Source organism: Marmota monax, unplaced genomic scaffold (genome assembly GCF_021218885.2).
Source record: "Marmota monax isolate L192 unplaced genomic scaffold, Marmota_monax_Labrador192_F-V1.1 WCK01_AAM20220418_F8-fsc00041, whole genome shotgun sequence".
In the NCBI taxonomy this organism is placed as follows: domain Eukaryota; kingdom Metazoa; phylum Chordata; class Mammalia; order Rodentia; family Sciuridae; genus Marmota; species Marmota monax.
This window is the reverse complement of record NW_026695238.1, coordinates 15,756,215-15,886,424: the sequence shown is the minus strand read 5'-3', so window position 1 is coordinate 15,886,424 and position 130,210 is coordinate 15,756,215. Positions and strand designations below refer to the sequence as shown.

The 130,210-nt window shown below is 48.3% G+C and overlaps 1 protein-coding gene across 2 annotated transcripts; it reads right to left on the bottom strand.

Annotated features, from left to right (window-relative positions):
• Positions 1-16,470: 16,470 nt before the first annotated feature.
• Trpm8 (transient receptor potential cation channel subfamily M member 8) lies at positions 16,471-101,316 on the bottom strand. Of its 2 annotated transcripts, XM_046439932.2 has the most exons (26): positions 101,241-101,316; positions 92,746-92,867; positions 89,755-89,828; positions 84,385-84,541; positions 83,435-83,612; positions 80,853-81,025; positions 75,641-75,815; positions 74,621-74,688; positions 72,434-72,631; positions 67,946-68,048; positions 66,448-66,566; positions 62,351-62,641; positions 60,715-60,810; positions 58,961-59,090; positions 57,463-57,608; positions 54,897-55,009; positions 54,373-54,589; positions 49,734-49,825; positions 48,550-48,691; positions 47,418-47,589; positions 45,567-45,744; positions 37,386-37,576; positions 29,929-30,028; positions 28,931-28,964; positions 21,258-21,350; positions 16,471-19,018 (listed from the first exon to the last, which is right to left on the bottom strand). In XM_046439932.2, the coding sequence occupies exons 2-25, from the start codon at positions 92,860-92,862 to the stop codon at positions 21,300-21,302; spliced, it is 3,315 nt and encodes a 1,104-aa protein (XP_046295888.1). In that variant the 5' UTR covers positions 92,863-92,867; positions 101,241-101,316; the 3' UTR covers positions 16,471-19,018; positions 21,258-21,299. The 2 variants fall into 2 exon arrangements, with proteins under 2 accessions (XP_046295888.1, XP_046295890.1); XM_046439934.2 differs by lacking the exons at positions 21,258-21,350; positions 28,931-28,964; positions 29,929-30,028.
• Positions 101,317-130,210: the final 28,894 nt, after the last annotated feature.

Here is a 130,210-nt window from a genome sequence, read left to right as displayed (position 1 = left end):
CTCCATGACCATGAACCCAAATTAACTTTTCGTCTTTATAATTTGGTTTCCTCGGGTGTCTTGTGACAGGACAGGAGAGCTGGCTAACGCAGACACCGAGGACTTCACCCCAAAGCCTCTGCATGTGCCATCCCTTCTGACACTCGGCAATTCCCAGGGTCAGCTGCCCCCATCAGTCAGGTGGCACTTTAAACAGCACCTCCTCAGAGAGGGTCCTTGATCTGCCACCTGCCTACACCCCGCTGCCCTCTACCCACGCCAGCCCCTCCTCCCTCCCTTGCCTGCTTGTTTGCCCCCATCTTTCTCCCCTAATGGACTCCAGGTCCAGGGGCCCGGGACCAGACTGTCTCCCTGTACTGTACTGAAGCACCCAGATAGGAATGTAGTGATCTGCTTAGTCTCTCTGAGCCTTTCCCCAAATCTGTCCATTGAGGCTGGCCCCCTTTCTGGGTTGCAATGGGTACACGGGCCAGCATGCCATGAGGGGTGGACACTAAATGTGTGACTCTATGACTTTCAACCATCAGCGTCTTCCAGATTTAACTCATGGCACTGGCTGGCACAGAACTCCACGGTCTCACCAAGTGAATAGTAGTAATAGAACTAATTGCAAAGGAGTGGGGGGCGGTGAAGAAGACACAGCAGGACCCCTCAGCAGCACAGGACTATGGGTTTGCTGGTCCAGCACGGAGGGTTGTGTTTCTCAGATTCTCTGGGCACCAGGACAGGCACCTATGATTACAAAGGCCTGTGCACGGTTCTGTCACAGCCAGCAAACCCAGAAGACTAAGCGCGAGCCCTCCACTGACATTCAGGCCGCGATGATTTCTTCTATTATTCTTTCTCCAATTTGCACAAATGTGTGCAGTGCTAATTCCAGCCACTTTCTGCTGTGCTGACACAAATTATTAAGTAATTATTAAGTAAGGGATTAGAAATTATGCATGATTCGGTGAAGAGTGTTGTCTGGCTTTTGGTTATGCAGTCCCTGGAAATTTATATAAATTCTTCACGGGAAGCCACTAGCCAGAGCGACCAGGGACGTGGAGACGAGGCTGGGTGGTAGCTGGGGCACAGACTGAGGTTCTTCGTGATCATCTCCATCCATCACTTCTCCAGAGGCTGTTTCTTTTCATCTTGGTCATCTGCACGCTGATTTTATTTGAGAAAAATCACTAAATTTAGAGCAAATGAAAACCAAATCTTTTTTTTTTTTTTTTTAATTTTTTATTGTGGGTTGTTCAAAACATTACAAATTTCTTGACATATCATATTCCACACTTTGATTCTAGTGGGTTATGAACTCCCACCTTCACCCCATACACAGATTGCAGATTCACATCAGTTACACATCCATTGATTTACAAATTGCCATACTAGTGTCTGTTGTGCTCCGCTGCCTTTCCCATCATCCACCCTCCCCCCTCCCCACCTCTCCCCTCCCCTCCCCTCCTCTCTCTCTACCCCCTCCACTGTATAACCCTGAGGGTCTCCTTCCATTACCGTGCAATTTACCTTCTCTCTCCCTTTCCCTCCCACCTCTCATCCCTGTTAAATGTTAATCTTCTTCTCCTGTTCTTCGTCCCTACTCTGTTCTTAGTTACTTTCCTTATATCAAAGAAGACATTTGGCATTTGTTTTTTAGGGATTGGCTAGCTTCACTTAGCATAATCTGCTCTAATGCCATCCATTTCCCTGTAAATTCTATGATTTTGTCATTTTTTAATGCAGAGTAATACTCCATTGTGTATAAATGCCACATTTTTTTTATCCATTCGTCTATTGAAGGGCATCTAGGTTGGTTCCACAGTCTTGCTATTGTGAACTGTGCTGCTATGAACATCGATGTAGCAGTGTCCCTGTAGCATGCTCTTTTTAGGTCTTTAGGGAATAGACCAAGAAGGGGAATAGCTGGGTCAAATGGTGGCTCCATTCCCAGCTTTCCAAGAAATCTCCATACTGCTTTCCAAATTGGCTGCACCAATCTGCAGTCCCACCAGCAATGTACAAGTGTACCCTTTTCCCCACATCCTCGCCAGCACTTGTTGTTGTTTGACTTCCTAATGGCTGCCAATCTTACTGGAGTGAGATGGTATCTTAGGGTGGTTTTGATTTGCATTTCTCTGACAGCTAGAGATGTTGAGCATTTTTTCATGTACTTGTTGATTGACTGTATGTCCTCCTCTGTGAAGTGTCTGTTCAGGTCCTTGGCCCATTTGTTGATTGGGTTGTTTGTTCTCTTATTGTCTAATTTTTTGAGTTCTTTGTATACTCTGGATATTAGGGCTCTATCTGAAGTGTGAGGAGTAAAGATTTGTTCCCAGGATGTAGGCTCCCTATTTACCTCTCTTATTGTTTCTTTTGCTGAGAAAAAACTTTTTAGTTTGAGTAAGTCCCATTTGTTGATTCTAGTTATTAACTTTTGTGCTATGGGTGTCCTATTGAGGAATTTGGAGCCCGACCCCACCGACTGTAGATCGTAGCCAACTTTTTCTTCTATCAGACGGCGCGTCTCTGATTTGATATCAAGTTCCTTGATCCATTTTGAATTCACTTTTGTGCATGGCGAGAGAAAGGGATTCAGTTTCATTTTGTTGCATATGGATTTCCAGTTTTCCCAGCACCATTTGTTGAAGATGCTATCCTTCCTCCATTGCATGCTTTTAGCCCCTTTATCAAATATAAGATAGTTGTAGTTTTGTGGATTGGAAAACCAAATCTTGATCCGACGCATAACATCACAAATTCCGTAGCTGCCTTCCAATTTCCTAGAATGGCAGACTCTAAATTCCCAAAGGGCCACCATCAAGACGCACGCTGACGACCTGGAGCCACCCTCTCTGTGCCCTGCCAGGGCAAAGAGGTAATATCACAAGGGAACAGATGAGCGTAGCTCCACCCATGGGGATGTAGGAAGGCACGCCCATGCACAAAGACACAGTGGCTCGCACCCTAAAAATTGGGGCTATTGTCTGGGTTACCTAGGTAACCAGATCACAGAGTGACCGATGACGATGCCGCACCAATCAGAAGGCATCCCTCTGCTTATTGGATCACCCCATCATTATCAGGAGCCTAGTATGATTCTTGTTGTTCTGGTCCAGAATGGCCAGGGGAGCTCCAGCCGTCACATTCCATTCCATACAGCTTGATAAACAAAAGACAAAGAAGGGTGAACCTCCTCCCTTTAAGGACATTTCCTAAAGGTCTTTTATCTCATTGGTCAAAATTTAGTTTCAGAGCTAATGTGTTGTGGGGAGGCTGGGAAAGGAAGCGGCTTCGTGGGAGGAGAGATGGTGGATAGTAAGCAATCACTTTTGCCAGCTTGAGATGGGGGAACCAGGAGTTCTAGGCTACACCCCAGAGTGGTGAGAGGGTGTTTTCTGGGAAGACAGCGCCGCGGAGGGCTGGGGGCAGCCTGGGATGGAGGTTACGAAGTTCAGCTGGAGTTAAAGGCGTCCCCACAGAAGAATAGCAAGAGAGGCTTCTATTCCTGGTGGAGAGTCTGAATCTCTGATAGAGAATATAAAGCACATTTTTAAGATGAAACGTGGTTATTTCCAGGAAAAACAGACATCTGTTTGGGAAATGATGATCAGTTAGGAAAGACTTGGTCACAGTGCGGCAGCAGGCAGCCTCCAAACCACAGCAGCTGCAGTTGACTTCCAGGATCCTTCGCCTACGTCATGCCCCACAGCTGGAGAGGAGGCTCTGCTGGTCATGATCACAAGAGGCCCCAGGGCCTTGCAGGGCCACCGTTAGTTAGTTATCACTATGGTAAGTAACAGGTAGTGCGACAGCTGCCCTCACAACCACTTCAGGAAAGCAGCGCAGCCTGCGAAGTGTAGCAACCACAGCGCACAGCAGGGCTAGGAGCTTGCCTCCTGCAGGAAGGGACTCTGAGTCTCTTTTCCTCTCCCCACACCCTGGCCTTTGCAATCCCCATTCTGCTTTCTGCCTCTAGGGTGGAGCTGCCTCCCATAAATGGAATGGGGCTAGTCTCTCCTGTGACTGGTTTCTTTAACTCAGCATTACGTCCCTAAGGTTTACAACCCATGGCAGGATTTTCTTCTTTTTTAGGTCTGAGTAATATTCCACTGTAGGGATGTACCACGTTTTCTTGGTCCATTCATTTGTGGGGGAAGCTCACTGTTCACTCTCAGCTGCTATGAACATGGCATGCAAAAATCTCTCCGAGGACCTGGTTTCAAATCTTTAATACCCAGGAGATGGCCGGACCATGAGGTAGCTCTTCTGTTAAGCTCTGGGGGCCCTTCCCACCCTTCCTCCTTATCAGCAGCACTCAAGGGGCCCAATGTCATCAACTCCTCGCTGTCTGTTTTCCATTTCCCCGGTGACATCTCGTGTGGCTTTGACTTGCGTTTCCCTGGTGGTTGGTTGATGCCGAGTGTCTTTTCGTACACCTGTTGGCCATTTGCACGTCTTCTTTGGAGAAATATCTACTGGAGTCCTTTGCCCAATTTTAAATTGGGTGGTTTGGGATTTTCTGCCTTTGAGTTGCAGGCGTCCCTTACACATTTTAGACATTGACCAATCCAACGTATGGTTTGCAGATACTTCCCCTCATTTGGTGTGTTTCCTATTCTTTCTGTTAATCATCTCCTTTACCCTGTTCGCAGGTTCTTTTAAAATTCCATGGAGTTTCACTTTGATTTCTCGTCTTCTTTTCTTCCGGCCTCGTATTCAAGAGAGCGTTGCAAAAACCAGTGTCAAAGTCTTTCCCTGTGTTTATTCCAGGAGTTTTATAGTGGGGTTTTGTGTCTAAGTCTTCACTACATTTTGAGTTGATTCCTGAGTGTGCTCTAGAACTCGGGTGCAGTATGATTCTTGGCACGTGGATATCCACTTTTCCTAACACCACTGGCAAAGACACCGCTCTTTCCCTGCAGCACCCCCGGCACCCTCGTCAAAGAGCAGCTGACCGAGCTTGCAAGGATCTGTCTGTCTGCACCCTCTGTCCCGTCAATCCACTGAGCCACACGTCTCTCTTTGTGCCAGAGCCACTGTTTTGATCACGGATCCTTCACAGTGTCTTCAGATCAAGGAGGACAAAGGATCCAGCTTTGTCTGTCCTTCTTCCTCAAGATGACTTTGGCCATTCATGGTCTTTGGCAATTCCTTATAAATTGTAGAATTGTCTTTTCTATTTCTGTAGGAATGTCACTGGAAGTTTTATAGAGATTGCATCGACTCTGCAGATCAAAATGTAGTATGAATTCTTCCAGTCCATGAGCCCACACATCTTTCCATTTATCTGTGTCTTCTTTCATGTCCACCATGTTCTGCAGTTTTCAGTAAGTGAGTCTTTGGCCCCTGAGTTAAGTTTATTCCCAAGTTTTATGTTTCCTGACACTATCATGAACGGGATTGACTTCTCAATCTCCTTTCCGAGTGCACATTGTAAGTGCATGGAAACACAACTGATTTTTGCACGTGGCTTTTGTGTTGAGAAACTTTGCAGAGTTCCTCTATTAATTCTGATGTTTCTCTCATGAAATCTTCAGGACTTGCTAGAACTTGCTAGAACTTCAGGACTTGCTTCGGTTATCTGTGGATGGAGACCGTTTAGCTTCTTCCCCTCCGGTTTGGAATCTTTATTTCTTTTTCTTTCCTGTTACTCTGGCTCAGACATGGAGTACCATGTTGGGTAAAGATTGTGGAAGTGGACATCTTGGCCTAATTTTTGATTGTAGAGGGAAAACCTTAAGCATCCAGCATAATGTTAGTGGTGGGATCTCCATACGCCCCCTTCATTATGGTGAGGCAGTTTCCTTCCTGTCTAGCTGATTGTTTTCATCATGGAAGCTAGTTTTATTATCTCATTCCTTTGCTAACTTGGGACTTGGTTGCCTTTGTCCTAGTCCCCTGGAGTGTAAACTTAGGTTTGTCACTTGGGACTGCTCTCCTTCCGCATTGTGGCCAGTCATCACCATAACGTCCTCCCTGCCCGGCTGTCACTGCAGCATGCACCCTCTGCTGTGTCAAGCTTTCCTTTTCATCAGTATCAATATTTCCTACTCTCCCCCCATCTCACCTTTGGCCCCTGGCCATCCTCATCAGGGACGCTGGCCTGAGCGTGCTGTCTAAGTTCTGACATTTGTGGATTTTCTACTTCTCCTTCTGCTGTTGACCTCGGGTTTTGTTCCATTATGTCTGAAAAGATGCCTGGTTGGATCCCAGTCCTCCTCCTGTGGAGACTGGCTCTCTGACCTTACAGGGCCTCTGTCCTGGAGAATGCTCCAGGTATGTCCGCTTCTGTTGTGTGGAATGTTCTGTATGTGCCTGCTCAGCTCATTCCTTCTGCAGTGTCCAGTCCTCTGCTCCTTTATTAATCACCTGCCTGGACTTTCCGCCTGCCACTGGACGCAGGGTACTGTCTTGACAATCAGCCTGAGAATCTGGGGCCTCTTAACTCTCGCCCGTGGATGTGTGTTCTGGTGAGCTTCCACCTTCCTGAGCTCATCTCCTGCTGGCTCCAGCGGCTATCCAGGTACTGCAGGTCCCCTGGAGCCACATCAGGTCCTCTGAAGCCAGAGCAGGTGCCCTGCAGCCACAGCAGGTCCTCTGGAGCCACAAGAGGTCCCCTGGAGCCACATCAGGTCCTCTGGAGCCACAGCAGGTCCCCTGGAGTCACAGCAGGTCCCCTGGAGCCACAACAGGTCCTCTGGAGCCACAGCAGGTCCCCTGGAGTCACAGCAGGTCCCCTGGAGCCACAACAGGTCCTCGGCAGCCACAGCAGGTCCCCTGGAGCCACAGCAGGTCCCCTAGAGCCACCGCAGGTCCCCTACAGCCACAGCAGGTTCTCTGGAGTCACAACAGGTCCCATACAGCCACAGCAGGTCCTCTGGAGCCACAGCAGGTCCCCTGGAGTCACAGCAGGTCCCCTGCAGCCACAGCAGGTCCCCTGGAGTCATAGCAGGTCCCCTGGAGCCACAGCAGGTCCCCTGCAGCCACAGTGTCTTCAGATCAAAGAGGACAAAGGTAGGTCCCCTGGAGCCACAGTAGGGCACCCAGCCCTGTGTGTTCTCAGCCCTTCCCGGGCATCTGGCATAGGCCAGCTCCCATGGGCACCTGAGCCAGTGACCCAGAAACAGCCCCAGGGCAGCCCCACCCCCAACCCACCAGACCATTAGTTGCACGGTCCAGACTTTTCCTCCCCGGGAGAAGCTGGGAGCCGGTTTGCCCACTCGTCCTGGGCACGCCTGCGGAAGGGAGAGGGTGCCATCCCTGACTTCTAGGCAGCTGGCCTTGCCCTTGGCTGGGGTGCAGGACCCCAGGCCTGGCTCCTGGTGCTCTTGCCAAGGGAACCACCCAGGGTTGTGGAATCACTGTGTGCACGTGGGAGGGAGGGACAAGGGAGGGTCCACGTTGGCAAGAGAATGCACTGGCCAGCAGTGTCCCCGGCTAGTCCAGTCACATGACCCCAGCTGACCTCAAAGGGAGCAGGGCAAGAAGTCCTGCCGACTTAAACCCAGAGAATCAAACATTTGCCACACATCCCAGTGACACCTGCAAAAGGAAATGTGGGGGGACTGGGGCTGGGCTCAGTGGTAGAGCACTTGCCTGGCGTGTGTGAGGCATGGGGGTCCATCCCCAGGACCACATTAAAAAAAAAAAAACTAAATAAATAAAGCAAAGTTGTGTCCATCTGCAACTAAAAATACTGACTCTCAGGGACACAGAGGTGGGGACAGGGTCAGGGCACAAAGAGCCAGTCTTCCTCTTCCACAACAGGCATTCACAAGAACAGAAGAACCAAGAAATGGCAGGATACACCTATTACATAGAAACATGAAAATAAAACACATTCAGCTTTTAGTTTAGTCTTTTCTTCAAAAGACTCTTGCTGGGTCTGAGTGGGGGGCGAGGGTCTCTGTTTTTCACGGTGGTGCCCTTAGACTTTCCAATGACAGACGTTATTCTGAACAGGAATTAAAGTTTTCAAGACTGGGAGGAAGCACCTCCGATATTGAACAGAGACTCTCCTTTTTCCACGCACAGAGATGCCTCACATCATCCTCTGAAGCAAAAGCAAGATCGCAGCGAGGAGCCCCGTGGACTTCTGGCCTCCACTCCAGATGCTCAGGCCTGAGGCAAATCCTGTGCCTGTTCCATTTCCCAACCTGCAAGCCAGCCCATGCTCTCCCCAGGCCAGAGGGTGCGTGGATGATTGAGAACACCCCCCCACCTCAACGTGACCACACAGCTGGGTTCCACGTGCCCAGGACCGTGCCTAACGCCCCATGGTTAGCCCATGTGGAGAGCCCCTTTGGAGAGGAGGCTGGGTCTGGGTAGAGGCTGGGCTCCTTGGAGTGCTGCCCTCCTCTAGGTGCTAGCCGTGGTCCTAGGGTGAGACTCTCCCTAGGGACACCACTATAGGTTTGGGATCTTGGGGGCAGAGGCAGAGGCTGTTCAGTGGGGACAGCAGAGCAGAAATGACAGGGACATTCTCCTTCCTTTGACAAAACTCCCCACCTGCCTTCTTCACTCCAGTCACCCTGCTCGTCTGACTCAGCCCGGGCTCCAGGTCTTGAACCAGCTCATCCTGCTCCTCTCCTGTTCCTCTGCCCTCCCCCAGGCCCTGCTGTGCCCTCAAGGACTTCCTCCATGCAAGTCTTGCTCACTTGTGAGGGTCCTGAGTTTGTCTCCCTCATTAGGCTGAGCCCTTCAGAAGCAGCATGTCGTCAGGTATTGCAGATAACTCAGTAAGTGACCTTGAGGGAACGAGCGAGTGAATGAGCCCAGGCTGCACCATTTCACCTACTTAGCTGCACCTGAACGTATATAAAAGCTCTGTCTTCCAACTTCTGACCCAGGGCTGCTTCTACTGTACTTTTCTAAACTGTGGGTGTATTTCCATTTCCAAGAGCCCCATATAAAATACAGCTGTAACCATTTGAAAGGGAACAGAACAGAGATTAAAGACAGGAGGAAAACAGCACAGTAAAAGAGAGGAAATGAGAAACTTGTGCTTACTATAGATTCCCACACTGTGGCGATCCTGCAAACAGGCCTTATTATTCCAGCAAAGGAAAAATAGGGACTTGTACCTGAGACGTAAGCATTTCGTCTCTGTGCACCTGGATACCAAAGTCTAAGAAATACACAGAATGAATAAAAGATTATCACTCTAATTAATATCAAGAATTGTGAAAGGTTGGAGATTTGTCCCCACGCACAGCTGGAATGGATGCTAGAAGACACAGCCCCCCCGTCAGAGAGGAGGGAGAGTTTGTCACTCACAGTAGGAGCCAGAGCTCCAGCACCTTATGCGGTGGTCACCAAGCCACAGGTCCCACAGAGCAACGGGGAAAGAGCCAATCACATTGCAGCGGAAGATCACTGACGTTAGGAACCCAATCATTAGTGAGCATGACTTCCCTTTCGTCCAAGGAAGATGTCATCTTCATTATGTGGCAAAGCGAGCATGTTTGTCCTTTGCTCTTCAGGGACCCATCTCTCTCTTCCAAGCCTGTTATTTATACAAAAATCCTCGGCTGGAGGGAATCAGAAACGAAGCCAATCAGTGTCTGCTCACAAGCTGTGCAGAAGTGTGAGGAGCCAACGCAGACTCCTCTCCCACCGGGACCTGACTTCTTCCTGACCCACCTGTTAAAGTCCCCAGGAATCCTCTGCCAGGCTCTGACCTGCATGCTGGAGACAGCCTGGTGAGCAGCCCTCCATGATTCCAGGGGAACATCAATGATCTTCAAGAGTCTCCCAAACATGCCAAATGACAACAGAGACGAAGAACCTCGAAGGAAGCACCCATGGCCTTCTAGAGGGTATGTGGAAGGTGCTGCCCGGGCCTCGGGAGAGCTTGAGGTCGGGAGCCAGGAAAGGTGCTCCCCGAGAAGAGTCTTGAGATGAGAGCTAAATGTCGAGTCAGAATTAATGGCACGAAGAAGAGAGGCCAGAGGGTCCCTGGTGGCTGGAATGGAATGGCCAAAGCCCCACAGCAGGAAGAAGTGTCACTGTGAGTGACAGGTCCATAAAGTAGTTCTATTTCATGCCTCTGTTAATGCTAACCATTAATGGCATCCTCCCTGTCCCTCCCCAAAGGTGTCCTGTGAGGAAATGGGAGGTGGTGGGGGGGTATCTCAGAGGCCAGGAAGGGAAGCAGAGCCCACCCCATGCTGCTGTAGAGCTCCGATGACAACCTTGGTCATTGGTCCAAGAGCATCAGGGAGCGGTGAAAGAGTTTTAAACAAGAGTAGCAGGCGACTAGATTTTCATTTTGAAGGTGTCGCTTCTGGCCTGGGTTTGGAGAAGAGGTCAGAGGGGAAGGTGCAGGTGAACAGGGAAGTGCCAGAGTCTATCACCATGGTCAAGGCCAAGATAGCAGTCCATGCTAGACAAGAGTGACAGCCGCAGGGGGGAAGAGAAACCGCAGGGTTTCAGAAGAACTCAGAGGATTATGCCAACCGCACGGGAAGGGAGAGAAAGGAGAGCACACCAAAGATGAGGCTGAGGAGACGGTCAGGCCTACGTGGCCACGCCGAGGGGCGCAGGCACAGCCCCGCGTGGGGTATGGTAAGAATCCGAGCTGGAGTTGCACACCTGGGAATGCCCAGCATCTGAATGGCAAGTGAAGCCATGGAGGGAGTGAGATGACGGGGGTGACAGAGAGCCGGGAGGAAAGCCACGCTTCAGGGAGAGAGCAGAACAAATCGCAAAGGGCGCTGGGAAGTTGTCGTGGAAGGTAGGAAGAAAGTCTGTAGATGCTGGGTTCCTGAAAGCCAGAAGAGGGGCTCGGGAGAAGGAGGTCATCGACCTGGGACTGGGGAATGTCGTTGGTGTAAGGACATGAGATCACTGGCCACCCTGGGGAGAGAGCTCTGAGGGGACTGAAGGCTGAATCTCGTCAGAGAGAGAAGGAAACGCAGACCGGGGTCCGGGACAACTCCAGACTACCACAGAGGAGACAGAAAGGCCGGTGGAGGGTGCAGGGCCCGGGTTTGTATTTTGAAGATGCAAGAGGTTTGGACAAGGTGGAGTCGTTCCCGTGGGAAGGACTCGGTGGAGATGAGGAAAAGAGACGAGAGGAAAGCGCGAGGAGGCGTCAAGAGCGCGCAGGTCGTGGAGCCCATCCCCGGAACAGCATCCGCAGCACAGGAGGGCTTGACCTCAGTGAAGACCAGGGCCAGCGCCTCCGTCCAGGGGCGAGACCGAGAGCTGGGCTGCGGGGGGAAGAGGCTGGGCGGTTCCCACGCGGACGGAGGCAGAGAGAAGGCTGTCTGCCAGGGTATCTGCCGGGTGTGGGAGGAGACCCTGGGACCGGGCAGAGGAGGCCCGCAGGACAGTGGAGAACGGGGGTGAAAAGCGCAGGAGTTTCAGGTGCTTTGGGCCACACGCGCACTCACACGTGGCACACACGTGGCCCCGACACCCACGCGGGCAGGCGGGGCCCACGCCACTCCTCCCCACACTCCCTCAGGGTGCTCTCAGGCCCACTGCAGCCTCCTCCCCCTCCACGCCTGACCGTCCCTCATCTTCCCTCCACCAGGTCCAGTCTGGGGACAAAGGTGCCTGATGAACTGTGCAGGGACCTCAGCCTCCCGGGATCTTTGGAAGAGGGCACAGGAGGACCGTCTCCAGAGCTCCTTCTTCTGCATCCGGCCTTTCCTCTCAGCCCCATTGGCAGACATAGACGGAAGGGAGCCCCAATAACCAGGCAGAGCAGACGCAGGGGCTCCTGACTCCCCCTTCAGAGAGTGAGCAAATGAGGGCACCCAAGAGGGCACAGCCTCAGTGGCTCACACACAGTCCAACTCCTCCTTTCCCTCATGAGGAAGCTAACGCCCGGGGAGGGCTCCTGATGGGTCTCAGGTGGGGATGGTGCCTTCTCTTGGGGACAGCTCACGGGCACACCAGCTGCTGAGACCAGCAGGGCGTCCCCAAGGGCAGGAGCTCATCCTCCCTCCCCCACTGAGAAGCGCTGCCATTCAAATCGGCCGCACCCCTGGCCTGAAAATGAAAGCCCGTTTTTTAATAGGGCGAGAAACTGGCCACCTAATTACAGAAGGGAGAGAAGAGGAAACCGCACAAAACAGAGCCCTGAATCCGGGCTCTGGAGCTGGAGTGCAGAGGGCTCCTGGGGTGGAAGGAAACTTGCCTCCTGACCTGGACATGCCCTCACTTGGGAGAGACTTTTGCAGCTTCCCAAGATTCCAAAGGACAGAGGGGGCAATGCCCCAGAGTCCTGCTGGGCTCTGAAGGGTCTGCTGGGTAGGACGGGACCTCTGCAGTAAACAGGCTGGTTGCTGGTGCCCTGGGTGCTCCCCAGAGGGTGGGCTGTGCAGAGACCCGCAGGGGCACTCAGCCGCTCCCCCTCACCGGGCCAGGAAGTCCTGCATCTCCGCAGTTCCAGGTCACTGAAGGCGCACCACTCAGGGTAAGCATCCTGCATCATGTTATGCATCTGAAAGAAACTGACAGCTAGCAGAGCTGGCCAGGAGATGCAGGCAGGGCGGCAGAGCGAGCTGTGGCCCAGCAGGCTCAAGGCAAAGCAGGGAGAGCCCGGGGGAGTTTCCATCTTGCAGTGGTTTTGCCTCCACGGGGAGATCCATCCAGAGGACAGGAGAGGTGAAAGGAAGGCAAGAGCCGTCTCCATCCACCTGGAAGAGTGGCTTCTTGTACTCTTCACTCATCTCAGGAAAAAAGAAAAAGAAAAACGGAGCAACATCCTGAGTGTCCCAGGACTAAAATGAAGCCGGAGGCAGTGAGGGCAGAGGGCGGGAGAGAGCCCCCAGTGGGGCAGGCCCTGAACCACCTCCCTGGCTCTGTGTGGGCGTGACCTGAGTCACCATAGACCTAACAGGGAGCAGCACTTGGTGGCAGGGGTTTGGTCTTAGGTGCTTACTGAAGAGCAAAACGGCCAACTGAGCTCAGCGAGGCTATTGCAGACATCATTCTCCTGCCTCAAACCTGAAAATAAGGCCGAATGCTTTCTCTGACAAGCAGATGCTAACTCACAATAAGGGGGGGCTAAGGAAGAATAGAGGTATGTCGCGTTCCACACGACTAAACACTCAGGGTCACTCCAGGGGAACTGGGCTAACTAGGCTGCGTGACATAACCACACAACAGACAGATACCTTTTTCTTTGGGGATGCTGTGACGGCTCCTCTGACCTTAAGGGTCCGGGGAGAGAGAGAGAGAGAGAGAGAGTGCTGACCCCTTTTATTGAGGAGAAGCCATTCAAATGAGGCAAGGGGTCAGGTGTCAGGGGGCTGAGTCTAGCTTCATGATGTCTGCTGTCAGCAGGTTGACTGACACCTGGGTAGGCCACACCCAAGGGCACAGTAAGAGAAGGGGACACACAAAGGGTGTTTCCATGGAACATTCTATCCCAAACAGGGCAAAGGGGTAATATCACAAAGGAACAGGTGAGCGTAGCTCGACCCATGGGGCTGCAGGAAGGCGCACCCACACACAAGGACACATTTGGTTGCATTTTTACTACTCTCAAGATCAGGGCTACCATCTTCAGCTACTACTAAGCAGCCAGATCACGGGGAGTGACCGACAGTGCCTCAACCAATCAGGAGAGGAAAACGCTGGTCACATGACATGACGGCCTCCCACAGAGGTAGTTTGGATTAGGCAGAGGGGAGTGAAGGGAGTGGAGGGGGTCTGGGGGTAGGAAGAACACAGAATGAATCAGACATTATGACCCTGTGGGCATATATGACTACACAACTGGTGGGATTCTACATCAGACACAACCAGAAGAATGGGAAGCTGCACTCCATTTATGTATGATATTTATGTATGGGAGGGAGACCCAGCCATGGGCACCGATGGTGACTAGTAACGCAGCTTCCAGGTCCGCATGCCTGGCGCTGAGCCACAGGTGGCGCCTGGCCGGGCCTGTGGCAAGGACTCCTCCTCTAGCCCCAGGTGGCCTACCTGGGCCAGGAGTGGAAGACAGAGGTGCTAGAGGCTGCTCTGGAGGCACAGGCTGGTCACAGCAGGGCTCTGACAGTAGCACAGGAGTTTGTAAGAGAGAGTGGAGGAGGAGACTCCGGACAGAGGGGACATGTGAGAACAGTGACGATTCGGAATGCTGACCTTCGCGGAGCAGCTCCAGTGGTCCAGGCCTGGGCCTCGGGACTCTCCACTCCCCCATGGAATCCCCTCAACCCTCCGAGGAACTGCGGTCATTTCACAGATGAGCAAACCAAAGCATACGAAGTCCATGTGACCTTCTCAAAGTCACAGAGCCAGCAGGCAGCAAAGCAAACTTGTCCCGTGGTTCTGAGTGACAGTACTCCACTGCTCCTAGGAGAAAGTCCACTGAGACAAGAACAAAAGAGAGAAAGAAACCCATGATGAGGGGACAACACAGGCAGCTTGGTCTCCCCCAGGCACAGAGTCTGGATGGCCAGGGTCAGAACCTTCCAGGAAGAAGACACGTGGCTCAGGATGGGCCCGCCATGGGGGCTGGCGAGAAGTCACTGCCCACACGGCTTCCCCAGGGTTGAGAACTAGGCCAGGCTGCCGAGACCTGCAGGCCCCACGTCAGGGAGTGAGGCAGAACTCAGTGGGGAGCCACTGATGACCCATGAGCAAAGAGGGGGAGGCTCTTCCTGGGTCCCAGGAAGATGGCGCTCTTGGCCACAGTGAGAATGAATGGGAGCGGTGATAACTCTGATGGAAGCGTGGGCCTGAAGGATTCCTTGTGATCCGGTCTGATGGGATCCACAGGAGGCTCAGGCATGGCGTGATCCGTGTTCTGGAAGACTCTGAGTGTTTGGCTTGTTTTTCTGCAGTGCTGAGGATGGAATCCAGGCCTGGCATGTACTAGGCAAACTCTCTACTGCTGAGCTGAAGCCCAAGTGTCAGGGACTAGAAGGAAATTCTCCTTCAAAGATTAGCCTGACAGCCCCCTGGGAGACATCCTGCCTGGGAGGCATCCTGTAGCTACCTATCTCCCTGAGATATCCTGCGGCCACCTATCTTCCTGAAACCTATCTTCCTGAAACATCCTGCGGTTATCTCACCTTGTGCAGACATCCAGCAACTGCCGATAAGAGAGCTTCCCCATCCCCAGCATATAAATACCCCTGTGTGAACAATAAAAGTTTGCAGCTTGATCAGAGCTTTTGTCTTGCTGTCATCCTTCTGTGTCTCTTGTCCCTTCATTCCTCCCCATCTAGGTTCGCTGCCCACGTTGATGTGTCCTGCCGGCCGGGACACCCAAGACTCGTATACTTCTTTTCTGAAAATTTGTACCATCACAGAGAGGGGTCCCCCAAACACATGCTCCTCAACTCACCCCTCTAGCCTGCCCCACCTTTGTGTTCTTTCTTCCTTCTCACTCAGTCCTCCCCAACATCCCCAGCAGCCTCAGATGCCTCGCCCGCCCCGTCACAGCAGGTGGTGACCATGTTTAGCTGCTTACGTCTTGCTCTCCACCATGAGGTGTTGGTGGGGCACTTCTGCCCCTTGAGAGGACATTCTGGTTGCATGCCAGTGGAAGAAATCCCCCTTCAGGGGAGTTGACTTTCTGCACCCACTGCACAAGCCAGGATGAGTGTCCCCAGGGACGTCTCTAATCCCTCCACCAGAACCTCCTGATTCTGGGTCCCTCTGCATTGGCATCTGGCCCTGTGTCTCTCAGCATGAATCCTCTTTTTTAAATGCACCTCATCTACGCCATAGATTGTAAACGGTAGAAGACTGAGCCCGCCAATTCCTTTCATTTATTTTGCAATTCTATGACCAAAGAAGTGTTCACAGGAGACATTCAGTGACAACACAGAGGGCGGGTCCCAAAGGGTGCTTTTCTGCAGATTTCCATCTTCAGGACGATATGTGTCTTCATGTATGGGCTGAAGAGTCAAAGTGGACAGCAAATGGCTGCATCTCCAGCTCCCACTTGGGGTACAGGGTTGGGGGACCTGACTTGTGAGCCTTTGTTTCTGAGACAGAGGCTGTAGGTAGCAATCGTCTCCATGACAACCACACACTCAGTTCCCCGTGCACCAAAGAGGAGCAGTTGGGGGAGACGGGCTTTCCCAATTTTTCCAGGGATATCCACGGATCTGGACCAGAAGGACCTAAAAGCACTCAAGGGGACACCACCTAAGCAAGGAAAGCATGTCCCACACTGGAGGAGGCTCCATTGTGGGGTGGGATGGTAGATAATGGACTTCCATGTTGGCCCCAAGACAGAGCCTGGGCACCTGTGAGACCCCTGCAACCTCAGAAATAACTGCTGTCACATCAGGGTGGCTCTAGGTGAGTGAAGCTGGAGACTCAGGTTACAGATGTGTCCCTAAACATAAACCCACCAAAGATCCAAAGAGTGCCTCTGCTGACAAGAACCGGAACCACAGGGGGCTTCCTTCCACTGGCGTGCAACCAGAACGTTCCAGTCACCCGCTCAGAAATGGCAGCTCACGTAACTCTGGAGAACCAAATCCCTTCAAAAATGATTCAGACTCAATGATAAGAATTTTATTTTTTCCACTCTCAGTAGAATAGCAAAAGGAACACTGGACAGACAATTCCTCTGTTATTTAATTATTAACAGTCATTTGGATCAAGCCACAGAGTTCTCCAGTTGTGCCTAAGACCACAGAACACACTGATCATACACGAGGATGTAGCACCTTTGAATGAGGAAGGAATTTCCATACGTGTGCTGTTTTCATGAGTTACACTAGAAACGATTTCGCATAAGCAAAAATCACGTCGAGCAGCTGTGCAGAAACGTCCAGCAGACGAGACGCACTAGAAACCGTATGAATAAGTCCTCTAGGGGGTGACCAGCAAATAGATGACACTGACCTTCACCTCTGGGAGTTCTGACTTGATTTACTGATTTCATTCAAATTCCCCACCTGAATTGAGGGACTGGCTCCCCGAGCCGCTCTTTGGCCTGCACAGTCTTGTGTTTGCCAAATGCGTTCCTTTTTCCAACCAGCATGGAGAGGAATGACCTTCCTGGGAGTTTCAGAACAGCAGGTATTCAAGTTGCCATGGTGACATGCAAGTGACATTCTCTCTCTAAGGGAGAAATTTTGAACTTTCTTTTCATTGACCATTTTTGTCATGTAAATTTTGTCCCATCCACTTCCCTCACCGAAGCCATGAACTGATAGACACTATTCCCTTTCAGGCCATTACTGGGGTTGCGTAAAAAGTCACCTTCTATTTGAATTCATTCCCTGAAAACCTTATAAAGGTGGTGAATAGTCATTTTAAATATTGCCCATACAAAATGAAACTCAACTTTTTTTGGTCAATGCTTTGTGGTTTCTCTAATTAGCTGTTCATTGAATAGCTGCCTTCCAGGATTCCCTTCTTCAGCCATGGCATTTATAGTCTATTCAAAGCTGAAAAACCAGTTATGGCATTTAAGTTGCCTGATACACCTCCAGTGCTTCTCTTTGGAGCTCAGATACCACCACTTTCAGAAAAAGAGAGGACTACGTGTGCTCAGTAAGAGAATTCTCAACTCTATACCAATGCCTTCACCACCCATAATGTTTAAATAGGCATAGGAGCTTCTTCCTAAACTAAGGATTAAATATAATATTTTAATAGTTGTAGCTTCATGTGTCTCATATCATATACTCAAGTTAACAATTCCTATTTGCTATACATTTATGAGAAAGCCTTGGAAGTGGTTTGATAATCACTAAAGATATTCCTTGAAATCTAAGCCTTGAGGAATTGGCCCAATGCAGAAAAAGATTCATGCACAAAAATGTTCATCCCAATGGCCAACTGGAAACAGCCTTCAATGACCAACAGTAGAGGCATCACTAGAGGTGGAATATCATGGAATTACTGATACAACATTGAAGAATACCATGAATATAAAGAAAACATCTTTGATGAAATATTATGTGGAAAAGCTTATACAAAACCATATATGCAATATAATGACATTATTTAACATTTTGAAAAGGAAATAAAATGTGCTTAGAAAGAAACTAGACTTGGAGAAACTCCCACAAACATGAACGGTGATGACCTTTAGGTGTTGGTGTTCTTTCTACATCTCTGTGTGGTCTAAAGTTTCTATCCAGGTATTATTTTTAATGAAAAAATAATAAATCAGAGGAGCACCCAGGGAGATCATAGCGCCTCTTGAGGGTCCACTACCGGTGACTGTTCACATGGTCAGGAGCAGTGCAGCCCTCAGCAGCAGCAACCCCCGCCAGGTGGAGAGGGAGTCACCCCGGGGCCCCTGCCCTAGTGCTGAGAAGCTGGAGGAGGAGTGAAAAGAGCCCCCACCTGAGCACAGCGGGGTCCTCTTGCTACAGCACGTTTTGGAATCTGACCTGATCTGGGAGACTTTTAACAATATGTCAAGAAATCAGTCCCACAATACAAAAAAGGAAACGGTAAGGACTCAACTGGAAATAAACAAGAAAACCACATGGAGTCAGGCAGCCAGGCTGTTCTGTGCACAGGGGACGCTCTCCTAGTAGGCTTGTGGTCAAGAGTAAGAAAGGCGAGGGAAAGAGGACGAGTCCAGAACAGGCAGACTCTTCTGCAGGAGGCTCGGGACACAGAGCAGGGGCACCGGAGGCAGACGCACTTTCATCGTCTTCATGTTGCTTCTCAGGTCCCGGCACCCTGGGGTGACTAAGAACCACCCGCTCTGTGTCCAGGAACCTGGGAATTCTCAGCAGCCAATAGCAGGATGGTGACCAGCTTCCCTTGCACCTGCCTGGCCGGAGAGTGGCGTCACCTGTGAAAACAAAGGCAGATCCTAGGTAGGAAGACCCCCTCCTCTCCCAGGCCAGCCAGGTTTGCTCCGTGGCATGCCGCGGTGGGACAGGGGCCACGCGTCCCACCACAGACGAGGAGTTTCTTTTGGTGTTGAAGTGGCTCCAAGAAGGTTTCTTTCTGAAGGATGTGTGCTCTGGCCAGTGGCTGGGGTGAACTCGAGAGTTAGGTAGGATGCCCAGGCTCGACTCATGCAGCGAGGTCAAGACCCCGAAAGTCTCTGAGCGCGTTCTTTACTCAGTGGTTTCTGCACAAGAAAAACAGGGAGTTGATAGTGAAGCGAAGCCCGGGAGAACCTGCCCAAATGCAGCTCTAGAAGACTCCCAGGACAACTTCAGATCCTCTGGCTGTCAGAAGGCAAGCGCTGTGTGGGGAGAGGCCATCTCAGGGAGCCCTTCCCCGGCTCCTGGAGACGCCCCGCTGCTCAGGTATAAAGCGGGTGGAGAATGGCCACCTCTCACCCTGGACTTCCTTCCTTTTAACCACAGTGTGAAACACACAGCCCTCTGTTTATTCCCTCCCAAGAGATGGTGAAAGGCTGATTTGGGGATAGAGATGCGAGAACCGGGAGAGGCCTGTCCCAGGTCAGCTCTGCCCTGCCTGGACCTGTACCAGCTCACGGTCTTCTGAGCTGAGCTTTGGTTCCCTTGACTGAGGCCCAGGGAAAGGCGGCCACCTGACCCCTCAGAGACAGAGGCATCAGGAAGCACCTCAAGAGGAACATTTTAACCACCTGTAGCTGGATGCCTATGAAATCAAATTTTCAGCAAAATTCTTAAGGATACAACAGACAGAACATGTCCAAAAAAATTATCTTATATCTAGAGGTAAAAAGTACACAAAAATTAGATGCGCCAAAGTCACTGTTCCCAAAGACGTCAGTGGCTGAGGGTGGGTGGGACACCTCTCTCTACCTGTTCTCCCACACGCTGTCTTACCCCAGTCTGTCTTTCATAGATGTGTGCTCACACACACCGGCACACACGGCAACCAGGTGACGCCATCCCAGTTCATCTCTGCTCACCATTTAATTAACTCTCAATATACTACTGAAGGTCTGTGGCCGAGCAGAGGGCAGTGGACAGGGATGAAGCCCATCTATCGCCCACTCACCACAGCCAGAGCTTCCAGAGGTGGATGCAGGTCTGAACTTGAGTCCTTCCTGGTTATTACAACTCCTTAATCACCACTTAACCACCCTGAATTGTTGTATCTGTCCATGATTGGGTTTTATCCCCTATCTTTTAGACCATAAAACAAAATGGCAAGTATTTCAAAATCCAAGTTATGATTTATTACCAGGTTTACTATTATTTTCATTGAACACTGCAGTGAACAGTTGAAATGTTATTCCTGAATATGCAAGGCTTATATTCCTTTATTTATATTGTTTGATTTCATTTTTCAGTGCAGGGCATGGACCCAGGGCCTCTCCCATGGTGGGCAAATGTGCTCCCATTGAGCTACACCCCAGCCCCCGCAGCTTGGTTCCTGGCGCTCCAGATGTCCTTGCCTTTCAGATTATGTCAGATACGCCTCCATTTTTCTCTAACAGAGCTCTCCACAATGAAGGGCTTTTAACATTATCTGTAAGTGTCAGCACCCAAGGAAAAGAGCTGAGTGACCAGAAGGATGGCAAGGAACACAATGCCCCACGATCTCCCCCGGAGCACAGCCACTCCACAGATGGAAATGCTGTGGTCTGAGTGCTTAACGCACAGCCCTCAGTGCGAGGGTCAGTGCGGGTGACCACACAGCTCCGGGCGCCCAGCAGCCACTCACTGAGTAATAATGGTGGTGGGGTTGGGGGGATTCTTTGTTTCCATTCTCTGAAATGTAATAAGCCCACAGCTATTTTGCCCTAACGTCCCACGTCCTTTAACATTTGGTCCCAGGGTTTGGACAGGTAACAGGAAACATACTTAGAGAACATGGTAAGACCCTGGAGCAAAGCCTTGAGCTCCGTCTTCCCAGTTCCCCTAATCACATCCTCACCGTGCGGAGGAGCTATTGCTAAAACCCCTGACTACCACACGAAAGCACTTTGAGCTAGAAAACACGATCACCCTCCATTTATATATCCCAAATCAAGAAAGACAATAATGAATTACAAGATATGTACATCTTAGGTGCTGATGTATAAAGATATCTCCGATATAATGTTAAGGGAGAAAAAAGTAGCAAGTCTTAGAACAGCGTGACCGCGTTTCAATTCATGTCAAATAGCGGAATAGGCTGCAAGCACTTTCAAAGCTCCCGAAGGCTACTGGTGCCCCACAGCTAGCAGTAGGCAGGGACACGTGGGGACAGGCTCCCACATGCTCATCTCTGTAGCCCTAAGTTATTTGGTTTTCGGTTTTTGCACAATGCTTTATTTTCAAATATGATAACATAACATAAAGCAAGTGAAATTATTATCATGATTTTAAAATCGTCTTAAAGTATAAATTTTCAGACCAAAGAAAAAACCCATTAGAACAACTCACCTTGACATAATTAGATTTTTCTCCACACACGTTCATGCCATTTTATTTGATTTTATTAGCAATCTCTTTCAGAAGACCCTTGAGATCATTAAGCTTGAAAAGGGAAAAAAAATATGTTCTTAAGATGAATTTTCCAACATTCAATTTTAAATGATTGCTCTATGGCTTTTCCATAAAACAGAGATACACTGAAAGCTAATTCCAGACGTCTAGGTTAGGGAAGAATGAGAGTAGCACATGAAATTTCAAACCCTGTTTATTGCTTACTTTCTGAGATCATAGCACTAGAAATTTATAAATTTTAGTAAACCAATTGATATTATCTTTACTCGAATGCCAATCACTAGTGGTTCCTTCACAGAAAAAAACAGATTGCAAGGATACAAAGGAGTGAGATGTAAAAATAAGAATGTTATATGTAATATTATACTAAAATATCATCAGATACTAGTAGTTTTGCTTTGTGAAAGTATAATACTGATAAAATTATATGAGATGATACTAATAAATCAAAATTTTTGTCAATGAAGTCTCCTCCCCAAACACACCCACAAATAGTTTAAACATTAAAACATGATTTAAATAAAAAATGTAATAAAATTATTACTTATGCACATATGTTTCACAACTCTATTACACAAAATGTATGAAGTCATTTTAAATTACATGTCACGTTGGTATTTTGATTAAAGTTCATGGTCATAATGTTATTTCTTTTTTAAATATTTATTTTTTAGTTTTAGGTGGACACAATATCTTTACTTTATTCTTATGTGGTATTGAGGATCGAACCCAGCACCCGGTGCATGCCAGGAGAGCGTGCTACAGCTTGAGCCACATCCCCAGCCCCTCATAATGTTATTTCTATACATCTGGCTTAGTAACTTGGTATACCATTCACTTAAAGAATCTCTCTTTAAGCTGGACTTATTTTCAGTAATAACCTCTTCTTTTAACTTAGAAAAAGAAGAAGAAGAAAAAGAAACCATAAGGACTAATGGATACCCGACAAAAAATAAAAATAAAATAGGGCACAGTAAGATCTCTATTTACATACTTAAGGTCAGTTGTAAGTAACTTTGTTTCCGATATAATGAGATGGAGAAATTTTTTCATCCTATGGGAGATTTTGTTAATAGTGAATTGACTTTAATAAGCTGTTTAAAGTAAAGCAGAAGACTCCAAGAGCAAATAAATGAAATGAGGAACAGAAAAACAGTTTTAAAAGAATCAGCAAAACAAAGAGATTTTGGTGTGTGTGTGTGTGTTTTTTTTTTAAATTGATAAGCTTTCAGACTAAGAAAAAAACTCATTTCCTATTGTGGTGGCATCTTGAATTCACACCTTCCATTTGTCTTCAAATGGGGCTTCCTTAACCCAGACCCCATGCTGGAAAGAACAGTCAGCTCCCATCCCCAGAGCAATGGTCAACAGGCACATGGGACGTGAGGTGGACAAGAACCACAGAGCCTCTGCCGGAACACACAGGTCTCCCATGTCAGGAGCTCCCTGGTGACAGGTCAGACAGCTGCGCGATTGGCTGTCCCTGCAAGGCGCTCTCTGTGAACAATCCCCCAGCGTCTCACCGTTTCCTTTAGTGCAGGTTCCCAACTGTTCTGGTCTAGAGCCTCAGTTTAGCTTGGGGCTCTCAAGACACATACAATCTACCAAGGCTGAATTAAGAAGCAACATAAGGCCTGAGCAAACCAATGGCAGACAAGGAGGCTGAATTGGTATCAGAAACCTTCTACGGATGGGGCTGGGGCTGGGGCTCAGCGGTAGTGCGCTTGCCTGGCATGGGTGAGGTACTGGGTTTGATTCTCAGCACCACATATAAATAAATGAAATAAAGAGCTATCAACAACTAGAAAAAATTTAAAAATTAAAAAAAAAAAAAAAACTTCTAAGGAAGAAAAGCCCAGGAACAAATGGATTCATGAGTGAATCCTACCAGATATTCATACCAGCCCTTCTTAAACTCTTCCAAAAAAAATAATAGAAGAGATGAGTTTGAAGCAGGCATCACCCTGGCGCCAAAGCCAGACAAAGACAACAGAAAAAAAAAAAACTACAGATTCATATCCCTGGTGATAAAGACACAACAATCCTCAATAAAATACTAGCAAACTAAATTCAAGAGCACATGGAAAGGATCATACACCCAGTGATATTTATGTCTGGGATATAAGGATGATTCAACATATGAAAATTAATCAATGTGATGAACCACATTAACAGAAGGAAGGACAAAAACCACATAATCAAGCTCAATAGATGCAGAAACAGTAGATGACAAATTTTGACATTCTTTCATGATAAAAACTCAACAAAATAGGCATAGAAGGAATTTACTGTGACACAATAAAAGAGATGCATATCTATATCTATTATCTATGTATCTACATAGAAACATACATTTCTCCAAAGACAGATGGAGAGACATATCATGCCATGTTAAGTGGGGGAAAACAAAAGCTTTTCCTCTAAAATCTGAAGGAAGACAAGGATGTCCACTCTCATCACTGCTATTCAAAATAATATTAGAAGTACTAGCCAGAGCAATCAGGCAAGAAAAAGAAATAAAAGGCATCCAAATCTATTTACAGGTGATATTATATGTAGACAACCCTAAGACTCTACCAAAAAAAGGCTGGAAATATTTAACAAATTCAATAAAATTTCAGGATGCAAAATCACCATACAAAAACCAGTAGCATTTCTATACACCAAGAATTAACTGTCCAAAAGGGATATTAGGAAGATAATATCATGTACATAGTAACCAAAAGGATAAAACAACTAGGAGTTGACTTTGGTAACCAAAGTTAAGTTAGTGCACCAAATATTAAAATAACTGATGAAGAAAATTTAAAAGATACAAACAAATGGAAAAGCAACCCATGCTTATGGATTGGAAAATTAAATAGTGTTAAAATCTCCCTACTGTTCAAAGTACAGTTGCAAAGCAATCCATATCAAAAGCCCAAAAGCATTTTTTAACAGAAATGGAGGAAAAGCCTGAAACTTGTATGGAACCACAAAATACCCTAGGTAGCCAAGGCAATTCTGCCCAAGAACAAAGCCAGAGGCAACATTCTTTCTAATTCCAGCATACATTACAAAGCTAAAGTAATCAACACAGTATGGGACTGACATAAAAACAGACAGATAAACCCGTGAGGCAGAATAGAGAACCTAGAAAAACACCCATGTACTTGTAGCCGAAGGATCTTTGAAAAGAAGACCAAGAAGGCAAAGAGGAGTCTCTTCATCAAATGATGTTGGGGAAACTGGGTATCTACAAGCAAAAGAATGAAATTGGGGTTTAAAAAAACAATTAAAAATGAATCAAAGAGTTAAATGAAGCATAAGACTTGAAATTGTAAAGCTCCAGGGAGAAAGTGTGGGGAAATCTCCGTATCTTTTTTCTGGGCAGTGAGTTTTTGGGATACAGACCCAAAAGCACAGAACAAAAGGAAAAACAGACACGTGCATTACAGACAAGAGCTTCTTCACAGCACAAGAAAGTCAGCAAGAGGAAGGGCAGCATCCAGGAAAAGGACATCTGCAAACCATGTGTCCATTAGTGGTAGCACCCGAAATCTGTAAGGAAATCCATGCACAAATGCAAATAAACCCCGTGCAACTAGACACGTCTTCAAACAAGCAATCTGAATGGCTGACAGGTATGTGAAAAGGTGCTCAGCATCCAAATCCCCAGGGAAAGGCAAATCAAAACCACACGAGATGCCTCCTCACACCTGCAGGGTGGCTATCGTCACAAAGACAGACATTGGTGAGAATGTGGAGAAGAGGAACACCTTGTGCACTGTTGATGGGAACAGAAATTGTATCACTATTTGGAGAACAGCATGGAAGTTCTTCAAAACATTAAAGACAGAACTACGTAGGATCCAGCAATCCCAGTTCTGGGTAAGTTTCCGAAAATTTGAAATCAGGGTTATGAAGAGATGTCTGCATTACCAGGTCCATTACAGCATTATCTCAGCAATAGCCAAAATCATGAAACAACCTGTCAATTAGCAGATCAAAGCATAAAGAAAGTGTGCTGGATGTGCACAATGCAGAAGTCTTCAGCCTTTAAGGAAGGAAGGAAATGCCGCCATCTGCAATAGCAGAGATGGAGCCAGGGAGCACTGTACCTGGTGAAATGAGCAAGACACAGAAATATAAAACCTACATGATCTCACTCTCATGAGGAACCTAAAATAATCAAACTCATAGAAGCAGAGAGTTGAAGGGAGGTGGCCAGGGCCTGGGGTCAGGGAAATGGGGCGATGTTGGTCCAACAGCATGAAGTTTAGTTATGCAAGATGCAGAAGTGCTACAGATCTGCTGGACAGCATGTGGGCACTAGTTACCAACACTTTATGGTGTATGTGAAATTGCCGAGAGGCAGGCCTTACGTTAAGTCTCTCCATACACACACACAAATAGTAATCATGAAAGAGCTGGATGGCGGTGATCATTTCACAAGGCACACATGCATCAAGCAGCCAGCCATCTGCCATAAATAGACACAATTTCTAGGTCAGTGACATCTCCATCAAACCATTTTAAAAGAAAGCTAATTTAAAAGAAAAAAAGACTCCAAAACCTTGCTCAAGAAATAAAACATCAAAAGATGATCCTGAAACTATGCAAATGGAAAAGAGGGGATTTTGCTGTTCAGGGTGGGGGGGGGCAGAGGAGGAAGTAAGAAAGGGGGTCAGGGCAACACGGGAGGAGGGGGAGAGGCAGCGAGGCAGCTCGGGCTCTGCGCTGTGCAGCTGAGGCTTCCTGGGATCAGCCTCCGTTCTGCCCAGACCTATGAGATGCCTGGTATAGAGAACCTAGAAACAAACCCATCTGCTTTAGCTGAAGGGGGGAACCAGAGAAGGGCTGAGCTCCATCCAGGTGGATGCAGGGGGGGACAGCCTGCACCACGTCTTCAAGGTCTACAGAGATCCCTGGCTCAGGTGTTTATGGGGACAGCTTTCACTTCTCCGTGACTCCCCAGGTCACCACCACCATGACCCCACTGCTCAGACCCACCGACCCCCGTGACCTCACAGGTTAGGGGTCAAGTTCCACAAACAACCTGAGAGTCTGGACAGCTTGTCCAGTATCCCCAACACTCTCAACTCTCCTGACCCCAGGGCACTGGGTTTCTCAGAAGACCCGGGCCATGTTCCTTTCTGGCACCCTCTGTCTATTCTGTGCATGTCCCAGAGGGGGGTCTGGATGAGGTGTGGCGTGGGGCAGCTTCATCACAATCCTAAATTGGCTTTCCACCCCAAAAAAATCCATAAGTAAAGACAAAACGACTAACTAACACAGACAGCGTCTCTACGAACACCAGGCCTGGACAAGTGCCTAGCACCTTGACAGCCCCACCAGATTGCCCAAGCCCTTCCCATGCAGCCTCGCTGTAACTCAGTGCCGGGGGAAGGAGCACCCCAGGCACGTTCCTCTTGGTGTTAAATCTCCTCAGAGCCTTCTTTTGCATGGAAGTAAAATTCAACTTTCCACAGAAGCAAGTGGGTTTCCATATGCAATCATCCCAGTCTCTCCACATCCTTCCACCCCACTCCCCTGGCCATTGCTATTCTTCCTTAGCTCTTAGAACAATCCTCACTTCTGTCCTAGATCTTCAGAGTTGCCCAACCCTGCTTCCTTCCCAGGCAAGCTGTTGAATGCCTGCCTGAATCTGCAAGCATTGATATTACCATTTATTCCTACATGAGTCAACTTGAAAATGATCCCCCTTTACCCAAACCGTTTAATAAAGGATTAATTCATAAAATTCAGGGGCCAGGTTTGCTTTGAGACTCAGCCCAATGCCTGGTAGATAGCAAGTACTCAGCAAAACATTCTGTGCCGTGTGGTGCACATGCAGATACAGCAGATGACACACTTAAATATAAATGTGTGATGTGGAAAAATTCAGGTATTATAGAAGGTTCTATAAATGTCTAATGTAAATACCCAACCTTAGAATCCAATCTCCTATTCTGTCTTTCATGTGTTCTCTTGATAGTCTTCTCTACTCCTTCAAAACATGCAGAGCTTTGCTCTCCTCTCTCCTCCGACTATAATCACGGGGCACATCCTGGCATGATCACCAGTGTACAGGTGCTCAGCTCTAATGACTTGGGGTCTTCCCAGACCCTCAGGAAAACCAACGTGGCTACAACAAGACATGCTACTGTGTGACAGAAAGTCTCCAGAGATGGCCACCACCAGCCCACTCTCCTGTATGTACAGGCCACTCCCACACCAAGGGGACACAGCTGTTCCTCCCTCACCTGACTCTGGTGACCCATGGCTGCTGGGACACTGTACTGGAAGGGACACCCTGACAGTGCAGGCCTGGCCTCTGAAGCACGGGAGGCTTGTTTTCTCACTCTTAGAAGCCAGGCTGGCAGGTCCCTCCCATAAGCAGGGGGCTGCTCCAGGACCCCATGCTGTGGCATACCCAGCCACATGGAGACCTTAGCAAATGGGACACCATGTGGTGGGTACCAGCTTCTGGCCTGGCCATCGGCTGACCCAGCCCAGTAAACCCAGCTGGGACCCAGGAAGCAGAACTGCCCAGCTGAGCCCTTCTCGAGTTCCTGACCCACAGCACCATGAGGAAAATGCTTGTCTGACGCCCCCACGATAGGCTGATCAGGTGTTGTGCGGCAGTGGACAACCAGATGGTGACCAATGCGTTCAGCTGTCAGCACCACCACCTCACCGCCTGAGTAGTTACTCCAACACAGAGGCCGTTCCAGGGGAGGGAGCAAGAGGAACTCGAGGGACAGAGGAGCTCGAGAGGCAGGAAGACCCAGCACCAGGCTCAGACCACCACGCGGGTCTTCGAGGTGCCCCAAGGGGGCCAACAGGAGAGGCCCATGAACAGCCCTGAGGTTTAAAGGGTGGGAAGCTACACAAATCAGTCAACAAGGATCACAAACAGAGAGTTCTCCAGATGAGCTGGGCCACGGCGCTTCTTCATCATCCATTCCACAAACACTACTGAGCCCCTATGTGAACAGGTTACCGGGTGCTGGGGGTCCTGCCAAACCAGATGGGGTATCGTCAGCTCTCAAACGGCACGACACCGTGCGAGTGCATAGATGTCACCATCCAAGATGCCATTTTCAAAGCACCAGGGTAAAATACCCAAAATCTCCCCCTCAGAGCCTGGCAGGGATCCTGCACTTAGGACTCGACTCCAGCTCCTGCTGAGGCTGAGCCCGGCCGGCTGCTGCCCGTGTGTCCCCACGTGTGCCCACGGGCTGGCAGGTCCCTCCCTGTCAGGTAGGTAAGGAGGCAGACTGGGGGCAAAGCTCCTTCCAGATGCTCCTGGGGCTTCCCTGGAGTGGCCTACATCTCCTCCACATCAGAGAGAGAAAGATAAAGACGCACACCATCTTGGAGTTCCTGAAAGCAGCACTCAGAAGTTCTCTCCATGGGGTCCGGGAGCATGAGTGGCCATTCCCCAGCCGCAGCCCCCAGCTCTACCCAGTGAGTGGAGACAGCTGAGCATGAAATCGTTGCATCTGATTTTTTTTAAAAATAATTAACTTCTTTTGTTTTCTGACCACTGCCTCTAGTTGAAAATCCCAAGATATTAAAGATTAAAAAAAAAAGCCCAGCTCCCCAAACTACAAATAGAGGCGTACCTTTGTATCCAGCTGTTTAAACCGATGCCTCATCCTAGAAGTGAGGAAATGAGAAAAGGAGAGGCGTGAGAGACAGAAAGGCTCCTCGGCGCCGTGTGAGTCTTTCCAAGGACAGGGACCGGAGCTTCTTCATTTTCAGCTCCATTAAGGGTCCACTGCATTTACCTTTCTAAATTCCTTCCTAATACCCAAACGAGTCAGAATTCCTTTCTCACCCCAATCAGAAGGACAGCAGATAAATGCTGCTCCTGCTGTTGTCTGTCCCCAGCTCCACACCCAAGATCTCAGAGTCCAGCACCTCTGGGCGCCTACCTTGCTGTTCAGAAGAGCAAGCTGCCCTTGCCTCCTGAGAGCTGTGTTCAACCTGATTAAGGGACTAGTTGTGCTTGTATTTATTCACACTTTGTTAGCGCAAATTTGAGGCATGTTCTCAACTCTTGGGAAGAGTGGCAGCTGTCAGGGAAGACAGCTGACCTTCATAAGCAGAGCATGCTTCTGTGGACGCACACACTCTGTGCACACCTACAGTCTGAGCTGGGGCTTATCTAGGAGATGTGTAGTGACTGTGTGTGTGGATCTCACGGACATCCATAACAACTGCATACAATTCAAAAATGATGTCAGGACTTTTCAGGGACAGCTTGTATCAGATCAACCAAACGTTTCCATTTTGTAATCTCTGTACTTCTGCATCTCAGAGATAAACAGGTGAGTTGTCCCTGCAAGATAATGCCAATTGCCCGAGTTCTTCCTGGAAGCAATTTCTGCAGGCCTGGCTCTTGGTACCTGGTTCCATGCTCCAAATACCTCTTTCTCCCCCAGGGCCCTGAAGGACTATCAGGATAGCCAGGCAGGGGGTGGATAATATTTTATGGGTGCTATTGCTTCTCAGTAAAGCTTTTCTGAGCCTTACAGAGCATGCACATAAGCTGCCTGCATCCCTCCAGCTTACGTATACAAAAGGGGCCTTGCAGAGCGGAAATGAGTGACAGACATACTCCTCCGAGGTGTCGCTGGCCTTTGTGTTGATCTTGACCAGATAATTCTCCTTCATGACACCCTCCCAGGCCAAAGTCTCATTGTCCTCATTTCTGAAACCTTGAATAATAAGAAGAGAAAAACGTTTGAATTGTTTCATTTTCCTCTTGCTTCCTAAATCAACACCTGCTAAGCATTTTGGGAGGCTCTGGAACCAGGAGGATTAGACTCGTCCTGCACCAGCCGACTGGTGACTGCTACTTACTAGCCGCGGCAGCAGAGCAATAGGGATGATGTCTCGGTAACACTGAGGAATTGGCGCTGCCTGCATGAAGTGAGAATGCCATCTATAGTCTAAGTAGGAATCTGCTCAGACACTGTCTCTGTGTTTTGTGACTCAGCAAAATCATCCCACTGATGAATTTGGTTCTCCTCTTCCATTTTGATGACATTACAACGCTCAACCACTCAGTTGAATAATTAATAGTGTTCACTAATTCTCAACCTAAAAACAGGGTGGGAGCTTTGAGGGAGAGGAACATAAGCCCATGGCACTGTTCCTGTCCTCCAAAGCATGCAGTCCGGGAGTGGACCTCAAAGAAACCCCTTACCTCTGGCCTTTCCCTGTAAGCCAGGGCATGCTGCCAAACTGGCCTGGAGCAAGTCCCCATAAGATTCTTAGTTCAACTTGTTGAAGTGCCTGAGCCCTTCAGATGTCAGGCAAACGTCATCATGCCACCCAGGTTTCAGGTACTATGCCACAATGGACATCAAAGCTCCTCGTAAACTCATGGATTCAGGAAGCACAGGTTTGTGCAGGTGGCCACTTGGATTTATGTAGTTTTTACTTTTAACTTACCACTTAAAGGTATTAATTCTTATATTAGAGTTTAGGGATTATAATATCTTTCTGGATTGAAATAGAATTAATTAGGGCCAAAGACAGGATCACTATGCAAGTGGCTGGACTCAAGCAAATCCTCCACAGCAAATTCATTTCTAGATGCTGATTACTCACTTTACAAAGTCATTCTTACCCAATTTTTCTTCAATTGCATTTTTCCTAGCAAAGTAGTTGGCAATGTCATTTCTTCAAACTAAAGTCTATGCAGGAGCCCAACAGAAATACTTAAAAATCAACCCAGAAAGGTTCAAGGCTCCTGACCACAGGTGGGCAGAGAACAGGAATGACAAATGACCAACCTCTTTAAGAAACGCTAGCTGGCCTGAGGACATAGCATTTTCTCTGATCCCACTGCAAAATTAGGAGGGTCTAAAATATTGACTACGTGCTGTGTTGGCAAGGATGTGGAGAAGCAGGCCACCCACAGGATGGAAAAGTCTACACTACTACAGCCTTTGGGGTGATGCGATGAGAAGCTGGAGGTGGGACAGGCAATGCACAAGCTTGAAAGTATGCATAGTCTTTATCTGGAAATTTCTTTTCTAGAAATGATTTCTAAAACTGGTTCTATAAATCATTATTTCTAGAGTTACTCTAGAAAAAAACATTAATGATGTGCAAAGAAAATTAATGATGTGCTGGGAAATTATTGCATAAAATCCTTTACCATAATATCATATGCTAATAAGAGTCAAAACAACCTATATGTTTAACAACCAGGGATTGGTTAAATTAATTATATAGCCACAGTTCACAATTATTATATATTTTAAATTTATGGATATTGAAAACGCTTACCATGTAATGTTAGTAAATAAACAAATTCAATTAGAGTGCATATGCATAGAATAACTCAATAATTACATATCCACATGAGAGTAATAGAATAAATGCCAGAATGCTGAAAATATTGATCCCTGAATGGGGGATTACATGTGCCCTTGATCTGTACTTGTGATTTTCTGTATTTTCCAAATGTTCTGTAATGAATATGGATTGCTATCTTAATCACAAAAAATATATATTTTATAGAAATGCGATTACTGAGTAGCATACTTTTTAATTACTTTAAAGTGTTCCCAAACCTGAAAGTTTGGATTCAGCCTTCCTGAAAGTTATTGGACAAATCTTGCACTTTCCTCCAAAGAAGGGCCATTTCAAAATTAAACCATGACTTCCCCATCATCTGGAGGCAAATGCAAAGTACGTTTAGGAAGAGAGTTGCCAACAGGAGGCTCTGGCAACCGCAGAATGCTGTGGTTTCTGGAATCTCCGAGAAGCAAATGAGCAGGCAGGACCAGGTGGCCTGGGCATCTCTAGCAGCACACTGGCTCTCCATCCTCGCTGGCCATTGTGGTGGAGAGGACCCTGGCCTGCTCTGGACTCCCCTTCCCTCTATCTCTTTGCTCCCTCCTGAGAACAAGAACTGCTGGAAGAAGCAGAATGCCCGCAGCTCACAAAGGTGCTCCGCTTACTGTGCGGTCACACTCCCCTGGGGCTCATCACAGGACGGGCCACGTCAACATCGGCCGTTTCTGGCCCATCTGTTTGCTTCCTTGAGCTGAAGCTGTGTCCCACTTAGGGCCAGTTGGGGGACGTGACTCCACGCTGCGCTCACGTGGCGCTTAAGCGCTGGACACGCGTGGGGAAGGCGGTGCTCTCATCTTGCTCTCTCAACCTGGCCCGAATCGGGGGGCTGCCGGGTCTCCTGACACACTGATTTTCCTGGTTCCCCGGATCCTGGGCTGAGTGCCGAGGACCTTTGGAGAATGGACCTTAATCCCCTAGAGCCCTTCTGCCCACCTCGGCCCCCTGAATCCCGGTGCTGGGGGGCCATTCACTGCCTCTCGGGGCCGTTCGTCTCATTTCCGGACAGCACGAGACGCAGACACTGCTTTCTCTTCACACTGAGTCACAATCACCCTCACTGCGACCTGTATCCACTGCTTGGTTTTTTATTTGAATTCACTGAGGAAAACAAATAAAAGAAACTTAATAAGCCTCCCTATGGCATGTGTTGGTTCCCCCAGTCCTCTCCCAGGTCCTGCGGATGCTCGTCTATGAAATGGTTTCGAGACAGAGCCACATCAGCCCAGGGAATGTCATTACATGCCCCAGAGACTTGGATATGGTCTTAGTGCCCTGAGATTCCACACCAGGACTTCAGATGTCAGGCAAACGTGGGAAGTGACTCACTTTGCTTTCTGAGGCAAAATTATGGGAAGAGAGAGCAATTTCTCCAAACTGTCAACACACCTTCCTACAGAAAGGCAACTTCCTGTGGGTCACAGTAAATGACATCCTCAGAGATACAGTTGGTGCCTTGATAATGCTGCTATAAAAGGTGACCATGACATTATGGAGTGTGATTGGTACACTGACATTCTGGAAGCCTGTCTGTAGGGGGTCAGAGCTCTGGGGATAGCCTGAAATATGTTAAACCAATGTTTAAGGCCATATTTATGTAAATCTGGCCTCTTTTTCCACGTAAAAAAAAAAAACTATAAAAAATTATGGTTCTTGGCAAGTTCAATTTTTCTTAGTTGTCATCAATTGTCATGTTTAGGTTAGTAAAATTCACATTTTTACTTTCTGCTCAATATGGAACATGAACCCCAGGGAGGGCAGCTAGCGACCATTTTGCCTAACACCAAGGAAGGGACAGGACCCGACACATCCAGCAGCCACTGGAGACGCACACCTAGCAGCAGGAACAAGTCAGCAATGGGAGAAACTCTAGCTCACCCGGCAAAAAGCCAAGAGGAGGACAGAACACACTGACCATGTTCCTCCAGTGGCTTAGACCGGATTCTCCCTTAGATTTCCACCGTCCAGACTGCCCTCAGCTGAGATGGGAAATACCGTCAGGTCACATGCATGTGCAAATGTGTGGCAACAAATCCCACCATTATGTATAACCATTTTGCACCAATAAAAAATATAGAAAGAATTGTCCTCAACGCCCGTTTTTTTCCATTATAATGAAGACCATTCCCCCCCCCCCCAGTACTCCCAGGGGAGGAAAGATCTTAAGATCTGCCCCTGCACTCCTCAGGGGCTACTCTTCCCAGGTCACAAGAACGAGCATCGGGAACTCAGAGGCAGAATGTCCCCTGGTGATCGTGACAGCCCCGGAGCAGGCCTGCAGGTCCTCTGCTCACGTCACCTGAAGAGAGCAGGCCCAGTGACCACCAGGTTTTGGAAGGCACGCTCCGTGACCCTGTCACCATCTCTAGCTGTGTCTCTTGCCTACATTTTTTCCTCTGGGATTCAGGAAGATGCACTGGGGCACCAGGGCCTGGGGCACAGGGAGGGGCAGCGGGATCCAGAACTTGGCTGGGGGACACGCATAGACCTTATGTTAGCCTCCACAGCCCTCCACTTCCTCTGACCTCTGACCTGCCTCGCTCCTCACTGCAGCCCCATCCCAGCCCCGCCTCTTCCTGTCCACTCCAATCCCTCCTCTGAGTCTCGGCCTGTCTATTCCTTCCTCTAGCAGGTCTTCCCTGCAGTCCAGGGCTTAAGGGTCCTTACGGGCTATCCCACCCCCACATTCACTCTTCAAAAGGAGCAATTCCCACGCTTTTCAACTAAGGCTTTTTAGTTGTCGTTTCCAACCCCTAGTCTATGGGCCCTGGGTGAGGGCACAGAAAGTCTCTCTCTCACTTTCACTGTGTCCACAGCGCCAGCTACTGGATGAACTGATGCCCCTGGGCCCCCTTCCCCCCTGTGCCACAGGCTCCCCACAGTACTCTGCCCCATCTCTGGTTTGGCTCCCATGAGACCTCAGCCAGGAGCCCAGCCCCACGGGCCACTTTCATGGCTGTGCCCCCAGAACCGAAGTCGGTCCGTGTGCAGGACCAGGCGCCTCCTGCTGCAGCTCTGCTCTTAGGGTACCCAATTCCTGTTTGCTGATGGGGTGTGCCCCCCCATGCTGAGCTTTTCTTGCCTACCCACAATTCCCATCCATCCTCGTTCTTCGTCTATCTTTAAATTCGGATCCTCAGTAAACGTTGGTTGGGTTTCATAAAAACTCTCCCAAAGAGAATGGTGGGAAGAGAAGTCGGTAGGCTCTTGCTTTTGGAAAGTACGTGAACCCAGCGATTTCCATTTCTAACTTGAATTCTCCATCTTTGACATTTTATGAGAACATTTCCACCAGCCCTTGGGTAAGCGATGGTGGGAGTCAGGACAGGCTGCCCCAGTACAGCACCTTGCATATTAGGCATTTCAAGCTGGAGGGATTCAGGGAGCAGCGGCTGTGGGACCTTCTCTCTGACTCTCCCTCGCCCTTCTCCCCCGAAGCAGGTCATAAACCAAGACAGGACCCTCTGACTCACTTCTGAAGCAGGCCTAAGGGCCCAGGTGAGATGGGCCCTCCTCATGGGGAGGAGAGAGGCATCCCAGCCTCTGAGGTTGAGGGCCCAGAGAGGAGGCTGAGCCATGGGCCCTGCCACGTCCCCCAGTTCATTCCCTTTAGATGAGACCCCTGGCCCTAGCCTGTTCCCTAACACCCTCCACTCTTCATCAACCCTACTATAAAAATAAATCTCCAGTTTGTCTCTCCCGACCTTCACTTCCTCCGGAGGCTCCTGGGCCACATGAAATCCATATGGAATAAAGGCCCGGGCTTTTCTGTGGCTGGACAGTGTTTTCTCCCAGGAGCCTCAGCCACTACCTAAGACGGGGAGAGGGAAAGGCACCCTTCCTCCTCCACGGCCACTAGACTGACCGGATAAGTCATAACTTCATGCAGGTCAAGGAGCTCCTTTCTATCCCCAGTTGCTAACGGCCATATTCTGGATTCGAGTCGGTGCATTTCCACGGCATCCGCGGCGCCCGCAGGTCCTGCCCAGGGAGGCCTTTCCAATGATGGAAATAAAATCGGATCCTCAATCTACTCATGGGGACAGTGGACTTCAGAGGTGGGGCACAGGGCAGTGAGCTGAGAATGGGGTGAGAGGAAAGAGCTATTCCTTTCGGGGCGTGTGAGGACCCGGGAGGGACAGCGGGGCCCCATGCTGGGTGCTCAAGCCCAGGTGCCTGTGGCACTGCGCCTTCCTGCAGGCTGGCTCCCAGGTGGCACCGTCGGGAGGTGGAGGGACAGCTGAGCAGAGAGATGGAGGCAGGTCCTCAGGTCCTGAGGACGCACTTGAGGGGGTGTGCACCCCAGCCCCAGGCGCTGTTTCCTGGTTCACCACGTAAGTGGTCCTCTCCACCACACGGTCCCTGCAGAGCCACCCAGGGCCCTGGACAGAGGCCCAAAGCCGTGGGGCTGCCCCATCTTGACTAGACCCACCACCACCGGGATGAATAAAGCTTTTGGGGTTCAGCCTCAGACATTCAGAGTGACAGGAAGCCAGTGAGGAGGGGCAGCCACTGCCTGGTCACACCTGAAGGTGAGGGACAGCCCTCGGATGTGGCCTACAGGGGAGTCTGGAGGGGTCCGGGGGAGCGGGCAATTCTGGTGGGTGTTCAGAAAACCAGAGTGATGTGGACAGACAGTGGGCAGCGAAGACAGAGCTTCACATGGGAGGGGGGCTGTCCTGGGACGGACTAGAGGCCACCCTTGTTACACCACAGCAAGGACTCTGTGTGTTTGTCTTCCCCTGGGACTTTGAGGGGGGCCACGCCTGGAAGGGATGAACTGGCTCAGCCGGGGAGGATGCACTCAGGCTGGAGCACGGACATTCTGGCTGCTTTCAGCCAGACTTACAGCCAGAATCAGGAACAAAAAGGAACAGAAAGACTTGGAAATTTTGCAAGGCGGCCAGGAAAGAATAGAAAAAGGCTCTCCTGGTACAGCCAACGAGGGCTCGGCTGCTGAAGAGACCAGTGCCAAAGAAGCCAGCGCCCGGTGCCCCCATGTCCAGCCAGCAAGACCCTCAGAGCTAGGCAGCACTGTTGGGAGGTGGGGATACCTCTGATAGGTGGGGCCTAGGTCACTGGGAACTCGCCATTCAAGGGGATGACCCACCTGTCTCTGAATCACTCCTGCTTCCTGGCTCGTGATGTAAGGCATTTGTTCCACCATGTGCTCCTTGACATTGCCCACCCAGTGCTCCCGCCAGGCCCAAAGTAATGGAGCCACCCAATCTTGGAATGGAACCTCCAGAACTGTGAGCTACATAAACCTTTCTTCTTCATAAGTTAATTGCCTCAGGTAGTTCATTACAGTGATGGAAAGCTGACAAAGATAAGCAACCCAAAAAGTCATGCACCCTACTAAAGCCAGGGCTATGAATTTCGTGTACCAATGAAATGCAAAACCAAAGTCACAGTTTGATACTATCCCATGAACTCTGCTAGTTCAATATCCTATTTAGTCAGTTCAATTGTTTTACCTATTTAATTAACATACTATTTATGTTATGATTATGTCTGTCCAAAAGTTATTCCCCCCAAATAAGGCTACCCAGCAGATCCATAATGCCTTCCCAATCTTCCCATGCCTCATCTTTAGAGGTGTGCTAATTTGAGTGGGGAACTGAGAATCCCTCCTGCTGTGATGTGGACCCCACGTCCCCCGCTGAGTCCCTCGCTGAACCCAAGCCCTGAGGCTGAGCCACTCACAGCAGGCGGAGGATCCCGCGCTCCTCTCCTTGCAGCAGCACTTGAAGCACTTCTTCACCACCATGTAGAAGTAGGCGAAGACGACGAAGGGGAAGGGGATGTTGAGGCGGCTGCAGTACTCCTGCACCAGGAAGTACCTCTGGAACTTCCAGACCTGGTCATTGTTCTCCTGGACGGTGCCCACCGTGTAGCTGGCCAGAGGGGGAAAGGCAAGTCTTAGCGTCGGCACGTGTCCACCATCCCGAACCCCGTAACAGTGACATTAAACAACTCCCACCACTGCCAAAGCCCAGACGGGACACAGTCCACGCTGACACGAGGACCAGGTGACCTGCCACCAGGCCACCTTCAGTCCACGCTGGCCCCCAGAGTGTCTAGCTGTTGCTTTGTTCTTTGCTAATCACAAAAACATGTTCAATGAACTTTGAAATCACTTTAACTTCAAGATCTTTCAAGGATTCTCTTTTTCCACTTGTTTGCTATTGTGTTAGCTAAAGAGGCCCAGAATGTCGACTCCTTAGGAATAATTTGCCCCCCTTAAACATGCCTGATGCAAGCAGTCTGGAGAAAGGGTTTGAAGCATTTATCAAGACTGTTAAAAATGACCTTCCCTTTGACCCAGGGACTTCACTTCTGGGAATTTAACCTAAGAAGGAGATACCAAGGAAAAAAACATGACGATGGCTATACACACACAGGGGTATTGGCCACGGCACTGCAGGTGACCGCTGTCCTCGTCCCTGACCAGCAGAAATGAACCACCTGGTGTAAGAAAGTATATTGTGAGATAAGCTTATCAATAAGATTCTTCAAGCAGCTTTGAAGATTGTGTTTATAGAGCTGTTTGCACAGTTCATGTAAGGGACAATGACTAGCCTTGAACTTGTTCTTACCACCTCATCTATGAAAATCACACACAGGGAGAAAGGGGCCTGTCCCCAGCCAGGGGCATCTCCAGCACTACCTCTGGTGTCCTTTCTCCTCTTTTCTGCTTTCCAAGTGTCTTACAATCAGTGTGAGATCTTTAAGGGTAAGGAGTTTGTGTTTACTGAACACCTACTATGCGAAAGCTCCTATACCTGGCCTATAAAATGGTCACTTGACTGATCTTCACACCAACCTTATGTGGTAGATTTTTTTAGGTGGAAGACAGACAGTTCCGTTCTCTGTCATAGCACAGCACACTGAATCCAAGAGTCAGCCTTGCACTTCTTCCGAATGTAGGTCAGGCTGCTGGGAAGCTAATACCAAGCTGCGCTACCCGCCTTCTCTGGTTCTGATGCCCACAAAGGACACCGTGTACAGCTGCTGCTGCTGCTGCAGTAAGACAGATCCATGGCACCTCCCAAGTTAATGACATCCAGCCTGAGAACTTTCCAGAAATCACAGTTTCAGACTTTGTGCCAAACAACTGGCCCAAGTTATTGTCCCTAAAAACATCTTAAAATTTGACCTATCTCGTCCAGAATGGATTATACTGACTGCCCAAACACCAACGCACATGAAAAAGGTCTGCATCTGCTTCGATGGGTCAGATGCTGTCTGCAGAGGTTTTATCTGAAAGAAATTCACGAGTCCGGCTGAAGGGAGGCACGTTTTCTGCAGCTTCCAGTAGGGCCCTGGCCTCTCTGGCAGGTGGGCCTCCCTCCCTTTCTTAGGGCTCAGAACAGAGCTGCTACCAGGAAGGGCCACACAGGAAGAGACGGCGCTGTGGCTTACCTGGTCACTGGGGGTCAGTTAAAACATCGGGCACCTTCTAGATCTGCAGGAGGAGGGGTTGGCAAACCGTAACCAGGGTCCAGTCCAGCCCCTCATCTGTTTTGTTTTTTTTTTTTTTTTTTACCATCCTTGAGTTAAGAATGGCCAAGAGGAGTAGAGGGACCAAATGGGTGCAGGTTCACTGGGCACTGCTTCTTTGGGTGCTTGGAACAAAGCAGAGACCCCAGCTGCCCAGACAGAGCAGGTCTGCACCCCTGACCCAGGGCCTGAAAAACATAGCTTTGCATTTGTTTCATTCTCCATTTGAAAGAGCTCTGCCTCACATGTCATTGGGTCATTTCCTCCTTGGGAGAAACCTCCAAGGACATCTTGTTGTAACAGCAGCACTCAGAGGAACGTGTAAATCCCAGAACCAGCACCCTTTCCCACATAAATGGTAACAACCTGCTTCGGCTTCCCACTGGGTAAGGCTGAGCTAGCAGAGGCCTGGATGTCAATCCCAAGAGCGTCTCTGCTCGAACCCCACGGGCCCTAGTTGGCCTTGAAGAAGCTGGCCTAGACACTGAGGTCCACCTTCCCGGTATGAAGGCAGCTTCCACAGCCCCCAGTCAGTTCCAGCTGGAACCACATAGAACAGGGTCCCCCTGGGGTGGCTGATAGTTGGGCACTGCTTTGCTCAAGTAATTTATATATTGTTTAGCTGTTACTGTCATACCTGTAGAGGACAAAGGGTACTCACAGAGAAGGGCTTTCTGGTGCCAGCACGCGCACACCACACCCCAGGGCCACACACGTGTAAGAGTGGCCTAGGGACCAGCCACGCCCAGGGTCTCACCACCCGACGGATGGTTCCTGTCTCCCCGCCAACCGCTGACCCCAGCCTGCCATTTTCCCTTCAATGCCACATGTCCCATGGCGCCTGTGACCTTGAGCGTCCTGCCCCTGGTAACCCTTCTGTTGGCTGGAGGTGAGCAGAGATGACCAAAGTCAACTGCTGAGACCAGCTGAGCAGGGCAGGAAGAGGAAGCGAAAACCCCACAGAAGGCCAAATTCTTAGAAATCCACTGAGCCTGGAAATGTCCCTAACAGATAACAGACACGTAGAATTCAGAGAGCCTTGTGCATAACGAAACCCAGAAGTATGTTAAAAGAATAATATGCCGTGACCACAGGGTTGAAAGATGACTAAATATTCAGAACAGTTCTATGACTTATCATTTGTATAATACATCATAACACTAGACCAAAAGGAAAATATGATTCCAATGTTGCTAGAAAGTCTTCTGGCCATGCCCAACATCCTTTTCTGATTAGGAAAAAGAGAAGGAGAAAGGAGCTTAATAAATAGGGAATAAAAGAAACTTCCAGAATGTGATAAAAAGAAAAGAAAAAAGAGACAGTTCAGGAAGAAGACTTGTTCTAAAAGAAATAAGCAAAACGTTAATAGCCTTCCTACACATCAGAAAGTAGCCACTGGAAAAAAACATAATAGCAATTCTGTTCAGAACCATAAAAGGCTGGAAATAAATTAACAAAACTCTGCCAGACCCACGAGAAACCCAGGTGACTTTACTGAGGACTGTATATAGTTGAATACACAGAGATCAACTATTCTCTCTAGATAGTAAGGCCGACTTCTCCTAAATAATTTTAAAAAGTCAGCATCCTCACAGTAAAATTCACAAGATTTTTTTTTCCTTTTGGAAGGAAAAAGAAAAGATTTGCAAGATGGGCTTTGAGCTTCTCCACACAATTAAATACACAAGAACAGTCAGGAAAGCTTGGAATAGGAATAATGAGAACTTGTACAACAGATGTTAAAATGATTAAAAAAATTAACATTTCAGTAATGAAAGCCATTTGGTAGTAAAACCAAAATAGAAAGACTGATTACACCAGAATGCAAAGTCTGTGCAAAATTCACAAAGAAAGAGTAGATGCTGATCCCATGGCAGGACCTCAGGATAACCCGAAGCACAAGAAGTGGGTCAGCTGGACGTGGCTTAGTGGACACCCCTCCCAGCTCCCAGCTGATCCCAACCTTCCTGGGCAGCCCAGCCACCATGTCTACCCAGTACTGCCCCACGCCTGGGGGCCACCTATGCGCCCTCCATCTGTGTGGGGGGCAGTTGACACATCCGGTTCCCTCTCATTCCCAATAACAGTGTGTTTCAAAATAACCAAAGAGAGGAACTTGTTTTACCAGCATCAAGAAACTGGATATGCTAATTATCCTGATTGATCACTACACACCATGTACACGTAGTGAAACATCACACTGTGCCCACAAACATGCACAATTATCACGTGGGGATTGGGAAAAAAGAATACGCCATCTTTTCTGAAACTTAAAGGCAACTGAGCAACAGTCAGGGAAAATGGTGAAGATGTCCTAGTTTCACTATTTTTGAAATGAAGTGACTTTATATTAGGGATAGGCAAGGGTGTGGGTGGATCTGAAGTGGGTTAGGTAAGATCCGAGAGGATGTGGCTGATAAGAGGAAATAAGTGTGATTATCCCAAGATGAGAGGGGAGGGGCCGGCAGGAAGCCAGCAGCCCCAGCAGGGAGTGGCACCAGCAATGTCAACTCACTGGATTTTAAGTGATAATTCAACTTAGTCCATAGTGTTGCTATCACAACCAAGATGGCGCCACGCACCTGTGTGGAGGCCCAGGAAATCTCCTTCACCTGCAGGAAATGCCCAGGTCTTTAAAAGAAACTTCTGCATCCACTGCCCACCTCTCCACCTCCTCCCAGCCTCACTCATGGTCCCTGCTTCTCCAGCCCCCACGGCTCTCTGGGCTCCGGGTACCAGGACCTCTGAGCACGGCTCCTCCACTTGGTCACTGCTGACACCAGCTCTGTTGCCAATATTCCCTCTCACGTCACGACTCCCTCCCCTGTAAACAGCTTTTCCATGATGATCGGATTATGTCATAACGTATCATAACGATATCTATGATATCATATTATATAATATCATGTCATAAGGTCTCATGTTGTTGAAGTAGCAGCAAGCCTTTAGTCTACACGGGGGATTATTTTCTTCCTCCTACTTTTCTGCATGTTGATAATAAGCATATATTGTTCCTAAGATTTGTAAGTAATCATTCTCGGAAATAAGTCTAGACCTCATGGTTGATGGGTCCTGGACAGAGCCGCAGTGGGTGAGTTCCCCTTCAGGACACAGTGCTTCAAGGGCCACTCCAAGTTCACTTCGCGCCTCTGATAAGCCACACAGGGCCTGGGACAGAGCACTTTAACGTAAAATAATCACAGATGTTTGCAACCATTTCCTTTGCCACTGAATACCGTCCCGAGAGCCCTGCAGCCTGCCTGGGTGACTCAAAGGTATGTGTACAGTGCCTTCATAAGGTGGCCTTTGGGCATGGTAGAGTTTTTAAAGGAGGTCACAGTCAGGGACAGCTCATACAGTAAGCCCTGAGCAACATTAAAAGTGACCCGAAACAGTGCTCTGAGGACTTAGCCCAGGAACCACAATGGCCCCTCCAGCTGCTCTCAAGCCAGGGAGTAACATAGGAAAAGGCCCTGGGTTAAGCCAGGCTAATCCGGACTCCCAGGAACGGGGTCCCCGGCTCTCACTCTGAAGCACCAAAGGGGCAAAAACCGCTAGGGCACAGCTGGGGCCTCACAGAAGGAGACGAGTCCAGCCAGACCCCTGGGGTTGGCCCAGATGTGAGCTGCAGATTTACCTCCTTACCCACCCGTGTCAGTTTGGGCTCACGTCCCTCTGAACTCCAAATCCTACCATCCATGATCATGATGTAGATAATGGATTACAAACACGGCAAGGCCCTCGTAAACGGCTTTTGTGAACAATTTGCAACACAGATGCTGAGACCAACTGAGCTGGTGCAACTCACGGGTCACAGCCTCGTGTTTAATTTCTGCAGATATATTCACTTCCGGTTTTTGCTGCGCCTCTCCAGGATAAGCTCAATGGAATCTGTTGTCACTGCAGAGCACCAAGCCCCACTCCACCTCCCTCTTCCTCAGGTTTGAGACCCACTCTTCTTCCCTTGCTTGTGATACATCGATACCTGTCACCTGCCACGTCTCTGCCGGCTGGGACGGTGGGCCCCTTTGACATGTAGACATCATTTGGACACGGTGACACTGTCTGGCTTGCTGAGGGAGAAGCTTCTGTGTTCCTGAGTCCCTCCCTAGTCACGAGTGGGAGGGAAAGGGTGGCACATTCCCTCTGGGAGAACTTGGGACACCAGTGGCCACATGGCCTCTGTGGCCCAGGCACCTGCACAGAGCAGATGCTGTACATTTTGTGACGGAGCTCCTGCACTGCTGCTGACCACGAGGCTCCTCAGCAGTGACACACCAGGAAGCAGCCTCGTGACCACTAGCTGATTAGTGAACAGGGCGTGCAAAGGACACTGTCCTCCTCCTTCACCAAACCCACAAGGCCCCAGGGCTGAGATCAAGGCGCAATCTCCACCCTCGGAGCCTCCTGTCCAGAAGAAACGTGCTTCGTGGTCTAAGGACCCTCTCCACAAAGGAAAGAGGACATCAGGGAGGCTGAGCTCATGAAGGGAAAGAAAGGAGAGGACAGAGCCGGGAGTCGGGAAGCAGGACGAGCCTGCACAAAAGCATCGCGCCGAGCAGGTGGCCCCGCTTAGGGAGGAACAGGGGGCCTTCCTGGGGGGCAGACCGGACAGCAGGGGACCTGAAGGTGTGTTCCAGGGTCAAGTCACACAGCCCCCTGGGGGAGTGAGGAGACTGGAATTAAAATAAAATCCTTCGAGGGTTCTAAGCAGAGCAAGGGATGCACTGGACCATGGGAGACCAGAAGGCCACTCCGTGTGATGTCCCCAGAGGCACATGTCCCACGTAGATGTGCCTGCCCCTGACAAACAGAGCAGGTGACCCTCCTGTGTAGTCTGTACCTCTCACAGCCTCAGGCCTCTGTGTAGCAACTGACTGTCCTCGTTCTCTTTCTAAATTAAAAAGCAATATGTGGTTGTAACAAGTGAAATGTATAACTGAAGTTTTAAGATATTAGTGTTAGTGATTAGAAAATAAGAGTACACCCTAAAACTAGTCTGTAATTTGTTTTTTATATTAAAAATGCCATCCTTCAATAAACACAGAACTTACTTTATCTTTTTAAGGATTGTATAATATTCTATAGTACAGATAAAAGACGCTTTATTCAATCATTCCCCTACCGACAGGTATTAAAAATGACCCAGGAAACACCTTTGTATGCACCTCTGTCAGATTCCCAGGTGTGAGAAGGTTTGATTAAAGGTCTGTGTGTTTTTCCCTTTAGTAGCTATGATCAGATTACTTTCCAAAGACTTGGTGGCTATGTGTGCCCCAGCAGCAATGTCACTTCGCAGCCTCGTCTGTGACACCACAGGCTCCCTTCAACTTCCGCCCATCCCACGGTGCAAGACCAGCATCTGTCTTAATCTGAACTTTCCCTCCCAGAGGGTCGAGCTCCTTTTCACATGCGTTTAGCTACCTGAATTTCCCTCCTCTGAACTGCACGGTCATTGTCTCTACCAGTTTTTCTCTGGGATCATCTTTCTATAAATTCAGGAGTTCTTCCTTTATTAGGAATTAAAAGCCTTTGTCCACCATATGCATCAAAAACATTCTCCCCAGTCTGTCTTTACCACTTCGTTTCAGCTCTCTTTTATCTTAAAAAAAAATTGTTTTATGAAACTAAATGTGTTTATTTAGTTTGTCATTCATAGCTTCTGGGTTTCTGGTTTTGACTGAAGGGTTCTGATCCACATCAAGCTGTAATAAATAATCTGTTAAATTTGTGTATTTGTTTGTAAACGTCTGAACTGGTGTGGCTGAAATACCACCTACCCTAAAGGGACAAGTCCCCCCACTGACACCACCACAGGGGACTCTGAAACCCTCTGGGAAGATGAAGGGTGAATGCACAACAGCGTTTTCTAAGTGTATGAAGGAGAACTGCCTAAGCCAATAAAGACATGGTCAGGTCCTGGCAGGTCCCTCTCAGCCTCGTCAGACATGCGCCCCAGAGAAGACGCTCTCTGGGCTCCACTCCCTGAACTCCCATTTAAACTGAACCGTTTAAAGCAGCAACTGAGCTCCTGTAAACGCTAGAATCTACACCAGTGAGTCCCATAGAGCACAAGCAACCTCGGAGCGGAGCAGAGCTGCCCCCCGGGGTCACCGTGGTGCCGGCATCTGGGCGCCCGGGGACACTGCTCATGGATGCTGAACACCCGGCCTCCATTTGTCACAGGTGGCTGGAGGTGCTCACCACTGGTGTCAACTTCAGGCTCAGCTCCTAACGGTGCTTTAAGTACGGTCCCTTTAAGGCCCCAGCCCTGAAGACCCTGCTCTCAGCCCCTCCGGGGAGGCCCTTGGCTGCTGCGCTCACGGCCCTCCTGGCCTGCCCGGCGCGGGGTGGACACCCGTGAACACATAACGGGGCACATACCCGAACATGGCGACCAGCAGGTTGACGAGCAGGATGTTGGTGGACAGCATGTAGATGCACACCAGGGGTATGGTGACCCACTCGGGGAAGCGGGGCAGGCTGTGCTCGTCCAGCTCCACGCACAGCGGCTTGGACTCGTTGCCGGTGAAGGTGCAGTGGGCGAAGTCGTACGTGGTACCTGAGCGGGTGGAACCAAAGGCCCAGTGAGGCCCCTCCGGAGGACCCAGGGCCCTGGCACACCGGGGACCCAGGACGTGGTCATGGAAATCCAAGCAAGGGACACACCTCAGAGTCACCTGTCCCGCCACTCCATGCTTCCTGTGCTACCTCCCTACTCCTTAGGGACTTCACTGAGGTCAAGATAAAGCAAGGGCACATGCCCCATGGCCTCCACCGGTCAGCGGGTACCCAGGCACAGAGCTAGAGGTCCAGCCGGTGAGACACGCACAGGGGCTCTGAGGCCACAGACGGGGGCAGTCCACCCAGAGGGAAGGGTCTCTGAGCTGAGAGCAGAAGGCTGGGAAGGAGCCAGCCACGGGGGCGAACGGGAGGAGCAGGTGCCCAGGGCGTCCCAACAGAGCCAAGGGCCTGCCGCGTGGGCATCACTGAAGACATCATCCCTCCCAAAACGAGAGATCCAGATGCCCAGCGACCGGACACACTTTTTTTTTTCTTTTTTAATTTTTACACTAAAACAGCAGGAAGCCATCAGACTGTTTTAAGCAGGGGACAACACATCAGACTCTCCTCATCTGGCTGCAGCGTGGATGGGGGGAGCCAGAGAGGGAGCTGGGAGGTTGGGAGGAGGGTGCAGGCAGACAGAATGGGATGCTTAGGTTGGGCTGGGGGCGGGGACGCAGCAGGATGTCAAAGCATCTTAGAGACAAAGTCCACACAGCCAGCTGAGGACACGGATGTTGGGGTGGACGCAGAAGAGGGTCAAGAATGACATCGAGGCTCTGGGGTGCACAGCTGAGCTCATGGTGGGGAGACTGAGACAGAAAGACGGAGTTGCCCCCAAAAGGGCACACAGAACACTAAAAGCAGAGATTGCTGCCCCACTGGCCACCATGTATGCTCCCAAGTGGGACCAAAACACCAACATGGAGGACCGTCCCGAGGACAAACGCAATGGCTTATGGGAAACAGCAAGAACGGCGAGCAGACGGGATAATAATGACGAAGAGGAGGAAGAACCGTGTTTCTAACGTCCTGGAAGAGGCTCCAGCACACGGGACCGGAGAGACTGAAGAAGAGAGAGCCACAGGACACCAAGAGGTGCCACCAATCAGGGCAGGCGCTGGCTCCAGGAGGCCGTCAGCATCATCTATGGCGGGCAGAGAGGAAATGATGGCTGGGCTGATGTCAGCACCATAAAGATGCTTCACACAGTTCACTGCCAGCACCAGCACACGCCCTGCTCTGCTCGCATGCGCTGGGTATGGGCTAATTAAGCCACCGGGCCACCACCGCTGCCTCCCCAAACCAGCTGGCACTGGGCTGATGTAAAAGTTTAAATTCCAGGTTCAGAGCAAATTTCTCAACATTGCTCTTTTTGAAACAAATAGGTGCCCCGTTACCCTGTTGTAGGAAAGCACAGCTCGTGAGCGGGGTTCCTCCAGCCGCCACGTTACTCTGAAATCATTCTTCAAAAGGTTTGAAAAGTGAAATGCTGGGGACAAGGGAGAATCCTGCCTAGGAGTAAAGAGCAGGTTTGGGGATTGTTTTTTCAGTCCGTCGCTCTGGCCCCCGCTCAGTGAACACATGGAACTGCGGTCAGGATCAGCCCCGGAGGCTGCCTCCTGCTGGCCTCCTCCCAGCCCCATCTCCACCTGAGCCACGTCGGCTTACCATCCACGTCGCTGGGCACCTGGCCGAACATGGCCAGGTAGGGCTCGTAGATGACCGAGCGGAAGATCCACCTCCAGCGCTGCTCGTTTTGCCTCAGGATCCCTTGCCTGGCCACCCCGAAGGCCACCATCCACACGGCAAAGAGGAACAGGAAGAAGAAGACATCGACCAACTGCCAAGGAAGGACATCAGAACAGAGTCGGGGCCGGGCCCATGGGCAGTGGGGCCCGCAGCCTGGCTGTTCTCAGTTAGCCCTGGTCCCAGGGCCCTGAAACTCTAGGTCACCTGTGCTCGCTTGCTAATTTTAAAAAATGGCCGGCATCACCTTTGGGTCTGGGGACAACGCTTTTCCAGAATTAAACCTGAAGGATGCATGTGTGTCCACCAGTCTCCAAACCAGCTTGGCACCCGCCGCTGAGTGACAGCCCAGCTCAAGAACATACAAAGACCTATGGGGAGGACCTCTCTGTGTCTAGACCTCACGTACTTGCATTCTTTAAACCCCTAAATTATTTCTGTAGGTTTCTTTTCCTTGGGAAACAAAAGCAGTTCTTATTAGACAAGAATGGACAATTTGATTTTTTTAAGTTTTTGCACACACAGCATGACTTCATAGTGACTCCCTGCCTCAGATATGCTTTGAGCGAAAACCACAAGCTCAGCCTCGGTGTTGGAAAGGAACGTCCAGATGAGCTCATCCAGATCCATCTCACTGCAAGACAGACAGTGGAGGTCTGAGCCACATGGAGAATCAGCCTAGGGAGCCAGCGCCATGTGTGATTTCCCCTCTGGTGCAATGTGAGCGTGGGGGGTCCTCCCTGCATGTGTCCCAGGGTCTGAGGTCAGGTTCCAATCCTCCCCTCCCTGCCCACGCTCTTAGCAAATTGTTCAAGACTCCATTGGAAGCACACTGTAAAGTGTGCATCTGAACATGGGTGTTTATTTCCTACTCCCAGCCGTCTCTCCTGAAAGTTCAACCTGGGAGACGCCCTTCATGAGGACACGTGGAAGAAAGCAACCATCACTGATTGAGAAATGCAACCATCATGTTAGGGGAGAAATCCTCCTGTCAGTCATTAGTAGAACTGAACGGAGCAAGAGAACCGTGGCTAGAGAGACTCTTGACTCTTACCATCCTCTGCAACATTATGATCTTGGGTCCTAAATTTCTGCTTACAGTGAAAATGTGGATCAACCTTAGGGTGAATATAATGTAATCCAGGCAGAAAATGACTCGGCCGGAGTACAGCGAACTTTTATTAGAAGGGTGGAGCCTATGGAGAGAAGGAGAACAGATTTGTGAGATGTGGACAAAGCATCACAACGTCGAGTTTTAAAAGTAACCAAGCATCAGGGAGCGGCTAAGAGCCAGGAGCTGAGCGTGTGGAACAGGACAGGAGCACCACCACTGCCCTCTGCCACGTGGGCGCCAAAGAAGGCCCCAAGAGCTCTGGAGGCTCCTGCCTCCCTGTCCCTGGTCCTCACGTCCTCCTGCCATCTTTCCTGGCTCACAGGGAGGTGTCCAGGATGATGCCAACCCCACCCCCAACCCCTGGACTTGGCTCTGCCAACTTCCCTCAAAAACTCACCTGGGTCTCCCTGACACTGATTAGCTCCGCCCTGCTACCAGAGGACACCCCTGTCAATACTGAGATCCTCAATCCCAGCAGGAAGGATTGAGGAAGAAATGGCGTTCTCGTCCCTTAGCCGTGGAGGGCAAGCACGCCGTCTTCACAGGGGCAAAAGGGAGCAGGTTGGCTCCTCTGCAAAGTGGCGCCCTGTGTGCCTGTCGATGTAGCAGCCTCCCCTTTGGCCTGGAGGGACGTGGGCAACGGACCACGCCTGGGGCTTCCCAACCGCTTCCACAGGGAGGCGGCTAGTGTTTGGCCCTCACGGGCAGCATTGGATTTGTCTGATGACGCATCTGGCTCTGGGATTGAGGAACTGTGCTGGTAGCTGAAGGACAGGCTCCGTGGCCGGTTTTCAGGTTAAGGTCACACGTGTCTTAGGTTACACACCCCAAATGAACCAGTAGCCTAAGGTATTCGGCATCCTCGTCACCCTTTATCTCCTTGGTGTGTAGTTCCCTCTCCCCAAAGCCTAGAAGGCCAAAAGGAAAGATCACAGACCCCCGGGAGGGAAGAGAGGAAATGCTACCCCAGGCTGACCAGGCTGACCAGGCTGACTATGCTGACGGGGGCCTTTCCCAGTCGACTCCAAGCAACAGCCCCCATGGGCTCAGAGGGTCCCAAGAGTTTTTCTCCACTTTGGTGCCCACAATGTCGAAAATCAGGGAAAGCAATGAGGATAACTCACCGAAATACAATCCCCGCTATGAAGTAGAACAGCCCCAGCGTGTCCATGACGTTCCACAGGTCGGTAAAATAATTCACCCCGTTCATGTACCACTGCAGCCCAGGGGAAGAGAGAGGTGTCAGCAGCCTGGGACCACCGTGTGCTTCCTGTCCTCCCCCCAGGTCCGCTCTGTGCCAAGAGAGCCCTAACACACCCCACCACCCGGGGGACCCGAGGCTGGGCTGGGCGCCAGCGGCTCTGCTATTCATGTTGTCAGGAGGAAGGTCTCCTGGTCCTTCTGCTCCTTCAAGATGAAGCCGCAGAGGGCGAGCACCACCTGCCTGGGCACCTGGGAAGCACGGGGCCACCTTGCACGGTGAGTAGCCCAGTCACACACCTCCCAGTTATAGAGGGGCTACCCCTGCTGGGCTCGTTGTCGGCTTCCGTATCCACGTAAGATTTGTCTGGCACATGACAGTAAAAGGCCTTAACTAAAGGTATGCAGGAGGAGACGCCTCTCTAGCCACCATAGACTGGATTTGGGGAGTCCCAGGGGGGTCCTCTAACCTGTCATCTGTCCTCCTACTCCAAGTATGTTTCCTGAGGGCCCACAGGATTGCAAGCCCTGGGCCAGCCTCCTGGGACACAGAGAGATCAGTGGGTGCAATACCGATCCTCAAGGAGCCCACTGTTCCATGGAAAGACAGGTGTAAACCATGTTAAAACCAAATGTGAAGAGGAGGGGAGAGAAGACAGAAGTCCACCGGGGAGTAAGCTCAGATAAGGGCCACCACATTCACTGTGCACACCGAAAAAGCCATGGCAAAGAGGGCCCGGAAGGGCGAGGCCCACTCATCTCTCCACCCGAGATGGCCGGTACTCGGGTCCTGCTTTCTACCCTGACGGGGACACGGAGGCCTGGAGGCTAAGGCGCCGCCCTGAGCAAGGCCTCCCTGTTCTCAATCTCCAGGGCCCTCAAGCTCCCACGGGGAGGAGTCAAGAAGCACAGCCCACTTCCCAGGCACCTCCTTCCCCATGAGTGAGTGGAAAGAGCAGCTGAGTGGGCAACAGAGGAGGCTGCTGGGAACCAGTACCCGTGGGAGGCCACGGCTGGAGCAGCCCTGGATGGACCGCGTGCTGGGAACTGACCACTGGGGAGGTGGCAGGGGTGTCTACCTAGCTGGCCAGCATGATTCCAACTGCAAATTGCTTTTCCTGTGCCTGGTGAGACGAGGGTCTGCCCTGGCACTGGTCTGCCCCTGCCCCTCCGGGACCCAGGCAGATACCAGCAGCCTACACAGCCTACACGACCTTGCCCAGGTCACCTTCAGAAGTCACCCTGGCCTTCATGCAAAGACACCTTAGGCCAGTTCCAGGGCTCCAGGAACCAGTGCAGGGAGAAAGCTCTTTTTATTTCTTCATCATCATCATCTTCATCATCATCATCATCATCATCATCATCAGTGAGAGGAGGCCTCTTCTCTGATTGTAAGAGCAGAGGCAGACTGAATTTGTAAACTACCAGCACCGTGTTTCAGGCTCTCTCTCAGGATCTGGGGACACGGTGGGCCTCAAGATTGAATGGTGCTCTCTGTGAAGGTACAGGCGACTTGCCCCATCTTAAGCAAATGCTCATGGTGCCCACTTAGCAGAGCCCAGGTGATTTAGCAACTGTGCCGTGCTGTTGACTGTCCTGGTTAAAAACCCCAAGTCAGCACATCAGTATCTGCCCCCAGGCCGAGGTCACCTGGAGACCTACAGAGCAAGGCTCTTTGACTCCCAGACACAATTTAAATCAGGTGGCCTCTATTTCGGGGTTGTTTTCCTCTCACAAGTGTGAATCAGTTTAATGAAGACCACACCCGGCCAGCAGAGCCACTTCCTGGGGGAAACTAATCCCTTAGGAGTCCAAAGGCACTGGCTGCAGAAAAGAAGAGAAACAGCGACCCCAAGTGGCAGGTTCTTTAACAACAAGCCCCTCACAGCTACAGTCTGCGGACTCCCTGGATCCAAGGCCACGCAGCCGCCGTGGGCAGGACCACTGAGTTAACACAGGCTCAGTGTTGGATCAGGAACACTGACTGGACACCCTCAGTACCACCTACCCAGCACCCCCATTCTGGACGCAGAGGGTAGGGGCTCTCCGGCCTTGCAGGCCTCCCTTCCTCCAGCAGCCCCAGGGATGACTCTAGCCCACTTTCCCTTCTGATGTTCCTACCCCCCCTGCCCTCTGTCCACTCACACTCCATGTCCCTACCCTGAGCCCTCCTTGCTCTCAGCCTAACCTGCCCCAGGCCTTCTCCAAGCAGGATAGCTGCCTGGGTCTCCCCCCACAGGCCAAACAGGTGATTTAGTGGCTAAATGCACAGATGATGCTTGTATAGAGATGTCTGTGATCGCAGCAGTTCCTCTGGGCCAACCTGTCCTACGGTGCTGGCCCCCACTCAGCTCTCCTCCAGAGCTCCTGGAAGTGACCCCACCAGTCATCCCTAAGTGGGAAAGCTCCACGGGCACACAGGTATTTGTCTGGTTCATTCTGTACCTTCAGGGTCTCGGGCAGGGCCTGGCACGCAGTAGGTGCTCATTAAATCCTTGGTGAAAGACAGGACACATGAAAAGGGACTGGGCTTTCAGAGTTAGGCACGTCTCCCTGCCGTCCCAGCCAGGCCGGGCTCTTCCTTCCACGGCAAACAGAAACACGCCCTTTTCTCAGCTTCATGGTTCCTGTAGATGCCTAAGGACCCGCCTGGCGCTTCTGTGTCCTAATGTGACGGGAGCAGGGTCAGGGATGAGACTGGCGGGGGGACGTGTGAGAAGATGAGGGTGGAGGAAGCAGGAAAGCATTTCTTACTGTTTACCAGCATTCCAAGATGAGGCACCAAGGTCCCCTCCACCTGGAGGGCTGCCCTGAGCACCTTGATGCCAGGGAGCACCTCCGGGTGCCCTGCTCCCTCCCCGTCCTCGTGACTCACTTCCTGCTTCCCTTTGCTGCTGCCACACAGTAAGTCAGAGTAGAACTAGGTACAAGGCTGGCCACTGCAGACCGCATGGACCGTGTGATGGGCTGAATCATGTACCCCAAATGGAAGTCCAACCCTCAGCACCTCGGAGCAGGACCTCGTCTGGACGGTCACGGTGATGTGACTGAGTGAGTCAGGAGGGAGTCGGGTGAAGCAGAACGGCCCCCACCCAAAGTGACCGCTGTCCTCAGGAAACGGGGAAATCAGAACACAGACAGGCTCACAGGGAAGACACCACATGGATGTGACACAGGGTCACAGTGTTGCATCAACAGGCCCAGGGACAGCAGTGAGGGCCCCAAACTACAGAAGCCGGGGAAAGGAGCCAGCCCCGCCCACACCTGACCTCAGACTCCAGGCTCCAGAACTGTGAGCAATGAGCCCGTGCCACTGCAGCCACCAGGCCATGGTGTTTTGTCACCACAGCCTTACAAACCATCACAAAGCATGACCTGGACAGGGCCGTGGCCTCAGGAGGCAGAGCATGGGGCTCCCATGGGGAAATCGGGAAAACGCTCTGCACCCCTGCAGGACCTGGGAGAACTCCAGGAGACAGACAGCCCGGCAATCGGCCACGTCCAGCACTGATGGTCACTCAGCCCTTCCTCTTCGCCTCCACCCAGCCCCACCCCACCCAAACCTCCCACCTCAGGGCACAGGACCTCCCACTCCTCCCACCTGGCAGACATCATGGATCAAGATGCTCCCTGCTGAGAACAGACGCCCTCAGACTCTTCCCAACCCGGGGGTCCTGGAAACCACACACCCACACAGGGAAAGGCTGCTCAGACCAACGTGGGGTTCTCAGGGCCCTGTGACGGACAGGACAGCATCTTCTATCACTGGGCCTACTACTCCCCAAACTGCAAGCACCCCGTACGTTCTAAGGGCCCGGCACACACTGCGGAGCCCACACATTTTGAGGCTTGGGCTCAGAAGGGACCACAGCAGTGGCGGCAACAGCAGTTCCTAACAAGCTGTGAGCCCCGATCTGAAGGGTTTTTCAGACGGCTTTTCCCACAGGTTCAGGGACAGCCCCACTCTTCACCATCAACATGATCTCTTTGAGAATTACTAACTAAGCACCTGCGACAGGTGAGGCCAGGGCTCAAGTTTTGGATTCAACAGTGGAGAGGGGAAGCCCCAAACTGCAGATGCCCAGAAACCAACATAAACCCAATCATCATTTCACACCGACTCCCTGAATCCCACAGGGAGCCTCTGACTTTGAAACGCTGTTGCTCTGACACAGGGCACATCACGATGCCCTTAGCTGCTGGAAAGTCCCCCCGATACCCTGCCACCTGCTACACTGCCCCCTCCCAGGGCGACAGTCACGGTAGGAACGCGGATGACTCCTGATAATGGCAGGGGCTGCAGACCAAGGTCTCTGTCCCTTGAACACCACCCCACCCCTGACTGACCCACCGTCATCGATTAGCCACAGGCAGAGGGCAGAACACGGGGCTGGCAGATCTCCCCAGGTCGCCAGCAGTTTGCGAATGCACCCCAGGTTCACGGGCAACCAGCCAGCAGGGACGCTGACGTCCTGACTTTGAGCCCCAGCTCCCCAGCGGCTCCCCCTCTGCTGGGCACTAGGAGGACGTGGCCCGCGCCCTCGAGCCCTCGAGCCCTCCTACCTGCCTCACTTCATCACAGAACAGGACGAAGACCAGCGCGTACAGGACCAGCTCGGGGGTGTGCGGCACCGCGTGGAAGTCCATGAGCAGCACGTAGGCAAAGAGCAGGAGGAAGGCGATGTAGAAGACCACGTTCCAGGAGAAGACCACGAACGGGGAGGTGAAGAAGGCCACGTAGTGCCACAGGAGCCGCTTGTGCTTGTCCACGGGCTTCTTCCTGAAGGAGAGGCCAGACGTCATGGTCCAGGCACGCGGTGGAGCGGTCGGGTCCAGCCCTCACGACACACACACATCCAGGAAGGGACCACACAGGGCTCCAGGACTGACCCCGCCAGACAACTCCGCCTAGATAACTGACCCCACCACCCGCCGTCTGAAACCAGACTCGGGAAAAGCCTCCCTGCAGTGAACCATCCCTTACCCAAGAGCGCGCAGGTGTGGACGCGCATACACACTTCACACTCGCACACGCACGCGCGCGTGCACACACACACACACACACACGGGGGTGCCCCAGTTCCTACCTGAACGACACGAAGCCACAGCCCACCAAGGGTATGAGAAACAGACACAGAATGATCTTCCAGTTCTTGGTGTCCCGGGAGATCTCTCCATACCATTGCTTGGAAAGAAAATTCTGCAAGGACCCAAGACAACACAGATTTGATTCACGCAGGTGACCTCTCTCCCAGCCCCCACGCCCCCCCAAAACAGATCTACGTTAGTATTCTTATAAGCTGCCTGGACTCGTGAGGGCTATGAGAGAACAACTTAAAATCCTGTTTGATTTTAAGTTTTCTTCTAAGTTGGGGTATGTGAGCTTTCAAACAGCCACGTGAGTGCGAGTTCAATACACCGATGGATCTTTAACCAGCTGATTCTCACTGTGTAAGTCCACACCAGTATCCTTCTGACTCTCTTCTCTAATGATCACAAATTCGCGGGCATGGCCAACCCTGTCTTGTCTGTAGGCCCCCAGGGATCCCTTTCTAGACACAGGCAGGTGTCAGTCTTGCAGGAAAACTAAAAGGAAATCGGGAAGGAAGAGACCAAAGTCAATGAACCTGACGACAGCCAAGGAACCCACAGCTCTCAGAAAAGAGCCCCACAGTGGGAGGAGCTTGTGGGGGGTACAGAGCAAAGGGAAAGCTGGGGCCTCCTCGGTGCCCACCAGGAGGGCGGGGACTGGCCAGCAGTGCCCACAGCTCCTCAAGGAGAAGGAGGAGCATGAGGACCACTAAACTCAGAGGAAGAAGAGGGCTTCTGTGACCCTCTGTTCAGGAGGGGCAGGCTGGACCCCAGGAGCAGCCCCTAGGGAGCAGCAAGTGCAGGTAGTAGGTGAGGACTCCCAGAGGAGCCACACGGAGGCCGACTCTACAGGGTCTCCAGTGGTCCCAGCGGGTGGAGCCCCGGTGGCCTCAGTGAGTTTCCTCCTCAGCACTTTGCGGCTGTCTGCCTCCAGGGACTCCCCGTGGAACGCACTGCCTGCCAATCCTTGCTTGGGGGCCCACTGGATGGGCAACAAGGCAATGAGAGGTCAGACCTCCTCACTCCCCAGCTCCTGCTGGTGCCGAGCATACCAAGCCATCACCCTGTGGCCCCATTAGGCCCCAGTGGCAGCGCTGGTTGGCTGTCACGGTCACCAGCGATGGTCTGACCCCACACAGCAACCTGACTGCAGGAAGCAAGGTCCCTTCCCCGGTGGAGCCACCAGGGAGCCCGCGGGCCCAGTGGTGGATCTCCAGTGAACATTAGTGACCTGGCATCTGACCAAACCCTGGGACAGGAGCACCAGCCCGTCGCCCCAGGGACTCCAGATCCAAGACCCCAGAAAGATGGGCTGGGGCCTGAGAGGTCATGAGCAGAGGGACTCTGCCCGGGCGGCCAGCCCAGCCTGCCAGGTACACCCCAAGCCCCGGCCAGCCTCACTCCAACCCCGCCCCCTGCAGCAGAGGCCAAAACAGACCAACGAGACCCTGAGTCCTCGTCCCAGCCCAGGGCTAGTGTCGGATCCAGCTCCCTCATAGGAGCAGGTGGACTCGCTCATAAACACTTGGCGAGACCGTAGGCTGCACGCGTAACGTGTGCGTCGTGGTAGGCGACCCACGTAGGTTCAAACCCAGCCTGCTGCTCCCTAGCTGTGCAAGCAGGGCATTCCAGAACCCTGAGCCCTGAGCCCCATCAGCAAGGCGGACACCACCTCCACGAGGGCTGTGATTCCAAGCGTGTAACGGTGTGCCTGGCAGTCACTCGCTCCTCCGCCCCTCCCGCCCCGTCTCACGCCCACACCCCTCCCGGGAAGCCTGGGCACCAGGTGTGGGCGGCTGCTCAGTTCAGAGCAGAAGCCGTCAGGATTGACTCTGCCCATTCATAGGTCTCTCTACTCGATCCCTACTGCCCGTCACTGTGAGAGTAACAGCTAGTGTGAAGCCCTTTCACAGTCTCCGGCTGAACCCGCACACACGCCTCCCCACAGCTACCACGCTCTCCCACTTGCCCATCAAAACCTAAGGCCCAACCCACTGAAGGTCCCCCACACACCCCACGTGTTAACGACTTGGTCCCAGCTTGGTGCTAGTGGAGGTGGTGGAATGTCCAGGAGGCCAGGCCTAGTGAGAGGACGTGGGTCTCCAGGGGTGTCCCTGTGAAGGGGACAGCGGGACCCCAGCCCCTCTTCTAACTTTGCTTCCTGGCTGCCGTGAGCTGAGCAGCTTCCTCTGCCACATGTCTCCCACCATGGTATGCTGCCTCGCCGTGGGCCTAAAACCCACAGGGACAACCGACCCCAGTCAGGAACCTCCAAATCCGTGAGCAAGGAAGCATTCTCTCTTTATAAGGTGATTATCTCAGATATTTTGTGACAGCAACAGAAAGCTGATTCATACACTCCTGTACCCCTCTTGAAGTGAGCATCTCGGCCCCCACCCAAGGCAGCCCCCACCCAAGGCAGCCACCTCCCACATCATCCCCCAACATCTCTGCATTGGCTTTTATGTGGCAGAAGGTTAATTTTCAATATTTTTAAAGCTGCTAATAGCAGCTGATGTCAAGGCCTATTTCTGGGCACCTAGCTCTGTGGCTGGTGTTTACCTGCACCCCAGGTTGGGCGATGAAATGCTGGTCTGTGGCCTCCACCGCCAGCTCCAAACAGTTGCTTCCGCCCCAAGCTTCACAGGAGTAGACCAGCAGCTGCTCTGCCAAGTCCTCGTCACTGCTGTAGCACTCTGTGAAGAGCTCTGCACCATCACCAGAGGCGGAAGCCAGAATCAGGGCTGGCACCTCGGGGAGCAGCTGGCCCCCCAGCCGACCCCCAATCCAAGGACAGCGTGGGCACGAGAATCCCATAAAAGGCACAGGGAAGCCATCACAACACAGTCACTACCCAGCACAGAGCTTTTTAAGACGCACCACACCCTGCAGGGCCAGTGTGATAGTGGGTGTCAATCAGAGCTCAGGGGATCAGACACAGGAGCCTCCCTCGTTGGTGGGCTTTGGTCTCGGTCCAGGCAGAAGGACTGGAGACCCTCTGCCTCCCCTTAGCTAGCACAGACTCTCCATCCCCTGGGCTTCTGAGCTTTCTTGGTAAAATTTCTTCACAGATAAGTCACAGCATATAAACAATAGAAGGTGGAGGAAACACTGACTTGGAGCATTCAGGTGTGCTCAGTGACAGAGACCGCTGGGCAGAACCTCGGAGGAAATGTTTTAAAGTACAAATACTAGAAACCATGGCCACCTGAGGTCACCTGGAAATTAATATATTGAAAGAAATGGCTTGACACCTCTTTTCCAACACCAAGAAGCTAAACGCATTGCTACGTTAGATTAGACAGTAGACAAAGGTGTCATGCAGATGTCACCCTGCAAACTTAAAGCTGCAGAGGAACAAGGGAGACACTGAGCAGACCCAGAGCTCTCTGCTGTTGGATGACAGTTGCTCCCAACTCTCCCATTTGCATGGGGTCCTGTCCTCTGCCAAAAGGGCACTGACCAGCTTTGATTAAGGATTGGATAGCAGAGAGCAGCCAGATGACCGGTCCCGAGGCATCCAGGAGAGGACGGCTCAGGAATGCCTGCTATCCCAGGCCGTGGCTGATCTCCCCCAGACCTCCTGGAGCTCCAAGGCTCCTACCTTCAGGGACCTGCTCGCCAGCCATCACTGGAGTCGCCCTGTGGGACACTGAGGCCTAGAAACCCAACTGCTGCCTTTGCCATTAAAACCAACTCTGCATCAGACCAACTCTGCATCAGACCCAGGGACCTGAAGTCTTCTGAGAGCATTTATGTTTACACGAAATGCAGACTCACTTGTTCACAGTGTCTTAACTATGTCCAAAAAACACCCTGAAACCTCCTGAGGTGTTGAGCTACTTAGGCCTGAGCCAGGTAGCTTTGCAATGGTAGTACTCAAGATTTTCACCTTCACTCTTGGAAAAGTCCCAAGTGCCTGCAGCAGGAAGCCTGTACACTGCGTGGGTGTCTGCATGGGTCTGCAGCCTTCCGTGAGGCCATCAGGGGAAGCCCAGACACTCCAGTCTGAGCCTTGGTCCACCTGCACCTCCCCTGGAGTCCCTCTGCTGTGACTTACCCACTGCGCGGGTCTCGTACTCATTCGCCAGCTCCTCTGATTCCCCAGCGGCATTAATGTCATTCTTCACTTTGGCCAGAGTCTTCAGAAGCTTGCTGGCTCCCAGGGCTGCCAGAGTACAGCCCCTGGTCTTTTCAAGGGGTGGAGAAACTTAGGTTAACTCAGAATCCCTTGAAGCGGTTGAGTGGACACTAATGGTGAACAAGGATGAACTCAGAGCATGAGCAGGAAGGGGCAAAGTCCCAACTATGTGTAACATTTCAAAGTAGAATTCGTAATGAGCACAAAAGAGTCTTGGACCTGAATATGGTCAGTCCTAAACGGGGCGACCTCGAGCCTGAAGCTACTCAGATGAAGAAGCAGCGCAGGAAAAGAAAAACATCAAGATAAATGCCCCGAGAAATTGCCAGTAAGAGGGGATGGCAGCCAGTCCTCTATTACAGCTTTGTCAGGCTGCACAAAGAGCCCCAAGATGGGGACAAGTGGGTAAGGACATAAAGGACCTGAACAATGTAACCAGAGGCCATATGTGTGAATTCAGTAGTCCACACCCAACCTGATGCTCTCTAAGTGGAGAAGCTAGTGTCACGTGCTAAATCACACATAAAATTCTCAATAATTTTTCCAAAGCAGACTTTTTACAAGCCCTATTTCCTGTTCATAAGGCAATAAAGCCAAAAATTAACTTTTTAAACTAAATTTCAAATCCTTACCAACTGAGGAAATAGTCACACACCCACACACACTGAGAATCAGGTGCCCACTAGGTGCCCCCCAAGGCAAGCCCACTCTCCAGGGACCACCCTCCTGAACACACCTCCATCAACACGCAGCCCAGCCACGACACACAGCCATGACCACCTGGCATCTGCAGTGCGGGAACAGTGACAGAGAATGGGAGAGCAGTGTCTGAGACTGGGGTCTCTGACGACTTAATGACTGTCACATGCTTGGTGCCTGGGAAAGTTTCTGTGCAAAGGGGCAGCAGGTCTAGTTGCTATGGTAACACCCTCCATGAGAAGGCTCCGTGCTAGAGTCTTATCAGCCTCAACCGTGTTCTCAGGCACACAGCTCCTGGGAATAGAGGAACTCTCTTGCTACACAGCCACAATGTGTCACCAAGCTCCTGAACCTGCCTGCCTAACGGTAACTTTAAACAATAGACTTTCTTTTTAAAAAATATTTATTTTTTAGTTGTAGATGGACACAATATCTTTATTTTATTTTAAGTGGTGCTGAGGATCGAACCCAGGGCCTCACACGAGCTAGGCGAGCCCTCTACCGCTGAGCCACAACCACAGCCCCTAAACAATGGACTTTCTTGAGAGCTGCACAAAGCTCCTAACATTGCACATCGCAACTGTAGAATATAACAGCAGAATAAGCTTCATAATGTTGCTAACTCTGTACCTTTCATGAACACAAAGAATAATGCTTGTACAGTCTTTAATCTGATAATGAGGCACATATAAATAAAGATGGCTGATGTAATTCTTAGACCTGCTTCTCCATCAGAGAGTAGAGCTCCACCTGATCCCAGCCATTATCTTCAAAATCTGAGTCCGAAAAGTGAGTTTTTATTTTCCTAATCCCCATCGTCTCTCACCGGAATCTGCTAATTTGGCCTCACTAGTCGCAGCCTGTGGCCATTTTTTTTTTTTTTTTTGGTGATGTTTTAGAGTACACGTGAGATTTGAGGTCAGAATTGTTACAACCAAGCATGCCTTTGGTGTGAACTCAAGCTGGACATTTACCTGTTCCCAAATGACTTTGGAGAGCTCCTTCTTGTTCTGCAGAATGGCCCAGATGAAGAGAGCTTGCAGGGGGTGCCGGGTAATGAAAGACACATCCTGGGAGGGGGCAGAGCACAGGGTCAGCTGTGCAGATGCAAATCACTTCAGGTGCCCAGGAAAAGGGGGTCAGGAAGCCCAGGGGAGCACCCTGTGCTGGAGGCTTTGTGGCTGGGCCATTGGTACAGCAGAGTGACGTTATTTCCATCTCTGCCACCCTCCAGAGGGTGTAATTTGATGTGAAATCTTTCATCTATCATAAAATATAAAGTACAACTAGAAGAAAAGGTATCAAGAGTGAAAAAAAGTGCTAAGAGCAATTTAAAAACTAAAAGACCTCTGACAAGCCAGAGAGAAAGCAATTCCTTCTCATCATATAACTCTGTTTCTCATCTAGGGGGAAAAAATTGTTCAGATTAAATTCTAACTTTCGTGTGGTTAAAGTTCAACTATCAGAACATAAAGTGTGCTTCTTTCTTTGGATTCTTATTCAAAGATTCGACTCCTAATACATCAATTAGAATCCCAGCTGGTCTTCAAGATTCAAGACCTGTCCTGACAGAAAACAGGATATATTCAAGACCTGTCCTGATAGAAAACATGTATATAGTCCCTTTCGACTTCTTTTCATGTTTTGCCAAAGTCTTAAATGCATAATATGTAGTTAGGAGTTGTGTTGCCAAAAAAAAAAAAATTCACATAAACAGTGTCCAAAAGAAGCTCTCTGGACACTTCAACTTCCTGAGGACACCTAGCTTCTTCAGATTTTTAACTCACACACACGTAAAAGTCCCAGAATTCCAAAAGATAATGACCTTGTTTGGGTTTCCCCAGAAGCAATCCCGAGATAAGAATCTGAGGTAAGTAGGTTGTTTGGGAAATGATCCCAAAGAAACCAGTAGGAAAGTGAGGAAATGAGACATGAAAAGAGAGACATCAATAAAAAGTGTGGAATCAAGCATGCTGCCATGGTGGGTACTGGAGATCCGCTCCACTGGGCAGCTCTAGAAGTTCAGGCAGAACACTGCCCCAGGCACGACCGGCCAGTCACTGGGCTCTGATCAGCGCAAGTGTTTAGCCACAGTCGCTGGTGCTGGTCAGTGGAACCCGGCCTGCCTGCACTTCACAGGGAGGACCCAAGCCAGCCCAGGAGCACACCCACACACCCTTTCAAGTGGACACCTGGATTATCCTTTGGGAAACAGTCACTGTCCCTTCTATGCCCAGCAGTTCTTCAGTCCTTTACGTGGGCAGCAGGGAGGTACTTTAACCAGCTCATGCCCGGTAGACCAAGAAGTGAGCCAGCAGCCATTCGTTTGCCCCTGCTCCCCACTAACTGCCTTGAATGCTGCACCAAGCTTTATGATTAAGAAAAGCCGCGACCAGTTTAAAGCAGAGCATGGAGCAAAACATCAGAAAACTCACCAGATAGCACCTAAAATAAAGGCAGTAGAAAAAATGTTATGTCAATCTGTTGGCCACCTTATGGCAATGAGGAGGGAGTAGGAAAGACAGAGATAGAGGTGTTTTTTGTTTGTTTGTTTGTTTGTTTTTCAAAGAAAATTCAAAAGATGGGAGAATTTAAGCAGACAGTACATACATGGAGTTCCACATCCAAATCATCCCGGCTATTTCTGTCTTCCTTCCAGAAGCCTCTTCGGAAGTTTGCAACCAGCTTCCAGACGAATGTGAGGAGGGCGTCATTGTAGGAGTTCTTGGCAATCTGCAGGTTCCGATACACCAGGGTGCTGAAGTGGCTGGAGAAGAGCTCGGTGAGGACGTCATTGGTGAGGAACTTCTGCAGGTTCAAGCCGTTCTCCAGAAAGAGGCGGACAAATTTGGGCCGGTCCTTTATGAGAGCCGTGAACATGACCTCCTGAAGGTCCGCTGACTAAGGAGGAAGCAGAAAGCGCACTCACACCTTCCGTCCCAAAGAGGACACAAGGCAACAACCTCCCTCAGCCACATCATATTTCCAGCTGCGAAGTAAGAAGAACTCAACTCTCTTTCAACACATCACTGAATTATAGTTTAGACCCCTGGGGGACGCAGCATGGTGGATGGAGTCTGTGACACTGGCCCACTGCGGGCATTGCATGCCACCTGGGCTTCAGCTTGTGTGGAGCAGAGAGAGGTTCACACGGGTGGGAACTGACCCACCGTCTGGCACAGCAGGAGCACCCAGTTAGGGGTGGGTGGCAGCAGTGCAGCCGGAACCCTCTCTCTGGAGTCTACAACAGACACAGATTATCAGCCAACAGTCCTGGGACCAACCAGTCCCCTGGGACCTACTGTGCTTCACACATGCCTACGAACCTTCATCTGGCAACCCGAGTCTCAAACACACTTGGAAAAATGGGGTCCATGGAACCACATGCCACCAAGCCCGCATCTGCTCGTGTTCCACACCCCAAGTCACTGGAACACGTGGCAGTTAGACCTGATTTTTAGTTACCTTTATCTCCATTTTCTGAGCTCCTGATAAAACTAATACCATAGAAACTTACTGAGAATCTTAAGAAAAGTCATCAGTGTCAACTTCAGCCACAAGCCAGTAGGCTGCAGACTAAGCCAGCTCCCAGACACATTCCGTGTCCTCCAGAGGATTTATGGCAGTTTGGTTCCATTGTCAACATTTAAAAATTCAAAGATTCATCAAAATCTATACTTCCAGCATCAAGATTTAGGAGTGGAAACCAGACGCCCTGACAACATGGGACCCATCAGCTAGAATTCGGTGGCAGCTGCTGCTCCCAGGCACTCACACCCTAACTGAGTGCTTCTGCTGTGCCACAGTCTGGGGACAGTGCTCTCTGTCCCCTCGGTCCCCACAGCTCCCCACTGCTGCCCACCCACCCACTTCACCTGCTTATGTTTCTCGCCTGAGCCCTGATCCGGGTGAATATCTCATGCCAATGGCAGCGTTAATGGCTTTTGTTTCTGTCCAGTGCTGGTGTCAGAGGATCACATGTTGCCTAGAGAGGGAACCGTCAAGGGTCCTTAGAGTCCCTGCTCTGTGCATCCGACTGGGCTGAGCCCGGAAGCAGCTCCCCCAGGGACGAGACAGCTGTGCTTCCTCTGCCTCAAGGCAAGTGTCCCCTGTGCCCAGCGTTTCATATTTCACTCTAAACACGTTTCCCTTTCCACGAGTCAGAGACTGGAGATGTGAGCAGTGGCTCTCAAACCCAGGGACCTTGCTGAAATACAGACTGTGGGAAGTCCACCTGGGATTGACTCAGAAAGTCTGAAGTGGAGTCCTGTTAACAAGTTTGCACTGCTAACAAGTTCCCGGGTCATGCCAGTTATGCTGCCACCAGCCTTGGGACACACCATGAGCACAGCTGGCACATGGGAAAGGGAAAGGCTTTGCCGTCAGACATGTCTTTGTTCCAACCCAATTTTACCATTTTGCAGCTGTGTGACCAAGGGTAAGATTTCTCTTTGAACCTCAGTTTGCTCTTCTTTGAAATGGGTGGCTGTGAAGGTGAAGTGAGACAGTTGGCAAAATGGGGTCGGTCCATCAAACCCCATGCCACCAAACAAGTACCTGCTCGTGTTCCATACCCTAAGTCACTAGAACACTGGCAATTAGACCAGATTTTTGGTTACCTTTCCCTGTATGGGTCAAGCTCCTTTCAGAGGTTCAAGTTCAGAGCAGGCCTTGAATAAGTCATCAGAACTTCCCCTCCTGCAATGCCCACAGAGCTCTGGTTTGTCAACCAACAAAAGGAGATCATCTTGCCGTGGATCAATGTGAGCAGCAAATCAGCTAACACAAGGAGACTGCTTTGTGCACCATGGATGCTTAGACAAATACCAGCATTACTCCAAAGATTTTATGTTTAAACAAATATTTATACAGTGCTTAATAAGTGCCAGTGTTCTAAGTCCTTTAGAAGCATCGTCTGGTTTGATTGTAATGACAGCACAGTGAGCTAGGTAGTGCTGTTATCTCCATCTTCAGACAAGCAGAGGTGTGCTGGTAAAGGTTTAACACCAGCTTTCGGAAAGAACTGTAGGCCCTATTTTGTAGTGTTTGCCGATTCCTATGGTGTAAATACTCCCACAGTGGCAAAGTTTCAGCTACCAGTGTCAAGTCAGTGACTGCAGAATCAGTAAGTAGACCACATGTAGTATTTCCAGGAGGCAGAAGCAACACACAGAAATAACCTCGAGAGCACAATAGTGGTAAATGCAGCAAAAGAATTAGTGTTGAGTTTTGATTGATTCTAAGCTTTGTTTTTTCATTAAATTTATTAAGATCTAAGTTCACATAACTTGATTTTTAATGATAACTATATATAACAACTAACTCACAAAATCCCTAAATATTTAGCAGCCAGCTCTTTCAAGTCAGTGCAAAGTGGCTCAACACACCATTGTAGGAAGAAACTGAGACACAGTCCTTGCCCATGTCATGCAGATGAGCTGGCTCCAGAGAACATTCTCAACCACTGTGCCCTTCATGTTTAACAGTCTTTATCTGAGCTGATCAAATTAAATGTACAATTCAATATGTGACTGAGTTTATGTTTATTTGTACCATCTAAACTTACCAAAATACAACATTTCACACACAGGGATTCATTTATGACTCAATTAATAAATCAATTTCTAGTTCCTAACTAAAGCCTGCAATGTGGTACAGGGCTTGCTACACTGTACAGAACAAATACAAGATGATGTTTGCCAAAGGAGTGAATAACTTTAAAAATTCATGAGCCATTACTCTGTTTGTACTGCCATCATTAAAACTGATCACATGGAATACAAATCCAGTCCTAGTCTTTGATTAAACAACACGACAGGTCCGAGAGTGTTTTCTGAACCTGGCTGCTAAAGAGGAAATATATGAGGTATATATACCTTCAAATCAATGCCTACTTGTAGAAAATTAAATATATCACTAATGACTTCAATTAATTCAGAAGAACTTAAACTTCAAAGAAGCAGTCTTGCAAGCCTACAGTTGGTAATTATTCCTGTCAAGCTGAACTCCTAAGGCTGATTGAACTTTTGCTGTGTATAACAGATCCCCACTAGAAAATAGGGGCCTAAAAATCTGGTCAGATTTAAAAGCAAGAAAGGCAGTCTGCTGGACAAGATGGTTTTTATTGCATGTGCAAATTCTATATCCAAGATGCTCACTTGGCTCTGGGGATTCTGAGAAGCTGTAAGGCATTCATGAGGTGTTCTCAATCAACTCTTCTGCATCTCATTGCTGATAAATCTCTTATCAGAATTTGACTAAGTGGGGGGGGGGTGAGCAAACACAGTGCTGCTGTCTTGATTTTGAGTCAAGCTACATTCCAAAATCCTGCACCTGCATTGCCCATCCATCATAGCATTGCCCATGGTTATCATAGTGTTTCTGGAAAGTACAAAATCCTGCACCTGTACTGCCCATCCACTTCCAACAGCAGATCTGCAGTCCCACACCAGACAGAAGGCCACCTCTCCCCTGGAGGCTAAAGGGCTAGAAACCTCAGGTGGCATAGGTGGGTGGATATTCTGATGACACCCTTCAGCTTTACTGTCTCTTCACAACAAACCTATAAGTCATGTTATCATCCCGCACTCAGAAGAGAAAAATGAGGCTGGGCAACACTGCACCAGAACAGAACAACCCTTACAAGAACTCACTGCTGAGACCACTGTCCTCCCTGACCCTGGAGACCCAGGTGGCCCCTCATTTACCTCCCACCGGCGGTCATTGGTAAAGATCTCATCGCTGGCCAGCTCCAGCTGGTTCCACTCCAGCAGAAGCTTCAGCTGCCCATTCCAGTTGTCCTTTTCTTGCTCATTGGTGCTGAAGGCTGTAAGAAGGCAGGAAAAGAACAGGCAGAACAAAGGCCCACAGATAAGAAAGTGCAGAGACTCCACATGGCCGACCACCAGAGCCATTTGTCAAAGGCGATTCTCAGTCTGCTCTTGGAATCAGAGCCTCCCTCCATTGTCACTCACTCTCACCCACAGCCTCTGTGCCCTGAAGTATGCAACAAAGACCAGCTCAGACCACAGCCTCTCCCCCACATATTCTCTCATGTTGCCATAGCACACTGACAATTCCACATAGACTCAGATGCAGCCTGAGCTCTGCCTCCAGGGTCACGTCTGATATGTATTAAATCTGACTCTACCAACTAATGAACCATATCACAACAGTGCTCTTCATGCCTTTGCCACATCTAATTTTTTCTACATCTAGGCGTCTATACAGACATAATTTCAATTTAGTAAATACTATGATAATCAAATTTCTGGAAAGTACTAGAATGATTCTAAATGTAGTTAAGGTCTGATTTGCACATCCCGCGTGCCTGACCCTACTGTGTATGCATTCCTCTTATTAACCATCCATTCCAGATGGTCTGGGGCCTATTTACTTGAGGTAGCATCCACTATGATGGAATTCTAAGACAGCAAAGGCCACACAGGAATTGAATGAAAAGTTATTTATGTGTTTCAAGTCTGTGCGCATCTATGTGTAACTCTAGAACAAATGTCCACAGTTTTCATCACATTCTCAGAGGAGTCTGAAACTCAAAAACAATATTTCAAACCACTGCTAGAAATAACTTTTTGAAGAGTATTGTGATCATATTTTGTCAGAATTTTCATGATGCAAAAATTCTTATTCCATCAAATACATACATTCAAGGAAATTCCCCTCCCCACAGCAATAGTATTGTATCTTTCCAACTATGATAATAAAAATCAAGTGCAAGATAATACAGGTTGAGTATCCCTTATCTGAACTCCTCAGAACCAAAAATGGTTTATATTTCATTTTTTTCAGTTTTTGGAATATTTGCATATATATAAAGAGATTTTCCAGGGTCCAAGAGTAAACATAAAATTTACTTAAGTTTTATATGCATGTTATACACATAGCCTTAATTTGAAGCATTCGTAATAGCTTTGTATATGTATGTGAAATAGCTTCATGGTATTATGGAATTTTCCACTTGTGGTATCATATCAACACTAAAAAGTTTCAGATTTTTTTAGCTTTTTTAGATTTTTTCAATTGGGATTTTGGAGTAGAGATTCTCAATAAAATTTCTTTTAAATAATAAAGTGTATAATAAGTTTATAATAATAATAAAGTTTCTTTTAAAAAGAAATACATGCTACCAAAAGTCACAGAAAACAACACAAAGCTAAAACTGCCCAAGGAGCTGTTTTCACTTACCTTTATATAGAGCATAGGAAATAGCATTGCTCACAATCTCATCCCCAGCTTCTTCCATTTTAATAACTGTTAACAGGTGAGAACTTTCAAGAATTTCTTTGAGCTGGCAACATTTAAAGAACAAAGTTGTCAATGAACTGATTTCAGACATGAAAAACATAAACTCTCTTTTGGTGAGAGATCTTTTTATTCCATATTTTTTAAATGTCCACTTAAAGCAGGTTCTGTATCTCTTTCTCTTATCTCCAACATCTGAACCCTTAGCTTCTGACTTCTAAATTGTAATAATGAGTCCTTGACCTCAAAGACAATAAAGTACTGGTTATATAAGAATACACATAGAAACTTCTATAAAAAAGCTTACTAGGGAAGAGAAAGAAAGAGAGAGAGAGGGAAATATGAATATATGTGTGACCAACCCTAGCACATTAAAGATCTCAATTGTTGAATAAGTAACTAAAGGAGGAAAGAGCAAAAGAAAACCATAAAAAACATCTGAGTGTGGTCATAAAGATGTAAGCATCAGAAAAGGTTTAAATGCAAAAAAGAACCAAGGGGACTTGGTGATTAAGTAAAGAAATGAATAACTTTCTTTATTCTCCCTTGTGATCTTCCTATAATTTTAAATTTTTAATCATGTTTTATAATGAAAGAGCCTCCTTTTCAAAGTTTGGGAGCACTGGTGAGCCTTGTAGGAGCTCAGTGAGAAAGGGCTCCTTGCTTCCTGCTGGAGGAGAAAGAAAATTTGACTTCAGTTGGACTGAGTTTGAAGAGATGGTGGATTCTTCTGGCAGAATTTGGAAATGAGAACCTGGAAATGCAGATTTTCAGCTGGGTGTGAGAGAAAAGTTGGAAGATGGCATGATGTGAAATAAGAAGGATTCTTGAATTTAGAAAATAGGAGGTGAGCTTTTAAGGCCTCTATTTCCTGGGAAAGGTGATGATGGAGGTCTTGGTTCAGAAGACACAATACCCAGATGTGATGAGAAAATAAATGAACATGGCAGGAAAACACAAAACATAAAGAGTTTTGGGGAAGATGAGAGCATGGAGGAGAAAGCCATCTTCACCATTTTTGCAGCCTTTGTTCAGGCTGAAAGAAAGGGCCCCAGCTAGATATGACAGGCAAAAAGAGGGATCAGTTTCCAAGATTATAGAGAACAATTCAGAGTGGGAGTAACCAAAGGGTGAGATATCTTTTCCTTTGAAATTAAACGGAAGAAAAGAAAATGAATATGGATACAGAGCAAATTGGTGAGAGCCAGAGAGAACTGCAGGAACCTCCTAACTGGTATCTCCGCCCCCCATACACTTTTGCCTCCTCCAATCCTGTGCCCCCACTACAGACAATTTGAACTTTCATGAACACAGTTCTGATCATATTGTCTCCCTGATTTCAGGCTTTCAATGGCATCTTTTTATGCCTGAATAAAGACTAAAACCTCAAAACAATATACAGAGAGCTGGCTACTCGGGTCCCTCTGAACTCTTTGGCTTCCATTCACACTTCCATCTTTCAGCTCCTTGGGTATGTCAGACCAGCCTCTCACTCCAGGACCTTTGCCTTGCCATTCCCACCAACACAATTTCAACCATCTTCTCACCCACTCTCATCCTTCACACACTGGCGCCCATATCACTTCTTCTGCAAGCCTATCACAAAGCCCCACAGCAGGACCACCTCCCTTGGCACATGTCTTTTTTATCATGTTATTTTTCTTCAGAACATTTATTTCAATTTGAAATTATATGCTGCATTTATCGTAATTACTCAACATAATTTTTTTTCAATTTCTTCTTCCTCTATGAATACAGACTGTTCTGTTGTATACACAATTTTTTCTGTAGTGTCTATGCCAAAATATAGCACACAGTATATGCTCAATAAATACAAATTACATAGTTTAAAATGAATGAATGAACAATATCTAGATTGGCTGATGGATTAGGATACTACAGAAGATTAAGTTCTTGAGAACTTCAGGAGCAGATATGGGAGAAATAGTAGAAGAGGTATTAGGAGAAGAAAGTGTGGTCCCAGTAGAAGAAATATAAGGGATTTTTTTGGAAAGGTCAAGAAACCAGGAGTTCAGGCTTTGAGGTTGGTCATCCACATGATCAGTGAGGAAGATTGATCTTACCCAGGAAGATTGCTTCTATGCTTCACGAAATGTAGACAGTCATTCACTAATAATACCACTTTTGAGCCTGGTCTTTTAGGAAATCTGTTTCCATGAAACCCTTTAGGAGTGTATAATTAAAATGCAATGATTTTCATTTTTGGTGTATGTCTTCTGATTGACATGATTATAAATGTATTTCATTAGATATGAATGTGAATTAGATATAAATCCCAGAAAGAATAATAAAAACACAGGGGTAAAATGTGCCTAACTTTTAGTTTAAGATGAATTGTCTGTGTTTTCTTGAAGTAGAAATAAGAATCCCTCAAAAGTGTTGGAGAACCCATTAGACAGCCTCTGTTCTTCAACATGACATGGTGCAGACCCCACATGTCAACTTGTACAAGGAATAAGAGGAAAGTCACTGGAATGGAGCTGAGCCACCTTTGATAGATAAACTAAGAGTTGCCTATTCCTTCCCCATGAATATCCTTACACTGACCACTGAATTTCTTCCACCCAACAGAGAACATTGAAACTGGAGATCAATATTCAACATCTTGCTTTGATACAAGACCGTTGGGATCGGTCTATTTATATGTTTATAACTGACTCAACCTATTCAGTTATGAGAATGTAGGGAATCAGTCAACAAGAGGAGGGTGACCCTTCCCTTCCTCTCTGCAGACTGCCACACAGGGAGCACCATCGGAACTGGTCCCCTGGCACTCTCACCCTTCACCTACTCAGGGTGGGGAGTGACACTGGCCTTGCCCAAACAGCCCTTGGCTGCTTATCTTGTTGGGATCTGCTCCTTGCAGAGTGCTAGGGCTCTGGTCTGCATCTACCACCTGCCTTGCCTGGTGGGGAGGCCAGCAGGTCCCTGGTGCTGCCGTGCTGGGTGGGCCCACCTCTCCTACCTGGGCCTCGGCATAAGGAGGCAACTGTACACCTCATCTTTCAACTTTGCCTTCACCACCCATAAAGCTGCAGTTTTCATCTCAATCTGATTCTTGTGTATATCTCTCAACTGGACTTGGATCAGACACAAGAGAATCTAAGTGAAAACTTCCATATAAAACTACCCATTTTAGCTTCTTTAGTAAAGTCTGGAAAATATGATATCTCAAGTAGAAATATCATATAAACAAACATTAGAGAGGCCCGACTCAGCATCTATGCCACTTTCCAGCCACGGGAGGAAGGTCCATCTGTGTTTTCTACATTCTGAGTTTTAGACAGTGAGGTCTAATCCAGACAGGACTCGTATCCTGCTCATTTCAATATCACCCTAGGGTGATCAGCTAGGATCCCTGTTGTGTGAAAGTAAAGAAGAACACAAGGGTCCCATTTCCTGATCCCAAGAAGGCTGGGTTGACTCTTATCATTGTTTACTAGGATTTCGTTTGCCCTGAATTGTCCTAAGAACGACAAAGGCCACCATAAGCAAGAGGAAAGTGTCTCCCCTATTCCAGGACGCTGATTTGCTGCATTTGATATTTGTGATTAAATACTGTTAAAATACCAATATAGTGAAAGAGTCATCATTATTATGATGCATACTAAATCTAACCTTCAAGTCTCATGATGAAATGGGCTCTATAATGAAAATGATTCTCTGTCTGAGTCTGTTATTTTCTTTAAGGGAAAATTCCCAAGTGGCAGCTCATGGTCCTAAAAATATCCAAATACCTAAGGCCATTTTTTAATGGGTTGATGTGAATGCACCTGTTGACATTTATGTGGACCTTCTAACAAGCTGAGCAGTAGGAAAGCAAATCATTCCAAATCAACAACAATCATGAATCAAAGAAAAATGAGAAAGTATAGCACTAACATGTTCAAATAGTTTTATAAGCCCGGCCATTAATAGCCTGGTAAGTTTTCCAATAAGTTCAGCTTTCTCATATAATCCAGAAAGAAAGGTGAGAGATTCTGAGCTGTAACTCAGGCAGTTAGTGCAGAATGGCAACTAGTCAGGAGGGAGTTTCTTCAGTAGATGTAGGCTCAATTAGAGTCTGCACTTCGAAAATTTCATTACCAGGGATTTCCTCCCTTGCCATCACCACTACATACAAAACACAGAAGCACATTTGTGGCATCATGGCCTAAGAGACAGATTACAAGCTTTGCAAACTGCCCTGCATTTAAACTCTTTAGAAGGAGTGGACGCTTGGAGAGTCACTTAGCTCATCCACATTTCCGTTTCCAGCAGGACGCTTGGTGTGGGCCAAAGCAGAGCCTCAAAGTCTCAGAGGACAGACCAAGCACCTGCAGCAACCAGTGGAGTGGGACGTGTGAGGTCCCCCTTCCCACGAGCTCAGCCTCTTCTCCCTCAGCTCTCCACCTCTGCCCCTGAGCTCACCCATTTGATCCAGCTCTCAGTCTCCTCCTCGGGCAGCCGGGACACTGTGCGGGGTAAAAAGCGCACCAGCTTCTCCTTCACCATGGAAGACGTCAGGGCGTCCTCCTCCTCCACCAGGCTCGCAATCACATCGGCGATCTGCCCAGAGCCCTCCACCACCACACAAGGGATCTTACTCTTGATGGAGGTGTTGATGGCCTGGGAGAGCAGAGAGTTGAGCAGACATCAGAGACCTGGGTCATCCAGAGCCCAGCTCGGAACTGAGGTTCTAAGGCAGGTCAGTGAACAAAACCCATTGTCCTTGCACTTATTCCTTGGGGACTTCTATTTCAAATCCGAAGCAAATGAAATACCTGTACCTGCTTTAAGAACAGTAAGGAGCCCTATGGCATCCTGTGTCAACATCAACTTCCAAAACAAAGACTCCTGTGACACCACAGGTGCTTCAAAATATCCTTACCTACAAACCAGGCATTCCAAACGTTGATATAGCTCTAAGTGACAATGACTAAGATTCTGTTTATCATTACTGCTGGTATCTTATCTGATAGAAGTTACTAAAACTCATATTTTGAAGTCTGAAAATACCTTAAAAGCAGTAGCCCAGATTTTGTGTTCTGTTCATTATATATTTCCCTTCTTGAATAATTTAGTTTGCCCTTATTATTAAAACAAAAAAATAACTACGTACCCTACTTTTATTTTCTTTACAGTAATTGCAGAGGTCAGCATAGGGGAATGAGAATTCTAATCATGTGACAGCAGAATGAAGTGATCTATCTGCACATGGGCACACAGATACTGTGAGACCCTTTCCTCCAAGACTAAATGCTTCTCATAGGAAGATGTGTCCCCGAGAGGAGGGTGTGGAGCCCAGCTATCGGCTGAGCAAGCAGGCTGGGAGCCCTCTGCCTGCACTGGAGGAGGGTGCAGGGCATGTGCTGGCTGCAGAGCTGGAGACAGCCGGCTGTTGCTCCCTCCCCTCCTCGGGTCTCCTGTGCCCCTTCTGTGTGTTGTGAGCTAGCTAAGCAGACCTCTGTGCCTGATGCTATGGAAATACCACCCTAGACCTGCAGGGGCTCTCTGATCTTCCCCTCCATCCAAAGCCAAGAAATCTTCATTCCAAATCTAAAATGTGAGAGAAGCATAATACATGCAGCCACCTTTCGGTAACTCTCTCTCCACCTCTTCCTCTTTTTAGTATTCCTGCTCTTTAGTATTCACTGGTGACCAGTTCACATTGGGAAAAAAGTCCGTTTTAATTATTTCCTGAGAAGTCTTTCCCTGAAGGACCTTTGTTCAACAACGGTCTCAAGAGCAGATCTCACAGTGGGGGTACTTGTTAAATACCTGTTGAACAAAGGAGTGAAAAGACCACTGTTCTAGAAAAGCATAGAGAGAGGAGCTGGACTAGGATTCCAGGTAACTCTGCCGGCAAGTTCCTGCAACACTAGGGATGTTCTCTGGCCAAAGGGGGGGAGCAGGTGAACGACTAGAGTTATCTTTAACCCAAGATCAGGGTACAAATTGGATGGAGAAGGGCCATATGCAAATCAACATGGAAATTACTTAATAAGAGGAGTTAAACAGGACTTTCACACAATGTCCTATTTCTAGAAAAACGATCTCTTCAAACACTGACTCAAATACAGTCAGCCTGATGCTCTCTTATAAAGACCAACTAAAGCCCAGCTGCAGGCAAGAGGAGCTCAGCCATGTGCAGAGCCTACGTGGGGGCTGAGAAGCTGAGATCTCGTTCAGGAGCTCAGTGTTATAGGTGCCCTGTCCCTTCATGGGAAGGGCCACAGGTGGTCTGGGGATATCTGACGTGGTGGCCATAGGGGTGTGATAGCTCCTCTCCACGCAAGTCGGTTTTCCAAAACACACACTAGTTGCGATCCTTCAGTTTTCTGAGTGAGTGGCACCTGTCCTCTTTGGCAGGCTGACTATCAAGGCTGATGCTAAACACACAGCCTACTCATGTCACTTCAAATCTTCCTCCCAAGTCTCCTCTGCTGAGGAACAACCTGTGTCTGTTAAGGAGACAGCATATGGTATAAGACACTTCCCTCTTGTAGTCACAGAAGAAACTAGTCAGGAGAGACTGGATAAACCCAAAAGCCCTCAAAATACAAATTTTTAGTAAGCTTGGTAACCGATCTTCTCGAAAACTAAACGAGGACTCACTTTCAAAGTCTCTCTTCCACCTCCTTGGGCAAAACACACAATGGGGATCTTGCCACCATAGTTGGAATCTGCAAAACATAAAAAGTAAACTTTACTTTGGACTCAGTAGAAATTCTCCCTTACCTGAGGAGCAAGTGCACCCAGAGCTTCTTCCCTGTGAGCTCAGGGAAGGATGTGGGCAATAGATGCTCAGCCTGTGGACTTGACCTTGACACTACTTGTTGACCACAATGAGTGAATTTAGGTGTACCAAACTAGGAATAGTATGACTTGGAGCCATTTTGCAATCTGTTACTGATATTTAAAATGCTAAAATCTGTGCTTGTTTGCTTTGGCTGATATAATTAGAGTAGGTTCAAGTTTATCTTACAATAATGATTCTCATTTGCCCAGTGGGGTGTTCTCTCAATAGAGTTTAATGTACATGTAAATACATCCCATTGTGAAAGGAAAACGAGTGGGAACATCTCCAAGATGTCCCTGTGGTAGGGTCTGTCACTAAGTCACCAGATAATCTGGTTCCATGGCAGGACACATCTCAACACCTTGTCCACAAGAAGAGAAGGTGGATGTCACTTATGATATCAGATAAAGGCTTTCCCTGAATTGTCCCCTCAAAACTGATGTTTAAGTGGTTACATTCACAGAAAGAGCCAAGATTCAAACCATCCAACTGTTAAATAAGTGGGTCAGTTTTTTATCATTTCTATCCTAACTAAAGGCATTGCTTTTAAAACTATATTTGCCATCATGGGTTTTATTTGTTCTTAAGTGCTGTCCAGTGGAAGAAAAGATGGCAGACATTCTATATTGACAAAGGAGAGTGGAGGAGACAGCACGAGTCATGCCTTCAGCATGTCAAAGGGCATAATTCACAGGGACCCGGGCAGAGCCACCCCTTGTGAGACCTCGTGGCTCCCCAGGAGGGGTCTTCAGGTTCACTCCATAGCTGGCAGACACGATTGTTGGTGCTGCCACTATTACCATGGACATCGAGACTCACACTTCCTGAGCACTGACCTGGACTCGTGCGCTCAGAGATGTACTTCTCCAGCTGATTCCGGAGCTTGGCTTCGACCGTGGGGTGTCCGTGACATCCGTTGTCCACAAGCAGCAGGTGGGTGTGATTGTTGTCCAGGATATACAGAGGGTCCCTCGTGAAGTCATCCATGATGTACTGAGCTGAAAAACACCCCTGGAAAGTGCAGGGGACTTGTCTCTGAGATTTTATTCATTGACCGAGACGCATGATGACATCTTATGGTCACAGTAAAGCTAATCCTTTGGCTCAACTACACTGATGCCTCCTCCCAGATCCCTAGGTTCAGAAGAGTCGTGAGTATCTGGTGGTGCAGGCTTCCTTATAAATAGTGGAAAATAAAGGCTCGAAATGGCTGGGCCAGCTTACCCACTGTCACATATATGACCAGTGGCACTATAAAGATCAGATTCCCAATCCAGTTCTTGGTCAGTTGCCCTGGGCTCCTTTGTATAAATTCACTAGAGTGCATAGCATTCAAAAAATTACATACCCATGTGTGTGTGACTGTGTACGCGAGTGCACATGTACATGTGCACATGTGTCTACGTGTCTGGATACACGAGCAGAGGCAGACACTGTTAAGCGCACATACCTGTTTGTCTGGAATCTACCATATACTGGCACCTGTGCCAGGGTCAAGGGATTAGGAAATGGATATAAGTCTTTGCACTTGAGAAGCACTCAGTAACAAGACCCTTAAAAAGTAACTAAATAGACACTTTGTCCCAATAGTACTAGAGACAAAAACAGGAGAAGAATCCTTGCCCAGAGCATTCCTGACTCTCTAGTCCACCCAAGTTGTCAGGGCTGTAGTAAAAGGTGTTACGACCTTGACTCCAAGAATGGACTGTGAGTTGGAAACCCAATGTGGAAAGCAAAGCTATTGATTCTACTAATGATGTGTATGAAATCAGAACAAAATTAGTGGGTCAGTTTTTTATCACTTCTATCCTAGCTAAAACAGAAAGAAAGTAAAATTCCAATGGCATAATCTCTTCTCTAAGTGGCCCTTGTCCAGTTAGAAACTCCAAGCAGTAAACTCCTGACCGTGACAGCTGAGATGATACTTTCAAAACGGGCACATCCATGAGTTTGAACAGGAGCCCCACAAACTTTCATGGAACAAATAATTCCCATTTCCTTTACGCTCTTCCAGAATACAACCTGATTCCAAAACCATGACTGGAAAAGAATCAGAAGAAAAAGCCAAAGACCTTATACATACGTCTCTCTGATGTATAAGGATACAAACAACCCCCCCCCCAAAAAAAAAATCACTGGTTAATTAAAGGCAGCAGAACAATAAAGGAATCTTCTGTGCTGTTTTCAGGAGTCAGCCTCCTCAATTATGAGTTAATAACCCATAAACCCAAAAGATCTTCTGAACTCAGCTCTCGTTCTTGATTTAAGAAATTATAAACTAGAAATAAAAGATGATTCTTATGACTGTGTTAAGTAGGTGCCTATTGAACCTTAGCCAAATCATGTAGATCAGTAAAATACTAGAACCCTTGCCACTCGTTATGAGACCAGCATGCTGGATTGCCTCTTGTGGTCCCTGATTTCATAACTACCGCTACTCTGAAAATTCTAGCCAATGCAAGATGATAAGCAAAAGACAAAGGGTAAAATTAAATGGAAGAGTTGTTTTAATTTTTAAGTTACTTACAATAATGTGGTTGTAAACATAGAACAGTCAGAGAATCTGCTGAAAAATTATTAGAAGTAGGAAGAGTCCAGTAAGTCTCTTGATTCAAAACAACAATAAGCAAATCAATACTTTCATATGTACCTGCAAAAATTACTTCAAAAATCACACTAAATAACCATAAAAAATATAAAATCCCTAGAAATAACATAGAACCTAACAAAGAAATCTGCAGAAGTATTTTTCAAGACTCAGACTTGCAAAAGCTTAAAGACATATATTACTGGAATAAGAAGGGGTATTATAATAATTTCAACTTTTCCAGTATCAATTTAAGGTTTAACATGATTACACTCAGCGAGTGCATTTTTATTCTTGTTTTGTCCTATGACTGTATCTGACAAAGTTCTTCCCAAACTTATGTGGAAAAAAGCATGGTAATGAGTAGGAAAGAAAAATTTGCAGAACAAGAATAATCAGGAGATGCCTGCGCCATCTTTTTTAATGCATACACATACAGTGCCACAGTGATTTTTAAAGTGAAGCACTGCCTCAGGAAAAGCGGATGCTGGGGATGAGAGGGTGAGTACTGATAGAGATCCTGTTTGTGAGGCGTGGCATTGTTTAGGTCAGCTAGACGTCGGGTGATGGGTTCTGCCATGGAGCCTTGAATAGAAACCAGAGGATGAGTGGCCACCAAGCTATTACCAACAGGTGGTCCAAGGACACCAAAGACCAATCACTGCAAACCAGGGGAAGAGGAAAGAAACCAGGAAACCAGCCCCAGGATCGTCTGACGTGCTGTGAATCCACATGACATCACCAAAGAGAGTCATTAACAGAGCTAGCGCCTTACGGCTCTAAGAGCAACACATTTATCATAGAAATGAAATAAAGGAAGAAAGAGGGAAATTATAATTATGCTTAATTCCATGACCCAGTGATAGACACATCAATAGCTTAGTATGTTCAGTTCTTTCTAGATATAACATATATTTATAACAGGTATTATTCTAGGTAACTAATGATATTTATGTTTTATATGTATAAATATATTTCATAATTTCATACTAAAAAATTATACTTCCTATACTTTCAGAACACCTTTGGAAATAACATATTTTAATAGTTCCGTGATTTTTTCCCTCATATTTGCAAAGTACCCACCTAAAGATTTCCCCATCTAATAATAAATGTTATCAGATAATAAAAATATAATAATAGAAGTTGAGAAATAAGAATTGCTTGATATTTAGGTTTATGCCAACCCTTGCCTTATAAGAAATGTTTCAGTGAACATCTTTGCCCAAGTATTATATTCTCTAGTGATACATTCACAAGTCTGATTGCTGGACCTATTATACGAATAGTTTATGCTCTAGATACAGATAGCACAGGTTTGCTCTTTATCCAAAATTTTATGAAGATCCCATGCTTCTGTATGTAATGGAAGGCTCTAAACATTTTCTAAATCAGCAACGGCTAGACTATCATCATCATTCACTGGCTTAAACCACCCGACTCAGTGTGATATGGGAGGTTAATTTTCCTGGCCCTTTACCTATCACTCAGGGATAATTCCTCTCCTTGTATTTTCTCATTCTTCTTAAATCAACTTTGGAAAACTATAGTTTTATAGAAAAAATATCAATTTTCATGAGATTTTTCAGATTTATTGATATACAACTAGATGTGGCATTCTCAGAATTTTTCTCAATATTAAATATTATGTCTAATTTCTCAGCTCCATTTATTCCTTAAATTATATTCTGGAAAGTAAATTTGCCGCAGTCTGGCTGGGCACAAATGCCGCAGTCTGGCTGGGCACACAATCACGAGCCACCACACAGCTTGTAGATTCAAACAGCAACTCTTTATTCCCGAACTCACACCAGCCGTCTACAATAACGTTCTGGGGAAATCCACATTCTCTGCCCAAATCCACGTTCTCTGTCCAAATCCACCTCCACTGGGCTTCTGTCTCCCAAAATATACTGTCTGAATCCCGTGAGAACTCAAGGGGAACTCAGGCAGCAGGATACGCCCTATTCCCAGCAGGAATAATCTTAAACCTTAAACCTGGAACCTAAACTGGGAACGCCCTAAACACGATTATCTTAAAACCGGGAACACCCTAATCTGCCTTGGTCCTTGAGCAAGGTCACGTACATTCAATGTCACTGCAACATGGGGTACGCTGGCAAGGAAATTGTCATACCAACTTGGCTAATGGCTCCCAGCATAAATTATTGACCCAGTGTTTATTTTCCAGATGGATGGTTGTTTGTCTATTCATTTCTGAGTGATGGACACTTCCCTTAAATCCTTACACATCATCTCATGTTTTACTTGTAGACCGAAGAACCCCGACACGGCCTCCAGGGAGAATGGCCCCCTACACAGCCTCCAGGGAAACCCTGAAGTCTTTTCATTCTAGTTCAAGGGTAAAACCACAAACTTCAGGGATGTTTTGAGATGTTGCAAATTAACATCTGTACTGTATCCACAATGGGGATAATTACCCACTCTAAGGTGACTCCTTGCGCGTGACAAGCGATGCTGATAGAAGATGGCACTCAGTCCCACCCAGCCTGCTGCCACCTTCAAACCCTGATCCAGGGCCCCTCATCCCTGAGGGTGCCATTTACTGTGAGACCATTTTGCCATTGCTTATTGAGCATCTAGTAATAATAGAAACCACCATTCACTGAGACATTTAGATAAATTTACCCCGTGACTATGCAGGCTGTGATTTGAACAAGTCACAGAGGGACCTGGATCAAGACTGTGTCCTGGGAAAGGAGTGACACCCAGACTCCTCTCCACCCTCCTCCACTCTACCATGCTGCCTCGTGGGGACGCTTGGCGCACCACTCTCCTTGGCGCACCACAGTGATCCTGAAACTCCCTAATATTTACTGCGTGAACTTCTACAGAGCCCTAGGTGGAAGAAGGTGGAGAATAAATTAAGGTTTCTAAACATTCTAAACAGCTTCTGGGCAGGGACCACCCATTGCTTAAGGTCCTCAACTCACCAGAAATACTGTCTGAAAAATTCCACACTTGATAAAGACCCCATGTGGCCACCTTGTGTTTTGAACCTGAAAGGTGCCTTGATTCCTCTGGGATACATTCACAGGAAACATTAGCCAGGTGGGTCTCACAGCCTTCTCACTGCCAAATTAAGTAGGGAGCACAGTAATTGGCCTGCATGCCTGTGGGTGTAGCCAAGCAATGAAGGTATGACACCGGCATTTGCAGTATTTTGGGGTGGATTCAGGTCCTGGTTATGAAGAATGAAGGAGCCAACACTAACGTGAAGTTGCTGGGAATGAACTGTAACCAATAAAGCACACGCACCATCAGGCGGTTCTGGGGAGTTCCGGAAGCATGCCATGCTTGTGCGCAATCCAGAGACCCACAGGCCATCCCTGTAAGGCAGGCCTCCGAAGGCTGCCCTGGACACCCCAGAGCCCTGGTATCCAGGCCACAGCCCCATGTCCTTAGCTCTCTCCCACATCACCTCCCCATCCCACCCGTACCTCAGTATCGCAGTTACGGATGAGGGTGTCCCGGTTGGAGACCATGCCCCACGCTGCTATGCCAATGGCCACAATGTTCTCTTCCGAATTCCTGCTGATGGTGTTGTCTCTCACCACCTCACCGATATACTTCATCAGGCCGTAATGGGTGCCGCCCGTGAGAATCCAAGCACCTGTCAACGAGGGGAAGGCAACTGTTCTGCTGGTACCAGGGGAGATTTCCAGGCTGTGCTCCCAGACTCTGGCGAGCACCAGGATGCAGCACTGGTGGCCAGGCCATGGGATGGAGGAGGGACGCCCCCCAGGCTCCTGAGAAGCATTCCTCAGGAAACAGATTCGGGTCCCACTCTAAATCTGTGTCATCAGCCTCTCTGGGGCGTAGGGTCAGCAAGTCTGCATCTGCAATCAGTGTCCAGGGGAATCTTTACCAGCAGTAAAAGCCTGGCCTGAGCCTTCCAGTGAGCTAGGTGGTTCTGCCAAGGAGAGCAGTTTTACTATGCTCGCAGAACCTGCAGGTCAGATTGGAGTGGGATCTTCCAGGAATGGCCCTGGTGTCTGCAATTTTGCTTTGCTTTATAATTATGTAATAATTATAATTTTGCACATGGGTCAGGTCCGTATTTGATAATCACAATGGCAAGGGATTTGCAAAAGGATGCATGTGTGTGTGTTCAAAACTGAAGTACCTAAAATACCTACAAAATATTATTTAGCATAATGGAAATGACACTGGTCTAATCTGTGGCTTGAACAGGAATCCACCTAGAGTAGTGACCGGCCCCTGGGGGTTAGCCCTAGCAATGGAAGCCCCAGGAGTTGCAAGGCAGCCTCTCCTCTGGCTGTTAGAAGGTATTTTGTTTACCATTTGCCTCCAGGATCTAATCAGCAAAGAGGGACAAGCTCAGTCCCTTCCCCTTCGGAGTCCTTTCGGTATTTTAAGACAACCTTGCTGTGGCCCTTACAAGTCTTCTACCCACTTCCTTCAGCTAATTCTCATAGGGCTGACGTTCCCCCTAAATGACCAACATGGAGGACCAGGAGACTATTAACGTCCCCTTTGGCCACCTCACTAACCTAAAGTCTTTGGCCACCTCACTAACCTAAAGACTTTGGCCACCTCACTAACCTAAAGAGAAACGGGCCCTCATCCTTGACAGGGATTTTTTCTGTTTTCTTCTGCTACATTCTCAGCACCTAAAATGATTCTGGCACAAAGTTGGCACTTAATAAATGTTTGTTGAATGAATGAATGTTTTGTGTGTGTGTGTGTGTGTGTGTGTGTTCGGGATTTAGTAGGAAGGAAGCTAAACTGCTTAATTCCTTAACAAAGTGACTAACACAGTGACCACTCAGATTGGTGAAGAAATTGAGAAAAATAAATGGGGGGAATCAGAATTTCTTTTCTACATTACAGAAAAATTCACATCTAAATAAGACTCCTTAGTTCTGTCGGTCAAATTATCTTCATAAAAGAAAATGCAAAATGTTGAACTCAGAGAAACTGAGCCTGCTTATAAGAAAACACTGTCCAAGCCTGAACTGAAGGTCAATCCCCTGAGCTGCTGGCACTTACTCTGCAAAATGCAATGGAGGTCAGAGAAGGGCTGAGGACCTGTGCCAGAGAGGAAAACTGAAAAGACATTGGTTGAAAGCTCCATGGATCTGGAGTGCAGATGGACGAAAGGCAACTTTTGCTCTAAAAGACACTGTAGGAGTGTGAGGGATGACTGTAATCCAATAAGAGTACCAGTCAGTGCTGACTGTCCAGGGCTTGAAGGCCACACCGGGGTGAGGGAGGTGCCTGCTCTTGAGAGAGGCATGCTGAAGAACTGGGGGGCTAAGGCCACCAGCCTGCAACTTACTTCAGATCCTGCCCCCCCAAAACATAACATGTAGATATTTGTGAAATAAGAACAGACACGTGGGGAAATGTTAACAACTGGGGGGTCTAGGAGAAGCTTGTGAGGATGTTCATGGGATCATTTTTGCAGATTCTCTGTAGATTTGAAAATTTTCAAAATAAGGCTAAAAAGAAGGATGATGATATTAAGTTGAATATTTCAAGTAACAAAGTCACCATGGTTTTATCTCAAATGCTTACATGGTACTTAGAATTTGCACTCTCTCTTCTTCCAAAAGTGTATCATTGATCTCAAAAATTAAAGGACAATCAAATTTTCCTTTTGGGTGCACCAGAATATTCTGGGTAAAAACTTATATGTGTAAATAATAAAATCTGTATACGGGTAAAAATGGGAGTTCATAACCCACTTGAATCAAATATGAAATATGATATGTCAAGAGCTTTGTAATGTTTTGAACAACCAATAATAATAAAATAATAATAATAATAATAAAATGAAACCTTTAGATTTAAATAAAATAAAATCAACCTAAGGAAGCCCCTTAAGGGGGATAGAAAGGGTTACCTGGGGAAGGCCCTGCTGAGCGCCCTGTCTGTCCATTTGAGAATGCTGCTAGTTCTAAAGCGGTGGTTAATCGCGAGGCTGCACGGAGGATTCATCCTGGGAGCCCACTGCTCAGCGCGACACCCCACCCACACGTGTCCCCGCAGGTGGCACCTTTGGACTGCGCGATGTAGATGAGCCGGCTGAAGATCTTGCGCATGCGCGGCTTCAGGGCGAAGTTTTTGGCGCCTCCCGTCACGGAAATGACCAGGTTGGGCGTTTTCAGGTGCCAGTGCTGGGTCAGCAGCTCGTAGAGGGTTTCCGGGTCCGTGTCGCAGGACAAGCGGATGTACTGTGCAGGAGGGAAAGCGTCAGGATGGGGTCGGGACCCGGGGGCTGCGCGGTGGAGGGCACGAGGTGGGGCCTGAGGCCCAACCCGGTGCACCCCGGTGCCTCCACCCCTGCCGGGAGGTGTCCGGAGCAGGGTAGCTGCGGCAGATTTGCATCTCGTAGTCCCGCTGCAGTGCCCAGGCTGGGGTGGGCAGAGCCGTGCGTGGGCAGGAGTCCATGCTGGGCCATCCTGGACAGAGGCCGTGGAAGAGAGCAGTGGAGGGAGCCCGTGGCCTTCAGGGCCACCAGGACAGGGATTTGGGACCGAGAGGTTTCCAAGGCCCAGGCTTCCAGCCAGAGCAGTCTGAGGACAGCGCTGTCAAGGAGACAGGGAGCAACCTCATCTAACCATTGGACACCTGTGCAAAACTCTGTGTGAGAGCTTTCAACCGGAGCAGGTAGAGGGGCATGTCACCTTGTCAGGACATATGTATTCTCACACCCAAGCTAAGTGGACAGTTTACAAAAGTATTCCCTGACCTTTTGTGGCATGAGGTCCAACATGGGTGTTATAAAGAAACCCACAGTGTGTGTGCAGGGACAGCTGGGTGACCACCTAGTCCAGCTGAGCATAATCTGGTCACTACTTTGTGACTTTTGCAAAAAGTATCTTTTTCTGCTGTCATTTCTGGACACTCCTGCCTCCATACTATTAGACAATTAGCAAGTACTTCAAGGTAGCTCAAGTTGTCTCAGCATACTAATTAGCTAGCTACATAGAAAACCACGCTTACCTTGCCTTTCTTCCCCAGCGTCTCAAACTGGATATCCCCAAAGGCATCTGTGGGAAACTCCTTGGTGTGTTTCTTGTAATTCCATTTCTCGCTCTGGTTGATCTGGGTGCCTTCCATGTGGTGGCTCTGTGTGTAGCCACATCTGCACACGTTTTCCCTGAGCCAATGATATTGATAGGAAGGAGCAGATTTCATTCAGTCTACTTAAGTATCGCATCATGGAATAACCATGCATTATTAACTTAAACACAGAAAGAAATTCTACCATCATGTTTTATTTTCAGACCATTTTCCTTATATATGTTGTTTGTACAGAAACTATTTTTGATGTCTAATTCCTGTTTATTTTCCATTTGCCAACATACTGGCCCTGTGCCAGGAACTGGGATAGGAGAGCAGAGCCCTGCCCTCAGGGACCATGCAAGCAGGCGTGGGGCTAATGTGGGATTGGTCTCTGAAACCAGGGGTCAATTTATTCAGCTTCTCCTCTGGGTCATAACACCCAGGAGCCCTGGGGCAGGCCTCAGCCCCAACCCCACCACTTTTCTGGCCATTACTGCTCTGCCAAAGTGAGGTGAGCAGTCCTTCCCAAGGGCCGTACTCACTGGGCTTACACAGTCCCCTAGAAGGGGCCCAAGTGTTCCAGAGTCCAGAGAGACCCACCTTCTATAACAGATGTTAGCTACTTGGGAGACTTTCAGTAATTTGGGCTAGACAAAGACTATTGCAATAAACACTAGCTCTCCCCAGTAGTACAACAAAACTAAGTATAATTGTCCATTAAATGACACATGCATCACAGGAAATTGGAAGAGTACAGAAAGATAGTGATAACTCCTCTTCCTCTTCTCCTTCCACAATGTACTGTAATCATTCAACAAATATTAACTGAAACTGCACTCTGAGTCAGACCCGGACTGCACTTTGTGACATTCCAGGATGAACTAGATGCAATTCCTGTCTTCAAGATGCTCATGATCCCTTGGGAACAGCAGAGCACAGACCTGGCCAAGTGTATCGAGGAACAGGAAAAACACTTCCTTTGATCCTGGCATAATCCCATACCTGTGAGGCTGACTGTGAGGGCTGGAAACAAGGCCAGGTGTGCAGCTGGCCTGGTCCACAGTGTGTGCTCTGCACAGGTGACCCTCAGCTGATGGGGGTGCCAAGCATGCAAGCCAAGAAGTAACAAAGGAAGCAACAACCCAAAAGAAGCAAAAAATGCAGTCAAAACATCCAAAACACATTTATGATTACTTGACATCTCTGTCTAGAGCTAGTTACATCTTAACAGTTGGATTTTCAAAGAGTTGGACAGTAACAAAAGAAGTTGGAATTTGGCAAAAAAGAAACAACTGTTCCCCCTCCTCCTGGTTTTTTTCTGCCTGTCCCACCCCTTGGTTCTGTCTCTCCTGGTCTTTCTCTCATCAATCTTTGGACAGGATTCAGAAGAGTAGTAGGAATTTGAGGGACCAGGGCCAGTGGAGGAGGACAAGAGTGTGGTCATAGAACTTGCCCAGGGTCACTGCCAAAGCCATCCTTGAAGAGATACAGCAATGGGGGGAAAATCATCTCAGCAGGTGTCCCACAAGTCACAGGCTCCCCTAAGGGAAATGGCTAGGGGAAGGCTGTCACTGATAGGTCAGTGGGGGCTCCTAGTGGAGATTACCCATTTGATGTGGATCCTGGGGGCGTTGAAATAACTCACAGCCTCATCTATGCCATCAGCTTCTGAATCCTGTGAACTGTCCACAATGGATAGGCCCAGGAACAGAACATTCCTCTAGGATCTACATTAGTGTACTTTTCTTGGAAATATGGGACCAAAAGAATTGCTCCCACCTCCCTTCAGGATTAGGCCTGGCACATGGAAGATCCAGGCAATACAGCATCAATCTGTAGGTGCCCAGGAGGTGGAGATGAGAGGTAGACAGACAGAACTTATGGAATCCCCACATGTACAGTCATGGTCCCCAGCCATCCTAGAGGTCCAGTTTCACAGTCACTCTTCTCTTACATGGCATTCCTGTCTCTTTAGCAGATCCCTTCTTTACAGCTAAACTAGTTGAGTTTTTTGTAACCGAAAACCTTAATTACTATAGAGTATGGAAATTACCTTTATTCAAAATATTTGTCAAAATATTCAGTATTTGCTAGAGCTATAAAGACTGGGCTAGAGACCACATCCCCAAATTGCCTCTCCAGCAGCACCCTGTCCTCCAACCAGAACAGCTCCCAAGGGCACCACTCCATTTGGCCAAGAAAAACGTCACACAGAATTGAGCACGGTTTGCTGAGCCCTTTCTCTTACAAAGTCCCTGGGGACTTCCCAAGCTGTGGCTGACACCCAACTCTCCTTTCCTGTCTCCCTCCTTTGGGATGTGTCTTCACCCACCCAACTTCATTGCAGGATGGGAAGAGAATTCCTTCCCTCCTGTCTTTGCCACAACTGAAGACAGACTCTTGACTCCTTTTCTCTGCTAAAGGTCGGAGTGAGTCTCAGGTGACTTTAACCAAGAGAGTTGTCTGGTTTATTGGCCTTCAGCACCAATTTGTATGAACTGGATACAAATGAAGAAGATGGTTTGCTAGAAAGTCATGAGGGGCACATTATCTGAAGGAGGAATAGGGATGGGAGAGAAGAGTTGAAGAGAACAGCGGGCATCAGGACCCTAGGTCTAGGTCTCCGATGAAGAAGGCTGAGTCCTACAGAGCTCTGCTATCCAACATGGCAATATGGCAGCCAGTAACCTCATGTGGTTAATTTTGCATTGGAATTTAATGAAATTAGAGAATCCAGTTATTGGGGTGTAATGTCCACATTTAAAATGGTCAGTAGCCACACATGACTGGCTTCCACGCTGGACAGCACAGATAAAGAACACTTCCATTGCCTTGGAAAGTTCTGCTGCACAGTGCCTGGAAAGTGGCATACTTCCTGTTTCCGCCTGGAACCCAGCATGGCTGAGGTAGTGAGAACTGAGGAGAGCAACCAGATCCAGGAGACACCACCTCAAGAGTGCCAAGAGGTGACCCTTAACTAGGTGGCACGTCTCAGAGCATTCCCAGCAGGGGCAATGGTCCAGCATCCCCTCCAGTGACCTCTCAAGAAACAGGTATCCACAAGGGGTTAGAGTTGACTGGGCTTGGCACATATGTGACAACCCCAGGGTCTCTTTGGGGAAACTTTAGGCAGCTGGTCAGCTAGTACGGAAAATTGCAGCTAAATAGGGTGTCAATATTTACAATCACTTCCCTCGATTCACTTGTCTGATGGCATATTCACATTACCTAGGGAGAGTTAGAAATAATAAATAGGGGGAACTTCAAAGCTTATAGAGTCTTTCCCCTGGATACTCTGCATTCCTTGTACAATGGGAACTGTAGGCCCTGGGTATCTCTGCTCTCTGCTTGTGTTGCTGAGATCTGCGACAGCTTAGCACACCTGCCATCATTCTGACCCAGCCTTGAGATATAATCCAGCCCTGTAAGGTGGACAGTGATACGTGTCCTTCACTTACATCAACTTCCTCTTCCGCTAGCAAGTGCACCCTGATTTTCATCTGAGGAAGCCTCCCTTTCTACACTGAGTCATTGAGGTCACATCACCCAAGCTCAACTTGGAATCAGTATATGTCATATTCCAGCCCCAGGAGTTATCTGAGAAATGGACATAAGGCCCAAGTTAGGACAAGGAGAGCCATGAACATATGTCCAGGACATTGGTAGAATCTCTAGGGACGAGGCCCTTTCCCCCAGCTAATACAATGGGAAGCTATAAACATATAAACATATAAGTCAAAGAATGGAGACCATTTATCCACCATGTGTGAAGAGCCTACTCACCATAGAAGGACAAAATCTACAGGTGGGGATACTAGGGACAGGGTGACATCATGGGAGCCCTGGATCTAGCTGGGCTTTTCAGCCATAAGACACCAGTATCATACCCCACAGACTCTCTACTTCCATGGAAGCTCATGAGACTGGACATCTGGAACTGAGACCGTGTTGATGAATTTGACCTGCCTGAAGCACTGCCATTATTAACAGAGGCAGCTGGGGAGAAAGAAAAGGTACAATCTTGGAATCAGAGAGCCTAAGTTCAAATCACTATCCATCTTCCATGTGATCATGGAAGAATACTGAACCCACTTGACTCATCTGTCAAATGATAATCACAGCTACCTTTCAGGGGCATCGAAGTGTTATAAATCAAGTAGGTATAGTCCTATGACATAGCCTATGCTCAGAAAATACATGTTGAATGAATAAAACTATGTTATCTACCAGTCAAATGAATAGATTGACAGCAGAGTCCTTCAGGGAAGCATTTGAAGAACAGATAGCTGGCTGGCAGAATTTATACTCATCAGAATGATTCATTAGGAGCAAATTTATACCAACGACAAAGCAGAGATCTCCTAGTTTCTTTGATGTTCATCTTCTAACTCAAACCTAGTCAGAAAACACATCCTATTGAAACCTATTAGGCTCATGGTAGGTATTTTATGTGCTACCTCATTGAATCCTTATCAGAACCCCTGAGGTTTGCTTTTGCTAGGTTTTTAGGATGAGAGAATTCAATTCAGGAAAAATATAATGGACTCAAGGTCACACGGTGAGGGGCAGCCAAGTCAAGTTTGGAACCAAAGCTGATTCTAAAGCTTCCGCCATTCCTACATCACTGCTCTGCTCATTGCCTCCATTCACAGAGGACCAGTCCTCCAGTTAATTGCAGCCATGGCTTCCAGTCCATTACCAGCTACACTCTAGCAAAAGAGGAGGAGCAGAGAGGAACAAGAAGAGCAGGTTTAGGCTGAGAATGGTTTAATGAGATCCAGGTACGTCTTCCAGCAGCTTGGCACCCATGCATTCACTCCCTCGCTCATGGGTGTTGGGCTCCAGGGTGCCTTTTGTAACCCAGCCTTGATGTGCCCAAACTCAGAATAGATGAAAGCCCAGTAAAAAGGGAAGGCACAAAGACCACAGCTGGGAACAAGGGCCACTCGGATTGACACATGTGCACAAATGTGTCATTGCCTGGCAACTGCGGTTGAGCCATGTCTGTTGCCAAGGTCCCCAGGGTGGGCTCCCAGGCTCCTGGGAGTACTGCAGGGGGTGACGGCCCCTCTCAGCAACCTTAGCAGATGCTGTATCATCAAAGCTAAAAATACACAGGAAATGATATAATTAGGGAAGAACTATAAGGTACTTGCCAGATCCTCTTGATCACACACCCTTTCTGGGAATTACAAGATGAAAACAACCTTTATAATGCACTAATGGGCTTTTATTTGTTTGTTGTAATGGTGGCTAATAATTAATTTTTAAACACGGAAGCAAAAATGGAGGGAAACAGTAGCTTACGTGGCCTTGGAATCTTTGGTAAAGAAGACACATTCCCGCTTCTTAAAATTCGCTTGAATAAAATTCACCAGGTCCTTTGGAGAAAAACATTGGATAACACATTACTGCTTTATTCATGCCTCCTGATGAGATGAATGAATACTAAATACATCCAAGCTACTTCAAAGGTTATAACTACTCCCCCCAGGCAGCCAACGTTTGCTCATGCTTTGGACTACATTAGGATTTTGTTGGTGGTGGTGGTGGCGTTTTAAAGGGAGCATACATTTAAATTTTTATAACTAAATGCAAATGTTTCCAAATGTTACTTAGAGTTATCTTGTACCTAGGAATCATGTTTTTCTGTCTCTAAGGCTACCAGGAAGAGTAAGCACTGCATAATAGTCTACCATTTTTAAAAAAAAAAATAGTATCAGCACAGGTTTCCATTAATCTTCTGCTTGCTTTTTAAAAGATGTTTCAAAACCTCCTTCCATGGTTGTATTTATTCCCCTGTGGGCAAGGTGGTTAGGCATATCTGAGGCTAATTCTGACAAACACCAAAGCCTTTATAAACAAAAATTGCCTTTAAGTTGGCAGAAGCAAGCTATTTGAAAACAGATGAAAAAAAATACTTTGAAAATTTCCACACTCTTCAAAATGAATGAAGATATCTGCAACATATATTGGTCATCATATGATCGGTGAGCAGAATATATAAGGATAATAATTCAGTAAGAAAACGTCAGATAACCCTGTGGGGAAAATGGCAAGAGACGAGAGCAGACACTGAATAAAAGAGAACACAAATAACCCATGAACACACAGAGCTGGATCTTATCACTAATGAAACAAATGTGAAGTGAACCACAGTGGGGTCTCATTTCATGCACCCAGTGAAAAAGACAATGATACCCTGCAGGGTGAAGGGGAGGGCTGTGGGTCTCAGGGTGGAGAAACTGGTACAAACTTGGCAGAAAATGGTCCACTGTTGCCTGTCAAGTCATTTCCCTGGGGAGCAGGCCCTTGTGGAGAGAGGCAGGGGTTCCCCCAGTGACCCATACACTCTGGATGCCTGGTGATGAGGTTGTGGCTTCAGAGAGCATCTTGACCTTGGGAGCTGGAGCTGCTGGGGTTTCTCTTCCAAATCCACGCCCTGCAGAGCACCCGTGCTGACTGTCAGAGAGCTCAGACTGCTTCCTGCACAGTCACCTCGTAGACGGCCGGCCGGCAGCGAAGCCAGGCCTGGCTCCTCCCCACGGCAAGGCCTTCACCAGCAGCAGTACACAAGGATGGGGGCCCTCTCCTGGAGGTCCCTCCTCACACCCCATGCCCTGCCCAGGCAAGTCCTGAGGAATAGAGAATGGGCACCACATCTTCCTCTTTCCCATCCTTTGAACCTAGGTTCCCCCACAAATTCTGTTTCTTAAACCAAACCCCGTGAAGGAGAAATAGACACCTTCCACTCACTGGTCTCAAACCAAAGGACACGCCTCAGGAGACCTGGGAACACACCCAAGGGTGTTAAGAGTGGTGTCGATCCTCATAGCAAAGGCTAGAAACCCCGGAAGTCCAGCCCTCAGGCTGGACAGACAAAGGCACGTGGCAGAACTCTGCACAGCGGGGAAATGAATCAGCAGCAGCTGCTCAAATCAGTGTGCACTAATCTCAAAACCAGTGTAAAGAACTCACCCAAAAAGTCCTTACAATTCAATCCCATGAATACAAAAAGTGGACAAAGCTAAATGTCCCTAAAAAGGCCAGGAACCAGCAACCGTGACCCAACATTCAGGACAGTGGTTATGACCTCTGAGGCGAAGGCCTGACCTCCCACAGGGAGGGCACAGGGGAGCGTCCGAAACACCGGCCACATCCCATATCTCAAGCTGGTAGTGGGTACCGGGCATTACCAGTGACCTCTAGGCTGGAAATTTCATGAGAATTTCACAGAAAAATAGTTCCAATGCCCATCTGTATGGAAGAATTTTGAAAATCTGTGATGTCCATTTTTCCTCGTAATATTTTTGATTTACTTAAATAATTGAGTCTACCTCCCACGATGTGAACAGTCAGCAGCCCTGTGAGCTGTGGAATCAGGCTCACGGTGGAGGGCGGATGATAAAAAGGGCCTGGTTCTGATCATTTCCTCTGTAAATGCACTCTGCAGAGGTATGGGTGTCTGCTTAGGGGCAAACAGGAGCTCCCAGAACTGAGAGTCTCCTGGGCGGCCTCAGTAATCCCACCGGCCAGGGCTGCCTGCACCCGGGAAGGGCCACCCTCAGGGGCAGCAGGAGCACCGGGAGGAGACAGCCCTGGTCCAGCTCCCAGGGCACCAATGCCTGAGGCTGAGTGGACCCAGCCAGGGCCCCTTCCTCCGGGGGTACTTCTTTATTTGGGGTCAGAGAAGAAGAGTAAAGGGTAGGAGCAGCAGGGAAGCCACCACAGCCTCTGCATACTGGGCTTCTCACAGAGCAGGACTAAGTGGAGATGTGGGCAGGCGCTAAAGAGGTGCTCAGTACTGGGGGCTGCAAGTGCAGGGCGACAGACAACCCAGGACAGCGCCTCCCTCGTTTCACACCTGAGCATCGCGCTCGCCCTGTCCTGGCCGTGGGAGGCGGGCCCCAGCCGGAGGAGGAGGGCAGGGGCTTCAGCTGTGCACAGAGCCAGGCCTGAGTGACCACCAGGCAGAGCAAACTGACCTGACCAGCACCCCGCCCTCCCCATTCTGCTCCTCCTTGTCTGGGAAGCCAGCCAACATCCTGACTTTAACTCTAGTCAGAGGGAACTGGACATCAGCCGGGAGGGTTATCTTTATTTCCTGGCGAGTGAGAGCATCTGAGATGGCCAGAGAGTAAGGGGCTGCGGGAGGGAGCTACCTTTGTGTTGGGAGATGGCGTCCTGCTGGCATGGCGCCCTGAGGACAGTGAGAGGCTCTTTGTAAAGAAGGCAGACAAGTCACCAAATAATCCTAACTGCCCAAGCTCTGGGCAAGGGGCCGGGCACCCGACTTACGCTTTCACTGTAAGACACGTCCGTGCTCCGAGACACACTGGAGTAGAGGGTCCGCGTGCTGCCCAGAGTGCCGTTCCTCCTGCTCCTCATGCTGAACCTGGCGCCCTCGAAGGACATCTTGCCTGGGAAGATTTGGGGATTAGTGTGGGTTACCCAGCAAAAGGGTCTCCCTCAGAGCTTAGCCCCGACACCCCTTCCATCCAGCACCTGTCTCCTCTTTGCCATGCATCCCACACTCTGTCTGACCCACCAGGGAAATTGTACCCCTGGCCCAATTCCTATTCAGGCTCTGAGACCCAGCTGGCCTTTCTGCCCTTCAGCATGTCTTCCCCTGGGTGAGCCCCCAGAGTGGCAGAGCACATGGTGCCACACTGCAACTCCCTCCAGCCTGGGCGCTCTGGGGAACACTGTCTGGTTCGTTCCTAGAGCACCTCACAGGACTCACACCAGCTACCTGCTAGGTTGATGGATGTGATGTACCTAGCAGATTGCATGGACAGAGGACATGGCCACTGGGCCAGGAGAATCCTGGATCTGATCCAGTCAAGCAAAGAGGGAAAGGAATCTTGAAAGAGGGCCCCAGAGAGGGCCTGAGGATATGTGCCCCAGGACGACCTGAGACTCTGAAGCAGCTGGATGGGCCCCAGGAGGCCGGCACTTTCTCCTGGGCTCAGGGACAGGCCAGGGAACCTCATGTGTCCTGAACATGCTTCCTGACTGTCCTCACTCTTCCCACACCAGGACATTCTTGTCTAAGCTCCGGAGACCCCCTTGTCTCCTGAGCTCCAACTTGGACCTGCATCCCAAGCTCCAGAAAAAACCTTCTGACCAGACTATCTCACTTCCCCAAGTTGTCCAGCAGATGCGGTCAACAGGACATTTCTAGAACAAAATCATCATCCTTCCTATACACCCGCCCTGCATCCCCTCCTCCAAGGACCACACTCCTCCCTGTCTGTCCCCACCACACTCAGCCCACCCTAGGCCTCTCTGATTGCCCACAGATGCAGCTAGGGGCCTGGCTGCTTCCCCAGCCTGAAACCACACACCTCCTCTCCCCGGAGCCCCTCATCCCCATCTGTGGCCCACACTCCTCCATGGCTCCATCTCCCGCCCATCCTCCATATCTAGGCTCACCTATCCTCCCTCCAGGGAGACGCCCCAGGTTGTGCATGCTGGGCGGATAGCATGCCCTTAGCATCAAGACTTGTTCAGTGATCTGTCTGACCTATTGTCTTGCAGAGGCCAAAACCATGTCTACCTGGCTCAGCACTAGACTCCGAGAGCCCAACACAGCTTAGGAGATAGATCCGCACACCATTTATTGCATGAATCATTTGAACAAGTCAACACCTCCTCGAAAATCCTCCTTTGGTCTGTGAACTATCCTCACGTTGCCTCCCATAACCTCCAGGTGCAGAGCACACCCGCCCACAAGAGTATCCTGGTGTGGGAACAGTGAGGACCGTCAGGAAGCATCTTCACCCACACTCTGTTCCTCACCTCTGGGCCGTAAGCCTGACTCCTCATGCAGATCGCAGGTCCCAGACTAGGTGCAAACTCTCCTGAGCCACAGAGATTGGACTCTTCTTTAAAACCCACTCAACATGGGCGGTCCCGACTGTTTAAATCCCTGAGTGATTCTTTTACTTCTCTCCCCAGTCATTTCCAAGAGACTTGATATTAATTGGTACTTTACATACATTATGGTAAAACCACAAATCAATCCTGCAAGGTATCTATTCACAGTGACTCCCATACAGCAAATTGCTCCTAAGCGGAATGCCAAGGTTTAGAAAGTGATTTCATTTGCCTCACAATGAAAAACTGCTTATTTTGTTACAAAGGCAAGCGTGTTCTGGCTTTTGAATCACATTTCTGCCAACGAGAAATGGGAAAGCCCGCATAAGACACATAAGACTTGCAGCCGCAGCCCTGGCCTGACGTCTCCCGGGCAGGAGCCTCTCACCAGCTCCCAGAGGCCAGCTGGTGCCCGCTGCCCTGGGGTCTGGGCACCCTGCACCACGCCCTCCACAGCAGGCTTCTAGGTGCACAGGCTATTTCTCTTCCCAACACATTCTGCCAGGATTTAGACCCTGGAGGGAGGGAAGCCAGGCCTTTGGAAGAAGAGCCATAAGGCCCAAGGCCCAAGGGAAAAGATGGGGGGGAGTGAGAAGAGAGGGCCCCAGGGCGCCGGAGAGGGTGAGCAGAGGAGGAAACTCCCTGAAGGGGAGAGCCGGAAAGGCTGGAGCCAGGAGGCAGGAGAGCAGAGGAAGGCGTTCTAGGAAGGAGCCCAGCAACCTGTCTGTGCCAAGGAACAGAAGCCCCCGCAGGTCAGGACCCCAACCCCCGCCCCCGGGAAAGACAGGCAGGGGGCCAGAGTCCAGGCCCACCAAACGAGGGAACACAGATCTCCAGTCCACATGAAGACCCTCCCGGTGAGCAGTGAACACCAAGGAGGGGTCCGGGTGCCAGCATTTGCTGTCGGGGCAGGTGATGGGCAGACTGTGGAGACCCTGAGCGGTCATGTGATCAGATGGGAGGGCCAGGAGAGCTGCTTCACTCCGTGCAGGGCCTTTTGCCAGTGACGCAGTGAGACACTGCGACGTGATCACGTCGCCCCAGTGATTGGCTGTGGAGAATCCAGCAGAAGAAACACGTAAACAGGTCACCCAGAAGATGATCGCTGCTGAGAAATTTGTACAAGGGAAAATTGGAAATGATCTAAGTTTCTATCAGTAGGAGAGGATTCTACCCAAGAGGTAAGATGATGTGGGAAAAATGACTGTGATGAGTAAGTCACAGCAAGTATCGCATCGGCCATAGGAGGACACGGAGGCAGGAAATCCTGGTACGTGAAGGCTCTGACTTTGGAGCTTGGGTTCGACCTTGAGCAAGAAGCTCCTTACCCAGGCGGTGCCCCTGCAGTGAAGGCAGCCATGGTTACTACGCCAAAGCCAATGTAGACAGGAAGCTCCAGATACGTGGAGCCAGCGCATTGAAAGGTCACCCACCGCTACACGGGGCGAGTGAGACCACGAGTGGTTTTAACTTTATCCTTTTACTTTTTATGTTTTTTTTTCCCAATCTCTTGCTACGTCATCTGGAAAATACAATGGATAAGTAGGAAGTATATCTGGAGGCTGGGCCAGGTGGCGTTAACCAGGACCTCACAGTGTCCCTCTCAGCAGGTGAGAGGATGGGGATAACACATGGACGCCCTGATGTCCTCGGTGGCTCGTTCCCCAGGGCAACGGCAGGGTGGAGCTGGGGTGCTGAGGGTCGAGGCTGCTCTGTCTGCCGTGAAGAGGTGTCTGAATGTTAGCAGAGGGAGAGACCAAGGAGGGGAGACATCATATAAAAACTGGGCAGAGGGCAGAGCATAGAGGAGGAGTCTGTGGGGTTGGACGGGAGCAGGGAGCTAAAAGAAAGTGAAGATGAAGGGAAAGATGGTCGACACCAGCACAGTCATTACTGAGGGGAACGCTGGATTTTTCCCATATCATATTCTTTGAGATTTCACCTGGACGTGGAATCTACTTTCCTTCCACACCTTCCTCTGGACCATCCCACTCTTACTCCAGAGAACCGCAAGTCTGCCCACAGCAGAGGCGTGATGGAGCACTACAAGGTTTGGGGGCCTCAGTCATCAGCCAGGACTAGAGCAGCAGTTTAAAAGGAGCTTCTCAGCCCCCACCCCACTGCTGGAGGCTCACAGACCCCTACCCCACACAGGAGCAGTGCTGTGTCTATCAGGCTATGCATCTGTGGTTCTAGAAGGTTCCTCCTGGAGAAGGACCTCTGCTCTGGAGCCTTTGGTCCACTCTGGTCACCTAATTGCCCCGGCAGTCAGAGGGACTCCTGCAGCTCCAGTCTCTTGGAATAAATAAGAGAACCACTGCTTTACCCAGGAAAAAATAAAGCTGGTCAGTGGCTTCCTTAGAACGGGGCTCCAGAAGTTAAAGCTGATGGACTTACTCCATCAGCTGGGGAGGCTGCGCTCCACGGCCAACCAGCCCCCAACTGAATCTCTTGGGGTCTCGGTTTCCTGATCTCTTAGAGTCTCCCCATGTACCCCGGCAGCTTCCCATGAGCCGAGGGAGCAGCTTGCATAGACCTGGCCCAGGGATTGAACGGCAGGAAAGTCAGAGCTCTGGCATTACTGCTCTACTAGTATTAGGACTTTGAGACAGTAAGTAAGGTGTCTGGGGAAAGCCAGGGGTCGGGAAATTCATAGCAACAGACCTCAAAGACTGCTCTTTACCCTCTCCACGCCCAAGACCATCTTGGAAGCCACCTTGCCTTTTACCTTCAGTGGATTTCCAGGGCTTTTGTCTTGTCTGACCTCGAGTGAAGAGGTGTCAGTTATGTAGAGAAGCCAAGTAGATTTGCTCCCTGAGGAGCAAAAGCAGTCATAGGAGAAGTGTGGAGGGGGAAGGAGGTGGTGAGAGAGGAAGGGGCCCGTGAGCACAAGAGCTTTGTGAGTGGGAGGGAGAGGCCGGAGCACAGATTGACGAAGACAGCGGTGCTTCCCAGGACGCGGCTCCTGGAGGGCTGGGGGCCTCCTCAGACCTCACCAGCTGTGGGCCTGAGGCTTTCCCCGGGGGTTTTGGCTACAGGGGGTTGTCAAAGCCCAGAACTGAGAAGGCCCAGAGAGTGTGCCAGCAAGACACAGCCACAAAGCCATTGCCTTTGCCTTAGCCTCCTGATTAGAGGGAATTCACTAGATAGAGCCCGCACTCAAGGAGAGGACCCCACTGGCGTCCCTGGGGCCATCTTGGAAGCTACCTCGCCTTTTATCTTCAGTGGATTTCCGGGGCTCTTGTCTTGTCTGACCTGAGTATCTTTTTCACACAGAACATTGTGTTCCAAAGGCCCCAAGCTCATCTCACTGCATGCCCCCGAGGCTGAGTCAGTGATGGGGAGTGCTTGCTTGTCACGGTCTCTGATTCCTGTCACCCAACATCCCTACAGTGGTCAGTTCATCTGGGATTAGGCCCATGTTGGTACTATAAAGCTATTCTTATTAAACATATGATTAAAATTATATTATAAATATATTATTAAAATCGTATTTTATTAACATATGATTAAAATACATATTTTTGCCTTTGAGAGTAAAGCTATCTTCACATTAATTTTCATTGGCCTGTAGTGAACCAGAGGAAAAGAAATGAGCAGAGGGTAAAATAAGAGACCAGGAAAGTGAGGGCTCACCCAGCCACATGGGAAGCCTGTTTTAAGGACCTGGGGAGGAGAAGGTGCTAGAAATTGTATGTTAACCTGGCTGGTGGCCAAAACAAAGGGACAGACATGGTCAACTGCCAAGTTTCAGGGCCTCAATAAAGGAACACGAAACCCACATTGGCCACTGGAGAGGCCAGCTGGGAAGACATGCAGCTGGGACCAGGTGCTTGGGGAGCACACAGGGGTGACACAGGGGCTCTGAGTGATGGGCAAACGCCACTCAGGCCTGCAGAGGGGACGACCCAGACCTCCTCCTCCTGTGGGTAAAATGCTGCTCACACCACGAGCACGTGAGGAACTGTCTGGGGCTGTGTGGTGCCAGTCGCACAACCCTGGGTCCTGGCACAATACTGTGGTTTTGCGGGATGTTACTGCTGGGTGAAGGGTCCAGGGAACGCCAGTGCACTCTCTTTTCAACTTCCTGTGAAGCTATTATGATTTCAAAATAAGAAATTGGAAGGAAATTATGCTTGTCCAACACACTGGGTCTCCTGGTGAGAAACATCCTAGGCCCCACCGTGGGTTACCTAGAGCGAGGCTGTCTTTTCTAACACCCTGAGCACAGGCTGAAGCGGCTTCACTGACACACTCAGTGGGTGCCTCCCAATAGCAGGCCCAAGCAGGGGGTCCCCAAGGAGAGACCTGAGAGCCCTGCCAGTCCTGGGACTTATCGAACCATGTGAAACCTCTGCTTTTCTGTTTTCACCCACACCTCTGTGAGTTCTGCTATCACCTTTGGTCTCAAGGACCGCAGATGTGTCTGATGCATTTAGCGGAATCTGATCACCCACCACCAAGGTGGGTGCCCTCAGTCAAAGTGCCATCAAATGGGCTCTTGAAACACCATCCACGGTCTTCACAGCTTCAATCCAGATGCTGAAGATGTGCCCAACCTCCACCCAGGACGCAGGTAAGTGCATCAGGCTCACTCCCCAGGCTCACTGAACCCCATGGCTGGGCCCGCTCTGTGCTTGGGAGCTCTGGGCTTGGCCCAGGTCAGCATCTACAGTACATTTGCAGGCGCTGACGAGGACACTGGTCTCGGGGCCACACTTAGAGAACATGGTCCACAGCAGGGTGCTACAAGTAATGCCAGCCACCCCCTCATTGTAGGACTGCCATGAAAAGCTCTCATGACTCATGATCAAATATTTCAGAAACACAAGCATGAAACTAAAGGGTTGCAGAAGAGGCAGCATCGGGCAAACTTCAGCACAGGGGCCTTCTGCAATCACAGCCTGGATCTATGAACAATGCAATTGATTCTGCTAGCACAGAAAATCACACCTCCACCAGGACAGGAGCACGTCCAGACCTCAGGCACCAACAGCAGCTGTGCCCTGTAACGCCCTCCATGTGCCAAACCCTCCCTGTTAAGCCCTCCATGTGTCAAGCCCTGTGCTCTTTCTTCATGCACCAGTTCTTGCAATCTCCCTGTGAGTCAAATGAATTATTATCTCATAAACAAAACAGAGAGGCTAGTGACTTTCTCAAAGTCACAGGATTCAAATCCAGTAGAGGATTCATATCCATGCAGGCTGACCTGAGGGCCCAACCTTTAAACTTTAAGTCACTTTGTTCCACTTCCATGATTCTTTTGGAAGGAATATATTGTGATTTCGTTTGTATTAATATATTACCAAACTCTAAATAATTAGGAACCTCATTTGTTTGCTGGAGCAAAGGTTGGCCACTGCTGCTTTTTTTATTGGTGCTCACAAATAATGTTCAATAATCTAGAAGTCACCATTAACAGCAGACTCTTGCATTCTTTAAGCCCAGGGAAAAATTAGTCTGGTTTGTTACTGTCCCAGAATGAAATAGGATTTGGCATGTTTTTAAAACTGCCTTTTATCTCATCCCTCACAGGGACCAAACCAGTCCCAAGATGCTGCTTTCAAGCAAGAAGCACACAGTCCTTTTATAAGAAAGGCGTCCTTACATAGTGCTGAACAGAGCTCTGGGGAGGGTGTTCCAAAGGGCCCAGCACCAAACCGCGCCTTCTCCTCCTCCACTCCCTTCTGTTATTCGTGGTGACGGGAAATGGGACACTTGGAGAATTTCAAATACAATGACACCCTCTGGAGCTGTCCTCCTCCCCATCCCAACACATGGTGGTGGTGTGACACAGGGACCCGCAGGGTGGACGTGCACCTGGCCTCCTCCTCTGTCCCCTGGCAGGAGTAGAACCTGACTTTCCACTTACCTCTGGCAGCCAAAATTTTGAGGTTTGAATAAATGGGTGGAACCTGGAGCAAGGCCAGAGCCCGTGGAGGCTCCTAAGGTCATTGACCCCAAGAGGCCCTGCTCCAAAGAGAGAGGCAGGGGACAGGAGGGGGACAGACAGCAGAGGAAGCTCAAGAGGCCTCAGCCTCCTGGAACCAGGGGAAAGGCAGGGTCCCCAAGGAGCCTGGACCCTCCGGCCTCCACGGGAGCCGAGAATGACATCAATCCTTAGGCAAGATGGAAAATTAATCACAAACGGTAACAACTTGGTTCCAGATTTTAAAGCATCATCAACCCAAAGCCACAACCTTGAAAGGAAGATCTTCCCACTCAAGATCTGATCAGCTGAACTGCCCATCACACAGGTCTGTTTCTATTAGCAGAGAGAAGAGACTTCAGGAACAAGCTCTACGCTCGGCTTAAGAAGCTTAACACCAAAAAAGCGAGCACAGCCACAGAGCACTTGAGACACACCGAGATGACACCTTTGATTATTCATCCAAGCAAGTGCTTCGGTCTTGTTTCTAAATATTACAAAAGTGACTTCAGGAACCACAGCACGTGAGAGCCAGGTGAACATGCCCCTCTCCCGGGTCATCAAAAAGGTCACTGTGTTTCACCGTGGTCTTGATTTAAGAAAAACTTAAACTCTGTCCCCAGCTGATGTGAGAACATAGACTGAGAGGTGGTCAGTCGCCAAGCTGACGGTGAATTTTGTGCTAGAGCTCACTTAAGGAAATGCCAAACTCTGTCAATCAGAAAAAGGACTCTGTAGGCATATTTAAAATCATTCATAAGTCTAGCAGAGATTTATGTACTTCTAAAGAAGTCCAAATGAGGAGAGGTGTCTGCCAGCTGCAGTTTGCTTATGCCCCCATCTCTGAGGAATTTTAAATCGTTTCAAATCTTCACAGGAAAACTAAGTGACATCCTTCCCAGAGACATTAAACATGAATCAATGCTGCAAGTAACAGGGAGGGTAATGCTTATGGAAAGAAGAAAAGCAGAAGTTGAGAACCTACCGTCAGTGGTGGCTTCAGGCTGGATTTCCTGTCACCCCAAGGAGCCTGCTGTCTGCTCCCTCTCAGGAGGAGGGAGGCTTTTATAACTGGAGCCTTCTCTGCCCCGCCTTCTCCTTTAAAGAAGAGGAGAAAAAAAAAAAACTGAACACTCTAAGAGAGGATTCTTACAGCCACAGCACGCAGCACAGTCAAGAAGGTGGCAGTTTAAATGCTTAATAAGGCAGTGACACCCCCACCCTGGCTTGCTAGTAACACCATAGTATTAAATCATACCACGTTTTAATTTCTACAGTTATGGCATATTTTAAAAACCGCAAATGAAATGGAAAATGCTCATTTTGGAAAGCAATGACAAGATTAATTAATACATTAAAAAATCTTAATACAGGTTAAGAAAAAATTCTTAAGTAGAGGAAATATAACAACATTGACTTCTTCTTTTTTTTTTCCAGATTTTGTTAACTTTCTCTACACCAACATATATTCAGCATGGGGCTAGCTGGGCAGGGCTTGAGAGGAGGCCATGACTGGCTTTATTAATTTGTAGTTATTTCTAGGTCCCCTTTAAACTATTTTCTTTGTAAAAACTCTTCCAGAAGAGAAGAAATAATTGCCACTGGTGACTTTCAGTTTAAATGATGCAGTATGAACATAATAGTTTGGCTCTAATTAATGGTCCTAGTGTTGGCTATTACCTCTAGAGTGTTGGCTACTATTTCTAGAGTGTCGGCTGTTACTTCTCTCACGCTGTGAAGCATACACTATACCCGGTTCACAAAGGAAGGTGTAATTTAAAAGTCAATGACACAGGGAATACAGCTGCAAAAACATGACAGGTTAAGCAGGATGAGTGTCAGGGGATATTCTAGTGAAGAGAGGTTCGAGCAGGGTCTGAAAGGAAGGGTGGGATGTTGGTGTTAACCCCTCCAGGAAGTTCTCCAATTCACCCCTCCCTGAAGACAGAGGAAGGACTTAGGACAGAGGTCTGCGACTCACATGCTCCAGGACATGGAGGTGAAGGCCGTGGCCACGTGCAAGGCCAACAGGTCAGGGTGGGGACAGTGCTGATCAGGAACCAGTGGTGCCACACTCTAATGAAGACCCGTGTGAGAAAAGGTCCGGCCAGAGAGGGGGAGAGAGAATCAGCAAATCTCTACATTAGCCTCAAAGTAGACCCTCGGCCCCAAAGCTCCCATGGCCCCCTGATTTCCCACACCGCCACACCCTCTTGCACGTGCATGCTCTGACCAGGCAGTGGACCAGGCCTCTCTTCCCTGGCCTGCAGTGTGCCGGCGCCCACCAGGTATCCTCGGGGATCCTGCCTAGGAATTAGAAGGCAGAACCCAAACCCCAGTTTGAAAAACAAACCAATGAGCCATAAAGGATGAGAAAGAAACAAATAGGCCCTGCATCTACACTGCAGGCTCGGGTACCATGAAAACGAAATCAGGTTAAACCAAGGAACACTCCCAGTGAGCAACGGGCCCAAGGTGATGGGAAGGGAGTGAACGGGGAGGTGTGCATGAGAGAAATGGCCAAAGAACGACTCCTGCTCGAGGCAAGGCAGAGAACACTGATCTGCAGCTGCATTTCCAAGACAGATTCAAAGGAAGGTGCCCAGTGGGAGGTGCAGGTCATGACACAAGGTGCACAATTTCACCTTAGGTTTAAAATAACGCAGAGAGAAAGAAAAGGAGATTATCCCTGGGGTCCGCAACATGGGGGCTCTGCTGGGGGCTCTGGAGCGGGGTCTGGAGGCTGTCGTGGCTCTGAGGAATCAAAGGCTGACGAGAACTTGGAGAGTGGATGGCGGACTTGGATTTGATTTGGGGGGTGTACACCAACGGTCACCTGGAGATGAGCTGGAGGGTCCACACTCAAGTCAGGCAGGTGTGTCAAATCAACCCCAGGCCTGGGTGACACACCCGCCTCACGCTTCCTGCAAATGTAGCTCAGCTTCATTGCTCCCCAGAATGCTGGAGTGGCCCCGTATGGTCTGAACTGTGTCCTCTGAGAGTCACATGGTGAGGACCCAGCCCGACACAGAACCTTGGGCTGTGACTGTATTTATAGACAAGATTTTCAAAGAGGTGACTGAGGACCCCTAAGGCCATGAGCTTGGGTCCTGATGGAGTATGGCTTTATCTTAATAGGAAGAGACCCTCTAGGCAGACTGACCCAGACAGACCCTGTGAGGACACGGGGAGAAGACAGACATCTGCAAGCCACGGGGAGAGTCCCAGCAGAACCAACGCTGACCACAACCTGATCTCAGACTTCCAACTTCCAGAAGTGTGAGGAAGAAAATTCCTGTCTTTAAGCACCCCGTCTGTGGCATTTTGTTATGGCAGCCCTAGCAAACTAATACAGCTCCAAGGTCAAGTGTAGGTTACTTAACCAAGTCTATCGGTGGGACAGCCAGGACCCCCAGAGGTGCCCAAGAAAGGCAAAAAATCACAATGGGAGCTTTGGCACCATCCCCTGCCACCTTTTCACAGGGGGCACCTCCGTCTGAGAACAGAGACGTGGCCTTTCACCGTAGCCACAGAAATATCAGGAGCCAAGCGTCACCCCCTTGTTCTCAAAGTGGAATTAGCTAAGCTAGGGTGGGCTTTTCTCATTCATTTTTGGGTTGCTGAACAGTCAAGCTCTTTGTTCTATCCCAGGTTTCAGTCTAATTCAAAACTTGTTTTTTCTACAACAAATACAAGATGCTCTGGCCTGAACAAGGTCCGACCAAGGGTCTCTAGCAAACCCCGAGAGTGGTGTGTGAGGGGATCCCAGCAGCCAGCAAGCATCTGCAGAGCAGGAGAGTGGGACACGGAGGAGAGAGGCAGAGAGGGGAGGTGCAGGCAGGTCACCTACAGATTTGCCATTTCACCCAGCACTGAACAGAATGCCCAGCTCCACCCAGCAGGGCGACAGGAGAGGTTTTCAATGTGCTACCTTCCAATGCCGGGAGGCGGCTTCCCCCAGGGAAGTCAGTGGAGAGAGCCATTTTCACCCCCAACATCCTCAAAGCAGCTCTCAGAGTCGGGAAGGTACTGGCCTGGCTCTCTCGAGCCCGTTCCCCCTCTGAGACCAGCAGAGCCTTCAGCTGGCTCCCTGCCAACTTTCTAGAGCCAGACTCTGCATTCGCTTCCCCTGTGTTTGTGCCATGAGGACACCTGTCAACATTGCATGAACTGGAGATGGCAGAACAATGAGAACACACGGGATCCTGCCAAGCTACACACTTAGCTGACGTGGCCAAAGCTATGCATGTTTTACTACAATGAAAATAAATCTATTTGTTTGTTTGCTTGTACTGGGGATTAAACCTAGGGGTACTTAAGCACTGAGCCATATCTCCAGACCTTTTTATTTAATTTTTTTTTTTTTTAAGACAGGGTCTTGCTAAGTTGGTTAGGGCCTTGCTAAGTTGCTGAGGCTGGCCTCAAATTTGTGGTCTTCCTACCTTAGCCTCCTGGGTCGCTGGGATGACAGGCATGTGCCACCACACCCAGCTAAAAATAACATTTTCTAAGGTTGAACGAAATCAGCTCTCGATTTGAATTGGGCTCTGACACTTGCGTACCTCCAGGACTTACTCATAGTCAGTAACTTAGAGCTCAATAAGAGGGGACCCTGTCACCTGTGTCTCAGGCCAGGTTAAGATTCTGTGTGAAACTCTGAATTAGAATCCCTCCTCCCCCTGATTTCTGTTGTCCCCTGCAATTCCGTGTCTGTGTGTGTTGGGGTTTTGTTTTGCAGAGGGTAAGACAGTGAGGAATCCGCCTGCCATCAGCTGTGAGCCCCAAGCAGCCCACGGCCAACCTTCACCAGTACCTCAGGGAACGTGGGCTGAAAACAAAGCCCCAGGGCTCACCCTGGACGTGCAGGACCTCTGGGGAGGGGGTGGCCTGAAGGACCTGATGATGCTCAGGTTCAGCAGGGTCCAAGACCCACAGCTCCAAGACAGTGCCATCAGGAGAAATGCAGTCACTCAGAGGGAAGGAGGCAAAGCTCGGCCCACTTCCTGGAGTAAGGGCAGAGCGGGAAGGAACTGGGCAGGGACAGAGAAGTGACCACAATTCCACCCCAAGACTCAAGGTCTGGGAAGGCCAAGATAAAGAGGAGAGAAGAGAACCAAAAGGTCAACATGGGTGATTCACCCGAGCTTGAAGTTCTTCTGCACGATACATCTCAGCATTGAAACCCCTGGGTCTCAGGAAATGTTCTTAGGCCACTTGTACACCCCCCAGAATCCCTCTAGAAAGCAGCAGATGGCCTCTCCAGTTCTGCTGAGTGGGCAGTTCAGAGCCAGGGGCCTCCCACGCCACTAGCCCTGTAGGGGACACAGGCCCTGAAGGAGCCAGACACAAGCAGGGATCAAGATGCTCACTGGGGTCCCCTCCCGCTCCCCAGACTGCTCCTCTGGATTTTACCTCCCACTGCAGGCCTGGATTTTGGGTCTCATGGCTCCCCGCTGCCCCAGGCACCCAAGCCGGACTCCTCCCCACCGTGGAGATGGCCCACGGTCAGCACAGCCTTCCTACCCTCTGGCTGAGCTCGCTCCATGGGAGCTGGTTGAAAGGATGTGGCCCTCTGGTCCTGGGCAGGGAAGCTCCCCCCTTGGTGGTCACGTGAAAAGTCTGTCCTTCATGTAGAGGTCACACTTCTGACTTCCCATGAGCTATGTCACTCTCGATCCGGGTCCCTATGGGCCCTGGCCCAGCCCTTCCCAGGAGCCCAGGCTTCCTGCCCCCGGAGGCTTTGTCAAGGAAAGAAGCCTCAGGTCTAGTTGAGCAGGCCTGTGGCCTAGAAGCTACTTCCCACTGGTGGAAGACCACAGTCTGGTGACAGAGGGAGGACCTGGCCCATTCTGCTTCTCCCACTGAATCTTAGTTCTGGCCAAACACAGGAGAGGATTTTGCACACCGGTAATAAGAGGTCACCTTGCTCAAGAGGCATGGATTCTCACCTGCTGCAAACCGACTTCCAGGGAGAACAGGCGCAGCCGACGAGCACACCAACTGTGGAGCCCACTGACCCACAGATCCACCCCTCCCCTAGAGCAAGGGTGAGTGGTGCTGTCCTCAGCCATCTGCAGGCAGGAGACACAAGACCCTGCCTTCTCCAGGATGGTTAGCAGCGTGGCTGTCACTTTGCAAGCTGCCAGGCTTGGCCCACCTGCGTCCTCCAGCCACTGACCCTCTGCGACCTCTGAAGGAGGTGTGACTCCTGAGGAAGGAGAAAGGTGACCACGGCACCAGAAGCACAAACATCCAACAGGCGTGGGGCCAGCAGTCCCTTCCGGTGAGTGTATTCACTCACAACCTGTGACATCTCAGCGTGACCCTGAGGGCAGGAAGCATAGGCATCTGCTCCCCCAAGGGGGCTGGCTGAGAGAGCCGAACACAAGTGCTAGACTACTGCACTGGAGGGGACTCAGACAGGTCCCCAACCATGACCACGGTGCAGGAAGCTGGCAGCATCACCCCCACCCCCCAGCACCCTGAGGTTCTGGGCTCTTGTGTCCTATCTCGGAGCTCCTCCCTCCCACGGCAACAACACCCTCTATGTCCCCTGGTGGCCAAGCTTCTCTTACTCTTTGCTTGTTTCAGTCCCCAAGTCACGGCTCCTCAATCCCTTTCATGGTCCCCAGTAAAAGGTGTAGTAAACCCTGAGAGACGTGCTGAGCACAGCCCTCACCATCTGGGTCCCAGAAAGTGCTCCTCCCTTTTCCACCCATGATCCCTCCAATGATGGTTAAAAAGAAGCCAAATACTTAGCCCTGCTCCCGAGATCCATATGGCAGATCTCACTAGCTCAGAATCGTTTATGATTTAGGCAAATTCACCACCAAAATCACCATCCCATAGGAACGGTAGCTTCCATCCCAACTCCTCCTCTGAAACGTGTTGATTTTGAACCTGGACAAATTTCTAGCCAACACCGATCCGTAGGACCCTCCACACCAGGCCCCTCGGGATCAATCCGAGCAAAATCAACTCCACACCCCGTGCCCTCAGCCCTCCCTTGAAGTCCAGGGCTTCTGCAGAGGAGTAAGAGAGCAGTGCTTCTCAACCTCTCTTGCAATCCCTTGAGAGTCTGGTGGATACAGATGTGGGCCCAGCAGGTGTGAAGGGGGACAGAGGAGGCTGCCAGTTGGAGCTGCTGGTCACAGAACACGCTCAACAGTAAGGATGGGAAAGCGCCCTCTTCCTGTCAGCACCATGGCCAGCTCCCAGGCCGGCAGCAAGGAGAAAGGCAGGAGCCAGGACAGTGGTCAGAGAAAGCGGCTGGTGAAGCAGAACCCTCTCCGCCTGCCGAGGGGAAACGAGGCCCCTTGGGTTCTGGGGCCCTTCAGAAGCTTCCTCCACCCTAGGAACTGAGCTTTCCCTGAGAAATTCAAGTGTAGGCTTCAGGCCACTTCTCTAGTCCCTGCTGGGCTCAAGCAGGATGGTCCTGCTCCAGTGTTGACTCAGGTTCAGGGTGAGATGAGCATCACCAGCCTGGCCCTGGGTTTCCCCCACCCCTTATTTAAACTTTGCCGTTGCCAAGTCCGTCGCGGGTGAGACCAGGGGTCGTAGGGGCAGCGTCTCTTTATAGATTGCACTGTGTGATTTGGGAACCTTGACGGGAAATATACTTCTACCTGTGCCAAAGCACTCGGGGGTGTGGGGTGGCTCAGCAGTAGAGCAGAGCGCTCGCCGAGCACGTGCAGGGCCCTGGCTTTGATCTCAGCACCACATAAAAAAAAAAATTTTAAAAAGGTATTGTGTCCAACTAAAATAAATAAATATTTAAAAAAAAAAAAAAGCCCTCTCCGTGAGTCTGAAGGATAAAGTATGGCATTCTAACTTGCACATGAAGGAGACGGGTCCTTTTATTCTTGTAGAATGGCTGTCATTTTAATGAGCTTTTCACAATTTCTTCTTTCAAGTGATAGTGTAACAACGTCTTCCAGCTCCTACTCTATCCAAGCTTGACAAATTTGATTTACTCTTCAGAATGTACCTGAATTCTATGACTGTACCCACAGAAGTGTCCCCTTGCCCCTGTCCTCTCATTTTTAACTCAATGCTGTTCTATTTCTAAACCCTTTTTTTAAACAAATTTGGAGTTTGTTTCCTTCCTTCAACAAGCACAAAGGACAGCTGATCTCTCACCCACTCACTTGTTTCTCTGAGAGAAAAAAATACACCAATACACACATATCACGATAGAATAAACACGGTCAGGTTGTGTGGAACACGATAGATCCTTAGAAAGATTTTTCTTTTATTCTGGTAAACATCAGTAGCCCCTGGGGGCTTCTAATTAGAGAAAGAGTGATCTGGTTAGTTTTTAAAAGAGCCCCCTGACTGCAGGATGCACAGGTGACTGGGGTGGGGGGGTGCTCACAGGGCTCTGTGCTACTGCAGTGGTCCCGGCTCCAGAGGAGAGTGTCTGGGACCTCCGAGGGTGGGCTCATGTGGCATGTGATGTCCTCAGATCAGGACTGTCGTGAAGGCCGAGAGCCGGCACAGTGTGCTGATAGGCTGGAGAGGGACACTGGGGGCTTGGGGTGGAGGTGCAGCTGGGAAAGCCCAGAAGAGGAGCAGCGTGACAGCAGAGTCGGGTGCAGGAGTCCGCGGTGAGAAGCAGGAGCTTCCAGCTGCCATGCTCCCGGGGACTCTTCCCCGGGGACTCTTCAGACCCAGTTCCTGTGGTTTTCCTGTGAGCCCGGGTCGGAAACTGACATGAGAAGGAACAGGAGGGGATGTCCACACAGAAACCCAGGAGAGAAGGGAAGAGAGAGGGACAGAGACACAGAGAGAGAAAATAGATTCGCCCAACAACAGGGACTTCAGAGGAAATGGCGTTCAGATACCTGCTTCAAATGGGCAAAGCCAAGGGGGTGGGGGGAGCCGGCTTTTGAGGAACTAATTTTGCCCTGCTTCCAGCCCAAGTGCTCTTAGCGTGACAGAAAATGAAACTACTTTGTGTATTAAAAATTCACTCGTGGTCAATTCGCCCTATCTGACCTGCAGGCCCTACTTTAGAGCCCCAGACAATAAGAGCACATTCTTCCCTTTTATCCAAATGACCGAAACTTGGCTGTAGAAGGTGAAGTAAGTTCTGAGCGACTTCTGACCACTCCTGTGTGGTCATGGCGCGGCCGGGCCAGCTCCGACAGCGGCACTGCTGCGTCTGTCTTCCCAGCCGGGCCATGAGAAACCCATTCCCACTCAGCAGAGGCCGATTGCTGCTTAAAAGCCTGCTGGCTGGTGGCGAGGGTAATGGGAAGGGCACAGGAGGAGCTATGGACAATTAGGATTATTAGAAGTATTACCAGCCCACAGAGTGGTCTCTGGGCACAGAAGTTTCAAATGCCAGAGACGAAAATAGCCAAGCGACCCCAGACACTGATTGAACACATGCCCCCAAAGTAACCTGACGGGAAAGACACTCTCCAAGAGGAGAAGGGGCATCGGGTCCACTGGCCCTCACAGCCCTGTCCCCATTCATCAGCTCAGTATGGACTGGTGCAGGCCCTGGGCTGGGGGCTGCAGATTCAGACAGACCTGCAGGAAGCCCACACACAGGGAACTCAGGCCAAACCCATAGGGAGGAAGAAACAGGTGCCTGCATTAAAAGATCCTGGTCTCTTATGTGGGGACATCCCATCCAACGACCAAGGGCAGGCTTCTGTTAAGGGTATACACATATACACTCGTACTTCACCAGCGCGCTCTCAAGCAGGAGTTCCTGTTCAAACAAGACTTCAGCCACAGACTCTCTGGTCTCTTGACACTGGGCACACTCTCTGTGACAGTCACTGACACTTGCTGAGTGTCTAGTAAGTGCCAGGCAGCTCTCAGTGTTGCACATGAGCTGAGTCACAGAAACTCCGACAACCCCCCAGGTGGGTGCCCCCGCACCGCCAGCCCTGTGCTACAGAGGATGCAACTGAGGCACAGAGACATTGAGTGACTTACCCAAGGTCACATGAGCAGCAGGGGTGGATCCAAGTCTGGAATGCAGGCCGTCTGTTTCCAGGGAGCTTTTGCTTAATCCCTTTGCTGAACCATCAGAGGCACATGCAGGCATACACACATACACATTTGCATGCAGAGTTACTCAAAGTAAGACACCGGGGCAGGCTGGTCCTGCTGAAACTCAAATAAAAGTCAAAGCTGTCTCAGATGCTTTTCTCAGCTCCTCTCAACTCCATTACACACTTAGAGCAATGCTTTTCTGAAGAAATGTTTGCTGTTGCTATTAGAATCATTCATCATCATCATCATCATCATCATCATCATTTTGATTGATTATGACCTTGGACTCTGAAGGTTCAGACCATTGTTCAGACCCTGGAAACAGACGGCCTGCATTCCAGTCTTGGATCCACCCTGCTGCTCATGTGACCTTGGGTAAGTCACTCAATGTCTCTGTGCCTCAGTTGCATCATCTGTAGCACAGGGCTGGCAGTGCTGGGGGCACCCACCTGGGGGGTTGTCGGAGTTTCCGTGACTCAGCTCATGTGCAACACTGAGAGCTGCCTGGCACTTACTAGACACTCACTCAGCAAGTGTCAGTGACTGTCACAGAGAGTATGCCCAGTGTCAAGAGACCAGAGTTTTCCCAGTTATAAAATGCAGATAATTTACACATTCCCTAGGTATTTTGTGAGGATTTCATTACTTAACACATGGATACATCTTATTAGTTAATACAGGCCTGACGCAGGGCACTGAAATTACCAAGACTGACAGGACTCGGGGCCTGCTTGCAAGGAGTTTCCACAGAGCCCAGGAGAAGGTTCAGAAGTGGACACCTGAAATGCAGCGGGCCAAGGGCACTGACGGCAATGTGGGCTGCTGCGTAGGAGTCCCCAGAGGGGTAGCAACCTCCAGGGAAATGAGAGAAGAGTGCCCCTCCACTGGGCAGGAACCAGACACGGGAGGAGGACAGCCACCAGGTGGGTGCACTGGAGCTCAGAGTAGGGTGGGGTGTTTGGAGGAAGCACCGTGAGTGGGCGGGGGAGGCTTTGTGAGCCTGCCAGAGAAGTTTGGAATCTACCCTGTGAGTAGCACATAGGTCCCAATGAGAAAGGGAAGCAGGGTCATGATGGAGAGAGGGGTGGGCTTAAAATACTGGAGGTCTGCTGGAGGGACCTAGGAAGAGGAGGGGAGCAGGGCTGCTCTGTGCCCAGGGGGATTGCTCCCAGGTCCTTCTCACTCTCTATCACGGTGCTGAAGGCAATCGAGGCAGAAAGGCTCTGACCAAAGCTGTGGGGACGTTGGGTTTCTCTGCAGAGTAGCAAGAAGTCCAGGCTCTTGGGAAGCATTCCATGTAGATTGCTGTGGCTAACAGAACCATGGTCCCGGGAGGTGTCTCCATCCTAATCCCCATGATCACGTCAGGCCCCCTGGTACAGGGGGATTAAAGTGGCAGATGGGATTAAGGTTGCTAATCTGCTGATATTAAAGTTGGGAGATTACCTGGATTACCTGGGTAGATCCAACAGAACCACAGTGAGAAGGGACACAGGAGACAGTGGCCTGGGAGCTGGCAGCGCCCACATGCTGCAGGGCTGCTCTGAGGAGGGGGAGGGGCCACGAGCCCAGGAACCCAGGTGGCCTTGAGAAGCTGGGAAGGCCAGGACATGGATTCACCCCAGGGCCTCTAGAATGGCACAGCCTGCCAGAGCCTTGGTTTTATCCCGACCAGACCCATGTTGGACTTCTAACACCAGGTAGAACTGTACGGTGGGAAATTCACACTGAGTCAGTTTCAGTTAATGAAGGTTTCTCACGTTACCTAATTAGTCATCTTCACATTACTAAACAGAATGTCTGAGTCAGGCTTCTTATGCAGAAATAGCTCACAGCATTGGAGGCTTCATGCCCCTGGACCTCTCGTGAGCTGATGGCAGGAGCACATGTCAGAGGAGTGTCAGTCATGTCTCAAGCAGGGAAGATAGAGGAAAGACGGGGATCCCACATATAACCTCTTTTGAGGGGACCCCCAGTGACCCGAGGACCTCCCCTGCAATCCATGGTACCACCCAATAGCAGCGCCCTGAGGACCAGGGACACGACATACGTCCAACCACAGCACAACCTTCTTTGGTCTCCTCACTCAGGAGCAGTTCTCGTCTCACGTTTCACAAATAAGGAAGTGACAAAACCTCCTCCCAACCTCCCCAGGAGACCTGGTGGAGCAGGACCGAATCCTGGTCTGCACAGAGCCCTTCCTGCTCCCCGTCGCCTCACCTATTTCGAGTGACCTTCTCACACTCAAGGTCACTTCCTGGGATCACAAAGCTGACCAATGCGATGTGAGGATGTCCTCTTAATTTAGTTCTGCATTTAACAAGCAAAGAGCGAGGCAGAGCCACTGCTGGTGAGAGGACGGAGTGTGTTCCAAACTCTCGCCTTCCCTTCCTCCTTCCTTCCTTAAGCACACACAGAGGTGATGACATCGGGCAAGGTGGAGGCTACGAAGAGCCACAGGCCGATACTGGATCACAAAGGAACTTGTGACCATTAGGCCTGTGCAGGCCCCAGAGCCCAGGAACTCCTCACGACACTGACCAGCGCCCACACTACTCTGCTGCCGTCCACGTCCTGTCACCACCAACAGCAAGCTCTCTGGAGCAGGAGCTGTCCCTTGTGTTCACCACTGAACCTGCAGTGCCCGAAACAGAGCCTGGCACACAGTCGATGCTCAGTACATACTTACCAACTGAATTTAAAGAAGAAAAAGAAATGTGTGATATTCCAAGCCACCAAATTCGTGGTCATTTGTTGGAGCAGCAACATGAAATTAATATAGTTTCATAGAAGCAGCAGGTTTCATTCCCACGTTCATTTTTCATCTATTTCTGGAGTATTTAATTAATTTACATCACTATAACATCAAATAAAGCTGGCAGAAACAGACATTCGGAAGCGACATATCTGCCTCTTGCTTCCCCTCAGACCCTTTAAGTGGTTAGAGGTCAAAGGCTTTCTGGAGAGCGACTAGTAGCAACCAAGGTTTAGGGTTTTATGGGCCAAACCCTGCAGACTGTATCACATCTGGTGACTCGCTAAGTGGAGGCCAATTAACAACACTGCTTCTGTGAAATGAATTCATTAACTCTGCCGGTTCCCCTTGATTGCCATCACTGCATTAATTGTGATAACCGAGAAAAGATGGAAAGTGTGCAAACGGCAGGCAGTACATTTGTTGCCAGCTGTGTGGCTTGGTTGAAGGAAGTCAACAAAACAGGGTCACAGGACGGCAGCCTGAGCACCCCTGCCCCGATGCTGGCTGTGGGTAGCCCAGGAGCGCTCCAGGAACCCATGCTGTCCCCTGCAGAGCAGAAGCAGGGACACCTGCCTCCTTCACAGATGTGACTATATTGGGTCAGTTTTGCATGTAGGGAAATGCTGTTTCACTCGGTCTCTCTTTGTTCCCTGGGTTGTCACTATGCTCCCAAGATCATGTACCTGCAAAGACCCAGCACAGCACCTGTCATGGGGGGTGGGGAGATGCTCGGTCAAGCTCAGCTGAAGCGCCAGCAGGACTCTCCCAGCATTCATGGGAGGACACAGGAAGAGGGCCACCATGACCTGAAGCCACTCCAAAGTCCTTCAGAACAGAGACCACAAGACCACGGAACACAGGAGAAGAAAGCTTGAGATTTTCTATTGAATACCTCGTCTTTGGCCAATCGCAGGTTGTGGATTAAGAATCGGCTCCAGCTTACCCACCTTTAGCCTTTACACCAGACAAGTCACAGCTCTGCTGACAACCAACACAGAAATCACATCAACATGGAGTCTTGGGGACAGTAGCTGCATTCATGTGGGTTTTACATTGGAACCCCTGATTAACTTTTTCCTAATCAATAAAGGGGCATCTGCAATGGGCTCATCTGCAATGGAGTAAATAACCTAGGCTCCAATAAGTTCTGCAACCAGCATGATCCCTGTCCCCTCTCCCTCCCAGCATTTCCTACTGTTCCTGTTCTCCTCTCACTTGCATCAATGTGTCGGAATTCTTGTCAACCTCAGTATGACCACTGAGCCAACATTCATCTCAGACTCGGAAGTTGCTGGGTCTCGTTGGCCCCTCTGTGGCGTATCTATTGTATTTAAGGAGTGAAGACGTTATATTCACTACATCTTCTAAAGAAAGCAGCATGTCGGTTTCCAAGTAAACAAACAACCTGCCCATCCAAGTTAGCTTGAGTACACAGGCTTGGTGTCTGAAGGAGCAGCTGCCAACCCCTGGGCCTGGTTTCTCTCTCCTGGCTCCAGTCTTCTCTCTCTGGTTCATTTTCAGGTAAGCTTTCCACTCATAGCTGCAAGATGGCCAAAGCAGCTAAGGTCTAACATCATCTCACAGACAAACAAAAAAACAAGGAGAAGAGTGTCCATCTATGACCACACAAACAGAAGGCTTGGACTTGACTTCTTTAGGGTTCTGATCAGCCCAGCCGGAGTCACGTGTCTATTGCAACTCAAATACCCCAAGACCTCCCCGTGGGATGTTATTGAACAGGGGTTACCAACTGGGAGCCAAAGGACTGAATCCAGCCCAGAGATGTGTCCTCTTAGGTCAGTGTGGTGTGTGAGGTGTCTACTTGTAACATCTAACACCTTCGGCTGGTTCCTCCACTCCCCAGTCTCAGCAAGACCTCTTTCTTTTGCTTAGTTTGATTTACAAACTGATACCACTCTGATCCTGGCAGATATTTGATTTTGGACACTATTATAGTTAGAAGTCAAGAATTCAGTGTAGCTGAACTAAATATCTCTGGGGACATATTCTGCTATGTCCCCATTCCTAACAGAGTATTTCACATAAAGGGAACATACAAAAATGCGTATTGAACTATCCTTAGTATCCTTTATCTACCAGTCAACAAGTGGAAGGAACCTTCTCAGAGGGTCCATGGGACGTGGGAATTGGCTTTAGTTTAGCAAAACATCAATCACAGGGCTTGGGCAAGGCTCTGAACCTCAGGAGGATACAGGCTTGTGGGCCCACAAGAACCTGGAGGCCCTTCTGTAATCGTCAGTGAGGGCTCATTGCTGTGACAGCAATCCTTATTTCTGAAGAGTGACACCAAAAAAGTCTGTTTCTCACTCACGTCCCAGGTGAATGTGAGTGTCTGGCAGGCATCTGTGCACAGGGTGCTCAAGGATGCAAAATCCTCCATTCTGAGGCTCTGGCACCCCCAGGACCTTAGAGGCCCCTGTAAGGTCATATACACCCAGCAGACAAGGAGGAGGAGCTGGAAATTGAGGAGGTGGGCCAAGAAGGGGCAGCCATCCTCCTAACTCTACCACACTGGCCGCAACTCAGCCCAAGTCCACACCTACCTGGAAGAGAGGCTGGGAAACGTAGTTCTGCTGAGTCAACAGGAAGAAAGGAACACGGGATTCACCATCCACTAGCTGGTCTCCACCCAGAGCCAGAAAGCAAGTGGTCCCAGGCTCCACACCTGTGCCTCGGTGGCCTCAATATGACAGCCGCCATTCATGGAAAAATCAGCATCAGGACAAATTCCCCTTTAGATACCAAGGATTCACTTTCCCAGGCCAATCATGAAGGAAGAAAAAGAAATAAAGTAAGAATAAAAAACACAATTTATTGCTCAAACACTTGTCTCCTGGAATTCCTGTTCACATTAGGAATGGTCAAATCCTCGGGCTAAGGTTATAATGTTGGAAGTTGCCTAGGAGAGGAGAAGGAATTATTTTGGGTAGCAGGAAATGGAATTGTCTAGCATGATCTGCTATATTTGGGTTTGCGTGTCCTCCCACGCCTGTGTGCCAAAGGCCTGCTTGCCAGCCTCTTGCCAGAATCAGCATTTAAGCCCCTGAACGTGAGCCCTCTGAACGTGGGGCTAGGTCACTAGGAGTGTGTCCTTGGGGGCCCAGCCCTTCCTGTTCCTCTCTTTGCCTCCTGGCTGCCATGAGGTGACGGGCCTCCTCAGCCACGTGCCCCCACCGTGGGGTACTGTGCCAGCACAGGCCAAAGCAACAGGACTGAGTTCTGAAACCATGAGCCCAAATAACCCTTTCCTCCTGGTCAGTTGCTCACTGGGCATTTTGTCCCAGAAATGGAAAACTAACACATAGTGCTTGAAAGGAAATCTGTAATTTGTGTTTTCCAAACTAGTCTTCACAGGTAGGTTCGATTTCTAAAGCTTTGTAGTTTTTGGATGATTAACTGTCCAGAGAGCCTCTGCTCATTATCACTGTCCCTATATGATACATACGGACCAAAGGGCCAGGTGGCACACCCTGGGTTCAGATCTTTTCTCTTACTTCCCGTGTAGGTTGTCCTGACTAATTTTCAAATGCTCATGGGAATGTACCAAGGCCCTAGACTTCAGTTCATGGAATTCTCTGGATCGCCCTGTGAAGCAGGTATCATGACTCTAGTTTACAGATGAGGAAATCAGGACTCAAACATGTAACATAACTTTCCCAAGTCTCAGCTTGCTGGCAAGCGTCAGAGCCAAAACAATGGGACCACAGTTTGCCTGATGCTCTAGACACCGTGCTTCTGATGAAAAAAAATCCTTTTTTCGATCAGGACCAGGTGGTCATTGCTGCTGCTACTGCTGCTACCACTTGCCTGCACGAAGTATTGTTCTTCCGATGGCTATCTCATTGAATCCAGAACATGCCGAAGCCTCCCTCCCTATGGAACCCTGGTCCAGGCCTCCCCAGCGGACCACACTGTCTGGGCTGTCCACTGGCCTCGTGCCAGTCGGTGCTGGCTTCTGCTCTGCAGGTTTCTGAGGCAAGGACCTTCTGTGGAGGCTCAGTGGGAGCCTCCTGGGAGTGACAGGCCACTGAAGGGTACCCCAGGGCCTCCTGGCCATCCCCCCGTCCTTCTCTGGTGTCACCAACCCATTTAGAAAGGCAGGAAGAGAAGGTCAGGAAGGACCACGAATCCCAGGCTCCTCAGATGCCCACATGGAGAAGAGCTCTGCCTCTGAAAGCAGTAGAAAGCAATTATTGAAAGCAATTTAAAGTCTAAATACACTGGATTTGAGAGAAAAAGAAACCCATGAAACGACACTTTAATGAAAAATATATGAGGCTGCTTCCAGTAATTACAGATCAGTGTGGCTGGCTGTGTCTCTTTCATTGGCCATTAATTTATATCAATTATTAATCAAGCCCTGTGCTGCTGTGTGCTTAGAACCACTTAGGACTGGGCGCTGAAACGTGTTCTTTAAAGGGACAGATTATAGATTCCACTTCAATATTTTTTTTCTTCCTATGACTGACATGCAAAGAAAGAATCAGCATTTAAGATAAAAAAATCAATCAGATTCTTAAAACAAAGTTATTTTCCCCAGCTTTCACCCCCTAAAATTATGGTGTGAGTTTTTACAATGTTTTTGCCATTAGCTTCTCTGACTGCACAGATGTTGCTGTTCTTGAGAACATTCTTGAGAATATTGATGGACACAAATGACGGACAAGGTAGGAACAGTCCTGACTCAGACATATGGCTGATTAGATGACCCACTGGGTGCCCTGGCCACACCCATCAACATAAGATGATCTTTCCCAGGCTTCTTCATGACATCTAGCCACCAAAACAGGGGGTGGTAGCGGGTCCTCAGCACCAACAACACTAAAACTCAAAACTCAGATCTGGTTGGCGATAGTTAACTTCCTGCTGTCTTACTCTTGCTACTTTTGTGCTGTTTTCTGTTCTTGAGTCTAATGATTAAAAAAAAAAAAAAAAAAAAGTGACAGCTCTATGTTGAATAGAAACTCCCCGAATTCCAGGGAAGAAGAATTAAGAAAAACATTCCAGATGGAGATGGTGGTGCCAAGACAGCAGGAATGGCATGTGCAGCATCAGGGGCATTCGTGTGACCTCAAGATGAGCTGACTTCCTGGGCCACCCAGGGGACAAGCCCCCCGCTGGCTCAACCACCTTACAAGCTCCCCCAACCTCCCTGCTGCATTGACCCTGACCCACTCACTGATGACCAGTGCCTTCTCCCTTCACTGTTGCCTGGAACCTGATTCAGCGAGCGGAACCCCAGGACTCCCCTCGCCTGGAATCTTCCCTCCTCCATGCTCTTGATGTGGTTGCTCTCACCCCGGCACTGTCTCTCCTCTCTGCCTGGCCGTCTCTCACTCAGTCCTGGTGGGTCTGTCTCCATCGTGAGCACTTCCTATTTTGAGAATTTTTCTCAGATGGCCCCCGTCTCTTCCCTTCTTTTATTTCCCTGGGCCATGCATCCTGGTGACAGTAACTGCCATGTCATCCTCAGGCTCTCCCACTGTGTCACGACTGGTAGGGTTTAAACAATGTCTTGTGCATCCTGGTATTTGCAGAGAGTCACAGAGTAATTAAGGTACATCACTGAGAGCTAGAGAACAAATCCTGGAGGGCCCTGTGAGAAGACCCTACCTGAGGACAAGCTCAGACATGCCTTGCTGGCCTCAAATCCTGGGGCGTGAACTCTTTTTCTCCAAATGATTCACACTAGACTCCTTCCCCAAATTTTCTAACAAATGTAGTTTCATTTCAAACTTAGCTAGTTGGTAGCAATAATAATAATAGCCTGAAAAAAAATAATAGGACTGAAAACCTAATTTATTTTTTTAAAAAGGGATGAAGCAAATGATGTTGGTCATAGATTCATCCTTTTAGTAAGAGAACAAGATTGCAAATGGGACTTAGTAAGACTAAAAATAATAATTTCTCATATTTACATAGTTCCTTGTCAGTAACAAAGTACTTTTGAATATGGATGCCCTTTATTCACCCATGTTTCAGTTAAATGCTACAGTAGATAAAACTAAACCCAGGCAGCTGGCATTGCACAGGTACACACTTCCGGACAGATCTTGCCCAAGAGGTCAGCCTTAAAGCCAGACTAGGAAGTCTGGTTCCCATCACACAAGACCGTGAGGGACGCTGGTGATGGGAACCAGACTTCCTAGTCTGGTTTTAAGTCCCTCACGGTCTTGCTGTGAACCCCAGGCAAGCTGCATCTCTGCCTCAGTACTCTCACCAATAAAATGGTACTTGACTTTTCTGTTGTGAAGTATAAAATGAGTTAATGTATGATTCTCAAGCGAGGCTACATATTGCAGTCATTGGAGAGCTTTAAAAAGTAACAAACACACACTAGTATCAGGCCACCTGTGATGGTTTTTAGGTGTCAACGTGATTAGATTAAGGAAGACCTTGAGAACTGGTAAAGCATGACTTCTGGCTGTGTCTGTGGGGTGTTTCCAGAGAGGTCAGCATTCCAGCTGGTTGACTGAGTGGAGGAGGTCCACCCTTGGGATGGACAGGCATCACCCAGTCTACTGGGGGCCTGGGTAGAACAAAAGAGCACATAAAAGGAGAGGTGCAGAGTTTCCTCCCTCTCTTTTGGAGCTGGGACCCTCCTCCTGATCCTAAACATCAGAACTCCACATCCTCCAGTCTTTGGATTCTAGGCCTCTGACTTTGGGCTCACAATTACACCATTGGCTTCCCTGTTTCTGAGGTTTGGGGACTTGGATTGGGCCATACTATCAGCATCCTAGAGTCTCCAGACTGCAGATAGTCTGCATAATCATACAACTCAATCCCCTTAGGACAGTATTCTAGGTAGACAGACAGACAGACTATTGGTTCTCTGTCTCTGGAGAAACCCAACTAATACACCACCCAAGACCAATGACAGCAGAATATCTAGGTGGAGTCCAGCTGTCTAGACATCAATCTTTCTAAGTCTCCTACCTTCTATTACCTCAGAATGTGACCCCAGAATGTGAAACAGGGTGGTCGCAGATAATTAGTTAAGAGAGGATTGTGCTGGACTAAAGTGGACGCTAATCCAAAATGACTGGTGTTCTTAACAAAAAGCAGAGATTTGGAGACAGACATACACAGGGAAACCTTGGCATGCAGATGAAAGAACTTGGGTAATACTTCTATGAGCCACAGATGCTTGGGTGATACTCTGTGAACCTCCAGATGTTGGAAGAGAGGCATGGAACAGAATCTCCCTCAGAGGTCTCAGGAGGAACCAGTGCTGCCGCCATCTTGATCTCTGACTTCCAGATTGTGGAAACAGGAGACAGTAAATTCCTTTGTTCACACATCCCTCTTATGATCCATAACTAGCTTGGGAATCTAGGATTTGTTTTTAACAATTCATAGCTTAATAGGTAGGACTATTTTAACATACAGTATTTGATGGCTAGTCCTTAGGTTCATTGATTCTTTCTGGGTTGCCTGCTCTCAACCTTCACTCGTTTTTGTACTTTCCTGCTGGGCTATCACTGTTGAGTCATAAGAAGTTTTTATATTAAAGATATAAACTATTTTCACAAAGACACAGAAACATACATTTGGCTGGTTTTTTTAGCAGTCTACATCTGTGCTATGGATCAATTTCACAGTGATTAATGAAAATAAAATACAGAAGAAAAAAAGAGCAAAGTCCTTTGACCAACAGGGTTATTCCTGGGTTGTTTGACATTGGGAAACTTGGAACTGTAATTTATAATACTAGATAGACAAAAGCAAAAAACAGTGTGAACATATTGATATATGCCAAAATAGAAGTTGACCATATCACATATCAAAAGATTTAATAAAATGAAGAAGAAGAAATTATCTTAAAAGGATAACAAGAATGGCCAAAAGCAAATGCTGCCTTCAATGATTGTGAAGAATACTGTCCTTTATGAAAGACTACATTAGGAGCTTTCATGATTGGAGCTACATTAGGACTTTCATGATGGCCAGTTATTGTTGTCTTCATGGGCCTCTTCCTCCGTAAAACATATAGATATATAAAAATATATAATCATATGCTTTCATAAAGACTAAAATAATCCAGGATGGGCTACATCTATTTTTCCAATTTTGGAAACAAAATATTTCTGGGACCCCAAAATATTATAGGCACTAACACTGCCTCTCATGTTGATAAAGAAGCCCACCAGATGTGAAGTATCTCCCAGCTGCTGAGATCACAGACACCCTCCACAGCAACAACTCTGGGCATGATTTCAGCTGAAGAGGTGCCGTGGCCCAAGTGGTACCCCTTTCTGGGGTGGTCCAAACCCAATGACTGATCTATGTAGGCATCCAAAGACCTTGCCATCTTAGTCCAACAGGACAACTCTGGAGAACCACTGAGCTCCAGAGCCCCTTGTTGGGTCAGGCTTTGTTGGGTCTCCAACCCCCCAAGTTCCCCCTCTGTCACTTCCATTCCCATCCTTTCCCTTCCTCAAGGTGCACCCCATCTGTGTTCAACACCTTCTCAGAGACACTTTCCAGGGAAACCAACCTGAGACAGCAGCATCACCACAGAAGCGTAGAAAAGGAAGCATCATTTATCTAGTTTTCTTGGAATCATAAACTCTGCCATGTGCTCTTCAGCTGTGGGACAACTGTGTCCCCAAACTTTCTCAGCAACATTTTCCAACATGGTGGAATTGTAGAGAAGAACAAGGTAGATAAGTAGTCATGAGGGCCCTTTTGGTGGTCTTACGAAGTCCCTGGCTCCCCTCTGACCTGCACCAGGTCTAAGTGTTTCCAGGAGTGATGAAATGAGTTCCCTCATTACCTGCTCTTCCCAGCAATGGGATATATGAGCCAACTTTCAGGATGTTAATTTCACAACAAATAGCCTTCTATGTGACAGCAATAGACATTCTCTCCTCCCAGGATTTGTATTCAATTAAAGAACATGTGGACCTCAAAATGGATGTATAACCCTCAATGTGAATGGGACTCAGAGCTGACCCTCTACTCTCCCCAAGATGAGCTGCTGCAGAGAGCGCAGCCCAAGGAAACACAGTGGTTTAGAAATGTCTTCACCCTAATCCTCAGAGCTATCAGAAAGGTTAATAAAAGCCTCTCATTCCCATAAAGAAGAAAGCCACAGCCTTCAAGGTAACATTCCCCGTCCCGGCCATTTCAGAGTTGCGGCAAAGAAGTGTGAGGGCAAAATGGTCCATCAGTCTCCATCTGCAACACAGTAGGTGTCTGTGACGGTCAGGAGAGCACACAGCAGCACCTGGAAATGCCGGAGTACTGCCCTTCAAGAGGGAGAAGAGGAAAGTAATTTTATTTCGTCCCCAGAACTCTGCAAAAGAGATGCTATTCCCATTTTGTAGGTGAAGTAACTGAGCCTCAATTACTTCAGACATTGCCCAGGGTTGCAGAATTAGGATCTTAACACAGGTCAACTTCCTCCTTTGCTAGGGTGCTGGAAGAATGTCATGTATGTCAACTGCTTAGCACAGCATCTGCTCAATGAACATATCATTGCTATTAGTAATTTAGCTGCAGAAAATGGATTGCTTCAGAATCTGTCTCCCAATCACATCACATTATTCAAGACAAAGTCATTCAAGCAAGGACATTCACTGACTCCCTAAGAAGTGCATGTAATGGGTGCTATGGTTCAGATCTGGAATGCCCTCAAAGGTCCACGTCTAAAGGGTTGGTGTCCAGCCAGTGGTACTATTAGGAAATCATGGAACCTAAAATGTGGAGCCTAGTGGTAGGTCTCCAGTCATGGGGGGTATGTCCTTGAAGGGTACAGTGGTAGAACATGCTCTCCACCACGATGTGCTGCCTTGCCACAGGACCCAAAGCAGAAGGACCACTCAATCCTGAACTGACACCTCCAAAACTGTGATCCAAAATAAACCTTTCCCCTTTTTAAGTTGCTTTATGTCTAGTATTTGATACAGTAATGGAAAGTTGACTAACACAATGGGGAAAGGACAAAAAATTAGAGTTGACAGAAGAAAGGAAAAACAATGACCATGAAACAATGGTCATAAAAATATGATCCACATAACAGGAAAAACTGGAACAAGGTAAGACTTAACCTATCACATTAACAAAGATCAAAGATCTGGATTATACATTGAAGTAGGCAAGCATGTTAAGTTACCAAAGCAAAGGGAATGAGTTCAATGTGAAAGTCAAACCCCATAATTGCAGATGTAAAAAAAATACTTATAATAAATAAATCTCCGAGCTAGTGAAGGAACTATAAACCACTAGATGATCTAGCCAGATCAGATAAATGGAGAAAGCACAAATTTGACCCCTGGTTTAGAGCCGGCACTGTCCCCCCACGCCTCCTGGCATGAGCACAGCTGTGACCCATGAAAGAGAGGAAACCATTTTACAACCTAAGAGAAGCAGAACTTAAGGAATCACTGCCCGGGCCATCACCAGCCACAAAATCACCACCACCACCCAGTATCTCTAGACCTAGTGTTAGCTAGAAAAATAAATCCAGATAAATTCCACTTTGCACAGTTTTCATCAAAAAGGAAATAAATAAAAACGAGGACATGCCTGTAGTAGGATATGCTGCCTCATCTCATATATCCCACAGGACAGAAATGTCCGTTTCAATGAGGCATGGATGAGATCAAAATCCTCAATGTCAATTAACATACCTCATAATTAGAAGAAGTTTCTGTTGAAGGATTTCCAACCATATTTCTCACCTCCTCTCATATACGCAGGTACTGGATGTAATATCATCTGCAGTTCTTTGCTACATGACCCTGAGCGAATCTCAGCAGTAAGAATTTTCTCCGAAGACCTTCCTGTTCCAGGACAACCAACAATGAGTTAGATATATGCAGAGGCAACTGCACCAAGGTGTACCCCACTAGCCCCTTATCCCAGTTCTGTTTCTCTCACCCAAAAATGGGATGGCCAATGGAAAGCCACCCAACACAGCAGAGTTGTGACAGAGGGGAAACTGAGGTGAAGAGTTGGATGTCATAAATGATTGTAATTAAGACATCTTATTATTGAAATTTTTATAAAAATTATAGCCAAGTCAATATACTACAGAGAAGCCTGTACAAAGGAGGTATTGGTCTCACAGTAAATTAATCTCTGGTTGCTAGTTTCATTTTTTTTTAAAGTGCCAGCATAATTGAGTAGGTTTGAAGGAGGAAAAGAACCTCAGTCAAATCTTGCCTATCAACACATACATAAATACATTCCAGACAAATAAAGAGTCAGGGGGAAATCAAAGCACTTTTATGGAACGTATCAGTAAATTCATCTTGGTCAAGAAATGGAGAAAGATTTTTAAGACAATAATGATATTGCAAATGAAAAGATGGGCAGATTTTCAGTATAATTTCAACCTTTTGCCTATTTTTAAAAATTGCAAGCAATTTAAAAGAAGCAATATGATATAGAAAAATAACTGCAACAATATGACAAAGATATGCATTTTAGTATAAACCTCTACAGTGAAAACTACATAACACTAAAGAAAGAAAATAAAGAAGACCTTAGAAGATGAAAAGATCTCCCTTTTTCTTGGATAGGCAGAATTAATATTGCACTACACAGATTTAATGCAATTCCAATCAAACTCCCAATGACATTCTTCATAGAAATAGAAAAAGCAAATCATGAAATTCACTGGAAAAATAAGAGACCCAAAATAGACAAAGCAATCCTTAGGAAGAAGAGTGAAGAAGGAGGCATCACTACATCAGATTTTAAACTATACTATAGAGCAATAGTAACAAAAACAGCATAGTACTGGCACCAAAATAGACTTGTAGACCAATGATACAGAATAGAGCACACAGAGACTAACCCACATAAATGCAGTTATCTCATACTAGATAAAGACACCAAAAACATATATTAGAGAAAAGATAGCCTCTTCAACATATGGCACTGGAGAATTGGAAATCCATATGCAGCAAAATTAAATTATGTCCCTATCTCTCACCATGCACAAAAATCAAACTGAAAATGGATCAAGGACCTAGGAATTAGACCACAGACCCTGCACCTAATAGAAGTAAAAGTAGGCCTAAATCTTTAGAATGTTGGATTAGGCCCTGACTTCCTTAATAAGACTCCTATAGCGTAGGAAATAAAATGAATAATCAATGAATGGGATGAATTCAAACTGAAAAGCTTCTTCTCAGCAGAAGAAACAATCAGTGAGGCGAAGAGACAGCCTACAGAATAAGAGTAAAATTTTTACCGCCCACACATCAGATATAGCACTAGTCTCTAGGATATACAAAGAACTAAAAAACCACCAAAAAAACAAATAACCCAGTCAATAAATGAGCCAAGGAAATAAACAGACACTTCTTAAAATATGATATACAATCAATCAACAAGTATATGAAAAAATGTTCAACATCTCTAGCAATCAGAGCAATGCAAATCAAAACTACTCAGATTTTATCTGACTCCAGTCAGAATGGCAGCTATTAAGACAACAGGGCTAAGGTTGTGGCTCAGTGGTAGAGTGCTCACCTAGCACTCATGAGGCACTGGGTTTGATCCTCAGCACCACATTTAAAAAAAAAAAAAGATATTGTGTTCACCTAAAACTAAAAAATAAATATTTTTTTAAAAAGAATACAAACAACAATAAGTGTTGGCAAGGATGTGGGGGAAAAGGCACACTCATACATTGCTGCTAGCACTGCAGACTGACACAACCAATATGGAAAGCAGTATGGAGATTCCCTGGAAAATTTGGCATGGAACCACCATTTGACCCAGCTATCTCTCTCCTCAGTCTATACTCAAAAGACTTAAAAACAGCATACTACAGGGACACAGCCACATCAATGTTTATAGCAGTACAATTCACAATAGCTAAATTGTGGAACCAACCTAGATGCCCTTCAGTAGATGAATGGATAAAGAAACTGTGGTATATAAACACAATGGAATATTATTGAGCATTATGAGAATAAAATTATGGCATTTGCAGGTAAATGGATTAAGGTGGAGAATATCTTGCTAAGTGAAGTAAGCCAATCCCCAAAAAACCAAAGTCTGAATGTTTTCTCTGATACATGGATGCTGATCCATAATTGGGGGCAGGGGGAGAGGGGTGGAACATGGGAGGAATGGAGGAACTTTAGATAGGACAAAGGGGAGTGAAGGGAAGGAGGGGCAGTGGGTAGGAAAGATGGTGGAATGAGATGGACATCATCACCCTAAGTACATGTATAAAAATACAAATGGTGTGACTCAACTTTGTGTACAACCAGAAACATGAAAAATTGTCTTTTCTACATGTTCTATGAGTTGAAATGCATTCTGCTGTCATGTATAACTATTAGAATAAATAAATTTTTAAAAAAGTATATGCAAAAAATAAAAGCAACAGGCTTTACAATAGGCACCAAGTCCTAATAAATGTCTGATAAGTGTTCGGCCCAGCCAGATTTCATGAAGTAAAATTCATTCTCAGTGTAATGCACAAAGAGATGCCTTTTTTGCATTTAGTAAATATTTTTAAATTATTATGTTCAGTGCTGATAACAGAAGGAAAACTTGAACATCAGTAACATCAGTAATGAAAATGCAAATTGGACCAAGTTCTGGAAAGTAATAGGGCATCATGCATCAAGCAAGAGCTTTTAATTGTTCAATATCTTGATGGTTTTCCTTCTAGGAATGTCTCCTAGGAAATCATCTCAAATTCAGACAAAATTTGTGTACAATATTTTCATAGCAGACACCATTCTTAATTGTGAAAAAATCCCAATCCAACAGTGATGAGACATATAATAAGAAAGACTTATTTCTATGAAGTTCCTGCTCAGCTCTTTTGCCCTTTGTTTTTCTATTGATTTACTTTCTTATTTGTTTAAAGAAAAGCCTTTTTCTAAAGATTAACTATTTGTTGATGAGTTGGGGTTTCTGTTCTAGTTTGGGGGAGTTCATGTTGTTATTGTTGCAATGAAAGTATCTTCTCCGAGTCTGAGGCTTAACATTTATTTTATTTACAATATCTTCTCTAAAGTAAAAGTTTTATTTTCTCCCTAAGAAGGGAGCTTGACCACAACAACAGAGAACCCACAATAAAAGGCCAGCACAGAGTAACAAAAAAAAAAATCTGGACCAGGGCTTTAGCTCAGTGCAGAGTTCTTGCCTAGCATAAGCAAGGCCCTGGGTTCCATCCCCAGCACCACCAAATAGATAGAGAAATAAATAAATAAATAAATAAATAAATAAATAAATAAATAAGCAAGCAAGCAAGCAAGCTTACACATACACACACACATACATATATTCACACACACACACACACACATATATATATATGTAAATATGTGTGTATATATATTTACATATAACAACTCTGTAGCAACACAGCTACAGCTACACCCTGAGCAAAAGGCAAAACTTGACACATTATAGTTGAGCTACTAAAAATCAATGAAAAAAATCTTGGCAGCAGACAGGAAAAGATACACAGGATTCAAGGGAACAAAGATACAAATTATGAGAGAGAGTTCATCAGAAACTAAAAACACAGAAGACAATGAGGTCATGTTGAAAGGGGGGATGTAAGAATTTCATATTTACCAAAAAGGGTGCTTAGAGTCTGAATACTTTTTCAGACAAAAGGTTGAGAAAATTTCTTTCCATTAGGCATATTATAGGAAATATTAAAGGAAATCCTTTAGGCACAGAGAATGTCTACAGAAATAACAAAAATGAAGATACATAAAAAAGTGCATGTTTTAATTACTCTAAAAGATGCAAAAATAGGAACAATGTATTATGGAGTGAAATTTCTGACAACAGCCAAAGAATGAAAGAACAAAAGGGAGAGACTGGAATCACACTGTTGGGAGGCTCTAATGCTGTGTTGAAGTTGTGTAATATCATTTGATAATAGACTTTGATAAATCAAAAATGCACATTATAAACCCCCAAGAAACCACTTAAAAAATTTAAGCCAAGAGTGGAGATAAGATGTTTTTATAGAAAATAATCTAGAAGTAGACTGAAATAGAAGAAAAGATAGTAAATAGTAGATGGAACAATACAGGACAACTAGGAGGAAGGTAGATGGTATTCCAACCCTATCAATCATTACACTAAATATAAATGGCTAAACTCACCAAAAAGGCAATAATGTACAGTTAGCCCAGTTTGGTGGCAAGTTCTGTGGCCTTTGCCTTTTCTAGTTTGGCAATGCCCAGGGGTTACAGGAAAGGAAGAAATGTATGGGAGAAGCACAGAGGACTTTTAGTGCAATGAAACTCCTCCATATGATACTGAAAGAGTAGCTACATGCCATTACAAACTTGTCCAAACCTACAGAAGGCATGCACCAAGAGTGAACACCAATGTGAACCTATGACACTGCACGATAATGATGTGTCACAGCAGGTTCATCAGCTATGAAAAGTGTATTCCAGTGAGAATGTGACAGGCACATGGGAACTCTGTGCCTTCTGCTAAATTTTGTTATGAACCTAATACTGATCTTAAAATCAATCTAGAGTCAGGAGCAGTGGCACAAGCCTGCAATCCCAGTGGCTCCAGAGGCTGAGGCAGGAGAATCTTGAGGTCAAAACTAGCCTCAGCAAAAGCAAGGCGCTGAGCAACTCAGTGAGACCCTGTCTATAAAGAAAATACAAAAAAATAGGGCTGGGAATGTGGCTTAAGTAGATGAATGCCCCTGAGTTCAATCCTCAGTACCCCCCACCCCCAGAAAAAAAAAAAAAAAAAAAAAAATAGTCAATTTAGAGCCCAAGAAGAAGATTCCTTCCTGATCTTTGGCCAACTTTCCTATAATGACAAAACCAACTGATTTCTCCTCATCAGACCATTACATATAGTATTTGGAATCTCCCTCCATGGACTTTGGAATAATAGAAAGGCAAATGTTGGTGTTTTTGTTCTTGTTTCAAGAGACAGGCAACCACAGCCCTGGTTCTGCTAGTCCTGTGTTAGATGTAAGGAGAGAAGAGATGGGCTATGAGTCTCTGGCTTTGAGAATCCCAGTCTCCTTGTCATATGAGCGCTGGAAAACTTGAAATAAGACATATGCCAGGGGTACTCATGGGTTATAGGTGTGTGGGTCCCAAAACCTATTATTTAGTTTCAAACTCCATCTCCACTAACAGCTGTTCAGGAACCCCGGACTAGTCACATCACCTCTGCCACCCCGTCCCCAGCCTCAGCTTCCACTCCGTAAATCATGGATGATACTAGTGTCAACCCTCAGAACTGTGCTGGGGACCAAGTGACGGGGCGTACGTGACCTTGCAGCCTGGTGAACTGTGAACCTTCAGGAAATACTAGCTGGATCATCCCAGGAGGGCAGAACCATTGCTGCCACCTCCTGGGGGATCGAGGTTGGCTTGGCTTTGGTCTGCACATGTGTCTGTCCTTGGCCACACTAACTTGACCTCCAGGAGCCTTCAGTTCACCGCTCCTCTGAGGCCCCCAATCAGGCTTCACAGCCAGCGGCTATTGATTATTCCAGGTAGAGGAGACAGTTCCATTGGTTTCTATAATTTCTTCTCCTCAGCACACTAGCAAATTATACTATTAATTTCAGAGAAATGACTGCAATACCAAGCCCAGCATTTTTACATACAAATGCCAAAACATAGTAAGAATACCATGCAGAGACCAGAGAAAAGAGAAGGTAAGGAAATGGAGTTACTACTTTTTTTTCTGAATCTATAGAATTAAGAAAATTCATAAAGATTCTAAATAGAGGACTGTGGCTCAGTGGTAGAGCACCTGCCTAGCATGTGTGAGGCCTCAGGTTTGATTCTCAGCACTGCATATAAATAAATGAATAAAATAAAGGTCCACCAACATTATATATATATATATATATATATATATATATATATATATATATATATATATATATATATATAAGAATTCTAAATATACATCCTTCTCAACAATTTAAAAAATTCTTGGACATAACAAAATATTTAAAATACCAAAGATGAGAAAGCAAGTGAATCCCTACAGAGCCTAATCCTGTGATTTATAACAAAGTTAATTTTGATAAATAAAAGAGATGCAAATAGATATTTCTTGCCAGAAATAAGAACTTTAGAAGCAATGATGAAAGTAACTGAGAATAAAGAGATAAAGATAGTTGAGAGAAGATTTAGCATTATTTAACTTAAAACTTAGTTTTAAATAAGAAC

What these genes read in the sequence shown, in the direction of transcription:
- Trpm8 (XM_046439932.2), bottom strand. Translation starts at nt 92,862, where the DNA reads ATGTCCTTCGAGGGCGCCAGGTTCAGCATGAGGAGCAGGAGGAACGGC. An exon ending in ACGTGTCTTACAGTGAAAGC is followed by an intron (nt 89,829 to 92,745) that starts GTAAGTCGGGTG and finishes TTTTCTCCAAAG; the next exon opens with GACCTGGTGAATTTTATTCA. An exon ending in CCAAAGTCATTTGGGAACAG is followed by an intron (nt 59,091 to 60,714) that starts GTAAATGTCCAG and finishes CCCCTTGAAAAG; the next exon opens with ACCAGGGGCTGTACTCTGGC.